This window comes from Watersipora subatra, chromosome 4, assembly GCF_963576615.1.
Source record: "Watersipora subatra chromosome 4, tzWatSuba1.1, whole genome shotgun sequence".
Taxonomy (NCBI): domain Eukaryota; kingdom Metazoa; phylum Bryozoa; class Gymnolaemata; order Cheilostomatida; family Watersiporidae; genus Watersipora; species Watersipora subatra.
In genome coordinates, this window is record NC_088711.1 from 66,685,680 (window position 1) to 66,829,858 (window position 144,179).

Genomic DNA, 144,179 nt, shown 5'->3' on the forward strand with positions numbered 1-144,179 from the left:
AAGAAATCCACAAAGTTATAGAAAGTATGATGAAACTATGAATCACAAGATAGTACACAATGTAATAAGCACCCAGTTAATTAACAACAAACAACCATATGCAGCATTTAACTATTATGCACAGCTTTGCAAATACAATGTATCAGCAAAAATCTATAAATAAAGGCCGGAATTCCCCCTGAAAACGAAAATTTCCCCTCTTCAGGGAAATTTCCCACCATTTGAAAACCACTGGTTTAGAGCAAACATTTTCTAGGCACATTCTCATGTCTAGTTGAACTATAACTCTGCTTGTAGTTAGTAATTTATGGATATTTTCTATTGCAGATACTGAGGTTGAAGTACAACCTGGTGATTCATCAATCAACAATGACAGTGATGAAGGTAATTAATTATCTTACAATTATATTTTCATGGAATTCACCTCAACTTAGTAAATACACGGGACAATGCTCATTGTTACTTTCTCTATATGGCCTCTCATAGTTATTGTAGGAGTTGCTAAAGTGATAACAAAACCAGGATCTGATGGTGGTGCTGATAATCTCTACCCAACTGGTTAGTTAAAGATTTATTAGCTAATAGTACTAACTGCTGTTGATTAGCTCAGATGTCCAGTGCCTCTTAGCTGAGTAAATGAAATAATTACTTTTTCTAGTCTTAATATTATAATTTATTTAGTACCTGCTTACGAACATTTTAGGTTTGCTTTATTAACCAAATGTACGAGCTGATTCCAAGTAGATACATTTCTAATTAAATTGCTGATTACTGTAGAACCTCTAATTGAACACCACCTCTATTTGAGCGTCACTTCTATTCCACCACCACTATGAGAGAAATGTTGAACAGTAGAGTACTACCATGTATTTGAATGTCGCCTATATTTGAACGCCACCTCCATTTGACCGTCACTTTGATAATCGTTGATCTTTATGAACCAATATTATCAAGTGATCAGTAGAAAAGTGGCCACGAAATTGCATTCGTAATAAATCGTTTGCATCAATAGTAATCAGTTCTCTTGTTGTCCAATTCAAAAGCTTTTCACTTTTTTTTAACTTTAAAAACAGCATCATAAAAATAATTAATAACTGTTTCAGGCGAATAGTATTTCTTTGTCCTTTCAAACGCGGTCTTGATACTTCGAAGTACACATATATAAAATACGGTTTACATATATGATGGTAGATGAATGACTGGTTTTAGGTCAATGGTTACGTTTAGCGAGCGAAACTGTTACGCTTTGCACTTGCGCTAAATGCAACGCGTAAAAGTTTCGCTGTGTCAAAAAATTGTTTGGCCGAAAATATCGACTAGTTTAGCAGTGCAAAAAAGGGGTTGAGGTCAGAGGACATGGTGGAAGGTATTGGACAATCAGAAAATGTTCGTCCCACCAAAGGCAACAATCAGAATGCAGCTACGCGAGCAACGATGAAAATATTTTAGTTTTAAAAACGCTAATTTTGGTTCGTGCATGTAGTACAGGTACGCTTTGTTGATGGCACTTGTTCATAAATAATTGTATCATTTGTTAGATTATTATATAACATATAAATTTTCATATTGGTAGCATATTATTTGTTAACATCATTGCGGTAATCTGATTTTACAATTAATCAGCGCTCGTAACTCCTCTTCCATTGGCTGCCAACTGTAGCGAACATACCAATGAGTGCAATGAGCTTTTATAAACATTGGTAAATACAGATATAAAATAAGAACATGACTTTGAATTTAGAATGAAATAAGAAAAATTGAACTACTAAAAATCCTTTCATCGTAAATGCTTTACATTTATGGTTGGTCCTTGACCTTATATCATGTGTTTGAATCGTTACATACGATATATTATTCATATTTGCAAGGAAAACTCCTAAAGAATCTTTTCATGTTATTAATAGGATTTAAATGACATTTTAATGATATAAAAGTTATTGAGTGTATACCATACTACAAAGTTTGTGGGCCAAACACTATCAACTTGTATTATAGGTAAAAATTGTGGACAGAAATACTTTCCAAGAGATCAAAATGATATATCTGGAAGATTTTTATGCACTACCGATGTAAAGACAAAAATAAAAGGTCTCCCTGCAAGAAAGCCTCTTCAGCGTGAGATATTCAGCGCTAGCGTTGCTCGCCGCAGTCATGTAGCAACGCACATGAGAAAACACACTGGAAGAAAACCATTCCAGTGCAATATATGCAGTAGTGGCTTTAATCATCGTCCTAGTTTAACCAGACACATGAAGACTCATACTGGAGAGAAGCCATTTCAGTGTAAGATATGCAGTAGTCGGTTTGCTCAATGCGGTACTCTCACAGATCATATGAGGACTCACACTGGAGAAAAGCCATTTCAGTGTAAGATATGCAGTATTCAGTTTGCTCAATGTAGTACTCTAACGGATCATATGAGAACGCACACTGGAGAGAAGCCATTTCAATGTGAGATATGCAGTAGTCGGTTTGCTCAACGTAGTACTCTAACAGATCATATGACAGTGCACACTGGAGAAAAAACATTTCCGTGCAAGATATGCAGTAGTAATTTTGCTCATCGCTGTAATCTAACAAGTCATATGAGGATTCATACTGGAGAGAAGCCATTCCAGTGTAAGATATGCAGTAGTAGGTTTGCTCGTTGTAGTACTCTAACGGATCATATGAGGACTCACACTGGAGAAAAACCATTCCGATGCAAGATATGCAGTAGTAAATTTGCTAATCGCCGTTATCTAACAAGTCATATGAGGATTCATACTGGAGAGAAGCCATTTCAGTGTAAGATTTGCAGTAGTCGGTATGCTGAACGCTCTAATTTAACAAGACACATGAATACTCACACCGGAGAGAAGCCATTTCAGTGCAAGATTTGCAGTAGTCGATTTTCTCAACGATGTAATTTAACAAGACACATGAAGACTCACACCTGAGAAAAACCATTCCAGTATAAGATTTGCAGTAGACGGTTTGCCCAACGCTATAACTTAACAAGTCATATGAAGACTCATACTTGATAAAAGCCTTTTCATTATAGGACATTCAACTGTACATGTTCGAATGAACTTGGATACACTCATATACTCTTATTTGGTTGCGTAACAATTGTATAGGGAGTGTCTTTTTTGATGTGTATTTGCATCTGTGGTATATTGAGTTATTATTTACTTATTTAGTTGTGGTAAAATATATGGAGCTTTGTGGTCAAAAATAATTTGCATGCATGTGTTCTATTGAATGACAAGCCTTGGTTCAGTTTTTCAGTTTGGTTGAACCGATATGAACATGTCTAACAACTGCAACTTTTTTGAGATGGGTACATTGGCAGATCCTCCTGACCAAACCTACTGACGTCGGAAACATCGAATCAATTACTTTAGCAGTTAAATATTTGCTGCAAAGCTTTAATCTTTATAGAGCATGAAAATTCTTACATACCTGCTGAGCAATAGTTCACATAACAGCTAAGGCTTCTTGTTGCATTTATTATTAGATTTTGTAGTTGACTTTCAGCCTCATTGTGTATCTTGCTGGCCAGCTTCAAGGTTAAAAAACACAAGTCTACGGTAACAAATGAAGATACATGTAACTATGAAGATTCTATTTTCATTACTCGTTTAATTATGGAAAATATTGTCTATAAACCGACAAAATGTGTAGGCTACACTCGAGCTTAAGACTGGTTGTCCGTTACAGGTATACAGAGTGTATAAGCTGTACCCATTGTTTTTCCATTTGTTTAACACACCGTAAAACCTTTATTTGAACGCCACTTACATATGAACGCCTCTTCGACATTCTTTGATCTTTGCGAACCCATAATAGCAATTGTTCAGTCAAAAAGTGTCCACAAAATGGTGGTAATAATTACTCAGTTACATCGATGTAAATTAATTCTTTCATTGTTTACGTTCATATCGAAGTTCGTTTTCCAACTCTGACGGTGTTCATTTTTTGTCAAAATTTTGAAATCAACACTGTAGACATCATTAATAACTGTATCAGACTAATAGTAATTTCCTGACGCGAACTTGATACTTAGGCGTACATGTATGTGGAAAAACAGTTTAGATTTACGATGGTATATGAACCACTACTTTTAGGCTAAAAGTTTCGCTTAGCAATGCAGCAAAGGTTCATCATTTGTGCTAAAGATTGTTTGGACACTAACATCGACTAGTCCCGCACTGCAGAAGAACATTGGAGGTCGAAAAACCATTTGGAAGTTGTTGAAGCCACAGAAACCAGATAGAAGCTACGATAGTCAGAAGCCCAAACCCCTTGTTTCTACCATCGAAAGCAACATACAGAATGCAACTGGCCGAGCAAACGATGCAAATACTTTTGTTTCAAAATTGTTAATTTTTGTTTCTGCTTGTATTGTAGTAATATTATAGGTATGGTTTGTTTATGTAACTTGTTTTTGAAAATAAATCTGCAGCATTTGATAGATTACCATTATACAACATAAAATATGCAGAAGAATAGCGTATTATTTGATAGAATGTTTGCGGTTATCTTAGCATGGCTTACATTGATTGACACTCACCACTCTTCTTCTACTGTATATACAAAGCTAGTGTTAGCGGCAAACTGTAACAAACATGTCAACGATTGCATTAAAGATGTAGTTGCGTCAAAAATGAAATTAGGACCCATAAAAGGCTAAAACATCAGCTACAATTTGATGCCATTTTTGTCTTTGTAGACCAACCCTGTCCAGAGATATATGCGTTTGAATGAGGCCCTCTTTTAAAAAGCTCACGTTCCAGCGGGTGCCTATTTCGTGACGTCACAAGCAAGGTATCTGAAACGAAACCACGAGCAATAAATATGAGGTCGATTCGTTAGCCAATCATGAGTGCGAAATTTTTATATAGGCCGTAATAAATGTTATCACTCGTAAAACGCGTTGTCTGTGATCTCGAAGATTCTCATCATTGGAGAATTCATTCTCATCGTCACTGATTCAACGCGTTTCAACAATTACTAAGTTATACATAGTTTTAAAATGGCGTCGAGTTCGAGCGACCGCTACTCAGAGTTATCTGAGCAACTTTTAGTAAAAGATTAGAGTAGACAGCCTATGGCCAAAGCTGACAGGCGTCAGCAGCGTTTTGCTGCAGAAGAAGACAGAATGGAGGTAAATTAACTTAGAGTCTTCTATACTTTAGTAAATGTAATATTTTTTATAGTCATAAATACATATACTAATTAATAAAATGATAATTCTTTGCTATCTCCAATCATCGTTTCATAGCTTATCTGCCGTTTTACCTAGCTATAATATTTTTTTCGAATTTTCTTTGGTAAATTAGAGTCATGATTACAAATTATTTTCACTCATAGGAAGTGGGTAAAATCGATTGATCATTGCAAATCTTTAATTTCCAGAACCAAAGCTTCGAATCGTTGGCTTGCCGTACTTGTGCCTTTATTAAATGTTTATTCGTTTGTAAAATTACACTCGCAATCTATTTAACTCTCAATTTGGAAGCTGTCAACAGATACGCTTTAGAATGACATATCTATGAATGACATATTTATTGCATCTACTTTGTTTACATTTACTTGTTTTACTGGGTACAGAATGTTTATGTCGTCCCACCAGCCGAAGAAGCTTTGTCAGTGTGGAAACTGCCATAAAGGAGAAAGCGAGACTTGAATGCGTGCTGGATGATGTTTTGTTTGAGTTTGTTGCAGTAGATGAATTTGTCTTATTGTATCAGCTAATACTATGTGAGTGGCCACGACTTGATGAATATTTTTAATAAAAGCTTTATGCCGAGATGAAAATATTTTTGCTTGTAAAAATTATATAATAAAATAATATTGTTGAAGATAATGCAAAACATGATTTGCAGAATATTGTAGTGAATCGGATATGGTATATGGGTGTCCGCAGAACTGGAGAACGTGAGTTCAAATTCAGTTTGCAGCAGACTTCTCTTCCTTAAAACTCTATCCCTGTCTATATTCTTTTCAAAGAGGTGGCTTGCTTATTTCAATTATTTAATATTCGGTAAGAATACTAGTAAGAAACTAGTACGTAGACAATAGGTAATAGGCGACATAATGTGGGCGGGGCTTATGGGAGGCTGTATATCGTTTATATGGGTAGCTGCAGAATTGTGCTGATACAAAGACCGCGTTCTACATAAAGTGACTTGACAGAATTACCGTAGACCGGTAGAATTGGTAGTCGGTACCCAAATGTTTACACAACATTTGGAGAAAGTGAGTAGAAAAAATTTTCAATTTTCGTTATTTGAGGCCTTTTAAACATTCATAATAATGCAACTGTAGCAGGATTTAAAAATTTATTCTAGCCAACATGAGCAAATACAAAATAAGATATATGCCAATAGAGCCGCGTAAGACTAGACTTTTATCGCAAATAGCCGATGTGAATACGAGAGATAGAGACAGGTTGCCAAACGCGTGACATCATTTTTGGGCAAGTCTGGGCACGTTTTTGTGGCCTGAGCGTTTTTACGGCAATCAGATTTTTTTGGTTTTAATCTTCAAATATCTTGGCAATGCGATCGCGTAACACAACAAACACCATATCAACTGATAGAGAAAAAAAAATGTTTTCTTTTAAGATCAACTTAAATTTTGACGCAACTACATCTTTAAGCAACATCGTTAAAAATAGCTATAGAGTGAAAACGCACCTTCAAATTTAAATTGAAATGAAAAATTGAAAGCATCAACATATTGGTAAGCACGACACAGGGCCTTAGGCTTTAATATCATGAGATGTTTGTTGCAAGTAATATATATCAACTGGTAGAGATATACATGTATCTCGGCTTGTCAATGCATATTTATCAAGATCTTTGATGAGTTAGCAGATTTATTACATAATAAAGGATTAACGTACCTCTGTCTAAAGGAGAGTGCAAAATATAGGGGACATTCGCTTTGCCTGTAATAGGGTTAAATTGACCTCAGAAAACTGACAAGTTTTTTAAAAAAAAGTACAACTATTTAAAACAATGCAATGTCAGCCTCTATTTGAATGCCAACTCCATTTGACCACCACCTCCATTTGTCTGCCACTATAGGAAGGGTTAAAAATGAAGCGCCATTGCATTCAAAAAGAGATTTTACAATTTGTTTCTAGACCTGAAGCTAAAAACTATAGGCAGCAGGTTATGACTCATACCCGTAAATGAGCTAAAGCTTTATATAAAAGTATAAAATACTAAGCCCTTCATCGTAAATGACTCTCTTGGTGTCATCGCTATACAACTACTCTAATGGTCGCAACAGATTGCAAATGTAGTCAGGCAATTGTAACTTACATACACGTACTTGCATGTACATTTCAAACATAAATATCTACATACACATAGATACATGAACATGCATGTACATTCATGTCTATATTGGTACATACACACTCCAATATAAACATACATACACCTACATACTCGTATATACTGTTGCGTGGGCAGGCCTATCTCGCGCCCTTGCATATGAATCAGGAACCTGGGATAAAGAAAACAGATAGGCTTTAGAAGGCAAAGCCTCTCACACTGGCTTGCAAGATTGGTTGGTTTTCCAAGCTTGTTAAGAAGCCGAAGAACAGCTAAATAGATATGGAGAAGGGTATATTGGAGAGCATTCTTTTTTCTGCTTCTAGCTAGTGAAAACATAGTGAGGGTTTATAAAACACATTTACGTACATACACATACATTCACATACATACTTATACATATACGTACATGCACACACATTTACATACAACCAGATACATACACGTACATATGCTTACATACACATACATACACATACATACTAGTGCTGGGACAATATCGAAAATTCGTTTCGGTACGATATGATGGCGTAGTCATCCGATGTATCGAAATATCGGTCATGTTATTCGGAGTTGTCTTGTCTGTCAAAAACCTTGCCATTGGAGAACAACTCCCTAATGAATCGATGTACTAGTATAATTCTTTGAAGAATCGGGTATCAATACGAGAAGACTATCCTTCGTGTTTTCGTGACGTCATTCTATCGTTGTCATGTAAACATGAACAATACTTACAGTCAGATGGTACAGACCATATTATAGTCGTCAAATTATTAATAACAATCAATACTTTTGTATCAATTGTATCAATTTGTACACACATAAAGATACTTGAACGTACACAAAAATACACAAACCGACGTATACTTGCACATACATGTACAAACGATACAGCTACATACACATACATACACGTAAATACACAGACATAAATGTTTAAATGCGTGCAAAATGTACATACGCAAACATACATCCACAACAAACATACATGTACATACACTTACATTTAGGTACATACACGTATGTTCAAGTCCATGAAAGTTCATACACGTATATGCACGCACATTCATGCACATGCATGAACATGCTCGTACAAGCACATACATGCATGTTCATAATTGTACATACCCATACATAGACGTAAATTCTCATACATACTCATACAAACACTTGAATTTTTGTACATACACGTACATACATACACATACATGCATGCACATATTCAAATACTCATACATACCTGTACATACACATACATAATCATTCATACACATACATACTTGTACATACAAGTACAGGCATGTACATTTGAGCACATGCAATAAAATACATGTACATACATGTACATGCGCGTACATTAATGTGCATGCATGTATACCTGCACCTACATGGACATGCATGCATTTGCATGCACACACAGGAATATACAAACCCCTTTGGGGTACGGGCTTTGGGGTTTCACCACTGGTACATCACAGACAACTCCTCTTACAAGCGATAAAATTTAACATGACCTATATAAACATTTTGTCTTGTTGATTGGCTAAAGAACAGATCTTATATTTTTCGCTCGTGGGCTCTTTTCACATGTATCACTCGTTATGTCACAAACGAAGCACCCGCTGGAATCTGAGCTTTTAAAAATATGGCCTCATTCAAATGCATTTATCTCTGGACAGGTTTAGTCTACAAAGACAAAAATGACATCAAACTGTAACTGATGTTATAGCCTTTTATTGGTCTTAATTTTATTAAATCAAACCTGTTAGCGCAACCACATCTTTAAGTGTCACCTTTAATAAAATGCCATTATTAGGAAAGGGTTGAAAAATGTATCGCTATGGCATTCAAATAGAAGTTTTATGGTATATATATGAAAAAGATTAACTATCACTTATGGTTGTGTTTTTGTATTTTCCGTACACATGCTTTTTTTTAATCATGCCATCTATGACCGTCTGTACTACCTACATACTGTGCTATGTACATCTGTTCTCTGTACCCATTTCTTGTTTATTCATGTTCCTGGTAGCCATGTTTACTTTTGTCATTTCCTCTAATTCTAATTCCTCTTTAGACCATGTCTCTATAAACTTAACAGCTATTGTTATTATTACAACCATATATGTTGTTTTTGTAGATACAAGTCTGGTATTCCCTTTTGCGCTATAACTAGGTCCACTATTATAGTGGACCTAGTTATCGACCTACATGTGTATGTAGGTCCACTATTATAGTGGGCTACAATAGGCGTGGGGTTATGATACTCTATGGCTATAATAGCCATAGAGTATCATCACTACATACTAGAAATTACACTGCCATACAGCCCACGACCAAAGGGATATTGGAAAAAAGAAAGGGTACTGATGGTTGAGAAATGCAATATTAGCATTCAAATGGCACTGCAGTGCAATAGGATAACTGCAATGGTAGCAGTAATGTACGAGATGTGGGTGATATCATTTACTAGAAATTCAACTGTCATACAGCCCTCGACCAAAGAGATATTGGAAAAAAGAAAGGGTACTGATGGTTGAGAAATGCAATATTAGCAGTCAAATAGCACTGCGGGGCAACAGGATAACTGCAATGGTAGCTGTAATGTACTGGGTGTGGGTGTTATTATATACAACAATCAGCAATAGTGAAAGGAAAAGATGTTTATACTTTCCCCGTGCAATAGGAGAAATGCAATATTGGCCAATATTAGAAGTAAAATGCACTGATATTATTAGAATAACCAATATTGTTAATATAGTAATACAGCAATAATAGAAAGCCTATGAGCGTTCACGCGTCTGGAAGATTTCTGCAAACTGCAGCAAAATAAAAGCTGTTATAAAAGTGTTATAAAGCTGTAGGCCTAATCTACTGTAAGGTATGAAATTTAACAACAACAATAAGGAAATATGGTTATTATAACTCTGAAATGCAAAATTAGAAGTAAACCAATGGCAAGCTACTGCGTGCTATACACAGTTTGAAAGTTGGTTGCGTTGAATGTAGAATGGTTTTGATAAGCAATCTTTAACAGAGAGCGAGTATGAGCATTCACACGTCTGAAAGTTTCATGCAAACTGCAGCAAAATAAAAAATGCTCTCGTCATAAAAGGGCGTTGTAGTTCGGCCCTCGCTTGTACATAAGCTGTAAAGAATTTTGACTAATGCTCTAAATAATAAAACCTTCGGTGATTGGACAAGAAACTCAGGCTGATAAACTGTGTACCACAATTTCGTACCTGTAATTTGGTCTACGTCTCTAACGGTCTGCGTTTATTACAGAAACCTTCGAATAAATTTGATTACAAGTAAAATATGCCATAGACTGGTGAAATGAGCACGGTTTTCTCGTGAAATGTGCACTGCTAAATAGTTCTACTATCTGTCGCACAGCTTTATTAGGGTATCGCAGGCTGGTCTTAACTTTTATTAAACTAAGCTTTTCAAGAGTTTTGTAACGATTTTCGTTAAAATAATCTGTCTATTTGTGTATAATCCGATCAGATGGGTAAGTTTTAAGATAATGCCGACGGTATACAAAGACTTGGTAACATATTGAAATAGGCTTAAATGTGTTTTGTATCGTTATTATACTTTAACGACTCTACAAAACGATGGTTAAATTTGTTGATGAGATTTCAAAACAAGTGTTCATCTCATTGTTGATGAATAATTTTCGTAAGTTGTGTGCACATGCATTTATCATAAAAAACTCTCAAACTTCGCATTCGCTCGTTTGGTCGTGGGACAACAATTAGCAATAATGAAAGGAAAAGATTATATGTTTATATCTCTCCCCTGAGTAGTATGTAATATGGGGGTTCTGGACCAGAATTTTCACCCTGGCATTTTTAGTCTAAAGATGGAAAAATCCTAGAATTTAAAGTTTTTAAAATCCTTGGGATTTTAAAAAAATGGATGTGAGAAATTTATACGGAGAGAAAGTATGGCTGCCAAAGAGCACGCGACTGCATAACCTAAGTGCTGGTCACGCTTGCCATTTGTACCTTTATTATACAAAATTCTTTAAAGCATGAAAACTCAAAATCAGATACACAAACTCATGCTGATTTTAAAAAATGGATATTAGAAATAAAATGGAGAGAGTTAGAAACAGGCACGGCTGTCACCTAGGTGACACGCGACTGCAGGACCTAAGTGCTGGTCACGCTTGCCATTTGTACCTTTATTATACAAAATTCTTTAAACCTCTGATTGTCTATTTATTATACGCTTGACTGAACATTAGGTCATTCGATGTAGGCTTAAAGCATGAAGTTTAGTTTTTATATGCATTGATTGTCTGCACATTGGACATATGATTGAGTTTTTAGCCCATTCCTCTATGCATTCTTTATGAAATATATGCTTGCAAAGTGTAGCCACCGCTTCTGAAATATCAGCTAAGCGTATAGAGCATGGATCTTTTGCTTCTGCAGAGGTAAGTACTATAGGTTCTATTGCACGCTCATCTAACCAGAAACTCTCATATACAATATAGTTGTTTAATCTCAGTGATCTTCCTCTTCCTCTTTCTCGTTCTTCTTGAAACAGTGCTTGCGATATAGCACTTCCTAGAGTTTCATTGCTTATATTTTGATAGTCTAGTATGTTTAGTCTCTGTGCTTGCTGGTCACAGTACACTCGCAAGCTTGGATGAGATAATATCACAGATCTTAGTGCACATTTTCGATAATACCGCCAATTATCCCGCCATGCTCTTATGTAAATATTTCTAATATCATCAATGCTCATTTGTTGGTAGTCTTGTAAATTAAATTCTTTCATATCACTCTCAAACTGTGCTCGCAATCTTCTTGCTTTTCTAGCTTTTTTCTTAGCTTTTTTTGTAGCATTTCTTAGCTCTTTTTTATCCATTTGCTGATAGCCTTCTATTTCAAACTTTCTCGCTTGACCTTCACAGTGAGCTCGCTGTATTGCTTTTCCTAGCTCATTGTTGCTCATACCCTGATAGCCTTCTATAGCCAATTCTCTTGCTTTCTGCTCTATTTGTTGTCTATTTCTCCTTTCCATTTATTATACGTCGACATACAATAAAACCGTCAACCAATTTTAAAAACTGTCAACCAATTTTAAAAACTGTCAACCAATTTTAAAAACCGTCAACCAATTTTAAAAACCGTCAACCAATTTTAAAAACCGTCGACATAAAATAAATGGACAAGCTAAAGAAACTATATTATTCGCCGTCTGGCTATCAGCGTGGTAAGACAGCTGCTAGGAAGCTGCATGAAAAAATCCCCGAGTTGAAACGAAGTCAGATTCAAAACTGGCTTGACCGTCAACCCATCTACCAGATTTACAAGGCAAAGCCAAAGCGTATAAAATTTCCCCACTACAGCCAAGACAAACCAAACCATACTCACCAAATTGATCTGCTGAGCCTTCCCACTGACAAGGGGTACAAGTACGCGCTGACAGTGGTGGACATCGCCTCTAGGTACAAAGAGGCGGAGCCACTCAAAAAGAAAACGGCGGCTGATACGGTTGAGGCTATTAAATGTATATATAATAGGTCACCACTGGAATATCCAAAAGAAATAATGTCTGACAAGGGGCGTGAGTTTATGGGAACTTTCACAGAGCTGATGAACGAGAAAGGCATAAAAATGTCTAGAAGCCTTAATAAGAAAAAGGTAGCGTTTGTAGAGCGTTTTAATAGAACGTTGTCAGAAAGATGGTTCGCTCACCAGTACGCTGAGGAAATTAAAACTGACAAGACCAACCGAGAGTGGGTAAAGAGGTTGCCGGGTGTAGTGGCTGCGATAAATGATGAAGACACTAGTATGATAAATATGAAACCGATAGATGCTATAAAACTTGACAGTGTAACACAACCCGAGTATGACGAGGTCACTGAAGACTTGCCGATAGACTCATTAGTGCGGTATTTGTACAAACCCGGAGAAGAGCACAATGACACGCGGTACAGAGCCACTGATGCCATTTGGTCAGTAGATGTATACACCATAGATGAGATTCGTTCAGCTGAGAATCAACCATCCGTGTACACGCTCCAAGGCATTGATGACCGAACGTTTACTGCAGAGCAGCTGCAAGTTGTACCACCCGATACGGAGGGATTAGATATACAATAAATGACGAAAAAAATATATCCCAAACTGCCGACAGCGCCTCCGGATGGAGGTTTTGAGCGGTACAACAGAGTGCGCGAAATTTGCAATGAGCTGCAGGTTCTGAGAGACAATCGGAATGGTTATTACAAGAAATACAGCAAGGCGGTAAGTGGTCTACAGAATGCTCAAATAACTCTATTGTCACTGGCCGCTGTGGAATCGACAGCTGGTATCGCTACATCCCTTACTATAGTAGGGCTGCCCATTGGTGTGGTACTAACGGGTCTAGGTGTTGCATCAGGTCTGATGGCTGCGGTACTGACACCCATAGCGAAGCACTGCGCCAAGAAAAAGGTCAAGCATGCCAAGAAGCACGCCATTCTGTGCACTGGCATATCTGTGCTAAACAAAAAGATCTCACGCGTGCTGGATGATAACTTTATTAATGACGCGGAGTTTGAGGACATTGTGAATGAATACAATGCCGTACGTCGGGAGCTCGAGTCTTTTGACGTTGACAAAATAAGAGCGGAGGCTAAAGAAGAGCTAACTCAGCAGCTGCTTCAGCGTATGCCTGGCACAAAAGAAGCTGCACAGTAAACCTCGCAAAATTTTATACTCTAGAGTATAAAATTTTTATTTAAATATGTTTGCGGGCAGTCCGGCGTCCTGTAGTTTCTTCAGAACAAAGCTAGCCGTTGCAATTTCTGCGGACAACATGCCAAGACTCTTGACCTTCATTTCGATGGGTCTGTCCTTGAAACCCAGTTCCTTAACCGCTTTTCTAGTGACTACTAACCCTGTAGCTAACAAAGCGCCTTGGTACAGCGCGTTACCAATATCCTTGAGAGTGTTGTTCATCTGCGCCATTTATTATACTAGATTATTCTCGCTTTTACAGCGGGCGTTGGTGTAGGCTTTGGTGTGGGAGTTGGTGTAGGCTTTGGTGTGGGAGTTGGTGTAGACGTTAGTGCTAGTGGCTTTGTGTACCATTGCCAACCTATCAACAGTAGAGCTATACCGAGACCGACGGTTATCCACGCGTGTTCAGTTTCTTTGGGATGTTCAGTTTCTTCGGGATGTTCAGTTTGCTGGGTTATCGCGGAGAGCTCATCGTTAATGTCACTCAGAGGTTCTAGAGGAGTCTGCATCGGCGTCATCCTCTTGGGGTTCTTCTTGACCGTTGTCATTTATTTTTAGAGAATTTCCTACCCACTTGTAGTCGATGTGGTTGGCAGTAGTGAGCAGTACTGAGAAAGGGGCCAAATACATTCCGTAGTCGTAGTAGAATGGCGGGAAATATTCTTTGAGGAATGCCTCGACAAAGACGTCTTAGTTTAGTTCAGCTTCCAGTTCCTCCTCATCTACAGACACGACTCTAGACACAGATTTTGTCCAGAGTTTGGCGAACACCTTGGATACGTTACCGGCAACGTTGTCAATGATGCTCTGCTCGTGTTTGAAATATAACTTTTTAACTTCATTCTCTGACATTTTGGCAAGGTCTTCTTCCGTCTTGACGCGTGCCTTTACCAGCCTTTTTCGATAGTTGGCATCATGTACTGATGTCTTTTCAGCCTGCTCCGGTAGTGAAATTGTTGGTTCCATTTTATTATACAACCATTTCCATGTCAGGTAGCACTTGATGATTACAAAGCTTAAGATTATAAAGCTCTTAGAGAAAAGAAGAGTGAACCCGTCGCGTAGAATATTTGTTCAATCATTTGCTAAAGATCAAATACTGTCCAAGGTCAGTGTTGACAAACAGCATAAAAGTATTTACTAGTCCAGCCTTTATTTCAGCGTGGCGCTCTGACGGGACAATGTCATTCTCGCTGGTAAGAGTCTCAAAAGACTTTTTACAATTGTTTTTGGTTACCAAGACCCAATGAATATTTTCTCTAAAATCTTTGGGAGCCGAAACGTAGCGCTGCGTTATGAACCAAGTGGTTAGGTTGGCATGGCGCCCGCTAAAAGCGATCTTGCTGAGTGATGTGCGGTGTTTGTTGAGGTCTTTTTCCGCACTGCAGTCGTCAATGATGATGAGCGACTTTTTACCCAACAGTTGGCCGCCTTTGGAGTGTCGCTTGATCAGGCTTTCTAGGTTGTCAACCAAGTTACCGTTGCACAAAACTGTGCACCTATTCAGCCAAGGACGATTGTAAGTCTTGTTGTCATGGAATGTGGGACAGATGATAAAAATGTGATCAAAAGCATGAAGGTAATACCTTTCAATTACATTTAGCGCGTGATAAGTCTTACCCGAGTTTGTTCGTCCGCAAATGATTGCATTGTGCGGATGCTTTGGAAGTAAATTGTCCATTTATTGTTCGATATTACTCAGTTGGTTATTTACAAAAGATACACGTTTGTCAGTCACTAGAAATACAAACGCTTTGCCATCGTCTTGCGTTACATCTTTTGATAGCTTAAGCTTGACATAGTCTTTGATCTGTCGACCCGTCCCACTCGATCTTTCATCATTCAAAGTTCTCATATCTATAATTAAACAAAACTTGTCCGTGTAAAATTTTTCTTGGTTGATGAACGCTTCTCCATCACCAAAGTACTTGACCGCGTTCTCATACGAGTAGGGAGCTAAGTAATTTGATGTAAATTGCTAGTTTGTTGCGCCGTCTATATCTAGTCCGACATCTTTTAGCATCGGATTCCAAAATGTAGTGTCAACAGAGTTATCCTTCTTGAAAAACACCAAGATCGCTCGAAGACTTTCATAGCTCGCGTTTATGTTTATTTCAAACTCGGACTCTTCTTTTTGTATATCCTTGATCGTGTGAGATTTGTAATCGTTGATAATGTGACTATGATTAGAATATTTTTGTTTAATTCCTTCAGCCAAACTGGGTTCTAAAATGTAGTCATATTCTAAGCAGAGGTTGGTCAGCGTATACTTACCCGCGGCGAATTTGATATGAAACTCTACATTGTTTTGGATCGCCTGCGGAGTAAAGGCGGCGTAAGTCAAAAATGATCCTAGGTGAAAAGAATAGCTCTCACCGTGAATCTTTGCGAGAATGTCTTCAGCCGCGCCGTTTATTGAATGTCGTTTCTTTTTAGTCGCTGTAGACTGAATACCTCTATGCGTAAGATTGTAAGTATACTTTTGCTTCAAATGCCAAAACTCTCTATATATCGCTAGATGAGCGTAGTTGGATATGTCGGATATAGTTTGACCATTTATGGTCATCTTAAACTTTTCTACGATCTCCGATGTAAGGTGATCGGGAATGTCCGCTTCAGTTCCATCGCTGGCTAGTTTGAAATTGTAGGTTAGATTAAGCGATTTGGGGTAAAGAACTGCATTGGGCGTTAGCTGGGGCATTTTAATTACTAGCTCATCGCTAGGACTCGCTGTAGATGGATTGTGCACGACTCGCGCGCGCATCTTGTGCTCTTTTAGACCCTGCCTGTCTCTCGCGGACAGGTTATGGTTTAATTCTCCTGTATACATTTATTATAATAAATAAATATGGATTTGGAAGGTAAAGACTTTAACCCCGATGTCGATGAAGTCCCGGGAGAACCATCATTTATTGAGCCCACATTTACTGCCGAGCAGCGCATTCATGAACAAAATGATGCGATATCCAAGGCGAATAATTGGCTCGCTCAAGCTGACTTGCCCAGCATTGATGAAATAATTTTAAAAAAGGGGAAAGGTAGGGTTGTAGATAAACAATTGTTTTCGGCTATTGTTGAAGTCGTAAAACCCCGAGATGTTGATAGAATAAATGCGGCTATAAATATTTATGACGAATACTCGCGGCGCGGAGGTACTTATGATGACTTTGTTAGTAAAAGGTTTCTTACGCGAGAAGAAATTGATAGCTATCTCACCTCTTCTATAGATAGTGTGCCTAATCCTCCCGTTAACACGCCTGGTGTAGACACGCACACGCAAAATACAATCGGTGTAAAACTATCCAAGCTGGATATATACTCTGGTATAGATCATTCCAAGTTTGTTCTGATGGATGACGGTGGCCTCGCGGTAAAAATGAGCAAAGGCTCGCAAATGTTGACTTATGTGCGTAACCCTGAGCTTTTTGTCAAGAATCCAAAGATCCCAACCATGGAATATCAAGGACTTTTTGGCTTGAACAAAGATGAATACACGAAAAGAGTAGAAAAAGCCAATGCTAAAACCATCGCTCCGGTGGATGAAGAAGTGGATGCGGATCAAGGCAATTTGACTGACTTCAAGTCATGGCTATCTAAACAGGGAGATACGGTGAAAGACCGAGAAAAAAATTTCATAGATCGGCTCAAAAGTAACAGAAAAACATCAGAGTTTAATTATCGCGAAGAACTTGAAATGAGTGATATAGAGGTAAGGTTACCGGAACGAGAGTTAGTAGCTATTGATCAGAGATTTCAAACTATAGAAGGACAAATATCAGTGGCTGTGTCAAAAGCTGCGAACCTGACAGAGCAGATACAACAACTCGATGCTAAAGAGGACAAATCTCCTAATGAACTCGCAAAGTTGCAACAACTAAAAGAAGAGTTGGATGCGCAAAACGGTTTAATCAGTGATCTAAAAGGAGACCTTTCGGATAATACAGCAAAGATGCGAAAGCAGCGCAACCTAATTTTAGGCATTGGTGGTGGGTTAGCCGCTGGAGGAATTTTAACGGCCATATTCGAAGCGGTAGCGAATGCATTGGGATCTGATGCGGTAAAAGATCTTATTCCTAAATCTACCGATCCGAAGGATATTATCGAAAGCGGCATTGGCAAAATTATCAAGAAAAATCTGGAAGACTTGGCCGCGTACTTTTATGACAGATATCTAAACACTTCCGGCGCAGTACAAGCATTTTGGCACATGATGGAAAATGGTGTAGATTATCTCGAAAGCAACTTGTGGATAATCATCGCCGCGGCATTAACTTTGTTAGCGTAAGAAATAAATAAGCACAGATAAATCTTTTATGGCGTCATAAAAGATTGTTACGAGGAATTGTTTAGGTTTGCGAAGATTGCAAAGATTGTTACGAGGAATTTTTACAAAGATTGTTGAGGTTTGCAAAGATTGCAAAGATTGTTACCTTATTGGATTAGCGCGGAAGCTCCTACACCCGCAGCCGTGGCAGCGCCTACAAAAACTCGCTCATATTTTTTTTGTTCAGAGCTAGGGGTGTAATCTAAAGAAGGCGCTTTTAAATCAGGGTGAAGTAGTGTAGGCTTTTCACCGTAGAGCTTTTCATAAGTATCAAAGGCCGAATTTACCGAGTATATTTCATCGGTAGCCTCCTGCTTTCGAGCATTTTGCTCGTTTAGCCAATCTTGGTTTTTGGCTCGTTTGATGTTGTAATCCGCTTGTTCAGCGTTTAGCTTTTCTAACGCCGCATTATGTCTCTTGGCTTCTTCCTGAGCTCCATTTTTATCAATCTTTGAAAAAAGATAATTTCCACCGGCGAACGCTAAAGAGTTTACGACGGCTCCCACTACCATAATCGCGATACTAGCCATTTATTATATCTCATAAAATACTATAAGCTCTTTTATATTAGGACTGTGTTATGTTTCTGCACAGAAGCAATTAAATAGAGTATTAAATTAGAGAAATGGTTTATTGCACACTCCAGAGACAACTGATTTGATAACAGAAAACCCAAGTATTGCTATGTTTGGTCATAGAAAAGCTTTGTAAAAAAGCTACAAGCATTATTAGTAGCTATAATGAGACAGTAATATATAATATTAGCTTGTATAAAGCTTTAGCTAAAAAGCATAATGTTTGTTGGCAAAGTACCAGTAATACTTGGCACTTGCATGACACCTCCTCACTAAGCTAAAGGTTCTTTCTGGTTCTCTTAGACCTTCGGGGTTTGTCTCTGCTATACTCATCTCCATCAGGCAGACGAGGGTTGCGTGGTCTTTTTCTAGACGGAGGTTGCTCTGTTGCGTCTAGGTCCATGATACAAGGCATAGCATGGTGCTCCAAGATTGTAGCTGTGTATCTTGCTAACTGTCTTTTCTGCCGATCGGTTGACTTCTCTGGATTGATGAAACTGTGCTATGTGTGCGGGTGATGGCAATAGGGTGTCAATCTTGCATCTCATTTGTCTTCCATTCAGCAGCTGACTGGGAGAGTATCCTGTAGGAAGTGGTGTCCTTCTATAGTGCATCAGGAACTGTTGTAGTGCATCTGCCTTCTTTCCTTTAGTGATTCCCTTTGAAGTGAGTTTGTGTCCCGGATACTCTACTGTAGGTTGAGCAAAACAGCACTTGTCTTTTCTACATCTGAACCCTCTTTCTTCTAATCTTTGAAGAAGTCGACGTAAGTTTTGTAGATGGCTCTCTGCATTGGCTCCACTCACTAGTATATCATCTAGGTATACTGCTACTCCTGGGAGGTCTTGTGTCAGTTGCTCCATGATTTCTTGAAAATACCCTGGTGCTGAGCTTATGCCAAAGGGCAACCTCTTCTGTAGTAGTACTCCTCGGTGTGTTGATAGTGCTAGTCGTCGTTGACTTTCTGGTGCCAACAATATTTGATTGTAGGCATCTGCTAAATCAATCTTTGTGTAGCAATAGCCTCCACCTAGTTTTCTGATTAGATCTTCTGGTAGTGGGATAGGTTTCCTATGTGTTTCTAGCTGATTATTGATAGTCTTGGAGTAGTCTCCACATACTCTGATCTTCTCTGCAGCTTGACCTGTTGTAGATTTGCGTACAGGTACAACTGGTGTTCCATACTGGTTGAGTTGAGTTGGTTCCCATATGCCTTTAGCTACACCTGCTTCGTATGCTTGGTTGAGCTCTTCTGTCCAGGCAATAGGAACTGGTCTGGGTCGGCAGAAGACTGGCTTTGTTGAAGGTTTGAAGTTTATCTCTAGTTCAAAGTTCTTGAGACATCCTAGCTCGTCCTTGAATATTTTTGGAAATTCTTTGCACATCTCCTTACACTTGATTTGTAACCTCCCATCTGGCTGGTTCTCTGTGATTGTTGATACAAGGTTCTGTTGTAGCTTGTCATCAATAGAGATGCCTAGTTGCTGTATAGCAGTTCTTCCTAGTAGGTTGAGATCTTGTACAGCACTAATCACAAATGGTAGTCTGACTTCTTTCTGTGCATCCAATTAGGCAGTTAGCTCACATCTGCCAAGCGTCTCTATGAGATGTCCTGAGGCTGATTTGTAGTTAACTGTAGTAGGTTTCAGGTTTGGCTTTCCTAGCTTCTCCCATATTGATTTACAGATGAAGTTGTCACACGCTCCAGTGTCCAGTTCAAGTGTGAAGTTGTCTCCCTCCAGTTTGATGTTTTCAGCAAGTTTTACCATCTTGGTTGATGTGCATTCTATCATCTTTACTGGTTTTTCTGCTGCAGATGATTTCTTTTTCTTGCATGCTCTTTCTATGTGACCTTGTTTTGAACAAAAGTTGCAGGTGGCTGCTTTGAATCTGCAGTCATCCGCTGTTTGGTTAGTTCGGTCACATCTGTAGCATAGCTTTCCTTCCTTCTGCTTGTCAGTTGTAGAGTTGTTTTTCTGGATTGGTTTGTATCTTGATTTCTGTTGAGCAACCTTGTTGACTTTAGACGAGTTTCCATAAACTGTCTCTTTGGCAACTTTAGCTGCTTCTTCTGTTTCCTGTGCTACCTGTATAGCTTTGTTGAAGTTGAGTTCATTGTCCTTGACCTTGAAGAGAGATTTGAGAACTGCTTCATTGTTTACAGAGCAGATAAATCTTGTTCTGAGAGCCTCATCTAATGGATCTGTAATGTCTATGAAGGCACATGTAGTTGCATCTTGACGAATTCTGGCAGCTAACTCTTGAATAGTTTCTCCAGGTTTCCTCTGCATGTCACTCCAATACTTGTAACGCTCTCTAACAATGAGGCGCTTAGGGTCATACTGGTCTTTGAGAAATTCCAGTATTTCATCCATGTTGAGGTCGTTGATCTGCTTGGGCGTTGAAAGCTGAGCTGCCATATTACTAAGCTGCTTGTAGAGTGTAGGCTGTTGGTTGGTGAGAAAAGTGCCAGCAATCTTGTCTTGATGAATAGAATTTGCTGCAATGAATGTGTTGAATCTGTCTATGTAATCTGTTAGTAGCTCTGCTGTTGGGTCAAAACCTGGGAAGGCTGGAACAGCGGTTGCAGCTGTATCTTGTTTCCGTTGTAGGTTTTGTAGTAGTAGCTCCATCAGTTTCTTATTCTCCTCCATTCTTTCATCTTGCTGACGTCTGTATTCCTCTTGTTGCTGCTTGAACTCCTCATGCTGCTGTTGTCTATGCTCTTCTTGCTGACGTCTGTATTCCTCTTGTTGCTGCTTGAACTCCTCATGCTGCTGTTGTCTATGCTCTTCTTGCTGCTTTCTCTGCTCCTCTTGCTGCTGTCTCTGGTCCTCCTGCTGCTTCTGCATTAGCTTGATCAGGTCTGCTACTTCTGCCATTGTAGTGGTGCAATTTTGAACAGTTACTCTTGTAATAAACTAGAACTCTTTGTATCGATTTTATCAATGATAAAATCTGAACAAAACTCTTTGTAACTGTTCAAGAGAGAAATCCTTGTCGCCAATTAGCTTCTGTTATGTTTCTGCACAAAAGCAATTAAATAGAGTATTAAATTAGAGAAATGGTTTATTGCACACTCCAGAGACAACTGATTTGATAACAGAAAACCCAAGTATTTATATGTTTGGTCATAGAAAAGCTTTGTAAAAAAGCTACAAGCATTATTAATAGCTATAATGAGACAGTAATATATAATATTAGCTTGTATAAAGCTTTAGCTAAAAAGCATAATGTTTGTTGGCAAAGTACCAGTAATACTTGGCACTTGCATGACAGACTGGATATGAGACAGGTCACAATTCCCTCTACCCGAAGATTGATCGCGTGAAGTTTATTAGTTAACAACCCGGAATACATTCCTACAACCTCGGATTCGTCATTTAAAAATTGTATATCCAATTCCACTCCGGGTGTGTACGGTCGGTAGAGAATAATATCCTTAATAGTTCCACCTCGAGGAATAACTGGCATAAACAAGGATTTACCATCATAAAGCCTCGCCCGTTCTAGCTTGACTTGATGCACATTTACAGATTTTGATCTACTGCCATACATTTATTCTACAATAACTCGAGCTCCGCAATAAATTTTCCGGGATAAGCGTTACCTCGTTCATCCGAGATTGACACGTTTATGCTGTTGAGCTCGCCAATGAGCACGGATTTGTAATTATTAGTAGGATGGTGTTGTATTATTTCTCCCACATCAGTTCTGCCTATGGGAATAATTGAAAGGAGATTTGATCGTTTACCGTTCCATAAATTTTTAGACGTGTCTATTCCATCGATGTATAAATACAAACACAATGGGGTCAGATATAAATATTCATTCTCTATCAGTTTGGCTAGTCCACCCGTAATCGTCGCGTCAGTACTAACCTTTAAAGTGTTTTGATGAACTTTAAATGAGCCTGGTAATTTGGAAAGGAGCTGCTCGTACGTGTAATACTCCGGCTGAATAGTAGTCATTCTACCGTTGTACGTGTAACTGGTCACCTCGGTCAAATTGTAAAAAGATAAATATAACGTAATTGTCTTAAGGCTAATACCGGTTGCCTTCACGGATCGATCGAGCTCAATGCGACCGGTTTTGTTTATTGTCAAAGAGGTCATTTATTAATAAATGACTGGACAACTATCTAGCGGTTATCCCATAGATTTTTACAACTTAACTGTCGTCGTAGCGATAGACGAACATAACAAAATATCGTATAGCTTTGTCAAAAGGTTTGTCGATATCTCACCAGCACCGGTAGTGATAAAAAGCTTTGATGATGTCAATCGATGGTATGATGACCCCATGTTATATTATTTTCAGCAATATAAGTTTGCCTTATACTGCGCGACTGCTTTGTGCGGTGTGAGTAAAGATCAGCTGACACGAGGTCTACATCTTACAAAAGCTATTTTAAACTTTCACGTTATGTACCAAACTAATAAGATGTTGGCGCAAATGGAGATTAGAAATCCCGGCGATCGAGATTTTGATCCGTACAACAATCCTTACAACAAAACCGAGTACTGCAAATTGCTCAATGAGTTTAGAGTAACCACTAAAGATATTCCTGAGATTGATCAAACAGCCAGAGGTCTCGGATTTATCATACAAGACGGTGGTAGTAAAGTAGGTTCTCTACAAAAACAGTTGGCTGATCTAGGCAGGCATCACAAACCGTATCCAAAATATCCATCAAGCAGTAAAGATAAGACGGATATGGATGTACAACGGAGTGGTGCCAATGGTTGGGGTACTTATTACCAGTTTCCGGAGTGGAATTCGAGTGCGGGTACTAAAATGGTTTCGGTAACTCAAGACCCATTTGACTACAAAAGGGTAGTGCCCGATCATAGTAAGTCATTCACATCTCCCGGAATAGTTAGACTTAATGATAGTATTAGAGCTTACGTCTACTGTTTACTGGGAGCTCAGGTGCAAGCTAGAAAAGCGGGTTCCTCCCTCGAGTCTCAACAAGAATTTTTAGTTCTGGTCAATGACTTGATCATGAAAAAGCAATCTCTCCAAGATTCTATATCAAACTTTGAGGACGCCCTCACTAAAACTCGCGGGCAAACAAATTATGTTATAGCCAAAGGTCTGTGCATGATACCGTCAGACTTGAACTTGAACGCTTTAGGACAAAGCGTAAAAGGATTTAACGATAAAATTAAAATAGCCCAAGCGTTTGATAGCGTAGGAATAAAACCTCCACCACCGAAACCAAAACCCACACCGCTAAAGCCTTCACCAAAACCCAAACCCGCTCAACAGCCAAAACCTGCGCAACCTGCACCACAACCTGTGCCACTACAACAGCCACCGAAACCCAAACCTGCACCACTAAAGCAGCCTCCAGCACCGACACTAAAATCAACTCCTTCTGTAAAGCCATCTATATTTCCTACAGAATTATTTTCACCAAAACCTGCCCCTTCTGTAAAGCCATCAACAGAATTGTCACCGTCCGAGGGCAACGTTCACGAAGGAAATAAATTGTTAATTGGCAGCACTATAGTCATCGCGGGTATAGCTTATTCCATGATGTAATTTTATACGACCGTATAAAATTATAACAATGCGGCTTGTAGAGCCGCCTTTTTCATCGTTTTGTACCCGGGTATATCTTTTGCCTTGGCCAGCTTTTTGAGTTCGGGTAAGTTAACGCACAGTTCTGGTGGCATTCTATTCTCATACCTAGGTATGGGTCTACCTCGAACTGTATATCTTTCCGTTGACTCTTTATATTCGTCATACACAGGGGGTCGGACGAGATCAAACAACTCCATCGCATTGATCCATCTCTGACTCAAACTTTCTTTTGGTTTCCTATTCAAGAAGCGCGGCATTGTTAATGTCATTTATTCTATAATGTCCGTGTGCCAAGCTATTTATTGAATCTAGGTAATAGCGTTTGTCGTCAAAGGCCGACAGAGTCTTTTTTCTAAAAGTCCAGTTCTGGATCTCATGCAGTCGTGATCGGAGAGTTGTCATTTCCACTTCCGCAGCAGGATTTCCGGTATTCAGACACCGCTTGTACGTATCAAAGCTTAGATTTTTAGTTACACATTTTTTCACACCTTTGCACTTACTCACACCTTTGTTTAGTTTCTTAATTTCATTTATCAGACACTCACAGTTGTTAGAGTCTTTGCAGGAACATTTTATTCCTTTACTAGGTTTACTCTTTTTATTGGGTATGAGGTTTGCCTCAACAGAATTATCGAGATCCCAAGGTTGATACTTTATGCGGTATGACTTAGCCCTAAGAGCCACAAGCTCTGCAATTGGTTGTCCACCACCTTCATCCTTGGGCAGGCCTATCACTTTCTTGTTTTTCTCGCTGTAGCACGGGTGAACTTTAGGGTAGTTGCTCGTATCATACTTTTCGGGCGGCATTTCCTTATAAAAATCTTCTGTCTCGATTAATAACACTAAGCTGTCCGTGTCAGTGTACATCATTTTAGCATCGGGGTATCGCCGTCGTATGTCATCGTAAAAGAATTTGTACATGAGCAGTTTGGACAGATCTAAAATGGCCTGACCGACGTAAATAGGTTTGTTTAGAGCCACTGTAGATTTGCTCATGAGAATGGCCGCCAAGTTGTCATTAAACTCTTTCTTACACTTGAATCGCGGCTTATTTATGAGCTTTTGTTTGCGATTCATTTTAGTAGTCAACTCTACATCTATCCGTTTGCGAACATTCTCCATCGATTTCCCGAATACCGCATTGTTCATGAGCTTGAAAAAATCTTTCTCAAAATCAGTCTTAGCTTGCTTTCGAAGATCGGTGTTTAGTCGAATGTACGGCTCCATCCATTCACTTTCTTTAAACTTGAGAACTCGGTGTACTTTAGTCAAATACAGACCTTTTTTCAAATAATACTTTAAGATACTGTGATGTACGACGTACTTGCGCTTATCTCGAAGGTTTGGCACCAGCTTAGGAACTTTTGCATAGCACGGCTCTTCAAGCTTGTCAAGCTCTCCCACATCGCGCATATACTCTGACCACTGATCAGGTTTCATTGATTCGGGTGCCAGGGGATAATCATTGTGTTCGTCGTGGAGCTTGTTTGGATATTCTAGATCTACCTCCGCCATGTAGCCCTCATCATCATTAATGTCTGGCAGCCCTTTCAATTTCACCCATTCGAAACCACCAGTCGGTAGCTTTTGCGACATGGCCAATCCGTACAGGTTATTCTCATCCAAGTACATCAGGTAGGTAGCTGGTATCATTTTATCATACCCCTCCACATAAGGATTGTTGGCCTTGGCGTATCGCAAGCCTCCGCATGTAGACACACCACCTCTTATACCACTCTCTACAAAATTGTACATGTCTACATCACTGATGAGCTCCAGTTCTTGTTTTGTTATTTTAAGAAATGCATCCCATGACAATGAGGGTGCTGAGATGTAGTGACACGGATCGAGACCATATACATCCATGGATATCGATCTATGGCTCTCAAAAACATCAGTCAAAAGCAAGACATCCGTCTTAAGATAGAGATCGTGATAATCACCCAAAGTCTCACTCCCCAGCTCCTTCCACACTTTTTGAGCATGCCGATAGTCCTCATCACTTATACCGGCATAATTGTCAAGCGATGAAAGTACTTTTTATCCGGGAGTCGTCGTTCTTTAAACTGCTCGTGAGAATCCATGTACTCGTACGGATATACACCCTTCCTGGAAAGTAGCCCGGCATGCTCTGGATACTCTCGTTTCAGGTGCGGTAGATCATCTAGGCCTTCCACCAATGTAGCCAATGAGCTATTGAGGTGCTGGAAGCTGTCCATAAACTTAAAGCGACCTGTTCTCATTGACATGTACTTTTCATCCGTGTTCGCTATAACTTCGATGCCCTTGTACCCCTCGTAAGCCTTGACAATTAAATGAGAGTCATACCCCTTGAGGTTGTGAAATATCACGTTAATCTTTTTTGTCTGTCTGTGCTTGAGATTGCAGCTATTGTGCGCGGGGCCTCTGTACGACCCAGAGACATGATCATGATCTCTAACTAGATAATCTTCTTCCGTAGCCTCGCGCCCACACATGTAGCACTCTGTCGCAGTTTTAAGTTCTCGCTCTTGCTCCGGAGTGATTATTATTTTCGCGATTGGAATGCTATCTACCAACTCTTCTATTCTATCCAGCTCTGCAAAGTATCTCTCCATCCAATCCTCACCCCTGTAAGTCTCAAACCTCAATGACTTTCCTAAGCTGTTCACCAGGTTTACGCCGTAGCCACACGCTGTATGGACTTTGGTATTTTTGTCTATAATAGACTCAAAGTCCGCGTAGACGGTGTAAGGCGCCTTTTCCATATTTTTAATGTTCTTAAACTTCATGACCGAGCCAGGTTCAGGCATCTTGATGACACAAGTACCATCGTGAGCGGCTAGGCACCCTTTGATGTGGTCCTTAAATGTTCTCTCACACGTTGAGTGGTGGAGGCATCGTAGGCAGGTATACTTAGACTCTTTGTGCTCTGTCTGGGCATACATTAGCACTGACATACTCTTGATCCACATGTAGTGATTTTTATAAAGAATTAAATTCACCTCTGGGAGACCTTTTGCACTATCTGTATACAACCGGCCATCCGTGTGAACAATCTCCATTCCACCATCTTTCCACTCAAACACATTAATCACAAGTTTGTTCTTGTTAGCAAACTTTTGAATCTGGTCTATGGTGACCGGGTACTTTAACATTTTGGTATTCAAGCTGTTTTGATATGGCGTGTAATTTGATAACCTGTCTACGTGATCCGATGATGGGTATAGGCATGAGATTACCGCCCACAAGAAGCACTTGTTATCATCCAAAGCCTCTGGATCTATTTCTTTTATTTTTTAACTAACGCTGATTTCTCGGTTTTGGTAGTAAAAGGAATGTCCATAGATTTTGCAATCCGTTTTATCTCTGCCATTGATTTGGCACCTCCATTGTTGACGTTTATGATGGCATTTTTGTTCGCTAAAGCTTTAGGGGTTGGTTTGTACGTTACACTTCTTAGAGGTTTCCACCGATAAATTTCCAAATAAAATCTAGATACTCGCTCCAAAATCCACCCCGAACCGTTGTTCGTAAATTCATCAATTTTTCTGATTATATTCGCTAGCTGTCTGTTTAATTCTTCATCCAGATTGGTTGATGCTAGGATTGGTACGGCGCCTTCTCTAGAGGTACCCCAGAATCGAGTGATTATAGTACCACGCTCCAGATGGGAAAATGCAACTTCAGCACTTACACGAAGTTTTTTAGTTCGGTTAAACGCATCATTAATCCTACCTATAATGACGGGTTTGGCGTGATTCCATACAAAGTCTATGTTGGCTGATTGATAACTGGATACATCTATAGTAGATTTGTTGGTGACCTCATCTATAAAAGTGGTTCTTATCTCCACCCGTGGCGCTCTGTCAACACCTTTCAATGCGCCCACCAAGTCCGCTTTTTTCACACGCGGCCCAACTGTTATATCTCTGGCTCGAGCTAAAGATTTTAGATCTTTCATACTCAAGTCATCCACTGTAAGACGTTTCTTGCTATCGACAATATCCTTTAACTCGGCTTTTCTCAGCTTCGCTGTATTCCCAAACCCCATACGCTTCGCCTCCTCCCTCATCTGACTGGAGGTAGAGTCTCCGTACAGGTTTCTCACATTGCGGAGGGCATCATCCAGGTGTGGCTTTTTGTAAGTACAAACTACCACTATTGGTATACCCTTGCTAGTTTTACCAATCACCTTGGATTGATCGCCAGCGTGATACGCGAGCTCAGCCTTGCTCATCTGGCTATATCCTTTTACACCGCTTCGCTTGGCATCTTGTCGAAGCCAACTCTTATTCCCTTTTCCGTATAGATTTTTCACATTCTCCATTTATTATAAACTTCATGCTTTAAGCCTATATCAAATGACCTAATGTTCAGTCAAGCGTATAATAAATAGACAACCAGAGGTTTAAAGAATTTTGTATAATAAAGGTACAAATGGCAAGCGTGACCAGCACTTAGGTCCTGCAGTCGCGTGCTCTTTGGCAGCCGTACTTTCTCTCCGTATAAATTTCTCACATCCATTTTTTTAAAATCCCAAGGTCTTTGAAAACTTTAAATTCTAGGATTTTTCCATCTTTAAACTAAAAATGCCAGGGCGAAAATTCTGGTCCAGAACCCCCATATTACATACTACTCCCCTGCAATAGGAGAAATGCAATATTGGCCAATATTATAAGTAAAAGGCACTGACATTATTAGAATAACCAATATTATTAATATAGTAGTAATATAAAATCAATGAACAATATTGTTTACATATTAAAACGTCATAGCTAACAATATCAAGAAGTTGTGATATTTATATAGATTTTTAGAACATCTGTACTACATAGTCATTGTTCTGTAGTCATCCAAACTTATAATTAAATACAGTAATACTTCAACTTACGAGTGCTCCAGCGTACGAGAAACTTGAGATACGAGCCAGCTTTTAACCACGTTTTAGCACTAACATACAAGCCATGTTTGAGATACGAGCACAGGAGTCAATTGCCAAGTATGCCGGAGGTGTTTTATGAGAACAGTATCACTCTGTATTTTTCAACTGCTCAGGTTATACTTTTGTACCGTGTTTTTGTGCGAGATTTTCAGTGCAAAATTATGTGAATTAACAGTACTCTGCGTTGACTCATACGCCATATATCTACCAACTTAGGTGTTTTATGGATTCAATCACATACATACATATCGGTCTTGATAGATTTACAATAATTGATGAGGACAGAAATGCGTACCTATAAAATTTCCTTATGACTATCCACAGGAAGTATTAAGGGCGCAGAGAAGGATGGTACAAACAAATAACATTGTTGTAATATTATGCATTATTTATCCTGTCTGCTTAAACACTTATAACAATAAAACCACCACAATATGTATAAAGGACACTGAGCTTATAAGAAGCCTGGTTGTGGTACAAAACTCAAGGACTGTAAATATGAATATGTCAGGAAGTTGGGCAACTCCTTATATGCATAAGAGAGTATTTACGAAGAGACATTACTCTTGTGCTTTCAGAACTCATTTTCTTAGAGACGGGCTACATCCTGGTCCTTTGGTAACGGAAGACTGGAAAAAGAAATTTGACGTGTCAATAGAATTAACAGTAGAAAAGTGACAAGAAAATAAAATGAAAAAGTTAAAAAATAGCAAAATATATATATTTCTTACGATGTGAATGGCTTTTATATAGATAGATAGCTATAGTAACTAACGACTAACATTAGCACTAATACAGTTTGATTCAGTTCAAAGAGGAAGTTGCAGTGAGGGTGTTAGATTGCCATCATAAAGCTGAAGTCAAGCTAACTTTGCGCTATCTATTCTAATATAGCTAAATATTCTAATACAAGTAATGCTTTTGTTTAGCTATTTATTACATAGCCATAGCTCAAGCTTATATAAACTAGGTTTGTAAGGCAACAGTGCAATACATACTATGAGAGTGAATAAACCACATCTTGTGCTATTATTCATACAGGTAACATTTATTACTGTTATACTTTCCTTGTTGTCTCTACATGTTAATTCAATACATACTATGAGAGTGAATAAACCACATCTTGGGATATTATTCATACAGGAACATAACAAAGCGTTTGTCGCATCCTAGTTGACTGATCAACTATCAACCCAGTTGACAAAATCTATAGATAGATTATTACATTTATGAGACAGTTTGGATATTTGATATTTTTATCTGGCTATTTGCTACAGTGAAGGTGTGCTGGCACCTTGAAGACACCACACAGAAGGGGTTTGAGGGAAGGGTGTAAGGCATTGTCATTGACTAATACAATCAGATGTCAGGAGCTGGATATACACAATTAGACATTCGCCATCTTTATGGCTTCTTGTACACTTGATCTGATTGGCTCGTCAATCTACTAAGGTATTCAAACATTTACTGTAATTTTACAACTTGGGCTTAAAATGAACAAATAAAATCATTCAAATAGTTTGCAGTCTAGTAAATGCATATCTTGTCAAAATGAGCGATAGAAAGGTGTCCTCAGAAACGTATAAGTATTATCGTAGTAGTAAGTCAGATGGCCTTATCTCCTCGTAGTGGGAAAGGTTATACAAGTTCCCCCATCTGGCCTCCCTGGCCGGCTTATGATTTAATCACTTTCAAGGGCTCCTTTTATACAAGCCGTTTGCGAATAACAACTTTTAATTGGCTTCTTGGCAACATTTTTTCAAACGTTGTGCAATTGCTGACTACATATATCGCAACCGATCGGCTGCAACAGAGCGTCTGAGCTCATCTTTCTGAGAAACCCAATATGTTTGGAAATTTTGACCAATTTTCTGAGCATGGAGTTTATAAAAGTGTCTCTATCTCTTTTGTTTTTACCTTTAAAATTCTAGAAAAAATCTGGAATATGTATTATGCTCAATTTTTTCTGACTTTCTGAATATCACAATTTAAAAAAAAATTATTTTAGCTTTGCAAAAATATTGGAGCTTATTTTTCAAAGGCTCTGCTTACTGCTAGAAGCCAGCTCCTTGGGAAATTCTATGATTAAATGGAATCCCATAAAGGCATGATTGCCTTCCATGAGTTTGATAGTTTCTGAGGACTGCTTTGACATTGTCAGTGTACAATAAAATAAAAACCAACACAAAACAAAAAATTTACATTTAACACAAAGTGAAAAGCATAAAATGCAAAATTTAAAAGTAAACTCATGCTATGCAATTGTTGTTTATGTGACATACTCAATCTTTTTGTTGTAGCTCGGGGATGTACGTATGGATGCTCCCTTCTCCTCTGCACAAGCTCTTTATAGAACTGAATAGCTGTTTCCTTCTCACGTCTCTCCTTCCGATATTCATGCAATATTCTGATGACTTATGTTGAATCTGAATAAATATATAAATGTATATATTATGGGGGAGATACAGTGATTTGCGGTTTTACTGTCTAATTTGCATCTGACATCTTTTAGGTGGTCTGTGGGTCGGGTCTAAGATGAATTTGCCAATTAACTCCTTTTGCGTGTATTGTTGTCATCATCAGTTATAGAAGTTTCTGGCTTCCTTGGCAACATAGGTCATTTTGTTTTCTCCAAGAACTGATATCTGTCAGATCTATCCATAAAAATACTGTGTTGAAAGCCGCAAAAGCTATGTAGCTAGCGATATACTTATTATCTTAACATTTACTATAATCAAACCTTGTAAGAAGTAGAATGTTTTCGTTACATACTATTTGATTTACTGGTAAGTGGTAAACTATTTAGGTTAACTGGTAAGTGGTAAACTATTTAGGTTAACTAGTAAGCGGTAAACTATTTAGGTTAACTGGTAAGTGATAAACTATTTAGGTTAACTGGTAAGTGGTAAACTAATTAGGTTAACTGGTAAGTGATGAACTATTTAGGTTAACTGGTAAGTGGTAAACTATTTAGGTTAACTGGTAAGTGGTAAACTATTTAGGTTAACTGGTAAGTGGTAAACTATTTAGGTTAACTGGTAAGTGGTAAACTATTTAGGTTAACTGGTAAGTGGTAAACTATTTAGGTTACCTGGTAAGTGGTAAACTATTTAGGTTAACTGGTAAGTGGTAAACTATTTAGGTTAACCGGTAAGTGGTAAACTATTTAGGTTAACTGATAAGTGGTAAACTATTTAGGTTAACCGGCAAGTGATAAACTATTTAGGTTAACTGGTAAGTGGTAAACTATTTAGGTTAACTGGTAAGTGGTAAACTATTTAGGTTAACTGGTAAGTGGTAAACTATTTAGGTTAACTGGTAAGTGGTAAACTATTTAGGTTAACTGGTAAATGGTAAACTATTTAGGTTAACTGGTAGGTGGTAAACTATTTAGGTTAACTGGTAAATGGTAAACTATTTAGGTTAACTGGTAAGTGGTAAACTATTTAGGTTAACTGGTAAGTGGTAAACTATTTAGGTTAACTGGTAAGTGGTAAACTATTTAGGTTAACTGGTAAGTGGTAAACTATTTAGGTTAACTGCCAACTTTCCAAGACAAATATCGTTTGAAATTTTTTTAAATGTGGATTTTTAACTCTTTTCCATTGCAGGGTCATTTAGATGCTTTTTCCAAGTACACAGAGATGCAAGTACTTCTGTCATAATCACTAATGATTATGTGTTTTAACATATCTTATAAAATACAACCAAACTCTTGATGTGAGCCATATGTAAATTTTTTAACATTGTTTATGGTACATAAGTGCGACAAGACACTAAAATACTACCAGCTTAGCTTCTTTTTCTACTCTCAGAAATGATACAAAATTGAGGTTCGCAGTGCCGCAGTCCGCAGTGTAGTTCATTCAAATTTTTATGAGGCGACGCAGTATACATTGAAGAAAAGTGGTAGGAAATGTGAAAAAGTTGTTAACACAAACCAGTAATACCACAATTACTGTACAGATTAGGCAATTAACATGCGGTTAATTGTTTGTATAAAGTGAAATCCTCATAACTATTCCTATTTACTAGGTCAGACTTTTACAAGAAAAGCTGGCTGTAAGGCCTTTCATTTTAGCTTTTCATTGTTATCCAATTCATTTATTGCAGAGATGAAGCTGCCTGTTCTTGATGAGGTTATAGTTATACTTTTAAAAAATTACTTTTATAATTTTACAAAAAAACTTGCACTTGTACTGTACCTAATCAAAATGCCTCAGATTTTATAGTTTGATAGCGTGATACATAAACCTGGTGTGTTCTACTAGAAATACTTGGCCAGCATGAAATAAGCTAATCCCTCATGTCTAACTGCATACATGTAGTTATAGTTGGCTTGATACAAATCTAAAATATAAAGGGAGTTGTCTGCTTTGTTTAACTTTGAGTCGTCCTCTCTGCGAGATTAGGCAAAAATAAGCTCCGCCTTGCGGTCGTAACGATCCAAACAATCGCACATTCGATGTGTGAATTTACGCACGCGTGCATTTCAACGCAGAATAGTTTAGTACACATTTTCTTGGTAAGTTAAAGTAAGTGAACTATTTCGCGAAAAATGGAACACTAACTTTTTGTTTCTTTTTTGAATAAGTCAGATAGCTTAATTATGTTTTACTAGCATTAAGTAGGTGGAATTGTTTTTGCATTACCAGACCTGCCAACCCAAGAGTGGGGCAATGCGTGAGATTTGGTTTTGGGGCAGTTGATGTATCAATGATAGTATATATACAGTTGTGGAAATTGGGGCAAAAATGTCACGCATTTCTCACGCATTTTCATTTTTTCTTTAGGGTGATTGCGTGAGTCTCACGCCCAATGCGTGAGAGTTGGCAGGTATGTGCATTACTCATAAATATTGACATCTTATTTACAGTTTTTGCTGTTAGTGACACTTTGTATAGGCCTATATATGACACGATAATACAAAAGATTTTGCCGGAACCTCAAAAATTTTCTTGTTTGTTTTTGTGAAATGAATTTGTTTGCTGGCAGTATAACTCGTTTTATTATTTTGATTTGTGTCGAAATGAAGCTTATATTTACATCTTTTGATCGGCCTTAAATAATAATGAAACTGTTGCCTATTTTATGTGCAGATTACGCGTGGTAGCATTCATCCATTACATATTTGTGTATGTATCAGACATCTGAAAATGTGGTCTATTGTTGTGTTGTATTGCAGCGGTAGTAGTCTCTGCGCGGGCAAAATCTCGTAGCATTTAATATTGTTTGTTTCTGAATGCCACAATAAATCTTATCTTAATTAGCAGTGGCTCATCATTGACTTTGTTTTTACACAAAAGTTTTAAAACGGTAGGTACAGTGAAAATAGGCACAAATTCGTTGGTTGCAAGTTAATATCGATGACATAATTTGGGCTATTTTTATCGAAGTTCGACAAAATCTCCAGACATAAAAATTGTGAGGATGTACTAATGTCATGAACGTAGTAGCAAGTTTTATAGAGAGCTCAGGTGATAGTTAATTAGATAGTTATAATGATGGATATATGCATTTGCGATTGAGCACCACTAGTGTGCCTATGACTTCATGGGCATGACAAACATGAGTGCACTACCTCAAATGAAAACAATTTTTTCTATCAATGTGTGTAAACAAATTTTGTTGACTGCTATTACGTTTCCTTTAGATGAGTTTACAAGTAGCAGCGCTAGAGTTCCTTCAAGAGTATAGCAACATGTGTAAACTGATCCCAATCAAAACAATATTTTTAAAAAACTCAAAAGTTAAATGTTTTTTTATTATAAATAATAATCAAATATGCATAATTGATTATTAGTTAATATTTTGGGACTGACTATAAATATCAATAATTTGTTTAATGTTAAAAAAGTTCACACTAAATAAAAAGTGAAGGATTATATAAGTAAACAACTAAAACCACCTATTTTTCTGTTGTTTCGAGTTTGTGGTCGGTCTGAGAGTATTTATGGACTTCACTTGCTGATGACCAGTGGTAAAGATGTGGTTGCGTCAAATTTGAGTTGATCTTAAAAGAAAGCATTTTTTTTCTCTATCAGTTGATATGTTATGTTGTTTGTTGTGTTAGGCAATCTCATCGCCAATATATTTGAAGATTAAAATCGAAAAATTCTGATCGCCGTAAAAACGCTCAGGCCAAAAGAACATGCCCAGACTTGCCCAAAATGATGTCACGCGGTATTTATCTGTCAATATATCTCGTATTCACATCGGCTATTTGCGATAAAAGTCTATGCCTATGCGGCTCTATTGGCATATATCTTACTTTGTATTTGTTCACGTTGGCTAAAATAAAATTTTAAATCCAGCTACAGATGCATTATTATAAATGTTTTTAAGGCCTCAAATAACAAAAATTGAAAATTTGTCTTACTCACTTTCTCCAAATGCTGTGTAAACATTTAAGTACCGACTACAAATTCTAACGGTTTACGGTAATTTTGTCAAGCAAACTATGTAGTATAAGTTCTTTGTATCTGCACAGTTCCGCCGCTACCCACACTAACGATATACAGCCTCCCAAAAGCCCCGCTCACATGTCTGTCGCCTATCTTTGGAGCGGGGCTGTATATCATTGCCCACACCGAAAACGAGTTTCTTACTACCGCAAGTAAAAGCAGTTGAGTAAAAGAGTATAAGCAGCTGCGTCTTTGAAAAGAATAGACATTTACGTAGGGATAGAGAAGTCTGGATGAGAAGTCTGCTGCAAACTGGATTTGAACTCACATTCTCCAGTTCTGCGGACATCCATATACCGTATCCAATTCACTACAATATTCTGCAAATCATGTTTTGCATTATCTTCAACAATATAATTTTAGTATATAGTATGTAATAAAAAGTAATTTTACTCAAACTTTGTATATTTGCAATTTTTCTGGTGCAAGTCTAACTTTGTTTCAACAAATAACAATTTTTTCCAATTCGGAAGTTTTATGAAACCCCTTTTTTGATACACAACTCTATATGAATGGATATGAGTGGTGTATATGAATGTAATATCATTTGAAAGAGGAGACTTGACTGGTTTTTTGTGAAATTTGAATGAGTGAATTATCTTAAGTCTGTCTCTTGTAGTAGTAACTTGAATTATGGCAACTTTCTGAAAAATGGGCAGTATTTGGGGCTAATCGCCAGTCAGTTGCGATTGTGTTAATCGATTAACGCGATGAATACAAATATACGATTAACTGAGTTGAGCCAATTAATCTTCAAATAAAATGCAACCGAGGTGATGATCATGATGCGATTCCTTCGTAATTGTTTAATATATTGTTAAGGAATTTGCCGGCCCCTACTCAGGCACGATCTAGATTGCAATAATATTGCAAGAATTGTAAGAGAAGTGAGTATGGTTATTTATTCATTTTATTCCGAAGGAGTTCCTCTTAGTCGTGGAGCTGCGACTACTCTGCTCTCTTAGCGAGAGCACTCCCCTATATATACATATATTTTTCCCAAACCGTATAATGGAACCGAGTAAGAAACTGTATAAGAATAAATGATTAAAGGTTGACTTGCAACAAAATTCACATTACCGTTATTTAATATGAAAAGAATCACCATGTCTTACTCTGTTGTGTTGTAGGTGTGAAATATGTGGAAAGGTGATTACAAACTCTTTAAAGTTTAAAAACGAACATAAAATAGCAGCCACTTGAGACCGCCGTAGTTTGGATTCCCTTTCCAAAACAGCTCAAATGTGATGTACATGTAGTAGTGAGAGATGGTTTCTGTTTACACTTTCTTGCAGCCTGATTCGTTGAAATATTTTCCTAAATGTACTTCACGCATTCAATAAAACTATGTCTATTGTTCTTACGCGTCTTTTTTATCGTCATCGTAATGCTGTCACTTTTAACACTGATATCGTCTAACTTACCATAAAAATTCGTTTAGTTTTTTAGCCTGAGCTTGAAGGCGTACATATCATTGTCTGAGAATCATGACGAGTCTGTTGGTCACTTTTGATAATCGAGAAGTGTTGCAGAAATTATTTAGAAGTATTGGGTCACATCATTAGATTACGACTTGCTGATTAGACCAGGCCGAAACAAAACTGTAAAGTAGCGAGCATCTATATTTGATACGGGGTCTTCGGTAAAACCTGAAGTGTTTGTCATAAACTAGTACAACGATAAGTTTTATATTGAGCTTTGTATTGGCCTTTCAATTCACATGAGAAAATACATGACAAGACGATAACCAAATTTCGTGGTTACGTCATTGAAATAAAGAGATTCCAATCTAATACGGCTTTTCCATTTTGAGCTTTTAATAGCTTGTAATCACGTTTCCACTTATTTGGCACTTACAACACAACAGAGTAAGACATGGTGATTCTTTTGATACCAAATAATTGTAATGTGAATTTTGTTGCAAGTCAACCTTTAATAGACTCGTTAACACTTTGGCTTAATTACGGCCAAAATAACAAAGTATTAGCAATAAGACACAATTCATAATAAAGACAACCACAATATGCAAAAATATATAACAGATGTTAAATGCAAGTAAAACCCATAATAAAAACAGACACATTATGCAATATATGTATATATATATATATAAAAGTAGTTATATGTGACTATGTAAATTATAACAAATAAATTCGTGGTCTGGCGTTCGCTACAATATAACATTAACATACCCTAGGACACTTATATTTCGCTAGTATTTAGTTTCGTGAGTAGCATACAGAGTAAAATTTCGCTGGAACCTAATTTCGCAGCTCTGATGAGTGCGAAAATATAGTGATGTGAAAATAAATGCAGTGAAACAAACATTAGATTTCTCAGGTCCAGTTCATTGGTACGAAATATTTTTTTCAATTTGAGACTACCGTACTGTTTGGACTATAAACCGCACCTCTATATAAGCTGCATGTGCTTTATTTTCCAAAAACGATAATAAAACAATTCATAAGCCGCACCTTACTATAGGCCGCAGAACTAAGGACTGTGCTTTTTAACGTGGCAGCAACTTTGCCATTTAAAACGGAACAGTGCAGAACCGCACAGTTTCGTATTATCCGGCGCTTTTTAACTTAGTGCCTAACGGTACAGTACCGTGAGGCATTGTTTCGTATTTTCTTTCACAGCTAGAAGTGCACTAATTGGAGATTCTCGTTAATGCGCCATAGCGGTGAAAGAAAAAGCCACAGAATAAGCCACAGTGATTAGCCGCACCCTTGTAGGCCTACCTATAAGCCGCATGGCTCAAATCATCAGAAAAAAGTAGCGGCTAATCGTTCGAAAAGTACGGTAGTTTGTATTTGTGAACCGCAGGTAGAAATGTGTAGGCGAGATCAATAATGCAATTTGATCGCTTGCTGCAGTTTGGCTCCTGGATTATCAATGACGTCGAGATCCCTGTCGCAGTGACTGATGTTGTACCAATATTAGAATTCAAGTATTTATAGCACGCAGTGCCGCGGTGGCCATGCATGGCCCCGGGTTGTTATTGCTTTTGGTTGGTAATAAAATTCATCACCACAATAATTATTATTCAATTTTGTGACTTTCCCTAGCAGACTGCCATCCTCACCAGTTACAAATTTTATGACTAAACTAATATCATCATCTTCTTCATTTGTCTAGGCTTTTCCAAAAAAAGTTTATTATCTCAATTGGTTTTGCCAAGCTGCTCAGTCGGTGTATTAGCTATAATGATTTTAGCAAAACTTGCCCAATGAGCCAACCACACACGAAAATTGCCTGCATTTCTAATATGACGATTTTATTGTGAATATCAATGAAGAAAGCCATTCATTTTCACATATTTGCTCGTTCGTTATGATAGTTTAGTTTCGCTCATGAAATTTTTGCGAGAGGCTGTTGCCGCGAAAACGCGAAAGTTAGATGCCGCGAATACATAAGTGTCCTAGGGTAGCAGGTTACTACCGTTTAATTTGCTAACAAATAAAAATTACCGGCAACACTTTTTTACCAATTAGACACAACCACAATTATTTTGCAATCCACTGTGAAAACATGAAGTGACTCACTAACATGAAACTTGCTTATATAATACAAAGACACAAACGCCATGTCAAGGTTGTTAGTTGTTTGAACATGTTTCTAGGTAATAGCAACAAAAGTGATTTCAATATTATTCAATTTTTTACAGCCTAGGTTTTGTTTATATTTAAAGGATTTTAGGTAAATCATAACTGTATCTTCACTTTAAAAAAAGAATGGATCGTTTTTCAGCTTTAGATTGATAGTAATATAAGATTGACATTTTATTGGAACATGAAAGCAGAAAAATGTCCTCCGTACTAGGTAGCGCATTTTCATATGTTATTGGAAGCATAACAAGAAAGTGAAGTCCAATATATACCAGAAAGAGTTTGCCTACCACCACAGTACATCATCATTGAACCATAACTGTCACTTACAACTTTTATCGTATTTTCTAGGTAAATCAGACATGATGATTCTGATTTTGTACTCAAAATAAAGATTGGTCCACTAATCTTCAAAGTCATGAAGGTTTTTAAAGCATTTAAATATACGTCTAATAGGATCTTTTTACTAGCCTTAACTCAGCTTGCTATGAAGGGACCTTTTATATCGCTCATAAAAGCCAGTTTTGGCTGCAAGCTGTCGCAAACTTATCAATGGGTGCAATGACCTTTTATGCAACATTGTTACCTGTAGTTCTAAAATGAAAAATATCCCTTCAAATTTGGAATGAAATGAAAAATTTTAAGCTCTAACAATTGCAAAGCATCGCACAGGCTATAATGTCATCCAGTTTCTCCCAAAGAGTGCAAAATGTAGACAAAATTTGCCCTGCCCGTAAAAGGGTTAAATGTACCTTCCCAAATGCTGATGAACTATTTGAAGAATACAAAGCCAACCTCTATTTGAATACCACCTCTATTTGACAGCTTTTAGTGGGAGGGGGTTAAAAATAGAGCGCCATGGCGTTAAAATATAGGTTTTACGGTATCTTTTTGTAATAATAAGTTTCTATTTCAATGTTTGTCATCTGCCCAACTACTACATGAGTTGTTTTTTAATTTTCAAGCAGACTTCATTCATAAAAAGCTAGTTCTCCGGAATTGCTTGCATGGAAACACGGATGTTATCTAATTTATTCTTACGCTCTTTTTTCATTTAGATAAACTGATCTCTTCTTATAATGCCTGCCATGAACACTTTGTTAGTAAAACCGAAGAAAGAAGCAGATGATTTAAATGACAGTCTCTATCCAACCGGTTAGTCAGAGAGTTTCACTAAACTATGTATATTATAAAGATTATTGTCCTTGAGAATTTTTGCAATATATATTCATCTTTTTCATACCCATTTCTTTTTTAGTCATTTCGTCTATAGCCATGTTATCTGTACTAATTTTCTATTCATCAATGTTCTCTGTAGCCATACTTGTTCGTTTTCTCTATTTCTATTCCCTTTATATCCATGTTTTCTATAAGCCTGACTGCTATTGTTATTGTTGTGTCTAGTATAGCTATATTTTTGGTAGACATAACATAACACTTTTAATTGGACGCCAACCTCTATTGGAATGCAACCTTTATTTGAACTGCACCTCATTTTGACCGCCAATATAAAAGAACAGTTGAAAAATCAAGCACCACCCTTACATTCACTGCCACCCCTATTTGACCACCATTTCGACATTATTTGATCTATATGAATCCATAATACCAAGTGATAAGTAGAAAATTGTCCTCAAAATCGTACTAATAATGACTCGGTTACATCGATAGCAATTATTGCTTTTGTTGCTTCTGTTCATATCGAAGTCCAGTTTTTAACTCCAAATGTATTCATTGTTTTTTTTGTTAAAACTTTAAAGGCAACATCATAGAAATAATTAATATCTGTATCAGGCTAAAGGCGTGGTCACACGAGGATCGGTTCGGAGGCTGGTTCGGTTCGTGGCACATGTCACACGGCATCCGAAGTCACTCCGCTTTCTAGATACCATATGTATAGAGACAGGACACGGTTTCATTAGTAGTTTTTATGTATTTGAGTTAAATATTTCTATTGTAAATAAAAAACTTTGAAGAACAATTATAAATTATATTTACACAGCAGATTTATCAGAAGATCGTTCAGCTGCTCAAAATAAATCACTCGATACAAAGATTTTGCCAACCCTGCCCATCAACATAATTATTTTTTTATTTATTAACATATGAATGTTTTTCTATGCTAAGTATATAACAAACAAAAACAGTCTTTTTAATAGTACTGTGGTTTTACATAAAATATCAGTCAACGATACTTCATCAGGATGAATATGACACATTACTTATATTCTACACGAAAGAAAATCACAACCATTCTCTTACATTTATACATTTCTTTACATTCACCTAAGTGCAACATTTTACATTTATGCAACACAATCACAAGTCCGGGTGAATCTTGTCATAAATTGCTTCATGTTGTTTATTTAACGAAATAAAAGTATCGTCCCATTTCTTTTTTAACATTACTCACACGCATGTAAGGAAAAATGTGACACGTGCTCGCTAGAATTCTAGAATTTTAACCAGCCAATAAGAGCAAGGGGTCGACCACGAAATTTTGAGCAGTACCGAAATGGTTCGTTTCGACTAGAAATGTCTTTCGCCGAACTTTTTATAGCTGAGAGCGAAGTCGTTTTGCGTCATTTAGTTCGGCTCGGTGCTCGTGTGACCATGCTTTAATAGTGGCTGCTTGTTTAATGTGGTTCTGATACTTCAATGTATGTGAAAAACGGTTTACATTTATGATGGTATATGGACGACTAGTTTTAGGCTAAAACTTGCGCTTTGTGATGCAGCTAAGAGTTTATCGCTTGTGTGAAATGCAACGCGTAAATGTTTTGCTCTGTTAAAAAAATTGTTTGGACGCTAGTCAATTGTTCATTGGTATATATTTGTAGCGTTTGAAAAATTATTATTTTTCAACTTGAAAATTCAAGCCAGTGTATTGTAACTACACACTATTCTAATGTTATGGTTTAACCAGCCAGCTTGAAGTACTGTTCAGGCTGGTCCTTTTGTGTAGCTCCACTAAATCAATGTTGTAGGTAGTGAATTATAAATGCATTACATTGTAGATATCGAGGTTAAAGTGGAACCTGATGATGCATCAGTAGACACAGACAGTGATGAAGGTAATTCTATTGAATAATTTTTTTCATGAAATTCATGACATCTTATTATATTTGTGAAAAACTTCTCCTTATCATTCTCTTTAGATGAACTTTCATAAATATTGCAGTAGTTGCAGAAATAAAAACAGAACCAAGATATGATGGTGGTCCTGATAACCTCTACCCAACTGGTTAGTTTAAGATTAATTAAATTGTAGTGATAACTAGTGATAAGCTTTGACAGGTGCTTGTGAATTGAATGGTTAAACTAGTTTATTGTACTGAAGGTGATATACAGTTGTACTTTGTTTGTTGGACTAACACAGAGTAGTTGTGTCCGTACACTGATAATTGAGTATTGTACATTAAACAAATATATGTGTCTCATACATGCCACTAGTGCACAACAGGGGTACAGTATGCATATACAGTATACATGAGTGAGTAGAAAATGATTGTATCCACAATAGGTTACAGTATATTCATAGACCTATTAACTATACTTGTAGTTAATATAGTATAACATAGTATAGGTAATAAGTGTATGAGTATGATATTGACCTTTTGAAGGGTGTAGCGTGATTTGTTACCTATATTTTGCTCTCTCCAACAGCAAGACTGATATTGCTGTCGCAGGCTTAGCATTTTTTTTAATCGTTTAGGTGTGATTTTTGCATTTCCACATAAAAGCTTACATGGCTTTTGTGAATCTGCAATGGCTCGGAATTGATGAAATTTAAAGGTTGACTTGCAACAAAGTTTACATTACAGTTATTTGATATCAACTGATATCAAACCTCAAAGACGAACATTTAATTGCAGCCATCATAAAAACGCAAGTTTGGATTCTTTTTATTTGGCTGACGTACTCCAGCAGTTCAGTTATTGTTTTGACACATGCTGTTATCACTTCTAATTAAACGCCAATAAAAGTTTCGATATAGAACGTTGCACTAGATTATGACAAATACTTTGGGTTTTACTAGAAAGCCTGTATCAACTATAAATGCTCACTACATGACAGTATTGTTTCAACCTGGTGTAATCATCTAGTCGTAATCTGATCATGTGACCTGATCATGTGAGTTTTTTTCTTCTCACGAAAAACCCGAGATATTTGTGATAGACTTGTGAGTCTATCACAAGTCTAGACTAGTGAGACTTTGAGAGACTGGTAGTCTCTCAAATGGTATGCTGCAAAATCCAGATACCATATCAGAGCTAGAAGACTTTGAAGAATTCTTTTCACCGTGTTAGCATGCGGGGTGTTAAAAGCCCCACTTACAGATTTTGGAATGGGTACTCGGAGCTAGTACGCCTACTGCTCACTTTTCTCTGAGCTACATGAGAGAGCGATTGACAGGAGCACTCCGTGCAGTACGATTAATTTTTAAATATTTTTTTGCCTACGACAGGGTGAACTATGCCAGGTTATTATGATGGACCAGTTGAATGAATTTTGGAAATGAATTCTAATCTACGGCAGTTTCGTGATCGATTTGAGTGATCGACTGTTCATTTTTGAGGTTTTAAAGATGTGGTTGCGTCAAAAATTTCGATTTAATGAAATTAAGACCCATAAAAGGCTAAAAAATCAGCTACAATTTGATGCTAGTTTTGTCTTTGTACAACAACCCTGTTCAGAGATATGCGTTTGAATGAAGCCCTCTTTTAAAAAGCTCACATTCCAGCGGGTGCTTCTTTCGTGACGTCACAAGCAATACATCTGAAAAGAACCCACGAGCGATAAATATGAGGTCGCTTCCTTAGCCGATCATCAGCGCGAAATTTTTATATAGGCCGTAATAAATGTTATCACTCGTAAAACGCGTTGTCTGTGATCTCAAATTCAGGGATTTTACTCTATTGTTTAATCGCATGGACATCGATATTTACTAAATTAATTAAGATCGTTACTTCAATGAATTACTCGTTTGACACGTTTTATTGGCAAACAACTTAATTGTAAAAACTGCTGTGAAGTTACAGCGAATGTGACTCCGAGTTTTCTTGGCATCAGGTAGTTAAAGTTCTACGGAGGAAGATCGGAGAATGGAGGTAAATTTATCTTTTACTTTGAGTCTCCTATAGAGTTTCCTGTTGAGTTTACATTCAGGTTATATTTCCCTGTTAGAGGCTAAAATGTAATTTCCTGCGTGTGCGAGATACGTGTGTACAGTGAGTTCTTGATGGCTTTTTTTTGATCTTCAGCATTTGTCAATACAATGACTTAGATTGATGAATATACTTAAGGGACTATTTTAGTACTCATTAATACATGTACTAATTAATAAAATTATAACTTTTTGCTATCACCACTCATCGTTTTATATTTTTTATCGGTTCACCTAGGTACATTTGCTTCAAATTTCTGTGGCAGTTTTATCTAGTAAACTAGATTCATGGTTTGATTTTATATGTTCACTTTTCACTTGTAGAAAGTAAAGAAAATTGATTGATCCATGCAAATCTATAACTTCCAGAACCAAAGCTTCGAATCGTTGGCTTGGCGTACTTGTGCCTTTGTTAAACATTAATTTGTTTTTAAAATTACACTTGCAATCTATCAAACTCCTAATTTGGAAGCTTTCAGTAGATACGCTTTAGCATGACATATCTATGAATGACATATATTTATTGCATTTGTTTTACTGATTACAGGATGTTTATGTCGTCCCACCCGCTGAAGCAGCTTTGTCAGTGTGGAAACTACCATAAAGGGGGAAAGAGAGACATGAATGTGTGCTACATAAACCATGATGTTTTGTTTGAGTTTGTTGTAGTAGATGAATTTTTCTTATTGTATCAGCTAAAACTATGTGAGTGGCCACGACTTGATGAATATTTTTAATAAAAGCTTTATGCCGAGATGAAAATCTTTTTGCTTGTAAAAATTATATAATAAAATAATATTGTTGAAGATAATGCAAATCATGATTTACAGAATATTGTAGTGAATTGGATACGGGATGCGGGTGTCCGCAGAACTGGAGAATAGGAGTTCAAATCCAGTTTGCAGCAGACTTCTCATCCTTAAAACTTTATCCCTATGTATATTCTTTTTAAAGACGCTGCTTGCTCATTTTACTTACGGTAGTAAGAAACTAGTTTTCGGTGTGGCCAATGATATACAGCCCCGCCCCGATAGGCGACGGACATAATGTGGGCGGGGCTTTTAGGAGGCTTTATATTGTCATTGTGGGTAGCGGCGGAACTGTGCTGATACAAAGACCTCATTCTACATAGTTTGCTTGACAGAATTACCGTAGACCGGTAAAATTGGTAGTCGATACTCAAATATTTACACAGCATTTGGAAAAAGTGAGTAAGACAAATTTTCAATTTTCGTTATTTGATGCCTTTGAAACATTCATAATAATGTATCTGTTGCGGGGTTTAAAATTTTGTTCTAACCAACATGAGCAAATACAAAATAAAATATATGCCAATAGAGCCGCGTAGGACTAGACTTTTATCGCAAATAGCCGATGTGAATACGAAATATATTGACAGATAGATCACACGTGACATCATTTTGGGCAAGTCTGGCCATGTTTGTTTGGCCTGAGCGTTTTTACCGCGATCAGATTTTTTCGATAATAATCTTCAAATATCTTGGAAATGAGATCGCCTAACGCAACAAACAACATATCAACGGATAGTGAAAAAATGCTTTCTTTTAAGATCAACTCAAGGTTGATGCAACCACATCTTTGGGAGCTTGTTATCACATTTCCATAGACTTTGTTTCCTCAACACAGCAGAGTAAGACACGGTAAATCTGTTGATAATAATTAGTTGTAATGTGAGTTTTGTTGCAAGTCAACCTTTAATGACCGATGAATGAGCATAGTATGTTAACAAAATTTCTACAAACCTGATGTATTCGCAGTAGAATTATATTTTTGTTGTCTATGAAGCTGTTTTAGACAGTTAGGATGAATATTTAATTACAGTCAAACATGGATAACTCGTCCACCTATAGCTCGAACACATGGTTAATTCGAAAATTTCCTTTGGTCCATTCCCACGTAATGATAAGTTGCTATAGATAACTCGAACTCAACACTATTAATTTGAACTGTTTTTTTGCCCAACAGCTACCGAAACGGTTGTTTTCGCTTTAGAAAATCACTTTATTCAAAGCCATCGAGGTAAACTTCATCTTTTCGTAATTCATAAGCGTTGTTATTACCACCATCAGCAAAATATTTTGTCAACGACTTTTCTAAAAGTTTGGTGAAATTTGATTTATACTGCGATACGATGAATAGCACGGGCTAGCCGGGTCACGCGCGCAAGAATTTTCGCCACGCACATACAAAACAAAAATCGCATGTTGTTTTGTATGTGCGTGGCGAAAATCCTTGAGTGCGTGACTCGGCTAGCCCGTGATGAATAGTTTTCCGACGTTGATTCCGTGTTGAATCAACGTCGGAATGTTGAATGTTTAAAATGTCTTAAAAAATTGTTGTAATTAAACGTATACGTTGTCTGAGCTACAAAAAACTATTCATCGTTTGACCTAAACACAGAATACGTGTGTACATTCAATAAGTATCTACTAAAAAAGCGTGAGTGATATAGAATGTACCGTAAAACCTCGTAAAACTTCTAATTGAACTGCCTCGGAGTGTTGCTCGTAACGAATCCCAGGTACCTATTAAGTTAATCTGCATAAACTTCAAGAAACAACGGCAAAATTGATTGTGGGTAAAACCCCAAAAGAAAAAAATGTCTTTTCTTCTGAGCATTTCAACAACGATCAAGCTTTGCCAATGTCAATCTGAAAAACGTCCTGGCAATAACATCACCTCAAACAACAAACCAATCTCAAGTGATAGAAAAATCTCTATACTTTTTCATGAAAACGTTTTAAACTTTACATTAGAAGCATTTAATTTGAAACAAGCCATTTGTGCTTTTGATTTATATTATAGTTTGTATTTGTACATGTATCTACTAATAAATAAGTAAATATATGGACTTGTGACAGTGCTCTGATAACTTGAATGCTCTGATAATTCGAACACTTTTGCTCGGTCCCTTGATATTCGAGTTATCCATGTTTGACTGTAGTAGTAGTAAAATAAATAAATTTAGGCAAAATAGCATGCATTAATTGCGATGCAGCAAATGCTTTTTAAATATTTATCATCACTTTCAAAGTTTCATGGCAACTTCCTTAACCCGAATTCCGACACACTATAAACCTCTATTCATCTATGAAATATTAACAAGAAATGCTGTCCTTTGTTTTTTCGTCATGTAATTTTATCGTTGTCAGCCATTTTTATAAACAGTTTTATTGTTAAAAACAGGAAGCTTTTGCAATATATCTTTGAAAACGATCCTTCTGTTTGCAATTTTTTTATTACAGTATCAAAACAACACCAAAAAGTACTATTAAATAAAAGAAAAGCGATCGTTTTTTACAAATATGACGGCCTTTTCGTTAACGAGCGCATGCGCAAACAGCTTGATGATGTAAAAAAAAATCGATGGATATCGCTTTATAGTAGCTTTTCTCACCAATAAAAAGCTTGATGTTTTACAAAGGTCAACGATTCGAAACCGTTTGTTTCTATAAACAAGACTTACGTTTTTGTTTGGTGTTTTATATCTAACGTTCTTACATTGCATTTTAGGTTAAACGCAAAACTTTTTTTGCGGGGCACTTGTTGTATTTCATTTTAGGAAGTTTATGCTATTGATAATCATATTTTGAATGATAGAAATTTATTGGTAAGTCGATCTTACATTTTTCGGAGCTCAACTTTCATTTGGTTTTATATTCCAATGTGTTATAAAACTGTAGTTGTTTATTCTTTTCTCCGTTTTACCTGTTTTTGCCTTCCTGTTTTGGCCGACTGGCTTTTACCTTCACTATCAAACGTAAGCCACTTTTTTCCTGCCGTTTTCAAACTTTTTACACTGATCTGATGAGAAAATCCGAGCGGTTATGTTCTTGAAAGTGGCCTAGCTGTTAAGCTATGCCAATTAGCTGCCACATCAGGAGCCATCTCATAGTTCAAAATTGTCTCTTATCTCAAAGTAAATTTTTGCTTGGGGGAGGAAGAGAAAAGGAGGAAAAACTCCCAAAAATAAATTAGTTTTCTACAGTAATATTAAGAGTTTAGTGGCCACAGATAGTTTTGTGTCAACGGGTGGCAACGGATGGGGTCTCTGGTAGCTTAATATTTTTAGCATGTTTCTAATCTAGTCATTATTAATCTGGTCTCCTACTACCACTATTATTATAGTTGATAAGCTAGGAGTAATTGGCCATTAAAAGGTGAGCGGTAATAGAAAAATAAAGGCTTTGTTACGCCGTGTGCAATCAGTCGAATCAGCTAGTGAGAGTCATAGATTTACATTTACATCATATTGTAGTACGGGGTCTTAAATGACGCCGATGGCAATTAAGTTTGTAGTCTGTTTCCGGTCTCGCCCAGCGGCTTGTCAGCGTCGGTAGCAGCAGTCGAAAACTTTAATTTACTCCTTATACTAATTTCCGAAGGTAGCTATTATGGATTGCATAATTCATTATAATCAATCATCACATTTTAGTGAGCTAATAAGTCTTAGCGATAGCACAAAACCAAAATCAAGCGTTTTTGCGAGCTGTGGAGCACCATCTACAAAGCGCCTGAACGATCCATACCGAAAATGTTTAAGTCATTCTAATAGCTCGCGCAGCTCAACTCGAGAAAATACCACGCTGGATGTTGGATGAGGTTTGCCAGCAAACCAAAGTATCAGAGAGCTTTTCAAGTTGCAAATAATCTCAAGCCTCCTGAGGAAATTAAGGTGAGAAAATAGCAAACTAATTTTACTTTGGCCATATAATAAATAATCAAATGCTTATCAATCAACGGGTGGATGTGTTCCTCTATTGAAGCATTATACGTTCTCTTCACTTAATCATTTATTTTTCAAAGGAATGCAGCTTATTTTTAGACTATCATTTGTTGGTGTCACCCGTATCAATGAGTGGTAACTGCAGATATTAGATTTCAATAAGTGTTTGTCAAAAGTTGATTGTCCTATCTCCACATCTTACACCTAAGTAGCCACAACAAGGTACTGTTTTGTTTTTATTAAATATCATTGCCATATAGTTTATATTTTTGCAACTGCAGATTTTTGTTGGATCTTGGATACCTTCCCTCGTAAGCTCAACGCCTACCAAGTTTCTTCGATCTTCCAGTCTGAACCCTCGATGCACGGCTGTTCCCAAAATGTGTGTTGTATGCAAATCAGGAACGAAGCTAGTGGAAGATACTGTCACACACAAACGTGGTAATGACATTCTATGTATGATTGATTGGAAAGATGATGCTGGTAAGTTGAAACAGTTATCAAAGTCAGTGTCATAGATCACTTTGTACATGAGCATGACTTAATAATGTGCTTGGCCTCAAAGTTCTTTTATGCATGATAGTATGATTTGTTGTCTTATGTTTTGCTTGGTTATTGCAAATATGAAAGTTCAAGAGCATTTCTTTTGGGATGTGATCTCTACAGATAGGTTGCTAGAAGCAGCCATGTTAAGAAATGATACAGACGTGCTAATGCTACTGCAAGAGAGTTGTATAGCTAAAGAGGTCCGCTACCATTATTCCTGCAGAAGGAAATATTGTCTAATAGTGTATGCGGAAACAGATTGTCAAAAGAAAAGCACCATCGCCAATCGCAGTATATTCGGTTGATAGCTTGTGGTCAGCATGCAGCGACATATAGACATGAGGAAAATCCTTGGTCGCTTACTGTCGTCTACACCACCAGCCCTTTCATCACATGATGGAGCTGGGCTTGGCAAATGTGTGAAAGCTCATCTTCTTCGTGGAATTGAAAGCCACTGCAATTAAAACTCGCTTGTCAAAGCTGTGCCTGAAGACTGTTCTCTGATTGTAGACTGTATGGCATTCATTTATGCCTAACCCAAAAGCATTCTTCCTAACACTGTTGTAGAGCTAGCCCAAAAAGTATTGTATCAGCTCGGCTGCTTGGCCAAAGCCTACAAAACAAGAAGAGTAGATTTGATTTGTGATTGATATGTGAAGAACTCTATCAAAATTTTTAAACGATCTCACCGTGTGACTAGCAAACAGCCTGAGGTTATAACACTTTATGGGGCTTAGCAGAAAATACCGAAGCAATGGCCGAAATTTTTAGCGAGTAGCCGCAACGAGTCAGCTTTGTAAGACTTTTTACTATCACACTTTAAGCATTGCAAGCTCCAAGATAGTTTTTTGCTATATATCGGGATTGCTGATAGTTGTGAGCGACTTTCATTTAGTAAAAACAGCTTTCCTGTTAGACCCTCCCTTCAGCCATACCTAGTCTTTGATCATGAAGAGGCAGATGCTTCGTAATATGCTTTTTAAAATCGATTGAAAGTTCTCGATGTATTATATTATAAGATATTATAATGTATGTATTATAAACAGACTGTGTACCTTGGTAAACATGCTATATAATATAATCATCATACAGTGTACATTACTAAGATACATATACAAAGTCCTATGATATTCATTAATCATCCAAAAACTTGATTGTCATTGAACATACTGCACCATTGTTGTTTTAACACGCTACCAGTACAGTAAATCCAAAATGAAGCAAGAAACTTTGCATATAAATGCCAGGTAAATAAAAAATAAATAACATGTACCAACGGAAAGTGCTAAAAGAGGCAGAATAAATACTACTAATAATAAAAATAACTATAACTATAACACATACAAAAATACTAATAGCATAATAAAAACCCATATATAAAAATGATCAGTTGAAAAGTGTTCTCGCAATGTTACTAATGATGACTCAGTTACATCAATAAAAATTATTTTTGTGGTTGTTGCTATAGTGGTTGCAATTGCTTTAGCAAAGGTGTACCTGAGAGCATGAGAATATCAATCGATACAATCATCAGAACTACACTCCGCGTCAAAGTCGCTAAGGTCCAAATTTCAAACACTGTTTTCAGATTTATTCATACTGCGGTTTGCAATGTTATCTCAAGACTTTCAAGTGTTTTGATGAACAATGAGAGTACTCTTCAGGAACATTGTACAGCAAAGTAGCAACTATTGTTATGGCGTATTCGATGACGTTTTCTAACTCCGAAGCTTTACCGTTTTGTATTTAAAAGTTTGAAAGAGGCACCAGAGAAATAATTAATAACTGTATTTAGCTAATATTTTTACACAAAGTAGTTGCAGCTTTAACATGTCAGACACTTCAAAGTATATGAAAAAAGGTCCAACAAAAATGGTGAGGCCCACGGCATCGATGTCGCTCCACCCAAAGAAGATCGCAAAACATAAGCGACATTTGCTTTGCTCATCAAAGGGTTATATTTATCTTTTCAAAATGCTGACGAGTTAATCGAAAAATACAGCATCACTTCCTATTTAAGCGCCACCTGCAATAAAATGCCATTATTAGGGAAGGGTTGAAAAATACATCGCTATGGCATTCAAATAGAGGTTTTATGGTATATATATATGATAAAGATTAACTATCACTTATGGTTGTGTTTTTGTTTCTTCCGTACACATGCTTTTTATTAGTCATGCCATCAACTAGATATTATTTTGTTATAATGCTTTTACCAGTCGGTTTAGAGCGTTTTAGAACATTTTCTAGGCTGATCCTCATATCTAGTTGAACTATAAATCTGCTTGTAGTGAGTAATTTATGGATATTTTCTATTGTAGATGCCGAGGTTGAAGTAGAACCTGGTGATTCATCAATCAACAATGGCAGTGATGAAGGCAATTGATTATGTTACAATTATATTTTCATGGAAATCACCTCAACTTGGTAAATATATGAGACAATTCTCATTATGTTCTCTAGTTGGCCTCTCATATTTATTGTAGGAGTTGATGAAGTGATAACAAAACCAGGATCTGATGGTGGTGCTGATAGTCTCTACCCAACCGGTCAGTTAAAGATTTATTAGATAATAGTACTAACTGCTGTTGATTAGCTCAGATGTCCAGTGCCTTTTAGCTGAGTAAATATAATAATTACCTTTCTCTATTGTCTGCCAAACTGGTTTATTAGTAAAACTAAAATACTAAATCTGACTATAATTTGTTGTGTCATTCTCTTTTAAGCCACAGACTTTTTTATAGATGTTCTTTTTAGTACTAGTTGTCAAAGGAATTCAGCTTTTTTATTGCCAGTCCTGTTTGTCATGGTTGCTATATTAACATGTGTACTGCTGGTCTTCACACTCATATATTGGTACAACATCTCAACACTTTGTCAATGCAACATTTGCAGTGATCGTGGTCATTTTTAAATGTATTTGCTAATAATTACGGTGGAAAATAACATATTTTGTTCTGTATTTGTTTGAAAGAGTTTAGCATTTTGTGAAGGGTTTTGGGAAATCTTTGACAAAAAATATAGGGGCAGGCCTCTAATGATGTTTATAAGCTGAGTTTGTCTGTTGGACACGTTTGGTTCATCGTCTTCATAAACACATGACCAGAGCATTGACGACCAGATCATGGCTCAAGCTGAAAATTAACTATTGGTATTCATAGAAATGTAAAACGTGTCAGTTTGTCACATGGTAGCACTTTCTTTCAAGTTAGCTTTTTACCGCAGTCAAACTAAATTTATATAAAGCGCTTTATGAGCTTGATTTTTTCATACGTTTAAACTCACTTTAGAAACTTTTTCTAGTCTTTATATTATAATTCACTCAGTACATGCCTACAAACCTATTAGGTTTGCTTTATTAACAATCTGTTTCAGCTGATTCCAAGCAGGTACATTTCTGATTAAACTGCTGATTATCGTAAAACCTCTAATTGAACACTACCTCTATTTGAACGACACCTCTATTTGACCGCCACTATGAGAGAAATGTTGAGCATTAGAGCACTACCCTTTATTTGAACGCCACCTCCATTTGACCGTCACTATGCCATTTGTTCGTCTCTATGAACCAATATTATTAAATGATCAGTAGAAAAGTGGCCTTGAAGTTGTATTAATAATGAATCGTTTGCATCAATAGTAATCAATTCTCTTGTTGTCCCATTCAAAAGCTTTTAATTTTTTTTCCTAAAATTTTGAAAGCAGCATCATAGAAATAATTAATAACTGTTTCAGGCGAATAGTATTTCGCTAACTGCAACGCGTAAAGTTTCGCTGTACCAAAAATTGTTTGGACGAAAATATTGACCAGTTCAGCAGTGCAAAAGAAGAGTTGAAGTCAGAGGAGATTGTGAAAGGTATTGGACAACCAGAAAATGTTTGTCCCATTAAGAGCAACAATCAGAACGCGACTATGCGAGCAACAATGGAAATATTTTAGTTTTGAAAACACTAACTTTGGTTTGTGCATGTAACATAAGTATGGTTCGTTAATGGCACTTGTTCATGAATAATTATTTGAGTATTATTATTAATGAATTGAATGAGTATCACTATCTGTATCAGATTATTATTATATAACATACCCTACTGGATGAATTTATTCGCTGTGATAAATTTCGCGAAAATTGCCATTTCATGCATATTCAGGGATTAATTTATTCGTGGCTGACAACTGTCACTCTCTATGAAGAGTTAACTTTATTGCGCCTAGCAATAAAGTTAACTCTACGCATGCGCACATTGCGTGTTTCGATTTCTATTTAGCTTACAACTACGGGTCGATCATGCTAAGCTATAATTTTTCTGCTGCGTTCAGAGGTTTTCACGAATATTCATAGATTTGGAGGCCTTTGATGAACCAACAATTTGTCGTAAGTAATGACTTTTCTTTCAAAACCATTTACTAAATTTGTTGAATTTTACTTTAGTTTTTTGATAAAACACAATATTTATTTTTTCCATCCCTACTGCTTCGTTATTTGTTTTAGTGTGAGAGAGGTTTTTCATCATACACGGAGGCATAATGACTGCAAGGGTGGTAGATGTCATTCTTAGAAGATCACCAATCATTCAGGGAGGTCTTGAAATTGAGATAGAAGTGACCGCAGCCGCTAACGAGGAGAATATATCTGTTTTAAAAAGGGAACAAAAACGCCTTTACAAGCTCAAATCTTTGGCCAACCGGTAAAACTTTGCAATAGCAAGCCACGAGGAGAGTTCTGATGGTAACTTCTTTACCAGCCATGAAGTAGCGAGAGAATCGCTTTCAACATCTACCCAAGACAGTAACAGCGATATAGAGCTGCTACTACCAAAATAACTAGTCCGAGAGCATCATTACACGCTAGTATTCACTTATCAAGAGTACCAGTTTAACTTTATTGCAGGACAACCGCCATATGGACTAAACTGTTTATATTTACTCCATTCATCGTTTGCGAAATTTTATTTGTATTTGAATTATTTTATTTGTACACTTAATTTAGTAATAAATTATTATACATGTATGTCTATACATGAAATGAAATATATAATATAATCATGTTTGCCGCAGAAATATCAAGGAGTTGTTGTTGATGAAAGGGTCTAGGCTGACTAGTTGCTTCTCTGCCAATATTCCTGCCTTGATGAATATTACTACTTTGTCTCTAGTTTTCGTAATCATAATACGTTATATTCCATTCTCAATCTGCAGTAAACGCAAAAAGGAAAAAATATTAATAAATGTTAAGGAAGTACAAAAACAATAGCTGAAGTATTTAATGAAAGCGATCAGTTTTTAAACAAAAAAATTACCTAATGCAGGTAATTATAGCAAAAAGTATGTGCACTGCAAATCAATACATACCATAATGTCCAGATCAGAATCATTATCGTTCTCAACTACGGTATTAGTTAGAGATTGATGGAGTTGATTTCAATGTCAAAAAAATGTAGGAGAGATTTTTGCGATGACAAAGCCATGCCGAATAATTTGTGAACACCTTGAATAATTTTGTAAAGAAGTTCGATGCAGTGGCAATAAAACTCGAAGCCCCGCCGATGATTTTGAAGAAGTTTTGGAACTCGGCTACATTTCGTACTTCGGCCTAGCAGCTATTGTTGCGATGACGCCATTCTGCATATCTTGCGACAACCTTGAATAATTTTGTAAAGAAATGTGATGCATTAGCAATGGGGTTAACTCAAAGTCCCAGCAATGATTTTAAAAAGGTTTTGGAACTCAACTACGTTTAGTACGTATGCCTAGCTGCTAGTTTTTAATTTTGAGGCAGTAGTTATTCTCCCTTGTAATTAAAAATAAAACTACTTTTTTGCGGAATTAAAAAAGTCGCGGAATTGACTCATCGCGAATTTTTATAATCATCGATTATTTTCATCTTGTAGGGTATAACTTTGAATATTGGTAGCATATTATTTGATAACATCATTGCAGTAATCTGATTTTACAAATAATCGACGCTCGTAACTCCTCTTCCATTGGCTGCAAACTGTAGCAAACATACCAATAAGTGCAATGAGCTTTTTTGAAACATTGGTAAATACAGATATAAAACAAAAATATGACTTCATATTTAGAATGAAATAAAACTTGAATTTCTAAAAATCCTTTCATCATATATGCTTTACATCTGATGGTTGGTCCATGACCTTATACCGTGTGTTTGAATTGTTACACGTGATATATTATTCATATTTGCAATCAAAACTGTTAAAGAATCTTTTTATATTACTTATAGGATTTAAATGACATTTTTATGATATAAAATTTTTTGAGTGTATACCATACTACTGAGCTTGTGAGCCAAAAACTGTAAACTTGTATTATAGGTAAAAATTGTGGACAGAATTCCTTTTCAAGAGGTCAAAATGATATATCTGGAAGATTGTTATGCACTACCGCTGTAAAGACAAAGATAAAATGTCTCCCTGCAAGGAAGCCTCTTCAGTGTGAGATATTCAGTGCTTGCTTTGCTCGCCGCAGTCATCTAACAACAGACATGAGAACAGACACTGGAGGAAAACCATTCCAGTGCAATATATACAGTAGTGGCTTTACTCATCGTCATAGTTTAATGAGACACATGAAGACTCATACTGGACAGAAGCCATTTCAGTGCAAGATTTTGAGTAATCTGTTTTCTCAACGGTGTAATTTAACAAGACACATGAAAACTCATACTGGAGAAAAGCTATTTCAGTGTAAAATTTGCAGTAGTCAGTTTACTCAATGTGGTACTCTAACGAATCATATGAGGACTCACACCGGAGAGAAGCCATTTCAATGTAATATTTGCAGTAGTCGGTTTGCTCAAAGTGGTACTCTAACGAATCATATGAGGACTCACACTGGAGAGAAGCCATTTCAGTGTAAGATTTGCAGTAGCCGGTTTGCTCATCACCATATTTTAATAAGACACATGAGGACTCATACTGGAGAAAAGTCATTTCAGTGTAAGATTTGCAGTAGTTGGTTTACTCGATGTAGTACTCTAACGAATCATATGAGGACTCACACCGGAGAGAAGCCATTCCAGTGTAAGATTTGCGATAGTCAGTTTTCTCAACAGTGTAATTTAACAAGACACGTGAAAACTCATACTGGAGAAAAGCCATTTCAGTGTAAAATTTGCAGTAGTCGGTTTACTCAATGTGGTACTCTAATGAATCATATGAGGACTCACACCGGAGAGAAGCCATTTCAATGTAATATTTGCAGTAGTCGGTTTGCTCAAAGTGGTACTCTAAGGAAACATATGAAGACCCACACTGGAAAAAAAACATTCTTTTGCAATATATGCAGTAATAAATTTGCTGATCGCGGTAATCTAACAAGTCATATGAGGATTCACGCTTGAGAGAAGCTATTTCAGTGTAAGATTTGCAGTAGTCGGTTTGCTCAATGTGGTACTGTAGCGGAACATATGAAGACTCACACTGGAGAATAACCATTCGGGTGCAAGATTTGCAATAGTAAATTTGCAGAACGCCATAGTTTAATGAGACGCATAAAAACTCATACCCGAAAGAAGCCATTCCAGTGCAAGATTTGCATTAGCCGGTTTTCTCAAAGCTTAATTTAACAAGACACGTGAAGACTCATACTGGAGAGAAGCCATTCCAGTGTAAGATTTGAAGTAGGCGGTTTGCCCAACACTATAATTTAACAAGTCATATGAAGACTCATATTTGATAGAAGCCATTTCATTATAGGACACACAACTGTACATGTTCAAATGTACTTGGATACACTCATGTACTCTTATTTGGTTGTGTAAAACTTGTATAGGGATTGTCTTTTTTATGTGTATTTGCATCTGTAGTATATTGAGTTATTATTTACTTATTTAGTTGAGGTAAAATATATGGAGCTTTGTGGTCAAAAATAAATTGCATGCGTGTATTCTATTGAATAAAAAGCCTTGGTTCGGTTTTTCAGTTTGGTTGAACCGATATGAACATGACTAACAACTGCAACTTTTTGGAGATTAGTACATTGGCTGATCCTCCTGACCAAACCTACTGACGTTGGAAACATCGAATCAATTACTTTAGCAGTTAAATATTTGCTGCAAAGCTTTAATCTTTATTGTGCTTGAAATTCATTACATATCTGCTGAGCAATGATTCACATTACAGCTAAGGTTTCTGTTGTGTCTAATATTAGATTTTATAGTTGAATTCCAGCCTCATTGTGTATTTTATTGGTCAGTTTACAAGTTAAAAAACGCAATTTAATGGTATTAACATCTGAAGATAACTATAAAGATTCTGTTGTAAATAACTTTTACTTATGGAAGATTTTGTCTATTAGCTGACAACATGTATAGGCTACGCCCGAGCTTTACAGACTGTTTTTCCGTTACAAGTAGATAGATTGTATAAGCTGTACCCACTGTTTTTTCATTCGTTTAACACACCATAAAACCTCTTATTTGAATGCCACTTGCATTTAAACGCCTTTTCGACATCCTTTGATCTTTGCGAACGCATAATAGCAATTTATCAGTTGAAAAGTGTCAACCAAAGGGTGGTAATACTGACTCAGTTTTATCGATAAAAATTAATTCTTTCATTGTTTATGTTCATATCGAAGTTTGTTTTCCAACTCTGAAGGTGTTCATTTTTTCGTCAAAGTTTTGAAACCTACACCTTAGACATCATTAATAACTGTATCGGGCTAATAGTAGTTCATTTTTGGCGCAAACTTGGTACTTTGGCGTACATGTATGTGAAAAACAGTTTACATTTATGATGGTATATGAATCACTATTTTTAGGCTAAAATTTGTGCTTAGCAATGCAGCAAAAGTTTATCATTTGAGCAAAATGCGATGCGTAAAACCTACACCTTAGACATCAATAATAACTGTATCGGGCTAATAGTAGTTCATTTTTTGGTGTAAACTTGGTACTTTGGCGTACATGTATGTGAAAAACAGTTTACATTTATGATGGTATATGAATCACTACTTTTAGGCTAAAAGTTGTGCTTAGCAATGCAGCAAAAGTTCATCATTTGTGCAAAATGCGATGCGTAAAAGATTTGGCTCTGTTCGAAAGGGTGTTCCGACACTAATATCGACTAGTCCCGCAGTGCAGAAGAAGATTAGAGGTCGAAAAACAATGTGGAAGGTATTGAAGCCACAGAAACCAGATAGAAGCCACGATAGCCAGAAGAAATATTTGCTGCAGAGCTTTAATCTTTGTAGTGCATGAAATTCCTTACATATCTGCTGAGCAATAATTCACATTACAGCTAATAGTCCAGTGCATGTGATGCTGAATTGTAAAATATCAGAAAACGGCCAGCAGAAGTTTTTTTGATCAATTTAAAATGGTTAATGTAACAGAAATTAACTAAAATAAAGTTTTTGGAATCTGAAAACTTGCCATTTCTAATAAAAAATGTTACAAAATACAGTTGCACTGTTTCACAACACGCGGTCATGATTTTATAATTACTATGCCATGTTAAACAATGTGCTTCACTATGAGTAATCCGGTTTGTTATTAAAGAAAGTAGTGCATAAGCCGCATGCATGTTTGCAAGTTGAAATGGAGAAAAAGGCTGCTGCCTCATGTGCTTTTCACTGTCTGAAATCAGAAAATGACAACTGTAATGTAATTGTTTTATCATAAAAGCGGCACGGCACGGCACTGCTGAGTCATAGGCTCAGGAATGTATTAACTATTATTTTGAGCCACAAAGGAGTTTATCCAGACTCTCTTTGCAACGATCTTCCAAGGGACTAAAAGTATCATAATCTTCTACCACTACCAACACCTCTCAAGATATCACTATCAGCTGCCGTGAGAAATGCTACAGCCATTTCACTCACAAGAAAACATTACATCAGCTCAAAGGAGAACTGAAGTGAGTTGAGTAATACTATCTCAAACAACAATCTCCTTTGCTTATAGCCTTTGGAAGACGCCATGAGAGTAAAATAAAGTTGTGTCACTCTGGGAAAACATTCAGAAAGCAGAAACAAAAGCACAAACAAGCTACAAACAAAATTCCCAATATTATTTGAATACATTTTTATTTCGGATTTTTCGTTCATTCACTTTTTCATTTCATTCACTGCTATTGTTCGTTTCATAAACGATTGTTTCAAAAATGATCGTTTTTGAAACGATCGTTTTTGTTTCTCAAAACGACTTTTTTGTTGCTAGCAGAAACCAATCTATTGTAGTTTACTATTGGTAAAAAAAATTAAATAAAAAAAAACAATACGCTAACCAGAAATCAGTTTATAAAAAACGTTCGCGTGGTGGCATAATAGTCGCTCTGCCAACCAGCGTCAGTATCGCAAAGAGTTAAGGCTTATGTATTGTGGGGGATTTGCCACCAAGTAAATAACGTTTTTTTTATATTATTATAGGGAGTTGTGCCCTATTTTTATCTTTTTCCGAGTAGCTACGCCCTCGTGGGCTGGCCTTATGTTCCACTAATTTGCATATCTTATAGTATATAAAGGAAGGCATCAGCCTTATTATTTCGTTCTTAAATACATGTTGTTCCGTGAACCACCTCTCTCTTCAGTTTTTTCTGATAAGGAGAATTACTTGATTTATCGCAAGTATCTCGGCATTTTGCCTCTAAGCGCTGCTCGGTATATTAGGACAAGTCGACCTGTCGACCTTTACTGGCGGTCGACCATGTCGACTTTGCTGTAGACTGTCGACCAGGGGTCGACCCCTGTCTAGAGACGAGCAATTGTGTTGCCTATAGCGTAAGACGTCTCGTACGCCGCTGTGTGTTGGTGACGCAATCTAACATAAGGTTGCCCAAGTTGGTGACTTGTTACCTGTAGCATAAGACATTCCATATGCCGCTGCGTGTTGGTAACTCGGCCCAACGCAGTGCTACCCGAGGTTAGTGATTTGTTGTTACCTGTGGTGTAAGACGTTTTGTACGCCGCTACGTGTTGGTGGCTCAATCCAACACACTGGTGGCAACAGTGGGATAAGACTGCTGTAAAAAGGACTTCAAAGACAACCTTGGTAACCATGCCAAGCAGCCGACGGACTGCTACCAGACATCTGGCTGAGGCAAAGCTACAACAGGTCGACCAGATTGGTCAGATGACAGAGGCTATTTCCTGAGCCTTACAAATACCTAGGAGGGAGGTTAGCTTCAAGCCACCGAAATTCGATGGGAATGAAGATGTGGAACTATTCATCTCCCAGTTCGAAGAGGTTGCAGAAGCTAATGAGTGGAATGAGAAGCCCACTCTCCTCCACCTGCGTGAGACATTGAAAGAGGGGGCCAGAGGTTTCAGTCGAGGAGATTCACCCGCCTCCATCTTCTCGGCTTTACGCACAAAGTACGGACTTTCCCCGAGAGAGGCCAAGAGTAGGCTCCACCTCAAGAGGGAGCCAAAGACTAGCCTCCAAGAGCACGCAACGGAGATGGAGCGTCTAGTGAAGATAGCATACGCTGACCTTCCGGACTCTTACCAAGCTAATATGGCCATGGATGCGTTTTCCCTGACTCTAGGAAACTCGTACCTCCAACACCATCTTTTGGCAGTAAGAGCCCAGAGCATAGAGGAAGCAGTGCAGGCAGGAAATGAGTTCCTGCAAATTCAGCCCACTCTTCCTCGGCCTGGTGCTCGACCCCTAGTAATGACAGTGGAGAATGAGGAGACTACCCCTGCTACAGTCGCCCCCATCCACTCGGATCCCCCATCAGCCACTCTGAATGACGTCCTACTGGCCATAACAGGGCTAACGGATGGACTAAAAGAAGGAAACCGATTGGGGCGGCGAGGAGCTGAGCGAAAGGAACCTAACTGTTGGGGCTGCGGCCAGACAGGGCACGTACAGCGCCGGTGCCCTCAAGGTACCCAAAGACAACCACCTCAATCCATGAGGTCGGGAAACAGTTCCCATCCACAGCAGTAGGGGGAAGTGCTGACTGTGGATCTACTAAACCAATGCAAGACCAGTGGCGACAGCCACGACGGACTAGGCAACACACGCTCTCCCCCTGGTCGCCACCGGTCCCTTTGCATAACCGGTATCAGCCCTTACCTGAGTGTGCAGGTCTCCCACCCTCAGAAACCAAGGAAGAAACATACGTCTGACCAAAGCCGTCTCGGCCTTCCAAAAAAGGCCCCCAGAGAATGAGCGAAGCCAGACAAACTCATGGAGATGAATTATGGAAGCCACATAATAGCAACTATTTCTTGCCAAGTCGCATCGGAGGGCAGCCTGTCCAGTTTCTCATGGACACCGGATGCACGTCTAATCTGTTGGGACGGCATGATTTTGAGCGCTTACCCAAGGATGTCAGGAGCTGATTAGAGGTTCGAGAAGACTATGGGCGGATGGCAGATGGTACACGGCTGCAATTTCACGGACTCATCACTCTCTCAGTCAGAGTCAGGAGTGTCCAAGTCACCATATTTCTAGTGGTGTGTGCCCTGAAGGAGGATGCTATCCTGGGCATGCCAATCTTAGTCGACCACCACTGTGAGATGAATTTTCAGCAACCCACATTGGTGTTAAATGGGCAAAAATTGACTTGCACTGACAGAGAGGGTCGACCCTTGACCAGTGGAGTTCAGATAATGCGAGCCACAACGCTTCCCCCCTGAGGGCTGATCGAAGGAGTAAGAAGCAGTTATATGGTGGCCACCAGCCTACATCAACCCGGTAAAAAGGGAAGAGTGGCCATCCGCTGTATGAATCCTACCGACCATCCAGTCAGCGTGACGGCAGGGACGATTGTGGGACAATACACTGGAGTGGGACAATACACTGGAGTAGGACCGGACAAAATAGGGGTTCCCTGGACAGCAAAGGAGGATGTCAAGACTCCTAAGGAACATCCCCCTTCACCTTCAAGCGTGCCCCCCCCCCACATGCAAGAATTGCTTCAACAAGCGGCGCAGCATTGCTCGTCCCCTACCGAGCACAGACGGATGGAAAACCTCTTGGTTCGTTATGCGGATGTGTTCAGCCAAGGAAGCAAAGACGTGGGGCGTACCACCCTGGTACAACATGAAATCCCCCTTCTCCCAGAGGCACAGCCCTTCCGTCAACCCCCATATCGAGCAGGACATGAGAAAGAAGCCGAGATCGAGCGACAGGTTTCGGCTCTTGAGAAACAAGGCATGATTGAGCCCGCTCACGGGGCCTGGAGCTCTCCGGTGGTCTTGGTGAGGAAGAAGGACGGGGCGTGGCGACTATGTGTGGACTATAGAAAGCTCAATAGTGTCACTCGCCAGGACACTTACCCCCTTCCCCGGATCGACGAGAGTTTAGATGCCTTTTTTGGCGGCAAGTTTTTCAGTACCCTGGATATGATGAGCGGGTATTGGCAGGTACCTCTCTCTGCTGGAATGTGCTCCCCTTTGGGCTGACCTCCGCTCCGGCCACCTTCTAGCGTCTATTGGAACGCGTCCTCCAAGGGCTACACTGGAAAACTTTGCTGCTATACTGAGACGACATCATCGTCATGTCGGCAGACTTCTCTAGTCATGTATCTAGGCTGGCAGAGGTGTTGGAACGATTGAGGCAAGCAGGATTAAAATTGAAGCCTTCTAAATGCAGTCTGTTCCAGACCCAAGTCAAGTACCTGGGCCACGTAGTCAGCGACACTGGAGTGGCTACCGGCCCTGAGAAGATTCAGGCCATCAGTAAATGGGCAGCACCACAGGATGTGACTCAATTAAGATCGTACTTGGGTACCACTGGGTACTACCACCGATACGTACCTGACTACGCCTCAATCGCCAAACCTCTCACCCTGTTGACGAGCGAGGGGGCTCCCTGGAAGTGGGAAAAAGATGAACAGGAAGCTTTCCTTAAGCTCAAGTGGTCACTGACGCACGCTCCAGTGCTGGCATATCCTGATCCCTATTTACCCTATGTGCTCGATACTGATGCTAGTAACGTAGGGACCGGAGCTGTGTTATCTCAGGTCCAGCAAGGCCAGGAGCGACCTATAGCCTACTATAGCAAGACCCTCTCCCCCTGCCGAACGCAACTACTGCGTGACTAGAAGAGAGCTGCTGGCAGTCGTGCTAGCTGTCCGACATTTCCGGCCATACCTATATGGCAAAGAGTTTACCATTTGGACAGATCATGCCTCCTTGGTTTGGCTGCACCGGAGAAAGGAACCCTCTTGCCAGGTGGCCCGGTGGCTGGAGAGCTTAGCCGAGCACAAGTATTGAATCATCCATCGAAAAGGCGTTAAGCACGGTAACGCCGATGGATTGAGTCGGCAAAAGTGCATCGACTGCCGGCAGTGCGCTATTGATTGAAAAGCGGGATCGGGGGCCAACTAGGTCACAAGAATGTGACTCTCTAGTACCCCCAGGGACTAATTGGGAAACTACTGTACCAGTGGACCAAGTTTCAGTACGGTCACCAAGAGGTACAAGAGGACCCAGTCCTAGCACCCACCAGTTGGACGAAGGTGACTGGCCTTGACTACCCAGCAGCAGACATACATTAGGGCCCAGCTTCTCGACTCCCACACCAGCCAGCCTAGTTCCAGTACGGCTGCCATGCAATGTGGGGTCACCCAGAGTGCTGGACAACCCCCTCAGAAAGTTTCAAGACCCTCGGTTATGGGCCATCAAGGTGGCAGGTGAGCCAGGACTCTTTGTGGAGACTGACCAAGTTACAGTACCATCAGACTCTAGGGCAGTGAGTTTAGATTCCTCACCGCCAGATGCCCCAAAGGTCCCAGAATTGTTGTCAGTAGTACAAACCTCACTAGATGAAGTGCGAGCGTTGCAGCAGACACCCGCTACCGACCTATGGATAATTTACCAGGCCGTCAGGAACCAGAAAAGAGTCGAAGAGGCAGTATTGCAAGTAGGCAGCTCCGAGTTGCAGCGGTTGGCCCGGATGTTCCATCAGCTTCAGATTGACGAATCAGGTGTATTGACCCTTCATCTCATTCAGAATGGGCGAGAAAGGGTGGTGGTGGTGTGCCCCCAGACTCTGCGACAGGAGATCCTGTGGAAGGCCCACGAACAAACTCACTGCGGTGTGGAAAGGACCCTGAAGCGTGTCCATTTGGATTGGTACTGGCCGGGCATGACTGGAGATATCAGGAGGGCAGTTCTCTCCTGTGAAGTTTGCCAGCGGGCTAAGACGGGAAAGGCCCGGACCTCCGGAAATCGACAACGGTAGTACGCTGGGAGGCCATGGCAACGTCTAGCAGTAGATTTAGTGAGAGCCCTACCTCAGACACCTCGAGGAAATAGCTGGGTGTTGGTACTCACTGACCATTTCACTCGGTGGTCGGATGCCTTAGCTATTCCTGACGCTACAGCTCCAACGGTGGCCCAGGTCTTGGATGAAAGAGTATTCAGTTACTTCGGTCTGCCCGAAATTATCCATACCTACCAGGGGAGCCAATTCGAGTCCTCTTTGTTTCAAGAGCTATGTGACTTGTGGGGAGTCGATAAATCTAGGACCACTCCGTACCACCCCGAAAGTAATGGTGTGGTTGAAAGAAACAATCGAGTATTGGGCGACTCCCTACGAGCACTTTTACTGGGCAGAGGGCAAGAGGACTGGGATCAACTATTGCCACAGATCATGCGGACGCTGCGAGGGCTACCGCACTCCGCCACTAAGGAAACACCCAATTATTTGATGTTGGGTCGAGAGCTTCGTCTTCCTGACCAAATGCTGCATGGGAATAGGTTGGAGTCATTTACTAGCACACACGAGTGTGTCCAGACTGTTCACGACCGGTTGATACAAGCTCACACTCTCCTCCGAGATAGACAGAAGGAAATTGTATCAACCGATGTGAGGGAGCCCCCGCTGTTCAATGAGGGTGACCTCGTATGGTTGATAAGCAAGCGGAGAAGAAAAGGCGAAAGTCCAAAATTAGCGGCCAAGTACATGGGGCCCTATCGTGTACTAAGGAGTCACGAAAATCATACGTACGAAATAGAAATATATGGACAGCGATCCACTCAGGCCGAAGAAAGATTGAGGCTCTGTCGCCCTAGTCCTGTGCAACAGGGTCGAGCCCCAACTGAGGTCGAACCTGCCAGACGTCCGAACATGAGAGGTTATCCCCAGAAATGAGTATCACAGAAAGACGGTAATCCAGATGCTGTTATTTCTGAATCACTTCTGCCTAGTCGATTAATAGATTTACCAATACCGCCATCGCCAAGAAGATTGGAACCACTTCGGCTCCACAACGAAGATTTTTTGGTCTCTCCGAGTGAACACAACTCTGACTCGAGGGCTGGCCTCGATACTGGCTGCGAATTGGTGACCGAAGAAACAAAAGCTACGGGGAATGAAGGAGTCCAGGCTAGTACCACTGGGACCGGAAATACCACGAGGCCTCAGCGAATCAGGAAACTCCCTGCCTATCTCGAAGATTTTACTGTTGGGGGATCCAATCAGGAGTCTCCTTTTTACGGCAAGGATATTGGGCCAATAAAATGCCAAGATGCCAAGCAGTAGTCTCTTTCTGTAGTCGCATCGCAACTCCGCCACATCACACAACTAATATGGAAGTCACGCATGAAACTGTAAAGGAGTCGACCCATATCCCGGGAGTTCTACCGATCATGTTGACGTCTAAAGCTCTTCTCGAATTACACCCCTCTCCTTCGAAGATGTTGTAGATGGAAAAAAAGCAGCCCCGGAGTCACTGCCCAAATTCAAGTGGTTGTCCAAAGAGACACAAAATCAGCTAGACAGATGCAAAGACGCCGGGCACACGTGTCCTCTATGTCAACAACAGTTCTCTACCCCTCGCAAGAGAAAGGTGCACACCGCCCAGCATTTTACACGCTTTTTCTGTGAGTGTGGTAGGAATTCAACTTCTCGAGATGCAATAGTCAAGCATCAAAATAGGATGCAAACCTTTGGTGAAGTAAAGTTTCACAGAAAAAGGGGTCTATGAGGTCGACCGACCCAGTTACGCCGAGTGGGTTCGCTATGTACGGCTGAAGGACCTCCCAAAGTTCGAACGACCTCTCCCCTATTACGAAGCACCTAGTTCTGTACGACAGAAGAGAAAAGCTACCTCTAGTTTGCCTCGAGAGACCAGACTTGGACCCAGAAAAGAAACTCCAAGTGAGCAGTCCAGAACTATACCAGGACGCCCTATTCCAGCTCCCAGGAACAGTTTGACCAGTGTAGGGTCAATTCAGGCTTGCCTAGGAGACGTTCGACCCCGCTCCCCCGCAGACGCACTTCGAGCAGAAGCCACTGACCTCCAGAGCGCCGCCCGTCGGTTAGAGGAGTTGGCCAACCACCTTTCATGCAAGACCCACGGACAATAAACATTACTGTATCTACTCCCCTTGTATTGGTTTATATACTCATATACATATTCTTGATGTTCATTGTTATTATTTCATAGCCGTATCCGTCTATAGGGGCGGCGAGTGTGGTGGATTTGCCACCAAGTAAATAACGTTTTTTTATATTATTATAGGGAGTTGTGCCTTATTTTTATCTTTTTCCGAGTAGCTACGCCCTCGTGGGCTGGCCTTATGTTCCACTAATTTGCATATCTTATAGTATATAAAGGAAGGCATCAGCCTTATTATTTCGTTCTGAAATACATGTTGTTCCATGAACCACCTCTCTCTTCAGTTTTTCTGATAAGGAGAATTACTTGATTTATCGCAAGTATCTCGGCATTTTGCCTCTAAGCGCTGCTCGGTATATCAGGACAAGTCGACCTGTCGACCTCTACTGGCTGTCGACCTTGCTGTAGACTGTCGACCAGGGGTCGACCCCTGTCTAGCGACGAGCAATTGTGTTGCCTATAGCGTAAGACGTCTCGTCCGCCGCTGTGTGTTGGTGACGCAATCTAACGTAAGGTTGCCCAAGTTGGTGACTTGTTACCTGTAGCATGACATCCCATATGCCGCTGCGTGTTGGTAACTTGGCCCAACGCAGTGCTACCCGAGGTTAGTGATTTGTTGTTACCTGTAGTGTAAGAAGTTTTGTATGCCGCTATGTGTTGGTGGCTCAATCCAACACAGTATATATGAGATGCAACTGTTTTACGCAGAATACACAAAGGTCTAGTGTGTATGTGTAAAATGGTCTGACTCAGTGTTATCAAGTTACATGGTTGAGAACCCGCCACCCCAGCTTACACTTTCGTTCCATCATAATATAAACATATTCTTTGCAAAAATGAAAGTAAGCTTGCACATTTTGCGTAAAATCACCACAGCCAGAGACAGACCAAGCATTCAATATTGATGAATCTCAATTGGAAAATGAGGGTATAGGGGAGACACCTAGGCCTGCTAAGAGAAAGCGAGGGGTAAACCAGCGACCAGTCTTACCTCCAATATGTAGTCTGCGTCAGAAGGAACACAAGTACTAGATACTAAGAAGTACTAAATAATCCTTTCATCATAAATGCTTTACGTCTGATGGTTGGTCCTTGATCTTATACTGTGTGTTTGAATCATTACATACGGCATATTAGTCATATTTGCAATGAAAACTCTTAAAGACTCTTTTCATATTACTTATAGGGTTTAAATGAAATTTTTATGATATAAAAGTTCTTGAGTGTATACCGTACTACTAAGCTTGTGGGCCAGAAACTGTCAACTTGTATTATAGGTAAAATTTGTGGACAGAAGTCCTTTCTGAGAGATCAAAATGATATATCTGGGAGATTGTTATGCACTACCACTGTAAAGACAAAACTAAAAGGTCTCACTGCAAGGAAACCTCTTCAGTGTGAGATATTCAGTGCTAGCTTTGCTTGCCGCAGTCATATAGCAACAGACGTGAAGACATACACTGGAGAGAAGCCATTCCAGTGTAAGATTTGCAGTAGTCGGTTTGCTGAACGCTCTAATTTAACAAGTCATATGAAGACTCATACTTGATAGAAACCATTTTATTATAAGATCTACAACTGTAAATGTTCAAATGTACTTGGATACACTCATATACTCTTAGTTGGTTGTGTAAAAATTGTATAAGGAGTGTCTTTTTTATGTGAATTGGCATTTGTTGTATATCGAGTTATTATTTACTTATCTAATTTCCCCGCGACCAAACAAGAGTGAAATGATTGATTGGGAGAATTATGATAAATGCACATGTGCACCCAACTCCCGGAAAACTATCAGTTAACAGCCGTCACCAAACTCTTGCAACGAAATCCTATCAACAAATTTAACTATTTTTCAGTAAAGTCATTTAAGTATAATAATGATACAAAACGCATATAAACCTATTTAAATATGTTACCAAGCCTTTGAAAGGTTGACGCAAATTCCTAAAACTAACCCATCTGATCGGATTATACATAAATAGACAAATTTATTAGGACGAAAATCATCACAAAACGCTTGAAAAGCTTCGTTTAGTAAAAGTTAAGACCGGAAATTGAAACGCCGAGCAACAGAGAATAGAACGATAAAGTATTGCCACAAATCGCCACAAAACGCTTGAACAGCTTGGATTATTAATAGTTTCGATCGACCTACGAAATGCCAATGAAGCCGTGCGACAGATAGTAGAACTATTTACTGTGTACTGTTTGTCTACTGTTTGAGGCGTAGACCGATTTACAGGTACGAAAATGTGGTACACCATTTATCAGCCTACGTTTTTGTCCAATTACCGAAGGTTTTTCAAATTATCTAGAACATCAGCCAGATTTCTTTACATCTTATCTACAAAGTAGAGCGTTACTACAACGCCCTTTTATGACAAGAATATTTCTTTATTTCACTCCAGTTTGCATAAAACTTCCAGACGCGTAAATGTCAACGCTTGCTCTCTGTTACATATCGCTGGCAAAACCGTTCTACATTCATCACAACACAACCAACTTTCAAACTGCATATTACACATCAGTTTGCCGTTTAACTTTTAATATTGCATTTCAGAGATATAATATAATAAACATATTTCTTGATTGTTGGCATTGTTTTTGTTAGTTAAATTACGTACAGTAGGTTAGGTCTACAGCTTGAATTAATATTTATTTTATTATTGTAAAACATAAGTTTGAGATAGTTAAATATTTATTTTAATAATATTTATTTCTGTTACATATCGTTGTCAAAACTGTTCTGCATTCAACACCACCAACTTTCAAACTGTATATTACAATATATTTTACTTGTAATATTGCATTTCAGAGCGATAATAAACATATTTCATTATTGCTGTTGTTAGTTAAATTACGTACAGTAGTTTAGGTCTACAGCTTGAATTAATATTTATTCTAACCAACAACCAACTTTTAAATTGTGTATTACACGGCAGCTTGCCATTTTACTTTTAATATTGCATTTCAATATAATAAGAGATTTAATAAACATATTTCATTATTGCTGTTGTTAGTTAAATTACGTACAGTAGGTTAGGTCTACGGCTTGAATTAATGCTTATTTTATTATTGAAAAACATAAGTTTGAGGTAGTTAAATATTTATTTTATTAATATTTATTTATGTTACATATTGCTGTCAAAACCGTTCTACATTCAACACAACTGTTATATATTCATATTGTAACACGTTCAGGAATAAAGAACCACAGGCTAAATAGACTACTAGAAGTTATAGCTACTGGAAGCTACGGCTTAGACGGCTATTAGGCTACGGCTTAGACGTCTAGGAGACACGTGACCCCCATCGCTATATAGTGACTGGAGACCAAGCTGACGGCCTCTTGAGATCAGGAGTTCACGGTGAGTGCTTTATTGCTCCCCCAGCAATATAACATGGCGTCGTAGGCAGGATTGTTCGGGGAGAATTGTGATCGGTGATACGTTATTATATTGTGGTGTAGTGGTGAATAACTGGTTATATCGGCCATCGATAGTGGTGATACAGTGGTTAGTGATTTTCCGTGGTGTATTTTCTGTGATAAGTGGGAGACACTATACAAGGTGAGTGGTGATTACATTGTTATAGAGGTTTCGAAGGGTGTTCGGAGGTAAGTTTAAGCTATTTTTGAATATGGCTAGAAATTTGAATTTTAATGACTTTCCGAAACTAGTAATTAATAGCGACGATGTTGGTGGATCATGGAAAAAATTGGTTAAATGGGTTTGATCTAAGCGTTGAAATGATCACACTGAGATTAGGGGAAGAAAAAGTTACAATAGATGGCGAGGAAGAAACTGTTGATGTATTTAGAGGTAGAATGAAATTAGTATCTTTGTTGAATGCCGTGGGTAAGGCAGGTAGAGCAGCTTTGACATCTTTAGGTTTTGATCAAAAAAGTGCAACTTCTACATACGAGGGAGCCATGGAACTTTTGAAAACTGTTTACGAATCTGAAGAAACTGTTTATGTTAAAACAATGAAGTTTGTAACTGCTAGTCAGGCTATAGGAGAAAATGAAAATGACTATTTATTACGAATTGAAGATTTAAGTAGAAAAATGACTTTTGGAACTGAACATGATGCTTTGAGACAAGAATTTGCTTTAGCTATTGCAGTTAATGGGTTGCGAGAATCTTCTCTTCGATCCCAGCTGATGCAACAAAATGACTTGAATTGGACTAAGTTTTCAGGTATCTTGAGAGCTAAAAAATAGCTAGAGATTCAGAAAGAACTATGGAAACCGTCAAAGCAGGCAATTTTAATGTGAAATTGGAAGTAGACGCAGTAGAAAACAAATCAGAGGACAAAGATAGTCAGTTTAAATTTGACTCTGATTCAGATAATGAGAAAGAAATGAATAGAGTATCTTCTAGAGACAAATATAAATCTAGAGGGTATGGTAAGGATAGGAAGTCAAGTAAATACGATAAAGACTATAGTAAAGTTAGAAGCTCTAGAGACTATAGTAGTTCATCTAGGGATTCTGTTAGAGAGAGACCACTTGAATGGCGTAGGAGAAGTAGAGACAGGTATTCCCCGAGGAGATATGATGATAGATCTAGCAAAAATTCTAGACGGTATCCATCTCCAGGGGCAGATAAATGCTATGGTTGTGGGGTGAGGGGACATGAAATCAGATTTTGTCCAGAGGTAAGATGCTTTTTTTGTGCTACCAAAGGGCACACAATTAAGGACTGCAAGGTACGTAGGAGTCAAAGGAGTGATAGGTACGAAAGTAGTGAAAGTAGAAGAAGTCCTACTCCCAGAGTAAGGTTTTCTGAGTCTAGTAATAGCAGCTGACTAGACGAGAAATTTGTCAGAAATTTATCTGTAAATGGTAAGGATATGGAATTTACTTTTGACACAGGAGCTGATGTGTCCACTATGACTGAGAAAGCTAGTAGAAAGCTTGGTTTGAATTTAAAAGAACCCGAGCAAATTTTGAATCGAGCTGATGGAAATAGATTGAATGTTTTAGGAGTAGCTGATGTAGCTATTAAAAGTACTTACAGAGCTATTGATACTTCTGTTTACATACTTGAAGGTTCTAGAATAAATCTTTTAGGTATGCCCGAGATTAAGAAGTTGAATTTGTTAGCAGTTATTAATGCTTTGTGTGCTAATGAATTTGACCCTTTGAAGGAATTTCCTAAGACATTCGAGGGACTAGGAACAATGCCTGGTATTTTTAGTATTGACATAAATAGGAATGCTGAACCCGTTAGATTGTACGCGCCTAGGCCTATTGCAGCAGGCTTGCGTGAAAAAGCTAAAAAAGAAATTGATAAAATGTTGGAAAGTAAGGTTATAGAACCTATAGAAAAAGCAACTGATTGGTGTTCTGGTCTTACCATCGCTCCAAAACAAGGTGGTAAGATTAGAATGTGTGTAGATTTGACCAATTTGAATAAATGTGTTAGAAGGGAAGTATATCCTTTACCTAGGATATCAGACATGTTGAGTAAACTGGCAAAAGGAGTTATGTTTTCCAAACTTGATGCTAACTCTGGATTTTGGCAAGTTAGACTTGATAAGAAATGCAAAGAATTGACAACTTTTGTAACCCCATGGGGTAGATTTTGCTTTAAGAGAATGCCTTTTGGGATATCTTCAGCCCCTGAATTTTTTCAGAGGAAAATGGAAACAATATTGAAAGGCTTAGACGGAATTGTGTGTTTGATGGACGACATTTTAGTTTACGGTAAAACTGTAACCGAACATTGGCAACGTTTACATAAAGTTTTAAATAGAATTGAGAAGTCTGGGATGACTTTGAGGAAAGAAAAATGTGAATTTGGATGTACCGAGGTGAAGTTTTTAGGACATTTGGTTAGCAGTGCTGGTATTAAACCAGACCCAGGTAAGATAAAAGCTATAGTTGAAATGAAGCCTCCGAGGAGCAAAAAGGAGGCCAGGAGATTTACCGGAATGGTTAATTATTTGATGAAGTTTAATAAAAGGTTAGCTGGTTTATGTACTGCGATTTATGGAGTAACGGGTAGTAAATCGGAATGGTATTGGGGTCCTGACCAACAAGAAGCTTTTGAAACTGTCAAGAAAGAAATTTATAATAGTCCAGTATTATGTACTTTTGAGATAAATGCTAAACATAGAGTTTCTGCTGATGCTAGTAAAAATGCACTAGGTGCAGTTTTGCTGCAGTATAACGAGGAAGGTGTGTGGCAACCTGTAGAATACGCTTCTAGAAAAATGACTGAAATTGAAGGTAGATATGCCATGGTCGAAAAGGAAGCTTTAGCTATGACATGGGCATGTGAGAAGTTTGATTACTATTTAGTTGGTAGAAAATTTGAAATAGAGACGGACCATAAGCCTTTAATTGCGATTTTAGGTGAAAAGGATTTGTCTAAACTACCTGTAAGAGTACAACGTTTTAAGTTAAGACTAATGAGATATGATTATGATATTTTCCACACTCCTTGGAAAGATATGTTCATTGCTGATTTGCTTAGCCGTCCGAACAGTGGTGCTGTTTGTGATGAGGTAAGTAAAGCTGTTTGTAATAAGGTAGAAGCTGATGTTAACTCGATAGTTTCCTCTTCTGCATATGAGGACGTTAAAGAAGAGAAACTAAGAAAAGAGGTTAGTAAAGATTCAGATGCTCTCAGGTGTATAGAGTATTTATATTCTGGTTGGCCATCTGAAATGGATGGTTCTAGTAAAGAACTGATAGGTTTATATGGATCTAGAGAGAGATTAAGTATTTATAATAATATATTGTTATATGACTCTAGGCTGTATATTCTCAAGTCATTAAGACTGCAGTATTTGGAAATTTGTCATGAAGGTCATCAAGGCATAACGAAATGTCGCAAACGAGCTCAGCGTCATTTTTGGTGGCCTGGTTATAGTAAGGAGATTGCAGATTATATAAGTAGATGTAATGTTTGCATTATGCATGGTCAAGTTAAACACCAGCCCATGTATGAAGCAGAAATGCCTTCTAAACCATGGAAGGTGATAGGTTCAGATATACTTGTGTTTGATAACGAATATTATCTGATAGCTATAGACTATTATTCGAAGTGGATAGAATGTCTGCATATAGAATCTCAAACTGCAAGAGAGATAATTCGAGTGCTCAAGTATCTGTTTTCTCGATTTGGTATACCCAACGTTATCAGGTCTGATAATGGAACTTGTTATGCTAGTAAAGAATTTAGAAACTTTGGAGAGAAAATGGGCTTTATTCTAACTACTAGTAGCCCCCGGTATCCTTGTTCTAATGGTTTAGCAGAAAGCGCCGTAAAAATTGTAAAAGGATTATGGGAGGAAAGCCGAGATAAAGATGTGGCTTTGTCTGCGTATAGGACTACACCTTTGGCTTCAGGATATACGCCAAGTGATCTGATTTTTGGTCGAGCTATTAGATCAAACTTGGGCTTCCCTTATGAAAGTGATGTAGACTATGAACTATTTGAAGAAAATGAAATTAGACGTAAAAAGAAAATTAAGAAACGGTGGGATAAAAAGTATAGAGTTTCAAAGTTAGACGAGTTAAAACCTGGCCAAATGGTTTATGTAAAAGCTCCTACAGATGTAGGTTTAAGAGGTATAGTTTTGAGAAAGGATAAATCCCCTGAAAGTTACTGGGTCAATGTAGGCATGAGTGAAATACGCAGAAATAGAAAACATTTGTTTTTGTTGAATTCTGATGACGAGAACACATCGTCTGACTCTTCTGAGGAAAATTGTCTTTCCTTGGATAGCTACTCCTCAAAAGAGGGCAACTCTGAAATAGTAAAAAAATGCCAACGGTTTATCTGAAAGTCAGGAGAACATGATCCTTGATTTAGAGATCCTTGAACAAGGGGCGGAAACTCCTGGTGTGGCTGAGCACGTGGAGGAAACTCCTGACATCAGTGAACACGAGGAGGAAACCTCTGTTGTTGAGAATAGACTCGTTCCAGGAAATAGTAATGATTTGCCTAGAAGAAATTCTTGAAGTAAATTTGTGCCTCTTAGTAGAGAACCTGTTGTCACTAGCTCAGGTCGAGTTAGTAAACCACCTAAGAAATATGGTATGGAATATTATAAATGACCTTGTTTATAGTTTCAGATTGATATCAGACCAATCTTACTTCTCTATCACTTATGAAGAGTGCTGGCGATTCGCCGGGAGGTGGTGGTGCCGAGAGCGGCGGTGCAGGTAGAAACAGGGGTGGAGGTGTGAAGGTGACGAGGGATTCAGAAGGTAACACGGTGTTTAGTAAGCAGAAGGGGAGTGAGTCGGGTAAGAACCAGAGCGAAGGTAAGAAAGAAGTGTACGGTAAGCCAGGTAACATTAAGTGTGTTGTCTGCAAAAGCTTTAGAGACCATTATGCTGCTCAGTGTCCTGGATTTATTTGTTATAATTGTAAAGGTCAAGGACATTTTGCGGTAGATTGCAAGAAGACGTGTAGATTTTGTGGGAAGTTAGACCATTGACTTGAAGGATGTACTCTTGGTGGGTCTTCCTATAGAGATATTGCAGCGGGTATTAAGCGTAGGGTAGAGGAGAGTAACAATAGGGGACCGGATTCTAAGTTGAAGAAGCCTAGTTCAAGTTTACCCTTTGTTGCTAAGATGGATAGTTTTGTAGAAGAGATGGAGTCGGAGTCTGTTTCGACCGAGGCTGCCATCGAGCAGAGGAAAGCTATGCTCTTGCATAGGAGGAGACAAGTAGAGGAGCAGTACAAGCGCGCATTGTCTGCTATAGAGAAGGACGAGAGAGAGTTGGAGGAGGAGATTGAGAGTGAGAAGGAGTATAGAGAGGCTCTGTTGCACTTGGCTGCTGTAAAGCAAAAGAGGGCTCAGAGGAGGGGTGCAAGGAGCGCGAGTTCCGTAACGACTACTAGTAAGGAGAGTAAGGTTGAGGAATCCAAAGAGGAGATCCAACCTGAAACCTCCGTTGTGAGAGTAGTCCCTAGCAGAGATGCTAGTTGTGAGGAGAGTAAGGTTGAGGAACCCAAAGAGGAGGTCCAACCTGAAAGTTCCGAAAAGAGTGGCAATGACGACCAGCTTGCTGGTTCTGAGCCAAAAGTTCATAGTGGCAACGACGACCAGCTTGCTGGTTCTGAGCCAAAAGTTCAGAGTGGTAATGACGACCAGCTTGCTGGTTCTGAGCCAAAAGTTCAGAGTGGCAATGACGACCAGCTTGCTGGTTCTGAGCCAAAAGTTTCAGATAACCTGGAGGCAATGGAGGAGGAACATGAGAAGGCCGATTGGTATGGGGATACTGCCAGTATGGAGGAAGGCGATTTGCTAAATGGAAATGAGGTAGATTGAGATGGATTGGGGTGCGATTAAAACTGTTAAATTTGCGATAACTGATGACTGAAGAAAGACGAGTAAGTAAACAGAATATTGGGTGAGTAGAGAGATATTTAACTCATCTTCGAAACGGTAACTATGATTTGAAGCTTTTGTGATTATCTAACCTGCTTGGCTTGATAACCCTGCTTCATTGAATTTAACGCTCCTCTTGAGAGATTATGTGTTCTGCTAACAGTGGTTGCACTTGGGCAAGTTTGAGTATATTGGAATTAGAGTTCGTATTTGGATTTTAGATTAAGCGGTGTAGTCTTGAAAAAAAAGGGCATGTTATATATTCATATTGTAACACGTTCAGGAATAAAGAACCACAGGCTAAATAGACTACTAGAAGTTATAGCTACTGGAAGCTACGGCTTAGACGGCTATTAGGCTACGGCTTAGACGTCTAGGAGACACGTGACCCCCATCGCTATATAGTGACTGGAGACCAAGCTGACGGCCTCTTGTGATCAGGAGTTCACGGTGAGTGCTTTATTGCTCCCCCAGCAATATAACAACAACCAACTTTCAAACTGTATATTACAATATATTTTTTGACTTTCAACATTGCATTTCAGATATATCATAAACATATTTGATTATTGCTGTTGTTAGTTTAATTACTTACAGCAATTTAGGTCTACAGCTTGAATTAATATTTATTTTAACCAACAAACAACTTTCAAATTGTATATTACACGGCAGCTTGCCATTTACTTTTAATATTGCATTTCAATACAATAAGAGATAAAATAAACATATATCATTATTGCTGTTGTTATTTAAATTACGTACAGTAGTTTAGGTCTACAGCTTGAATTAATATTTATTTTATTATTGTAAAACATAAGTTTGAGATAGTTAATTATTTATTTTATTAATATTTATTTCTGTTATTTCTGTTGCGCCTTTTTAGAGTCGTGCTCCCTCAAATTTATTTTATATCATCTCAAACAAGTCTCATTTACATTATACTCTGTCAATTCCTGCTGATAACTACTTTTTCGACAACCAACAGTACCCTTTCTTTTTTCCATTATTACTTTGGTCGGGGGCTGTATGACAGTGGAATTTCTAGTAATAAAATATATGTAGTTTTGTGATAAAAAATTGCGTGTGTGTTCTATGGAATGACAAACCTTGGTTCAGTTTTTCAGTTTGGTTGAACCAATATGAACATGACTAACAACTGCAACTTTTTAGAGATGGGTACCATACCTGATCCTTCTGACCAAACCTATACTGACCAAACCTACTGACGTCAGAAACATGGAATAAATTACTTTAGCATTTAAATATTTGAAGCAAAGCTTTAATTTTCATAGAGCATAAATTTTCTTACATAATTCCATATCTGCTGTGCAAAAATTCACATAACAGTTAAGGCTTCTTGTTGCATTTGTTATTACATTTTGTAGTTGAATTTCAGCCTCATTGAAAGTTAAAATAAAATTTTTTATGGTATTAACAACTGAAGATAACTATAAAGATTCTATTTTCAATACTTGTTTAATTATGTCAAATATTGTCTATAATCTGACAACATGTATAGGCTACACCCAAGCTGTTTTTCTAATACAAGTATACAGTGTATAGTCTGAACCCACTGTTTTCTCCATTCGTTCAATACACCGTAAAACCTCTATTTGAACGCCACTTACATATGAACGCCTCTTCGACATCCTTTGATCTTAGCGAACCCATAATAGCAATTGATCAGTCAAAAAGTATCCACAAAAGGGTGGCAATACTGGCTCTGTTACCTCAATGAAATTAATTCTTTCACTGTTTATGTTGACATCGAAGTTCGTTTTCCAACTTTGAACGTGTTCATTTTTTTAGTCAAAATTTTGAAATCAATGCCGTAGACATCATTAACAACTGTATCAGGCTAATAGTAATTTTCTGATGTGAACTTGATACTTTGACGTACATTCATGTGAAAAACAGTTTACATTTACAATGGTATATGAACCACTACTTTTAGGCTAAAAGTTGTGGTTAGCAATGCAGCTAAAAGTTTACCATTTGTGCGAAATGCAATGCGTAAAAGCTTCGCTTTTGTTCGAAAGATTGTTTGGACACTAATATCGACTAATCCTGCAGTGCAAAAGAAGATTTGATGTCAAAAAACAATGTGGAAAGTGTTGAAGCCACAGAAACCAGATAGAAGCCACGATAGCCAGAAGTTGTTCGTACCATCGAAAGCAACAGACAGAATGCAACTGACCGAGCAAACGATGCAAATACTTTTGTTTCAAAACTGTTAACTTTTACTTTTGCATGTATTATAGTAGTATTATAGGTATGGTTTGTTTATGTAGCTTGTTGTTGAATATAAACCTGCGCATTTGATATATTACCACTATACAACATAAAAGTTTCAGATGAATAGCGTATTATTTGATAGAATGCTTGCGATTATCTTAACGCGGCTTACAACTGATCAACGCCCATAACACCTCTTCTACTGTATATAAAAAGCTATAGGTTAGCTGCAAACTGTAACAAACATGTCAATGATTGCATTAAGCGACATCGATAAACATAGCTATAGAATGAAAATGCCTTTTAAAACTTAAATTTAAAACGCTCACAAATTGCTAAACACGACACATGGCCCTAGGCTATAATATCATCACATGTTTGTTGCAAGCAATATATATCAATTGATAGAAATATATCTTGGCTTCGCAATGCAGATTTATCAGATCTTTGACGAGTTAGCAGATTTATTGCATCAAAAAGGATTAGCGTAGCTTCGCTCAAAGGAGAGTGCAAAATATAGAGACATTCACTTCACCCGCGAAAGGGTTAAAATGATTTCAGAAAACTGACAAGTCTTTAAAAAAAAACAACTATTTAAAAATGCAATGCCAGCCTCCATTTGAACGCCACCTCTATTTGTCCGCCACCTCTATTTGTCCGCCACTATAGGGAGGGTTAAAATTGAGCGCCATTGCATTCAAGAAGAGGTTTTACAATTTGTTGTTAGACCTGAAGCTATAAACTTTGGGCAGCAGGTTATGACTCATACCCGTAAATAAGCTAAAGCTTTATATAAAAGTATAAAGTACTAAGCCCTTCATCGTAGGAGAGGACATACTTACTGTCATCGCTATACAATTACTCTAATAGTCGCAATGGAAAGCAACTGTAGTCAGGCAACTGTAACTTACATACACGAACTTGCATGTACATTTCAAATAAAAATATGTACATACACATAGATACATGAAAATGCATGTACATTCATGTCTATATTGGTACATACACACTCCTACATAAACATACATACACTTACGTACTCGTATATACTAGTAGTATGTAGAGAGCAGATCTACACACGTTTGCACTTAAAGTGAGATTTTAGGTACATTTTAGCCCGAGAACCTCGGAGAATGGTGTTGTCTGATGGAAAGTTTGGGGGGGGGTAGGTGTGTGAGTGTTGGGAGCTAAGGTTATAAAGTTTGAGAGGAATTGTGGGAAGGATGCGGTGCTGGTCGAGAGGAATTGTGGGAAGGATGACGTGAAGAGGGCGATGGTTTCGGGTTTCGATGCGATGGGTTTGGGGTTCGGGTGTCGACGAGTTGAGCGATCGATCGTTGAATGGTTGTGGTTGGGTTGGCGACCGGTGGGGTGAACGGTGTTATGTCGTTTCGGTTGAATGAACGCTGATGTTGGACGAGTTCGGGCGTGTCTATTCGTGGAATCGGTTAAGTCTCCCTTCGTTATAAAACTCTTTAAAGATGAGTAATAAGAAAGGGGAAAGTCGAATGATTTATTCATTATGAAAAATTTCTTTTGAGAAGACATGAAGAGTCTTTATAGAAAACTAGATGATATAATTCAAATTTCTCCAATACTATTTATTAGTTTTGGTTTTTTTTCGGTTAACGGTGAATTTTTACGAAATATAATTCAGTTAGAACATAACCCCTCGGATTGTACTTATGGTATAGCTAGTTATGAAATTATTCAAAGGTTGGGAATTACTGAACGACTTGTTCAATGGGCTAATCCATCTTCACGGTTAGCGAGATATTGTGTAGGCAACTCAGCTCATTCAAGGTTTTGTGGAAGGAGAGCATCGCCTATTAAGTTTGTTTGTCATCATCCACAATTCGAAGAAAATAATGGTAGATTTACAGCACCAATTAATACTTCCACTACTCGATCCACCATCAGAACTACACACACATCCAGAATTCCTACCACCACCACAACTACACTCGCTAGTACAATTCCTACTACCACCACAACTACACTCGCAACCATCATTCTAGCAAGTGGAATCACAACTCTTCCATCATCTGAAAATCTTAAGGAAAATATAACTAATATCCCATTTGTACCAATAGCCTCAAGATTATATAATCCGAATAATGAAGAAAGAGAATATGGAAATGAAAGTTTTTCTGTAGAAAGATCCACCATCAGAACTACACACATTTCCACAATTCCTACCAACATTGCAACTACGGACGTTACCACTATTCCAGTGAGCAGAATGACAACTCAGACATCATCTGAAAATCTTAAGGAAAATATAACTGATATCTTATTCATACCAAGAGCCTTAAGATTATATAATCCAAGTAATAAAGAAAGAGAGTATGGAAATGAAAGTTTTTCTGTAGACAAATTACAGGATGTCGAAATTTTTTATCATAATCACATGCTGCTGCTAAAGTTGTAATCTAATTTTCATGCTTTCCTAAATTTTTATTCCACAATGAAAATGATATGTGAATATTGTATTGATTTTATTTTAATAATAGTATCTTAAAATATACAATAAAATATAAATTCTCCATCTTTGGAGGTGAAGATTTTATTTCTAAAGGTTCTATTGATTTGCATATATATTCATTCAAAAAAAAATTCTTTCTTATAAATACTAATTGCCAGTTTTCTGTGGAGTTGAAGAGCTTGTCACTTCAGAATATTGTAATTCTTTCTTATCGAGATAGAAGTATGTGTTGCTTGACTCGCTTTTCTCATCAACTTCTTTTTGTTTTGCATCATCACTGTTTAAATATATAAAACATTGAGGATTGAGAAAAGATGAAATAAATGGATAACTATATATCTTTGGTTTTAAAATTCTCAAAATCTACTTACCAAAATATACATTAAGCTAAGCCATCGTATACGTTTTGTCCACATGTACAGGAAGGTAATCCATCTATAGGATAATCCAATGGTAAATCCAATTGCAACTCCGTTTCATTATTTTGAGAGTTTGTTTCTTTCGAGTTGTTTTTTTCATCAGTTTCCTTACCATCTTCTTGATACCTGTTTAATTTTTTGAAAAACCATTGAAAATTGAGAAAAGATGATGTTGATATGATAGAATTCGGTATAAATCAGTTACCCATAACTGAAATTGTACGGTGTTTAAATTCTTTTCATATCACAATATTCAACAGCTCGCTGAGCATGCGAGAGAAAGATAGCCGTTGGCTGTTATTATTATTACATAATATTATTAAGCAGAGCTTAATAATATTACGGTGTGAACCTTATAGCTATTACATTGTGGACGCTTGATTTAATAGAAATACGACTAATTAATTATGAAAATATGTTATAACAGTAATTTACCGTTGTATCAGTGATCGCCCACTGCAGACTGGTCACTCCTTCCTGGATGTACTCAGCCTGCCGTGACCAGGCACGGATTTCGATGGTAAAGATATAGGACGAACACCGTCTCGTGGAAGTGGCCTTCACCGGTCGAGAGTCCATCCCAAAAAGGGAAAAAGAAAGATAGTTCGAATCTCCCGGTTAGATGTTGCATCTGAAGACCCACGAGTGCAAGGACTGTGACGGGGGGAGGTTATCAGTGCTGCCCCTATTAAGAGAAATAACTCACGCTTTACCAATGTGACGTAGGCCAGCTACGCAATATTATTGGTCGTACTAATCGCGCCTAATACGCTATAACGAAATGTCAACGTGGACTACAAGATGGCGGATCCAAACCATAATGCAATTTCCTACGCAGTTCCGACTTAGATAATGCAAAGGTCGAATTTCCCAGCAATGAGGAGATAACTCCTTTTCGGTAAGCAGAAACTGACAAAACGAGATATAACATTGTATATAAAATGAATAATTATATATTCATATAAAACTTTAGAATTTAAAATTTCAAAATGTACTTACCAATGTACACATTGTGCTAATCCATCATATACATGTCCACATGTACAGGAAAGTATTCCGTGTGTACAATATTCCCATGGCGTAGTCCAAATTTGAAGACAACTATCCGTACATTTCCATTCTGACATTTTACCCTTCTCAGAATTCTGTTAGCTTATGAAGAGTGTTATGATAATAATGATTCGTTCTCGATTGCTTTATATAGTTGAACGTCTGTAAAACGCTTGAGTGAGTTTAATGAAAATTTATAAATAGATTACAAAACATTCCTCTATGCTTACAATTTCGCGACAATGAATTTCGCGAAATTACACATATATATTATATAGTCAACTTTCGCGAAATTGAATTTCGCGAAAGTGAATTTCGCGAAATTGGATTTAGCGAAATTTTACATCATATATGTTATATAGTCAACTTTCGCGAAATTGAATTTCGTGAAAATGAATTTCGCGAAATTGGATTTCGCGAAATTTCACATCATATATATTATATAGTCAACTTTCGCGAAATTGAATTTCGCGAAATTGGATTTCGCGAAATTTCACATTATATATTATATAGTCAACTTTCACGAAATTCAATTGCGCGAAAATCTGTTTACTATTTTCACCTCATTAATTCCTTTGGACACACCCATCATTCTTCAATTCATTATATAAGCGTTGCATGATCTGATGGAATATTCTGCCTCCTTAACCATCTCTTGATGCCTACTTATATACAGACTTGAGAATTTTGGTCGATCGAGCGTTGATACCATAAGGTTTGTATGCTTCAGCTAGAATTCTGTTAGCCGGCTACTCGCGATTAAGTTCGTTGAGTGTCGCTGTGTTTGGGCTGTTGTGTGGACAAGCGCCTTGGCATTTGACCTGATTGTTTTCCTAGGTTTACCTATGGAATTCTCCTGTTTGGTTTGGCTTAACCATTCCATAACAGTCTCTCGACCAGTAAATAGATGAAGATGATGAACTAGTAAAGGGGCATACATGGATTAATATGTGGATTATTTTGAGGATAGCTCCAACTCAGCGTGAGTATATCAATATATAAAACTTATATCAAAAAAGTAAATAATATTCGGTTGTATTTGTTACCAAGTTTATTTCGATATAAAGTATATATGTATATTCAATTGTAAAATATAGAAAAAAATTTATGTCAGTTCTTCTAGTAATTTAACAATTTGGGAAGTTCCTTGAATATGTACATTGTCAACACCTTTATTTTCTTCGTTATTGAGACTTTTACTAATTTTTCCATTTCAATCATATCTATCTAGTATAGTTTTTCGAACTACATGATCTCGTGTATCTGTTTCAGAAATTTTTAGCATAACTGTTAGAAAATCTTCTATTGAACATCCTCTGCTCCAAAATATTGCAAAGAGAAGACAGTAATCTCCACATGTTGTTGAAAGAAATCCTTGGAGTAGAACATCATTCCATTTAATTAACTTTATTCCAGAAAGTTTTAAGATTTGAGCGACATCTGGATATGTTGAAGGATCCCGTCCTGTTGAATCGAAATAATTAATTTCGGATTTTGTTTGAATAACTCCTATCCAGTGTTCTCCTGGTTGATAAGAATAGTGTGTGTTAAAAATATATATTCCTTCATTCGATAAAAATTGTTCTTTAAATTCATTTCTTGCACAGACAGCAAAAAAATGATTATTAGTCATGTGATCTTGGGAAAGAACATCGAAAATATTTGCTGTATTCATCCTTAGAATATGCTTCCACCACTGAGTCGAACGCTAAATTCAGAAGCTATTTCCATCATTCCATCTTTTTGTATTAATGTATTAAGATAGACATTTTCTGGTGTTGCAGCCCGAAAACCGATATCGATTGTTAGTGAAACATGTCTCATTAAATGAAAACCTTCGGATGAGAGATCTCCTGTCAAATCGAAAGCGTATATTGCAAGTCCAGTTTCATATTCAGTCAGTCCAATTCCACTTCCTTCAGAAGAAAGATCTTTTCCCATTGCATTTAGAAGTTGTACATATGGTCGAGTATACATTCTAATTTCAAAATTTGGAGTATATCGTTTTCCAAAAGGTAGTCCATCAATTTGTAGTTCTACATGACTCACATCGTAATGACCAAATTTGAAAGGATTACGATTGTATGATCCATTTTCTCCATCGTGTGATGAAAGTGAAACAAGTATTAAATTTAGTGTTATCAGCAATTTTAATTTGAGTATGGGTTAATCCAGTATTCACATTATAAGATCTGGTGTACACCCGAGAAAGAGGATACTTTGCATTAACACCATTAAGTAGTTTTTCGTTATGTAAAAGCTGAATTGTTTGGTTGATTTTTAATTTTTGAAGATGAAGTACACATTTCGTCAACTTTACTTTTCCCCCTCCTCCAGGAGCAGCTCATGCTGCCATCAAACAATAACTTGGTTTACTTCGGTCTAGTTCTAATTTACAATTCAATCCTGGAATGAGATATCTTTCCTGTTGAAAAATGCTAAGATGGAGTCGTCCAAAAAACTCAAATGTGTTTGATCCTCTAATAAGATTCTTTCTTGCTGTAGTCGCAGTATTATCGAAATCCGCACCATCTTTTGCAAGATTATCATCTTGAAACCATCCTTCTGCTTTTAATTGGTATTGTTTTGCTTCTCTGCTATTATTGAGAAGGGTTTCTATGAACGATCTCATAGGATAATCACTTGAATGTTCAACAACGGATCCATTAATTTTGAATGTTGCTGTTTTGATTAGCGAATGAAAAAACGCATCCCCTGGTACAACATTTACGTTAGCAACAGCATTGTCTAAATTGGAACCATCGTCCTTGACTACTTTTCCTTCGATTTGCAAATATTAATTACTTAAATCGATATAGTGATCTACATCTCCAGGTATTTCAATTTCAATTGGTCCATATTCACTGAGTCGTGACGGACCTAATTCACTATAATGTCCGTGCTCCGCCGAACTATGTTTGCCCGGAACATCAAATATACCCAAACTTTCGTTTATCGTAAAAGGAGAACCCGATATTTTTAAACCTGTTGAACCAATCTCTCCAGAACTCATCTTTCACTATTGATGTATGTCAATGAAATGAACTAAAAAATATTGAGACAATAATATATAAAACATTTCAAATTTTAAAAAATATTTGGAGTGGCTTTTCTCCGTCGCTTTGCAGGTTTGCTACGGTTATTTAATTTTCTTTTCCCAGGTTTTCTAACTCTTGGAATTACTACTTCATCTGTTTCTTCTTCTTCTTTTGGTCTCTCTACCATGTTATTAATTAAGATAATTGGATGCAGCATCTAACCCTTTTTTCCCTAATGAGATAGCCGTTTTTTTTGCTAGAGGCGCAACAGCTTTTGCTAATTTTTTAAATATTCCTGATAGTCGTCCATTTCCCATCACTCTTTTTCCTTTATATGGTGTCAATCCGCCATTTCCTGTTTGATTAGACGTGTAATATTGAATGTAAAAGTTTTTTGAGTCTTCTGGAGTATATGAAATTAATATGGAATTCATTGTTTCTTTCTGAAATGAACCGTTAGTATAACCTTCCCTCCATCAAATGGTACTTTTTCTCCATCACTTGTTATAAGGGTCTCTATCACATCAGTAGAAATTTTATCTACTTCAACGTAATGCGCTTGACTGAATTCTGTATAAACTCGAGAGAACTTCTTTCCACTTACTGGGACAACTCGTAACAATCGTACATTTGCATCTCCAACGAGTCTGTTACTTACAATTGATGAATATACGTATAATGATGTAAATCCATAGTTGATATCCGGAGATGTGATGTTTCCGTGTTTTCCCACATTATAAGTTATCTTCGGATCTAATCCTAAGATATTTGCGAAATCTTGTGAAAACGAAACCTGAACACTCGAATCTCTTACATACAACATAGATTTGTTGGATATTTTGTCGTATTCGAATTCTATAGTTGGATGGAAATTGAAAGATTTTAGAACATCACGAGCTCGTTGAATTACTTCATCTATATCTTCGTATCTTCCATTTCCAATTTTTATGTCGAAACGACGAAATCTCCCATTAAGTTCCGCTTTTGTGATGCTTATTATCCCTTCTACTACATTTGGCCAATTATTTGAAAACGATATATCTTTTAGAGCAACTTCCCATTGTCCTTCTGTAAAATCTACATATCTGGCTAGTCTAACTGTAAAGTTTGAATTAGTATTTTTAGGAAAGTCACTAAAACTAGCATCAGAAGGAAGAGTTACGAACTCCGACATTTTCAATTCTTTCAATGAAGTTCAATTCCTTATCATCCTCTTTTATTTAACAAAATCTCTTTCATTGACTCAGCTATTGAATGAATCAGGATATCCCATCCATTTAACGAGTATTTCCTTTGTTCTTCCTCGTTTCCGAGATTTGAGAATTTTCTCGATTCGAAAAAATGCGGGTTTTTTTACTTTCTGTAGTTCATCTTCATAAAAAGTTCCATCAACCGGTTCGTTTGCCAAATCACGTAATTTATAGACAATCGGTCTTTCAAAATCAAGTACTTCTACAATTTGAAAAACTTCAACCGTCCAATTTACTGTGAAACCTCTTTCGAAAGCTGTTCTAGCTTTACTAATACGAACGTAATCATCAATATTGAATTTGGGAGTACTGTCAGAACTATATTCTCCATTTTCATAAATCCTATTCCAGATTCTTTCTTGATTTTCATAATTTACATCATTCGGTTTTATTCCTAATGTTGTGTGAATAGTATTGTTATATGCTTTTACCATTTGTGGTAAAACATCAATATATCTACGTTCATCCGAATATGTCATGAATCTATACATCTTCATCCGTAATGTTTTGTTGAATCGTTCTATGATGGAAGCTTTAATTGTCTCATTCTCAGATGTAAACCATTTTACTTTATTTTCTTTCAAAACTTTTTTGACATCTCGATTATTAAACTCTTTTCCTTTGTCTGTTTGAAACACTCTATAATTAGTTCCATCCAATACTTTTTTTAAGGCTTTTGCTACCAATATACCTGATTTGTTAACAAGAGGCTCTACCCATGCTTTTCTTGAAAAAACATCAATCATTGTAAGTAAAAATGTAATTCCATCATTTTCAGCTCGATGAGATCTAACATCCATTAAATCAGCCTGTAATTGTTCACCAACTCCTGCAACAATTGTAGGTCTTCTTCTAAATTTCGTTTTTATTTGTTTGTGTAACGTATAAGAATCTTAACCACTTAACCAATCTCTAACTTCTTGTTCGCTTTCTTTTCTCCGAAGTGCTTCAATCAGTTTTTGTGCTCCACCTAATGAAGATGGTAGATCCGGGGTATAATAGAATTCATTTAGTAAGTCGTCCATTTTCCTCTTGTTCCTACATAAGGTTTTCGAAAAGACGATCTATTCGAATTGGATTTTGATTTATTTGATAAATTCGAGTTCGACTCCTTGATAATTTTTTCAAATAGGTTATATTGTTTCTCAAATGAACTTGGAGAAAAGGGAGAAGATACAATTGAACTATCTTTAACACGAATCTTTCTTTCAAGAAGATTTCGTAAGTTCTCAGGTTTAATCTCTCCTGTAGATCCTGTTATTTTCCCGGTTAAAGAATCATAATTTCCAGACTTTTCCAATTTTTCCAGAAGTTTTTTCGCTTTAGTTTGATCTTGTTTTGAACCGAAGTCTTCAACTATTGAAGAAATGGAATAAGATCTAGAAGAATTTGACGATGGTTCTTCTTCGTTTAACTTCGGTTGTAATAATGTGTCTTCTTTTTTTGGCGAATCTTTTAAAACTGTAGAGTCTTGAGACGAATTATCTTCGGGTAATTCAGGTGTATCTTTCTTTAGAGTTTCTTTTGAATTTTGTGGAGCTGAAGGTGTTTGTGACATCATTGAAATCGGTTTTCGAATAGTCGGAGACTGTTGAATTGGATAACTCCGAATTGAATTCATTTCATCTAAAAATTTTTGAAGTTCAGCTGCATACAAATTAACTTTGTTATAGTCTGAAATAGTGTTATCGTTATTAATTTGACGCATCCTATCTCTGGTCTCCTTAACCTTACTTACTCTTGGATTTTCTAATGGATTAAAACGAAGTGACGAACTATAGCCATCATTGATAATTTTTGAATCCTGTTGACTTTTAAATTGGTTCCTTTTGTACTCGTCTTCAGAAACCAAAAAATTTTTTTTTGTGTACTTAGGAAAGCTCATCTTCCTGCTGAATGATTAATACAAGTTAAGGGATGGCTTTATAATCCGTTTCAATAATCCTCTTCCGTTTTGCAAAATCTTTCGTTTATATTTAAGCGGTTTGTTTTCATCGATAATATTCATCAACTCCTTTTTATGTTGACTCAGAGAATGGTATTGATTTTTCGTTAAAGGTACATTCCCATATATAATATTTTTAACAATTTCAAGTAATGTTCTAATTACTTCTTCTTTCATATGAGGTAAAGCAGAACTTGCAAGTTCATCTGTAAGACTGTTCAGTATTTGCAGAATTACTCTGTTTTTTTTCATTCTCTTAGAAAGTGGAGAATTATCCATGATAACTTAATTATCTTCTTTTTCGTGGTTTAAACAATCCTCCGAGCAATGGTTCAACTAATCCTGGAAGTATAGCATCCGCGATCGGACCTAGTAAAGCTGATAAAAACCCTCCTTTTTGCAAAAGTTGTTTCTTTTCCAAATTCGATGTTCTAGGACTAATCAGTCGAGCGATGTTCGTACTTTGTCGACTCAAAGCTTTATACTGAGCATCAGTTAGTCGTTCTTTTCTTTTAATGAGTAATTTCACACAATCAATAATTGCTAAAATTAAATCCGTTTTAGCATTTTTAATAATTGATTGTTGAGAAGAAATAGAATCTCCAACTAGAGATAATAAAGTTAGTAAATTTTGTTGAATTCTTTTTGTTTCAGCCATATCTATGTGATAATTTTAGTGATGTTATAGTAATCACTCAGAGGAAGATACAGAAGTAGTATGGTGATTATTTAAAGAGAACTTGGAATATATACTTGTTTTATTTAATTATGGAATACCAATCAAAATCGTTTGCTTAATTAGGCTTATAAATAATCATAGGCGTGGAGTCAACAGGAGGGAAATTTCCCATAATTCTCATTGTATCATCGGTTTCTTGTCGGAGGTCCAGTCTCATGAAGGAATATGGTGAAGATGTTGTATCTCGGTAGGATTCCTGAAAATATTTAACTTGTCCAGGAAAAACTTGTTTTCCTAAAAATGTGATTGATGTAGAATCCCTGGGGTTTTTTCCTATAAAAAATAGTGACTATTCAACGAAATTGTTCTAAGTTTACCAAAGAATAAGTTTTGTGTAATAGTAAAAATACTAATATTTAGATGGTGACTTTCTCGAGTATACAAATTGTTAGCCATCTTGATATTTGATGATAATTCCTCCATTAGATCATCAATGATCATCCATCTATTTTCTCCATCTTTGGGAAAAGTACTCGGATCTTTCAATCCTTCATGAAATTCCACTCCTTTCATATCCTCAAAAGCTTCCTGCCATATTCCATAGCAATATATAATTTCGATTGGAGAAGGGGTAGATATTAATTGAGATTGTTCAATCAACCGTTTAACGAGTTGAGTTTTTCCTGATCCTGTGGTCCTGTTATCATAGATGTGAAAGGAGAATGTAACCTCACATCAATTGATTGTAGTCCGTCTTTCTCCATGTTTTGATAATTACTAACATTGAAGTTTTCATTTCAACTAATTATAATGATGAGGAGATGTTTCAAAAATCACACTTTCATTATTCATAAGATTTTGAAAAAATACTTCTACATAGTTCACAGTAGCATTCATCTTTTCTCCTGTAATCCGAATAAAAAAATATTCAATCAAAGATGAAGCTACAGTTATTGCAAGTAATATTAAAACCCCTCCAAAAAATTGAAGCAAACTTTGTTGAAGCGGTTTTGATGTAGATTTAGTGATGTTATCAAAATGTTTATGTAATAATACAGCCTCTTCAACTAATCCATCTGTATTATCGTTTTCTTCTTCACAAGATTTGTAAACTTTAGAATTATCCTTATGAATAGTTTCCATAATTTTATATATTTTTATATTCCTTCTAGTTGAACGAAATTTTTCATAATGAATAAATCATTCGACTTTCCCCTTTCTTATTACTCATCTTTAAAGAGTTTTATAACGAAGGGAGACTTAACCGATTCCACGAATAGACACGCCCGAACTCATCCAACATCAGCGTTCATTCAACCGAAACGACATAACACCGTTCACCCCACCGGCCGCCAACCCAACCCCAACCATTTGACGATCGATCGCTCAACTCGTCGACACCCGAACCCCAAACCCATCGCATCGAAACCCGAAACCATCGCCCTCTTCACGTCATCCTTCCCACAATTCCTCTCGACCAGCACCGCATCCTTCCCACAATTCCTCTCAAACTTCATAACCTTAGCTCCCAACACTCACACACTTACCCCCCAAAACTTTCTATCAGACAACACCATTCTCCGAGGTTCTCGGGCTAAAATGTACCTAAAATCTCACTTTAAGTGCAAACGTGTGTAGATCTGCTCTCTACATACTACTTATACTGTTGCATGGGCAACAGTATATACAATGCATATGATGCAGGAACCTTGGATAAAAAACAGAGAAGCTTTAGAAGGCAAAGCCTCTCACACTGGTTTCCAGAAATGGTTGGTTTTTTAAGCATTTTAAGAACCTAAAGAAAATCTAAATAGATACAAAGAAGGGTGTCTTGGGGAGAAATCTTCTTACTGCTTCTAGCTAGTGAGCACGTAGTGAGTGTTTATAAAACGCATTTACGTACATACATGTACATACAAATACATTCACATACATACACATACATACTTACACGTACATACACAGACATACACATACATGCACGCAAATCCCTGTACATAAATATGCATATGCATACATACATACATATAAATACACATACATACACGTACAAACTTGTACAAGCACATACATGCACGTACACACCCATACATACCCATACATACACGTATATACTCGTCCATACACGTACATACTCGTACATACACATACATATACAAACACACTCACACATACATGTACATACTTGTACTTACACATACATACATGTACACACTTGAACATGCACGAACAAGCATGCAAGTGCACAGACATACATGCATGCATATACATGCAAACACAAGCACACATGTATGCACACATGTAAAAACATTTTCATACATGTACATGTTTTTACATACATATATATATATATATCTTTTCAAACACTATGATACTTGTACATACACAAAAATACACAAACTGACATATATTTACACATACATACATGTACATACCGATACAAGCATACACATATATGTTCAAAATGTACATACACAAACATACATCCACAACAAACATGCATGTACATACACTTACATTCCGGTACAAACATGTATATGCAAGTACATACACGGACATGCAAGCACATTCATGCACACACCTGCATGCTTGTACAAGCGCATTCATGCATGTACATAATTGTACATACCTGTACAAACATGTACATACTCATACCAACACTTGCATTTTTGTACATACACGTACATACATACACATACATGCATGCACATACTCTAAAATACTCATACACACGTACATACTCATATGTGTACATACAAGTACATACTTGTACATACATGTGCGTGCACGTACATTTGGGCGCATGCAATAATATACATGTACATGCGCGTACATTTCTGTACATGCACGTACCTGCACCTACATGGACATACATGCATTCGCATGCACGCACATGCATACACAAACCCCTTTGAAGTTCGGGGTTTGGAGTTTCATTACAGGTACATCATAGACAACTCGTTTTACTAGCGATAACATTTGATATGACCTATCTAAAAATTTTTGTCTTGTTGATTGGCTAAAGAAGAGATCTTATATTTGTTGCTCATGGGCTCTTTTCACATGTATCACTCGTTACGTCACAAATGAAGCACCCGCGGGAATCTGAGATTTTTAAAATAAGGCCTCGTTCAATCGCATATATCTCTGGACAGGTTTAGTCTACAAAGACAAAAATGACATCAAACTGTAGCTGATGTTTTAGCCTTTTGTTGGTCTTAATTTTATTAAATCAAACCTGTTGACGCAACCACATCTTTAAGTGCCACCTTTAACAAAATGCCAGTATTAGGGAAGGGTTGAAAAATACATCGCTATGGCATTCAAATAGAGGTTTTATGGTATATATATGATAAAGATTAACTATCACTTATGGTTGTTTTGTATCTTCCATACACATTTTTTTTTTTAGTCATGCCATCTATGACCATCTGTACTATGTACATACTATACTATGTACATACTGTTCTCTGCACCCATTTCTTGTTTATTCATGTTCTTGGTAGTCATGTTTACTTTTGTCACTTCTTCTAATTCTAATTCCTCTTTAGTCCATGTCTATATAAACTTAACAGCTATTATTATTGTTACAACCATATATGTTGTTTTTTGTAGAAACAAGTATTGTATTCCCAATTCTGCTAAAACTAGTTCCACTATAGCCATAGAGTATCATAACTACATATTATTTTATCATCATGCTTTTACCTGTCGGTTTAGAGCAAACATTTTCTAAGCTGATCCTCATATCTAGTTGAACTATAACTCTGCTTGTAGTTAGTAATTTTTAGATATTTTCTATTGTAGATGCTGAGGTTGAAGTACAACCTGGTGATTCATCAATCAACAATGACAGTGATGAAGGTAATCCTACGAACAAACACGAGAGCAAAGCGATTGTTTGGGAGAATTCATGTCAACTTAGTAAATATACCAGACAATTATCATTGTTATGTTCTCTAGATGGCCTATCATGTTTATTGTAGGAGTTGCTGAAATGATAACAAAACCAGGATCTGATGGTTGTGCTGATAATCTCTACCCAACTGGTCAGTTAAAGAATTATTAGATAATAGTACCAACTGCTGTTGATTAGCTCAGATGTCCAGTGCCTCTTAGCTGAGTAAATATAATAATTACCTTCCTTTATTGTCTCACAAACTGGTTTATTAGTAAAACTAAAATACTAAACCTGACTATAGTTTATTGTGTCATTTTATGAAGCGTTTTGGAAAATCTTGGAAAAAAATATAGCGACAGGCTTCTAACGATTTTTATAAGCTGAGTTTGTCTGTCGGACACGTTTGGCTCCTGGTCTTCAAAAACGCATGACCAGAGCATAGATGACCAGATCATGGGTCAAGCGCACAGTTACCTATTGGTATTCATAGAAATGTAAAAATTTTCTCTATCAGTTTGTCACATGATAGCACTTGTCCTTCAAGTTAGCTTTTTACTGCAGTCAAACTAAATTTGGATGAAACGCTTTATGAGATTTTTTTTCATATGTTTAAACTCACTTTAGAAGCTTTTTCTATTCATTATATTAGAATTCATTTAGTACAGGCTTACAAACCTGTTCGGTTTGCTTTATTAACAATATGTACCAGCTGATTCCAAGTAGGTACATTTCTGATTAAACAGCTGATTACCGTAGAACCTTTAATTGAACACCACCTCTATTTGAACATCACCTCTGTTTGACCTTTATGATGGTAGATGAATGACTGGTTTTAGGCCAATGGTTACGTTTAGCGAGCAAAACTTTTACGCTTTGCATTTGCGCTAAATGCAATGCGTAAAAGTTTCACTCTGCCAAATCTTGTTTGGCCGAAAATATCGACTAGTTCAGCAGTGCAAAAGAAGGGTTAAAGTCAGAGGATATTTTGGAAGGTACTGGGCCATCAGAAAATGTTTGTCCCATCAAGAGCAACAATCAGAACGCAGCTATGCGAGCAAACGATGGAACTGTTTTAGTATAAAAACACTAATTTTGGTTTGTGCGTGTGATATAAGTACGGTTAGTTGATGGCATTTGTTCATGAATAATTATTTCTATCATTTGTTGGATTATTATATAACATATAAGTTTGAATATTGGTAGCATATTATTTGATAACATCATTGCGGTAATCTGATTTTAAAATTAATCGACGCTCGTAGCTCCTCTTCCATTGGCTGCAAACTGTAGCAAACATATCAGTGAGTGTGATGAGTTTTTATGAACATTGGTAAATACAGATATAAAATAAAAATATGACTTCATATTTAGAATGAAATAAAAAAAATTGAAAGACTAAAAACCCTTTCATTATGAATGCTTTACATCTGATGGTTGGTCCTTGACCTTATATTGTGTGTTTGAATTGTTACATATAATATATTATTCATGTTTGCAACAAAAACTCTTAAACAATCTTTTCATATCTATTCAACGCACATTCAGTGTCAAATATGCTCGCCGCAGTCATCTAGCAACGCACATGAGAACACACACTGGAGGCAAACCATTCCAGTGCAATATTTGCAGTAGTGGATTTACTCATCGTTATAGTCTATATATTTGTATATATAGATTATCTGAAATATAATATATATAATAATAAATCTGAAATATAACTGACTATCGTTATAGTCAGTTATATTTGCAGTTGTAGATTTAATCATTGTAGTAATCTAACAAGACACATGAGGATTCGTACTGGAGAGAAGCCATTCCAGTGTAAGATATGCAGTAGTCGGTTTGCTGAACACTCCAATTTAACAAGTCATATGACGACTCATGCATGATAGAAGCCATTTCATTATAGGACATACAACTGTACACGTTCAAATATACTTGGACTCACTTGTATACTCTTATTTGGTTATGTATACATTGTATAGGGATTGTCTTTTTTGATGTGTAATTGCATCTGTTGTATATTGAGTTATTATTTACTTATCTAGTTGTGGTATAATATATGGAGTTTTGTGATCAAAAATTGCATGTATGTGTTCTATTGAATGATAAGCTTCGGTTTAGTTTTTCAGTTTGGTTGAACCGATATGAACATGACTAACAACTGCAACATTTTTGGAGATGGGTACATTGGCTGATCCTTCTGATCAAACCTACTGACGTCGGAAACATCGAACCAATTACTTTTGTAATTAAATATTTATATCAAAACTTTAATTTTTAACAGTCTAACAGTCGAACAATTCCATAACAGCTAATGTTTCTTGTTCTGTTGAGTTGTTCCGTTCAGCCTCATTGAGTATCTTGCTGGCCAGCTTAAAGGTTAGAAAACACAATTTATGGTATTAACAGCTGAAGATAACTATAAAGATTCTGTTTTCAATACTTGTTTAATTATGGAAAATATTGTCTTTAAGCTGACAACATGTATAGGCTCCACCCGAGCTTTAAAGGCTGTTTTTCTGTCACAGGTATACAGAGTGTATAGGCCGTACCCACTGATTTTTCATTTGTTTAATACACCGTAAACCCTCTATTTGAACGCCACTTACATATGAATGCCTCTTCGACATTCTTTAATCTTTGTGAACCCATAATAGCAATTGTTGAGTCAAAAAGTGTCCACAAAAAGGTGGTAGTAATGACTCAGTTACCTCAATGAAATTAATTCTTTCATTGCTTATGTTCATATTGAAGTTCGTTTTCCAACTTTGAAGGTGTTAATTTTTTTGTCAAGATTTAGAAATCAACACCGTAGACATCAAAAAGAACTGTATCAGGTTGATTGTAGCTGATTTTTTGGTGCGAACTTGATACTTCGACGCACATGTATGCGAAAAAGCAGTTTAGATTTACAATTGTATATGAACCACTATTTTTAGGCTAAAAGTTGTGCTTAGCAATGCAGCAAAAGTTCATCATTTGTGCAAAATGCAATGCGTAAAAGATTTCATGATTTGTGCAAAAGATTGTTTGGACACTAATATCGACTAGGCCCACAGTGCAGAAGAAGATTTGAGGTCGAAAAACAATGTGGAAGGTGTTGAGTGCACAGACACCAGATAGAAGCCACGATAGCCAGAAGATGTTCGTACCATCGAAAGCAACAAACAGAATGCAACTGGCCGAGCAAACGATGCACATATTTTTGTTTCAAAAATTGTCAATTTTTGTTTCTGCTTGTATTACAGTAGTATTGTAGGTATGGTTTGTTTATGTAGCTTGTTCTTGAATATAAATCTGCAGCATTTGATAGATTACCATTATACAACATGAAATTAGCAAATGACTAGCGTATTATTTGATAGAATACTTGCGGTTATCTTAACCCGGCTTACAATCGATCGACGCTCATAACTCCTCTTCTACTGTATATAAAAAGCTAGTGTTAGCTGCAAAGTTTAACAAACATGTCAATGAGTACATCGAGCAGCATTGTTAAACATAGCTTTAAAATGAAAATGCACTTTAAAATTTAAATTGAAAGCACCAACAACTTGCTAAGCACAGCACAGGGCCTTAAGCTATAATATCATCAAATGCTTGTTGCAAGCATTTTATATCAACTGGTAGAGATATATCTCGGTTTGCCAATGCATATTTATCAAGATCTTTGATGAGTTAGCATATTTATTGCATCAGAAAGGATTAACGTAGCTCTGCTCAAAGGATAGTGCAAAATATAAGCGACGTACACTTAACCCATAAAAGGGTTTAATTGTCTTCAGAAAACTGACAAGTTTAAAAAAATACAACTTTTTAAAAAAATGCAAAACTAGCCTCTATTTGAAGGCCAGCTCCATTTGTCCGCCACTATAGGAAGGGTTAAAAATGGAACGCCATTGCACTCAAAAAGAGGTTTTACAATTTGTTGTTAGGCCTGAAGCTATAAACTTTAGGCAGGAGGTTATGACTCATACCCAAAGATGAGCTAAAGCTTTATATTAAAGTATAAAATAATAAGACCTTCATAGTAGGAGAAGACATACTTGCTGCCGTGGCAAGACAACTGCTCTAATATTCGCAACATAAGGCATCTGTAGTCAGTGATTGGCAGATTTATGGGATAATTATAATATTATTTTAACGGTAGTAAGAGTCGTCATTTATAAATAGCAATAAATGGTAATAATTTGTGATAATAGGTGATACACTCGACATTGAACAGCAACAAACAATGCTAATATTGATTTCATACATCATAGTGATTAAAACAACATTCTGCAACAACTTGTCTGTGTCAGTCGAGAAATTTCTATACAGATAAAAACTACATTAATAATGATAATGTTGATAAGTCTACGGATATTAGTTAAAGTTACTTTGACTTTTGTTCGAGTGTTTTTAATTTGCAAACTTTTGGTCCCTTGCGTACATAATAGGTTTGTCATGCATTTTTGCTGCGGTCTCCACAGCGACTGCCTTCTCTTCTATTTTTTTTCATAGACTGATTATATGTTACGTAAAATAGTAAATTCTACACTTTATCAACTGAAGATGTGCAGATGATGGATCTGTCCCATAAGAAAAATAAAAATTGAATTAATAAAAGTAATCCTGCGACCAAACACGAGCGAAGTGATTGTTTGGGAGATTTATGATAAATGCATATGTGCACACAACTCACAAAAATTATTCATCGACGGCCATCGCTAACCCTTGTACCTAAATTTCATCAACAAATTTAACTATCTTTCAATGGAGTCGTTTAAGTATAATAACGATACAAAACACATATTAACCTATTTAAAGAATAGAGAAAGCATAATATTATTATGCTTTATTACTTATCTTGAGGTGTTGACTGATGTTCTAAAAAAGAATCAAGGAGATTGACCCCCTAGAAGCTGAGATATAGACGGCCAAACACAGGTCTATCGAATAAAGAATCAGAGGAAAACCCTTCAAAAATCCCGAAAACTATGACGTATAAAATCGACTTAATGGTCATGTGCCGGAGTTGCGCACCCTTACCGCCGTTACTTATAATGATTGTTTTGGCTACGAGATGTGAAACGCTTCTCGCGATAGTAAATAATTTACATACTAGCTCTGGTTTCTCAGGAAAATCATCCAAACATTGTGTGGTAAAGGCATTTGCCCACAACCCCTCGCCATGATTTTTTAAAGCAGAAGAGCAGATTTTGACTATTGTGCTTCAAATTTTAACTCGATCTCTACGGATATGCTCCCAAGATCATCTGTTCAACGAACGGCGCGTGTATAGTCTATATGCGATATCCGCGATTGCAGTTTGTTTAGAATACGAAATAGGAATGGGACTTTTTGTTGCTTCATCATTTTTCTACTGTGTATCTACTGCAGCATTCAGTTGATTTTCATGATTATCGTCACTATTAACAGACTGGAAGTTCACTACAGCCATAATCTTAAAAAGACTAACTTGACCGTGCTGCTCTTGCTATAAGAAAAGAAAACGATAACTTTTGCTTTGATTTTGCTATTGATCCATTATCTTATCTATGATTATTTTTTATGATTTATATAATATTCATAATGCATATTATACAAAATAATAATATAACTGCGTATAGAATAAATGATGTAGCTAATATAATTTGTAGAAAATTCCAAATGATAACCGATATTGATGATTGATTTAATTGATTCTATTTATTAGCTGTAGTTAAAAAATCTGAACAACGCTAAAGATGAGTCTGAATAGGGAAACTAAGTAGGAGAACAACAAAACTGAGCTGAACTAGCAAGATAGCGAAATAATAGATGCGTGTAATTATTTTATGCTAAAACTAATCTACACGTCAGAGGGACTGGTTCGGAATTCTAGGAGCGATGATTGTTAGGCCCAATTTGATTGATCTATACTTCCAGGGATTAAACCAATTAAAACGCCGTGATTGTTATAGGAGAGCGCATTAGTTGGCTTAATTGACCAATGACACACAAGTCGATTTCATACGTCATATATTGATGATTACCAAAACACTTTTGTTTTTTGGTAGACCTGTGTTTGGCTGGCTATATCTCAGCTTCTGGTTGGTCAATCTCCTTGATTCTTTTTTTAGAACATCAGTCAACACCTCAAGATGAATAATAAAGCATAATAATATTATGCTTTCTCTATTCTTTAAATATTTTACCAAGTCTTTATTATTTGTAGACAATTTCCTAAACCTTGCTCATCTGATCGGATTATAAATGAATAGGCAGATTCTTTCGGCCCAAAATCGTTATTAAAACTTGACAAGCCTTTTTTTATCAAAATTAAGACTGGTAAACAAAACGCCGAGCAACAGTGAGTAGAACCATTAAGTCGTGCGCATTTCACCCAAAAAAAAGTGCACATTTCACCGGTCTATAGCATTGTCGAATTGCCGAATATTTCTGTAATTAACGTAAAAGTACTGAAAAGTAATCCTTTCTTTTTTTCCGATTTCAAAGTAACTGACAGTTTGGACACTTATGAATACTTTGGTATTCCAACTGATGTCCAAAGCAGTGAAAGTAAAGGAAATGACGATGATATTTTTTTAACGATTCCTATGAGATTATTACAGTATATAATTATAAGAATAATTATTCGATTTTATAAGATTTAATTAAAATAATAAGCATTCAAATTTACAAGATCGAAATATATAGTGACCGATGTTGGGCAATATGTTACTGTTTTTATTTTTTCTAAATAATTTTGTTAAATAGATTTTCTAAAAATCTATATAAATATCACAACTTCTTGATATTGTTAGCTATGACGTTTCAAAATGTAAACAAAATTGTACATTGGTTTTCTCTTATTACTGTATTGTGAGTTAGTAGTCACGTGGTGCCCGACGATAGCTCGGAAGGGTTCGTGGGCATGCGCCACCGGACGAGCAAAAACGGCCATGTTGTAATTGAGAGTCCGAGCTCCGTTCGCATAGCTTGTGACTCTGTGCTTGTCGTATTTTAGAAAGGATTATTAAGAGTCTTTCTGAGTCTTGGTGACTTGTGAGTAACCCTACTGGTGTAGTCTGGCACTACGGTGTTTTCTGGTAAAACGTGCAGGTGGAGTAAGGGTGACATAAAGGGAGGTTTTGGAGTGTCACGGCTTTCAGTATGGTACTGCGTTATTTTTACTTAGTAACCTACATGTATTACTACATGTATATTCATAATAATATATATTCTAATAATATCAGTACATTTTACTTCTAATATTGCATTTCTCCTATTGCTGGGGAGAGATATAAACATATAATCTTTTCCTTTCATTATTGCTGTTTGCTGTACATAATAACACCCAGTACATTACAGCTACCATTGCAGCTACCATTACAGTTATCCTACTGCACTGCAGTCCCATTTGACTGCTAATATTGCATTTCTCAACCATCAGTACCTTTTCTTTTTTCCAATTTCACTTTGGGCGTGGGCTGTATGACAGGGATATTTCTAGTATATTTAATTTTATAAATACTTAAAACATTGTATTTATAAGTAAATAGGGTGGTACAAAGCAAAAGCTTTGTCACGTTAGAACAGTAAATAATAAAACATTTTATGATATACTATATCCAAAATACTACATTAAGAATTATTTAAACTATAAATTGATGTTTAAAATATAGTAAAATGTAACTTATAAAAAAGTAATCATGTTTTTGTATGGTTTTTAGTTGTTTTGGTCTTGTCATGTAACAAAACTTTAAAATAAGATAAAGTACTTAAATTAGATAAATATAATTATGATATAATATTTTTAAATAAATAGTGTGGTGCGAAGTTAAAGCTTTGTCATGTGAAGTTTTTGTAGAGCTTTGTGTAGAGCATGTAAAACTTTGTCATTTCATCTAGCTTTCTCTAGTGACAAAACTAAAGCTTTGTTACTAGAGACAGTTTGGTAATATTTTATAAATATATGAAGAAATATTTAAACTATAAATTAATGTTTAAATATAATAAAATGAAACTTATAAAAATTCAATCGTGTTTTGTATGGTTCTATATAATGTTGTATAAGGTATCACATCTGACTGATTTTATCTTGTAACAAATAAATTTTTTGAGCTGACGAACTGGCTCTTCCAGTCAAGCAAAAAGTATATTCTCTATATCAATCAACTATCAAATCAATCCTGCGAATTAGTGTATGATCTGTTATATACATTATTTATAATTCTGACACAAGTTGTTTTCTGAATGTTTGTATACTTTTCTCTCAGTAAATGTTTTGCCTCGCTTGGGCACTAATGTTTCTTCCTTTGTAGTACGAGTCTAAGTTAGCCACTGTTCTAATACCAATATATAGCCTCTCTCGGCGTCAATTTCAAAGGCTGTATGCAAACTCGATTGTCATTGTATCAATAATAGGTTGGCCTATCTCACCCTTCAATATATTATCAGGCTTATTATTTATCAATAATAAGCCTCAATTGTGTAAGGCATTGTCATTGACTAATACAATCAGATATCAGAAGTCGGATATACATGATTGGACATTTGCCAACTTAAATGCGTCTGGTACAGTTGATCTGATTGGCGCCTCATTCTACTAAAGGTATGTAAAAATTTACTGTAACGTTACATGGTCTCAGAAGTAAAGCTACATGCCAGTAACTGAACGACATAGACAATATTGTGATATTACTGTAGGCTTGAGACTTGCGTGGGGGTATACATATAGAGTGGGTGAAGATTCGGAAGATTCCCATTCTATACTACTAATACTATTAACAATACAACAAAGGCGTAAGTAATTAAGTTTTTGTCAGGCTATAAATTTGTTAATAAAAATAGAAAAAAACAAATTCAGTGTGACTGGTCTGTTTGTGAGGGTTTGGATGAATCCTGTATTAACAAAGGTATATACTACTCCAGGAGCATAACCAGATTAGCGATGGCAAATAAAAATGCAATAAAGTGGAGAGTTTTGTGCAATGTTTCACTTTTACAGACGAAAACTTGGCGGTCAGTTGACAAACATGTAAAAGACGGTTCAATATACTAAGAATAGGCAAGAAATAAGGGGAAATGGAGAATGAGGAACATATCGCAAATCTTTTGATTTGAATTTTTTTAATCTTTGAATTTTTTGAAATGCCGTTTGGGTTAGTGACAATAAGTTGAGGGAGCAACTGATTGATATTGAAAACTTAAATTTGACCACATGCATTAGAACAACCAAACAATAGGTTTCTCATCATGCCCAAGCACCGAAATTAGTTGGGGAACTACCTGATGACAGCTTGAATTACGTAAGGAAGTCAGGTTCAGCAAAATATTGGAGAAAGGATCAAGGACCACAAAGAACAAAAGAAAAATGTTACATTTGTAACAAGGAGCATCATCCAAAGAAGAGATGTCCTGCTAAAGCATGCAAAGAAAAAAAGTTGAGCAAACAAAACAAAACTGATGAAGTTATACCAGAATCGGAAAACTTGGAGAGTCTTTACTTGGTTTCTGAATTGGAATGACTAGGAGAGGTAACTGTAAAAAAGCATCACTGAGATTTAAAAAGCCTGAATGGTAGACCTAAAATTACACACTCAGAATTGATAAAGTATAAATTTGATTCGGGCGCTGCTCTAGCAGCTGTCCCTTCAAGTATGAGTGGACTGGTCCAAAATATTACGCAACTTAAAATAATTTCAAGGGAGATGAGTAATCATAAGTTAATTGTGACAAGTCAAGCCGAGAGGACATTGAGCTCCTCAAATTCTCAAGTGCAAGAAACTATATATATTGTTAAAAACCTAGTGACAACCTTGTGAGGTAAACCGGCAATTGCAAAGTTAGGTCTAATTAATTTTACGGACAGCGATGAGACTGATGTGAATACAGAGTGGATCCAGAGGTATCCCGAATTATTTACGTGTCTAAGTTCGTTGGATGCAGAGGTAAAAATCACAATAGATGATAAAGTTACTCTGTTGTACAATCGGTTCCTAGAAAGGAAGCGGCAGCTAGGAAGCAACTGTTGCTGGAGGGAATTGTATGGGCATTCCATCTGGACAGAAGATAGATGTAAAGAGCCTCAGGAAGGACATTTAAGGAGGATCAAAGACACAAACAGGCTGCAGGTTATGACAGTAGGCATGCAGCTAAAACCAGACGCCACATCAGTATTCAACAACAGGTGGTCATTCAAGAGAAAGGCAAATCTCCAATGCAGGTGAATGTTATTGGAACTCGAAGAAAAGAAATAGTGGCTGTTGGATCTTCAAGGAACTTGCTGTGCAGAAACAGAGCAAATGTATTCAGATAACCTATGTAGAAAGACGTAGAAGATAGCTCAGGTGTACCATACTCACAATCCCTAAGCAGTCTCACAATAGATATGAGGACTTACAGAGCAAGTAATGAGAGTGTAACCTAAGACGGAGCTAAATATGTGCCCAAGACTCCTCCACTTCAAAGTCTAGTCGTAGCGAAACCCGTGGAGCACAACAGGCTTAGTAATAATAGCAGACCATCGAGAACTCCAGAAAGAAAGACCCGATGTGGGAGACGAAAAACCCAACAGGTTGAACTTATAACTTTGTTTTTTAGTTTCAAGTACATAGTAGGTTTGTTTCTGTTGTATTTCAGATATGAAGACTATAGTATTGAGCAATTTAATTGTAAGGGAGTTAAACGACCCCTCATGAAAGATTGTATCTATCTCGGGAGCAAACTGGGTGCATTTGTTACGGCGTATGTCTAGCAACTTAGGTGTTTTAGGGATTCAAACACATACATACAATGTACATATCGATCCTGTTAGATTTACAATAATTGATGAGGACAGAAAATGTGTGCCTATATAGAATCTCTTTATGACAATCCACAGGGAATATTAACGCCAGCGAGAAAGAAGTTACAAGCAAATAACATTGTTGTAATGTTACGCATTATTTATCCCGTCTGTTTAAACACTTATAACAATAATACCACCACGAAATGTGAAAAGGACACTGAGCTTATAAGAAGCCTGGTTGTGGTACAAAACTCAATGATTGTAAATCTGAATATGTCAGGAGGTTGGGCAACTCCTTATATGCATAAGAGCGTATTTACGAGGAGACATTATTCTTATGCTTTCAGAAGTCATTTTCTCAGAGATGGGCTACATCCTGGTCTTTTGATAACTGAAGACTGGAAAAAGTAACTCAAGGTGTCAATATAATTAACAGTACAAAAGTGACAAGTAAAGTAAATAAAAATACTAAAATAAAGGCAAAAAATGTATATATATTTCTTATGATGTTAATGGCTTGTATATAGATATATAACTACAGTAACTAACGGATAAAATTAGCACTAATGCAGTTTTACTCAGTTCAAAGAGGAGGTTGCAGTAAGGGTGTGTTAGCATCCTAGTTGACGGATCAACTATCAACCCAGTTGACAAAATTTGTATATAGATTATTGCATTTATGAGGCAGTTTAGATATTGGATTTTTTATCTGGTGTGCAATTAGCAGTATTGTGTCACTTATGAATATGTGATGTTGCGGGGGGGGGGGGGGGGGGGGGGGGCGGGGAGAGTGGGGATGGATTTTTGTTACAGTGAGGTGTGCTTGCACCATAAAGACACCACATAGAAGGAACTTGAGGGAAAGGTGTAAGACATTGTCATTGACTAATACAATCAGATGCAAGGAGCCGGATATACACTTATTGGATATTCACAATCTTAAATCTTTATTGTACACTTGATCTGATTGGCTCTTCAATCTACTAACGGTATATAAACATTTACTGTAACCTTACAACTTGGGCTTAAAATGAATGAAGAAAATCATTCAAATAGTTTGCAGTCTAGTAAATGCATATCTTGTCAAAATGAGCGATAGAAAGGTGTCCTCAGAAACGTATAAGTATTATCGCAGTACTCAGCCAAATGGTCTTATCTCCTCGTAGTAGGAAGGGTTATACAAGTTTTCCCATCTGACCGGCTTATGATTTAATCACTTTCAGGGGCTCCTTTTATACAAGCCGTTTGAGAATAACAACTTTTAATTGGCTTCTTGTCAGCATTTTTTAAAAGTTGTGCAATTGCTGACTACACATATCGCAACCGATAAATTGCGGCAGAGCGTCTGAGCTCATCTTTTTGAAAAGCCCATGATTTTTGAAAAACTTAACCCACTTTCTGACCTTCGAATTTGCAAAAGGGTCTTTATCTTTTTTTTGTAACTTCAAAACTCTAGGAAAATCTCTGGAATATGTATTATGCTCAATTCTTTCTGATTTTCTGAATGTTATATTTTTAAAAACTTTATTTTAGCTGTGGTAAATTATTAAAGCTTATTTTTCAAAGGCTTTGCTTACTGCCAGAAGCCAGCTCCTTGGAAAATCCATGATTAAATGGAATCCCATAAAGGCATAGTTGATAGGATTGCTTTCCACGAGTTTGATAGTTTCCGAGGACTGCTTTGACATTGCCCGTGTACAGTAAAATAAAAACCAACACAATACATAAAATTTACAACTAGCATAAAGCGAAAAGCATGAAGTGCAAATGTTAAAAGTAAACTCAAACTATGCAATTGTTGTTTATGTGACATACTCAATCTTTTTGTTGTAGCTCGAGGATGTACGTATGGATGCTCCCTTCTCCGCACAGAGATTTTTTTATAAAACTGGATAGCTGTTTCCTTCTCACATCTCTCCTTCCGATGTTTACGCAATACTCTGATGTCTTATGTTGAATCTGAATAAATACATAAATGTACATAATTATATATTACTGTGAGATAAAGTATATATATATATATTAATATATACTATGGTGGAATACAGTGATTTGTTGTTTTCTTGTATAGTTAGCATCTGACGTCATTTAGGTGGTCTATATGTTGGGTCTAAGATGAATAGGTCATTTAACTCCTTTCTGCGTGTACTGTGGTTATCATAAGTCATAGTAGTTTTTGGTTTCCTTGGCAACATAGGTCATCCTGTTTTCTCTCAGAACTGATATCTGTCAGATCTATCCATAAAAAATACTATGTTGTAAGCCACTAAAGCTATGTAGATAGCAATATACTGATTATCTTAACATTTACTATAATCACACCTTGTAAGAAATACAATGTTTTCGTTACATACTATTTGATTAACTAGTAAGTGGTAAACTATTTTTGTTAACGCCAAACTTGTCAGACAAATATCATTTAAAAATCTTTTAAATATGAATGTTGAACTTTTTTCCGTCAAAGGCCCATTTAAAGTTTTTTTTCCAAGTACACAGAAATGCAAGTATTACTGTCCTTCGCACTAATAATTGTCTATTTCAACCTTTCTTATAAAATACAACAAAACTCTTCATGTGAGCCGCATGTAAAATTTTGATCATGTTTATAGTACATAAGTGAGACAAGACACTAAAATACTACCAGCTTAGCTTCTTTTTCTACTCTCAGAAATGATACAAAATTGAGGTCCGCAGTGCCACAGTCTGCAGTGTGGTTTATTTGATTTTTCATGAGGTGACCCAGTATACTTTAAAGAAAAGCGGTAAAAAATGAGAAAAAGTTGTTAACACAAACCATTAATCCCACAGTTACTGTACAGTTTAGGCAATTAACATGCAGTTTATCATTTGTATAGCGTAAAATCCCTATAACATAGACATTCTTGAAATGGATCATTTATGCTGCAGGACAGTTCAAAATATTTGCTAATAACATACAAGTCAGTTGAAAACTCAGAGTGACTAAATGAAAGTTTTATATTAGTCAAGTTGTGATGCCAGAAACTAAGTTGAAGATGATAATACTGAGTAATCTTCCTTTTAGCAGTACAAAGGAATTGCCAAGAATCAAAGACCATTTTGTTTCATAACTCTAGATTACCACTCTTTTAACATCATTTAACATTACAATAAGATTCATTTACAGACAGAGTGAATATTAACAAAATGATAAAGAAATGATACTTTTGATGGGAGTTGTCCTTTTTTAAATATATCTTTGCAGGTGCAAGATGCTGAACAATGGTATCACTTTAATAAGTAGTACATGTTCACATTTACAAGGTCAGACTTTGACAAAAAAAGTTGGCAGTGAGGCCTTTCATTTTTGCTTTTTGATTGTTATCCACTTCACTTATTGCAAAGATGAAGCTGCCTTTTTTCTTTGGTGTGGTTAAACTTTTTTAAAATTACTTTCATAACTTTACAAAAAAACTTGTACTGTACCTAATCAAAATGCCTCAGATTTTATAGTTTGATAGCGTGATGCATAGACCTGACATGTTCTACTAGAAAGACTTGGCAAGCATGAAATAAGCTAATCCCTCATGTCTAACTAGTTATAATTGGCTTGATAAAAATATCATATAAAGGGAGTTGTCTGCTTTGTTTAACTTTGAGTTATCCTCTCTGCTAGATAAAGAAAAAATAAGCTCCGCCTTGCAGTCGTAACGATCCAAACAATCGCACATGCGATGTGTGATTGTTGGCACGCGTGCGTTTCAACGCAGAATAGTCTAGTACAAATCTTTTTGGTAAGTTAAAGTAAAAGAACTATTTCGCAAAATATTGGAACACTTACTTTTCATTTCTTTTTTGACTGTGTCAGATAGCTTAAATACGTTTTACTAGCATAAAGTAGGTGGAATTGTTTGTGCATTACTCATAAATATTGACATCTTATTTACAATTTTTGCCGTTAGTGACGCTTTGTATAGTTAACACGATAATACAAAAGTCTTTGCCGGAACCTCAGAAAATTTGTTGTTTGATTTTGTGAAAAGAGTTGGTTTGCTGGCAGTATAACTCGTTTTATTATTTTGATTTGTGTCGAAATGAAGTTTATATTTACGTCTTTTGATCGGCCATAAATAATAATGAAACTGTTGCCTAATTTATGTGCAGATTACGCGTGTTAGCGTTCATCCATTACATAACTGTGCATGTATCAGAAATCTGAAAATGTGGTCTATTGTTGGGTTGTATTGCAACAGTAATAGTCTCTGCACGCACTGTTTTTGTATTTTACAACAAGACAGTAACAAAATTGCGTAGCATTCAATATTGTTTGTTTTTGAGTGCCTCAATTGTTATTCTTGTATATTTGAAAGCTAAACAACAACTGACTTACTACATAAGTGAGACAAGAGAGTAAAGGATTATTACATAACAATTACATAACATATGAGTGAGTCAATATGAACAAAGAGTATGACAAAGGCTATATACAAATACAAGATAATGACGGTGGTCAAAGTAAAAAACTAGCACATATTCAACACTCCCACATAGCACACTTATTAATCTGTTAGCCCCGTGTTCTGCCGATGTACTACAAAACGGTTTTTGCATAGGGGTTTAGTTAAGATATCGACAGTCATCTCAGCAGATGGACAGTATTTAATAAGAATGTGTCCATTTGCAGCAACAATAACTCTTATCTTAATTGGCAGCGGCTCATCATTGACTTTGTTTTGACAAAAAGTTTTGAAACGGTAGGTACAGTGACAATACTCACCAATTTGTCGGTTATAAGTTAATATTGATTACATAATTTGGGCTAGTTCTATCGAAGTTCGACAAAATCTTCAGACATAAACATTGTGAGGATGTACTAATGACATGAACATAGTAGCAAGTTTTATAGATAGCTCAGCTTATAGTTAATTAGATACTTATAACGATACAGATATGTATTTGTGATCGAGCACCACTAGTGTGCATGTGCCTTCATGAGCATGACAAACATGAGTGAAATACCTCAGATGAAAACAATTTTTTCTATCAATGTTTGTAAAAGAATTTCATTGACTGCTATTACGCATTCCTTTAAATGAGTTTACAAATAGCAGCGCTAGAGTTCCTTCACGAGTATAGCAACATGCGTAAACTAATCCAAATCGAAACAATTTTTTATAATATTTTAAAGAAACTCAAAAGTTAAATGTTTTTTTTATTATAAATATTAATCAAATATGCATAATTGATTATTAGGTCATATTTTGGGACTGACTATAAAAGTAGCAAGTTTGTTTAATTTTAAACAGTTCACACTAAATAAAAAGTAGAGGATTATATAAGTAAACTCCTAAAACAGCCTATTGTCCTGTTGTTTCGAGTTTGTGGTCAGTCTGAGAGTATTCATGGACTTCACTTGCTGATTACCAGTGTTAATATGCTCTAGACTCAAGATCACAGAATTCAAGCATTATTCATGGATGAATAAAACTTGAGCTATATTTCCATCTATATACAATGGATATAAATTTAATGCTTGTCAGTTGTTTATCCGTTCTCCAAATGTTCAATTATAGCGCTCAAGTTTTAAGAATGAAAAAAACCTTTTTGAACGGGATTTGAACTTGGAAACTCTAGTTCTACTGACAGGCATTCTATCCACTACGCACAGCTTACTTACCATACTATAGAATAGTTGTGCACATAATTGTTACCAATCACTAACAACATGTAGTTAAAATACTCACGCTTTAGCTAACACACTTGAACTACTACAAGAAAAATATGTTTTCAAACTTCCCAAAAATGCTATAGATATAGATATATGTCTATAACTAGACCTAATTAAACTTATAAAACAAAGAAGTAGTAAAACACTTTAAAACCTCCATTTAAAATTAAAATAATAAACGCTGTATATGTTGAGTGAAAATATTTTATTGTAAATAAACCTTTTGTTGTCGCTGTACAATGACGGAAGTGCAGCTAGTTTCATTATACACTTGAATATTCAACAACTTGAGATCCCGTACTTAAATAGCCAACAGTTTGATGACAACAGCATTATCAATGTCTGTCTTGCGATAACAAAACAAAAATGGAATATTATTAAACCCAAACTGGAAATATTCAAACTGGTTCTATTCTGATTACCTTTTTGCCTGCCTAACTTGAAAGTACTCTCTCGGGTGTTGCTAACAAGACTGGATTCATACAAACAAATGACACACATGGTAAACAATGTTCTGGTGTAAACTGGTTATATAAACTAATGTACAGTAGAGGTTAGCATCTAAGGTGATCATGGTGATTTCTTGTACTAAGTTCAGAGTGTCCCTGTTCACAGCATTTAACATATTCGCCATATTTGCACTGATCTCAAGTCAGGCCGATCCTTTTGCAGTTCTTGTACTACACCTGTTTACTGCTAGGTCCAAAAGTTAATCTTTCTTATTGTATTTATATTTCAAAACCTACAATTCTGAATCAATTCAATTGGTTGTTGAGCCGTTTTATAGCTTACATCTCTTGACAACTGCTATAATGCTGTACACATCACTTATCACATAATTTAATAAGTTAATCACTATTACACCATTATCATGTAGTTATAGCACAAAAAAGAGAAGGTCAGTATAAGCCAGAAAGACTGGTAACTGTAATACTAAAAGTATAAAACACTGAAGCTGCCAAGGTATATCAAAACATAGAAAATCTATTGTGTCACTTTATTTGATGGTGTATTTAAAAGGTTGACTTTAACCAATCGCCGTCATTGATCCTCAAATCAACATACTGTAAAATCTCTAATTGAAGGCCACGGCGCAGTATTTTTCAACCCTTCCTCTATAGTGGCCGCCATTTGGAGGCAGCGTTCAATTAGAGGCTGGCGGTATATTTTTTAAATGGCTCATCAGACCTTTCGAAAGATGCATTTTGCCACATTACGGGCGAAGCGAATATCCCGAATGTTTCGCTCACCTTTTCTGGTGGAACGATATTAAACCTTTTGGATGCAATAAGTCTGCTAACTTACATCTAACTTGTCAAGATCTCTTAATACATATGCATCGAGAAACCAAGAAATATCACTACCAGTTGATATCTATTGCTTGCAGTTGACCTGCGATGATATTATAGCTTGTGTCCTTCTTTGCATTTTCAACTTTTGTTTCATTCTAAATTTGAAGACATTTATTTATTTTATATCTATATTTAACATTGCTGATCAAAAGTTTATTGCGCCCATAAATATGCTTGCTATAGTTTGCAGCCAAAACTAGCTTTTTATGTGCAATAAAATTGGAGTGATGAGCGTCGATTCATTGTAAACCATGTTAAGATAGCTACAAGGATGCTATTAAATAACATGCTACAAATTTTCATATTTGTAGGTTATATAATGATAGTCTATCAAATGTTACAAATATATGTTCATGAACAAGTGATATAGACGAACCACACTTATATTTAGAGCTGTAAAATGATCGCGTTAATTAACTCATTCGCACCCGTTGCGAGTTAACTCGCTTATTTATAACGTTGTTAGGCACCCGACACGACTTACTTCGCCTCTAAAATTTTGATTAGTTAGACAGGAAAAATTCTGGCCAATCAGACAAACATACAAATATGCTTCAATGATGTCTCGGGCAAAAGTTATAGCCAAAATGTTACACCCTTATCAACATCTACCTAAACCGGAAATCATCATAACAACTTGAAATTTTATCGCTCGCGATCAATTTTTTTCCATTTTAGGAGTAAATATGCAGATTCAGAAGTGGTAAGACATTGAAAAACTGCATATATCAGATCAAAAAGTTATGTTTAATGTTTCAAAGTTTTTATTAACTTTAGATTTTGCCAATTTGAATCGTTATCCTCGAATAAAAATGCACTTTTTAGGCTGTCAGCTTTAGTCAGACGAAAGTTATCATTCAATTTTGATAGGATCATCTTGATTCTTAAAGCAGTATATGAAGTCTGAAAAGTCAAAAACAGAGTTATTGAACATAATTTTATTATTTGAAACATATTGGTGACGGTTTATTTGAGTTATATTGCATTATTTGAGTCAATTAGATTTGCTATGCTTTGGTTTGAAGGATGATACTCACGAGAAGAAGTTCAAAATTCTAGCTTCATGATTTTCATGTTCATGACTAATTTTATATGTATGAATTACGTTCATAACTGTATATAGTATGTAATAAAAAGTAATTTTACTCAAACTTTGAATATTTGCATTTTTTCTGGTGCAAGTCTAACTTTGTTTCAACAAATAACAATTTTTTCCAAATCGGAAATTTTATGAAGCCTCTTTTTTGATACACGACTCTATATGAATGGATATGAGTTGTTTATATGAATGTAATATCATTTGAAAGAGGAGACCTGACTGGTTTTTGTGAATTTTGAATGAGTAAATTATCTCAAGTCTGTCTCTTGTAGTAGTAACTTGAATTATGGCAACTTTCTGAAAAATGAGCATTATTTGGGGCTAATTGCCATTCAGTTGCGATTGTGTTAAACGATTAACGCGATGACTACAAATATACAATTAACTGAGTGGAGCCAATTGATCCTCAAATAAAATGCAACCGAGGTGATGATCATGATGCGATTCCTTTGTAATTGTTTAATATATTGTTAAGGAATTTGCCGGCCTTTACTCAGTCACGATCTAGATTGCAATAATATTGCAAGAATTGTAGGAGAAGTGAGTATGGTTATTTGTTCATTTTATTCCGAAGGAGTTCCTCTTAGTCGTGAAGCTGCGACTACTCTGCTCTCTTAGCGAGGGCACTCCCTTATATATACATATATTTTTCCCAAACCGTATAATGGAACTGAGTAAGAAACTGTATAAGAATAAATGATTAAAGGTTGACTTGCAACAAAATTCACATTACCGTTATTTAATATGAAAATATTCACCATGTCATACACTCAGTACTGTATTGTCCTATTAGGAGACTCCGGAACCATCCGGAGCACTTTTCTTCTGTCAAAATTTCGGAAATTGCGAAATCGGCAGTGTACATTATAGTGGAAGTCACACGTGACACTAAAATTCACAGGCCCGTATTCTCTGAGGCGGCTGGGCAGCTGAGCAGCCCCAACCTTTTAGTGATCTTTAGCGGCTAATTACTAAGAATTTAAGTCTAAGCTCATTCACTTGGAATTTCCAACTACTAATTATTAGCGCTCTAGCGCAACGTTGCGCTCTAGCAACGTTGCGCTCTAGCAACTAGCGATGAAGCGGAGAGGCTCACTTATCTAGTATTGGTTTTGCCTGCCACTAATGCAGTTGGCGAGAGATACATTTCTGTATTGAAGCAAATCCAAACATGGATGAGGAACACCATGGGGCAGGCTGTCTAAATAATCTTCTAATATTACATATATATATATATATAAAGATGTTGAAATAGATACAGAATCAGTTGTAAAAGATTTCTGCCATGGACACATTGACAGAAGAAGAGCTTTTTAAAAGACAAGTGTCAAGCTATAACAATCAATCTTCTATGTACACATGTACATGTATGTTTGTGTTTGCAGGCCAAGTTTGTTGGTCATTGTATTCCTAGGTGGCCATAATTTAAACATAGCAAGTTTTTAGCAGGCCAAGTAATCTATTTGTTGTCTTTCCTTGGTGCATGTAATATATTATTTATACTTATTTATGTAACTAAAGCAGGTGCTCTTAAATTTGAATTTTAAAAGACAAGTGTCAAGCTATAACAATTAATCTTCTATGTACACATGTACATGTATGTATATTTATGAATATAAATGTAAATATACATATACATGGTTACAATTCAAAACTATGTAACTCTGTAGCAAGCTCTCTTTGCAAGACATGAAATGACTCACCTTGGCAGGACCTGGATATCCATCTTAAATAGTACAAGATACACTTTGAAACGCTTTAATTTTGCTTTTAATTCTCAAAATTTTCTCGGGGAAGGGCCCCCGAACCCCCCTTCTCTGGGAAGGCTCTTCAGCTCCCCTCCCAGACCCTCCCCGCACGACCAGTCGGGCCTTCGGCAACTACTAATTGAAAGTCTCCTGACCACTTTTTCTTTGGACAATACAGCCCTGCATACACTGTTGTGTTGTAGGTGCAAAATATGTGAAAAGGTGATTACAAGCTCTTAAAAGTTCAAAAATGAACATAAAATAGCAGCCACACGAGACCGTCGTAGTTTGGATTCCCTTTCCAAAACGGCTCAATTGTGGTGTACATGGAGTTGTGAGAGATGGTTTCTGGTTACACTTTCTTGCAGCCTTATTCGTCGAAATATTTTCCTAAATGTACTTCACACATTCACTAAAACTATGTCTATTGTTCTTACGCATCTATTTTATCGTCATCGTAATGCCGTCACTTTTAGCACTGATATCTTATAACTTACCATAAAAATTCGTATAATTTTTTAACCTTAGCTTGAAGGCGTACATATCATTGTCTGATAATCATGACGAGTCTGTTGGTCACTTTTAATAATCGAAAAGTGCTGCAGAAATTATTTGCGAAGTATTGGGTCACATCATCAGATTACGACTTGCCGATTAGACCAGGCCGAAACAAAACTGTAAAGTAGCGAGCATCTATATTTTATACGGGGTCTTCGGTAAAACCCAAAAAGTTTTTCATAAACTAGTACGGCGATAAGTTTTATATTAAGCTTTGTATTGGCCTTTCAATTCACATGAGAAAATACGTGACAAGACGATAACCAAATTTCGTGGTTACGTCATCGAAATAAAGATATTCCAACATATGGCGGCTTTTCGTTTTTGAGCTTTTAATAGCTTGTAATCGCGTTTCCACTTATTTGGCACTTACAACACAACAGAGTAAGACATGGTGATTCTTTTGATACTAAATAATTGTAATGTGATTTTTGTTGCAAGTCAATCTTTAATAGACTCGCTGACACTTTGGTTTAATTACGGCCAAAATAACAAAGTATTAGCGATAAGACACAAGTCATATTAAAGACAATCACAACGTGCAAAAATATATAACATGTTAAATGCAAGTAAAACCCATAATAAAAACGGACACATTATGCAATATATATATAAAAGTAGTTATATGTGACTATGTAAAATGTAACAAATAAATTCGTGGTCTGGCGTTCACCACAATATAACATTAACATAGCAGGTTACCATCGTTTAGTTTACTAACCAATAAATATTACCGGCAACACTGTTTTACCAATTAGATACGACCACAATTATTTTGCAATCCACTATGAAAACATGAAGTGACTCACCAACATAAAACTTGCTTATAGATAAAGATAAATGGAGAGTTGTGTCTTAATACAAAGACACAAACACCGTGTCAAGATTGTTAGACTTTTGTTTATATTTAAAGGTTTTTAGGTGAATCATACATTTATCTTCAGTTTTAAAAAAAATCGATCATATTCTAGCTTTAGATTGATGGTAATATAAGATTGAAATTTTATTGGAACATGAAAGCAGAAAAATGTCCTCCGTACTAGGTAGCACATTTTCATATGTTATTGAAAGCATAACAAGAAAGTTAAGTGCAATATATGCCAAAAAGAGTTTGCCTACCACCACAACACATCATCATTAAACCATAACTGCCACTTACAACTTTTATGGTATTTTCTAGGTACATCAGACACACTGATTCTGATTTTGTACTCAAAATAAAGATTGGTCCACTAATCTTCAAAGTCATGAAGGTTTTTTAAAGCATTTCAATATCCGTCTAATAGGATCTTTTTACTAGCCTTAACTCAGCTTGCTATGAAGGGATCTTTTATATCGCTCATAAAAGCCAGTTTTGGCAGCAAGCTGTCGCAAACATATCAATAAGTGCAATGACCTTTTATGCAACATTGTTAACTATAGTTCTAAAATGAAAAATATACCTTCAAATTTGGAATGAAATAAAAATTTTAAGCTATAAAATTTGCAAAGCATCGCACAGGCTATAATGTCATCCAGTTTCTCCAAAAGAGTGCAAAATGTAGACAACATTTGCCCTGCCCGTAAAAGGGTTAAATGTACCTTCCCAAATGCTGATGAGCTATTTGAAGAATACAAAGCCAGCCTCTATTTAAATACCACCTCCATTTGACAGCTTTTAGTGGGAGAGGGCTAAAAATAAGGCGCCACTGCATTAAAATATAGATTTTATGGTATCTTTTTGTAATAATAAGTTTCTATTTCAATGTTTGTCATTATCTGCCCAACTACAACAATAATTGCTTTTTAAATTTACAAGTAAACTTTATTCATAAAAAGCTAGTCCTCCGCAATCGCTTACATGGAAACACGGATGTTACCTAATCTATTCTTACACTTTTTTCTTGTTTAGATAAACTGATATCTTCATATAATGCCTGCCATGAACACTTTGTTAGTAAATCCGAAGAAAGAAGCAGATGATTTGAGTGACAGTCTCTATCCAACGGGTTAGTTAGAGAGTTTCACTAAACTATGTTTATTATAAAGATTGTCCTTGAAAAAATTTGCAATATATGTATTCATCTTTTTCATACCCATTTCTTTTTTAGGCATTTTGTCTATAGCCATGTTATCTGTACCACTTTTCTATTCATCAATGTCCTCTGTAGCCATACTTGTTCGTTTTCTCTATTTCTTTTTCCTCTATATCCATGTTTTCTATAAGTCTGACCGCTATTGTTATTGTTGTGTCTAGTATAGCTATATTTTCGGTAGACATAACATAACACTTTTAATTGAACGCCAACCTCTATTGGATTGCAACCTTTATTTGAACTGCACCTCCTTTTGACCGCCGATATAAGAGAACAGTTGAAAAATCAAGCACCATCCTTAAATTCACTGCCAACCCTATTTGACCACTATTTTGACATTATTTGATCTATATGAATCCATAATACCAAGTGATAAGTAGAAAATTGTCCTCAAAATCGTACTAATAATGACTCGGTTACATCGATAGCAATTATTCCTTTGTTGCTTCTGTTCATATCGAAGTCCAGTTTTTAACTCCAAATGTATTCATTGGTTTTTTCTATTAAAACTTTAAAGGCAACATCATAGAAATAATTAAAATCTGTATCAGGCTAAAGGCGTGGTCACACGAGCACCGAACCGACGTAGGATCGGTTCGGAGGCTGGTTCAGTTCGTGGCACATGTCACACGGCATCCGAAGTCACTTCGCTTCCTAGATACCATATGTATAGAGGCAGGACACGGTTTTATTAGTAGTTATGTATTTGAGTTAAATATTTCTATTGTAAACAAAAAACTTTGAGGAACAGGTATAAATTATAATTACACAACAGATTTATCAGAAAATCGTTCAGCTGCTCAAAATAAATTGCTCGATACTAATATTTTGCCAACCCTACCCATCAACATAATTATATTTTTTTTATTAACATATGAATGTTTTTCTATGCTGAGTACATAACAAACAAAAACAGTCTTCATCTTAGTACTGTGGTTTTACATAAATAAATCAGTCAACGATACTTCATCAGGATGAATATGACACATTACTTATATTCTACACGAAATAAAATAACAACCATTCTCTTACATTTATGCAAAACTTAAGTGCAACATCTTACATTTATGCAACACAATCACAAGTCCGGGTGAACTAGTCTCGCTAGAATTCTAGAATTTTAACCAGCATATTAGAGCAAGGGTTCGGCCACAAAATTTCGAGCAGTACCGAAATAGTTTGTTTCGGCTAGAAATGTCTTTAGCCGAAATTTTTACAGCTGAGAACGACGTCGTTTTGCGTCATTTAGTTCGGTTTGGTACTCGTGTGACCACGCCTTAATAGTGGTTGCTTGTTTAATGTGGTTCTGATACTTTGATGTATGTGAAAAACGGTTTACATTTATGATGGTATATGAACGACTAGTTTTACGCTAAAACTTGCGCTTTGCGATGCAGCTAAAAGTTTATCGCTTGTGTGAAATGCAACGCGTAAATGTTTTGCTATGGTAAAAAAGATGTTTGGGCGCTAGTCAATTGTTCATGAGTATATATTTGTAGCGTTTGAAAAATTATTATTTTTCAACTTAAAAATTCAAGCCAGTGTATTGTAACTACACACTATTCTAATGTGATGGTTTAACCAGCCAGCTTAAAGTACTGTTCAGGCTTGTCCTTTTGTGTAGCTCCACTAAATCAATGTTTGTAGGTATTGAATTACAAATACATTATATTGTAGATATCGAGGTTAAAGTGGAACCTGATGATGCATCAGTAGACACAGACAGTGATGAAGGTAATTCTATTGAAGAATTTTTTTCATGAAATTCATGACATCTTATTATATATGTGAAAACTTCTCCTTATCATTCTCTTTAGATGAACTTTCATAAATATTGCAGAAGTTGCAGAAATAAAAACAGAACCAAGATATGATGGTGGTCCTGATAACCTCTACCCAACTGGTTAGTTTAAGATTAATCAAATTGTAGTGATAACTTTGACAGGTGCTTGTGAATTGAATGGTTAAACTTGTTTATTGTACTAAAGGTGATATACAGTTGACCTTTGTTTGTTGGACTAACACAGACTAGTTGTGTCAGTACATTGATAATTGAGTACTGTATATTAAACAGATATAATTGTCTCATACATACCACTAGTGCACAATATGGGTACAATATACAGATACAGTATACATGAGTGAGTACAAAATGATTATACCAACAATAGGTTACAGTATATTCATAGACCTATTAACTATACTTGTAGTTAACATAGTATAACATAGTATAGGCAATAAGTCTATGAGTATGATATTGACCTTTTGAAGGGTGTAGCGTGATTTGTGTTACCTATATTTTGCACTCTCCGACAGCGAAAGTGAAATAGCTGTCGCAGGCTTAGCATTTCTTTTAATCGTTTAGGTGTGATTTTTGCATTTCCACATAAAGTTTACATGGCTTCTGTGAATCTGCAATGGCTCGGAATTGGTGAAAGTTAAATGTTGACTTGCAACAAAATTTACATTACAGTTATTTGATATCAACAGATTCACCATGTCTTACTCTGCTGTGTTGAAGGTGCAAAATATGTGGAAATGTGATTACAAGCTCTTAAAAGCTCAAAGACGAACATTTAATTGCAGCCATCACAAAAAAACACCGTAGTTTGGAGTCTCTTTATTTGGCTGATGTACTCCAACAGTTCGGTTATTGTTTTGACACGATATGTTATCACGTCAAATTAAAGGCCAATAAAAGGTTTGATATAAAACTTTGCACTAGATTATGACAAATAATTCGGGTCCTACCGGAAAGCCTCTATCAAATATAAATGCTCACTACTTCGCAGTATTGTTTCAACCTGGTGTAATCATCTAGTCGTAATCTGATCATGTGACCTATACTTTCTGCTAAATCGCGCGAACAGTTTCTGCAGAATTTTTCGACTATCACATGTGACCAGGCGGCTCAGCATGTTCATCAGAGGATGAAATGCACTTCTTCGAGCTAAGGTTGAAAAAAAGATATCATTGCTCATTTTACAGCTTTAAAGCTATGATGAAATAGATGCGCAAGGACAGTTTCTACGACAGCTTTGGTGATGGTTGCGATTAACTGTTCGTTTTTGAGGTTTTAAGATCTTGTAATCACATTTCCAGAGATTTTGCACCTTCAACACAGCAGAGTAAGACATGGTAAATCTGTTGATATCAAATAATTGTAATGTGAGTTTTGTTGCAAGTAAACCTTCAATGACCGATGAATGAACATGAAGTGTTTACAAAATATCTACAAACCTGATATATTCGCAGCAGAAATGAAAACGATGCTTTGGTTTGCAATTTTTTTATTACAGTATCAAAACAACACCAAAAAGTACTATTAAATAAAAGAAAAACGATCGTTTTCTACAAAAATGGTGTCTCTTTTGTTAACGAGCGCATGTGCAAACGGCTTGATGACGTCGAAAAAAAGGATGGATATCGCTTTGGATAGTTGCTTTTATTTGTATTTTGCTTCGGATAGAAGCACTTATTTGTTAGGCGATCTTATATTTTTCGGAGCTCAACTTTCGGTTGGTTTTATATCCCATTTGTGTTATATAACTCTAGTTGTTTATTTTTCTTCTCCGGCTTGCCTGTTTTTGCCTTGCCGTTTTGGCTGACTCGCTTTTACCTTCACTTTTAAACTTAAGCCACTTTTTTACCTGCCGTTTTCAAACTTTTTACACTGATCTGATGAGAAAATCTGAGCGCTGCTCTCTTGAAAGTGGCCTAGCTTTTGAGCTATGCCAATTAGCTGACGCATCAGGAGCCATCTCATAGTTCAAAACTGTCTCTTATCTCAAAGCAAAATTTTGCTTGGGGGAGGAAGAGAAAAGGAAGGAGAACTCCCAAAAATAAACTGGTGTTCCACAGTAATAATAGTAGTTTGGTGGCCACAGAGTGTTTTCATGTCAACAGGTGGCAGCGGATGGGGTCTCTGGTAGCTTAATACATTCAACATGTTTCTAATCTCGTCATTATTAATCTGGTCCCCCTACTACCACTATTTTAGTTGATAAGCTAGGAGTAATTGTCCATTGAATGGTGAGTAGTAATAGAAAAATAAAATATTTGTTACGCCGTGTGCAATCAGTCGAATCAGCTAGTCAGAGCCATAGACTTACAGTTACATCATATTGTAGTACAGGGGTCTTATATGACGCCAATGACAATTAGGTTTGTAGTCTGTTTCCGGTCTCGCCCAGCGTCTTGTCAGCGTTGGTAGCAGCAGTCGAAAACTTTAATTTACTCTTTATACTAATTTCCAAAGATAGCTATCATGGATTGCGTAATTCACTATAATCAATCACCACATTTTAGTGAGCTAATAAGTCTTATTGAAAGCAAAAACCAATAATCAAGCGTTTTTGCGAGTTGTGGAGCACCATCTACAAAGTGCCTGAGCGATCCATACCAAAAATATTCAAGTCATTCTAACAGCTCGCGCAGCTCAACTCGTGAAAATACCACGCTGGATGTTGGATGCGGTTTGCCAGCAAATAAAAGTATCAGTGAGCTTTTCAAGTTACAAATAATCTCAAGCCTCCTGAGGAAATTAAGGTGAGAAAATAGCAAATTAATTTTACTTTGTCCATATAATAAATAATCGAATGCATATCAATCAACGGGTGGATGTGTTCCTCCATTGAAGCATAATACATTCTCTTCACTTAATCATTTATTTTTCAAAGGAATGCAGCTTATTTTTAGACTATCATTTGTTGGTGTCACCCGTATCAATGAGTGGTAACTGCAGATATTAGATTTCAATATATGATTGTCAAAAGTTGATTGTCCTATCTCCACATCTTACATCTAAGTAGCCACAACAAGCTACTGTTTCTTTTTTATTAAATATCATTGCCATATCGTCTATATTTTTGCAACTACAGATTTCTGTTGAATCTGGAATACCTCCGCTCGTAAGCTCAACGCCTACCAAGTTCCTTCGATTTTCAGCCTGAACCCTCAACACACGGCTGTTCTTCCCAAAATATGTGTTGTATGCAAATCAGAAACAAAGCTAGTGGAAGATACTGTCACACACAAACGTGTTAATGACATTCTATGTATGATTGATCGGAAAGATGATGCTGGTAAGTTGAAACAGTTATCAAAGCCTGTGTCATATATCACTTTGTACATGAGCATGACTTAATAATGTGCTTGGCCTCAAAGTTCTTTTATGCATGATAGTATGACTTGTTGTTTTATTTTTTGCTTGGTTATGGCAAATATGAAAGTTTAAGAGCATTTTTTTTGCGATGTAATCTCTACAGATAGGTTGCTAAAAGCAGCCATGCTAAGAAATGATGCAGCCATGCTAACGCTACTGCAAGATAAATGTATAGCTAAAGAGGTCCACTACCATCGTTCCTGCAAAAGGGAATATTGTCTAATAGTGTATGCGCAAACAATTTCCTCCACAAGTGAAAATCAGTGAGTGTAGCTCACAATATTTGATGAAATGCATAGAGCTCAACTGATTCTTCCAAAAACAATTTGTAGTATGGCATACTATCAAATTATTACCGCGATCAATCCCATTGGACATTCAGTTAGCTATGACTCTCCTCTTCGCTTCAGAGACTTCACTGGCCAATCAGCAAAAATATCAAAAACATTTGGCATTGCTGATACGTTTTAGGCACAGTATTACCGCGCTTGTCTATGACAATATTGATTTCTCTGAGCAAACCCTGAGTGGTCTGGAACTATCCGATTCACCAATGGTATCACATTTCAGTCAATATCATGCCCATTACAGACTGTTTACCCTTGTCAACATGAAATAGTTTGCCCAGCACTGAGAAGATCAACAAAATATTAAGGAAATTTCAAGAAACCCCTGCAAATTTAGAGCCATTTCTTTTGGCTGCCAAAAAGGTCCTGCACTGACAACTGCAGAAATCATCAGCGCTCACGATGCTCCAACACAAAGCTCTACGTACTCATTTACCAAATAACTGCTATACATCATTGCCAAACATAACAGCCCACCTGGTTCCTTTCCAGGTTGGACAGGATTCAATATCCAGCTTTCATCTCCACTGCCAACATCTCAGCTATCCTATCTCCCAGTGATCAGGGCCTCGCCTACAGAGTTGTCGACAGTAAAATGCATTTTGGTCAATGCTATTCAGATTGCAGACCTTCTTGAAGCTGAAAACGTCTTTGATGTATTTGATCAAGCATTCTATGCTAAGGCACAGCAGATTCACTGGTAATACCGTACATTCAGCAAACGTCTGGTAATAAGGATAGGAGAATTTCACACTGCAATGCCTTTTTTAGGAGTGCTTGGCAAGCGATTTTCCATGTCTGGGCTTGAAGATATCTTTCTAAAGTCCAATGTCTGTGCAAGTGGCTCAGTGAGCAGTTTGTTATCTGGCCGCATGTACAACAGAAGCGTACGATGTCATAAACTGCTATACGAAGCTTTGGCACGCATGCAGCTTTTCAAGTTTCTTTCATCGCAAGAAAAAACCGAGATATTTCTGATAGACTTGTTAGTCTCTCAAATGGTATGCTCCAAAATCCAGATACCATATCAGAGCTAGAAGACTTTGAAGAAGAGTTTTCTTTATCATGTTAAGGGTGCGGTGTGTTGAAAGCCCCACTTACAGATTTTGGAATGAGTACTTGAAGATGGTACACCTACTGCTCAATTTTCTCCGAGCTACATGAGAGAGCGATTGGCAGAAGCACTCCGTACAGTGCGACTAATGTTGAAATATTTCTTTGCCTACAACATATGCTATACAACTATGCCTACAACTATGCCAGGTTATTATGATGGACCAGTTGAATGAATTTTCAAGAAGACATACGGTGTACACACCAACATAGAGCTGTGCATTGTTTATTGTGCATTCATTCATGTTGTATGCTTACCACCTACAGGTAAGCCACTGTATACTGGCCTGAGATGAATAGCATAGAAAAATCCCATCCATGGCTGGCATCTCAGCTCCAGAAGGCATCTGGCTCATGCATGGTATGCCAACACTTCAACCATGGGTTTAACTCGGTGGCCGCTGACCAAGTAATCGAACAAACTATCAATCATGAGTCGAATGCTCGCGGGGCATTAAAAGCATAGCGCTTACTAAAAGCAAGTTACAATTAACCATCAGAACTTAATTGAGCCTCAGCTAATCCCTGCTATTATTATTTTGTGCATGAAAGCTTCTATTTTATTTGCACTCATGAGTGGTTAAATGTGACTGACTCTCTGTCTTTAGGGTTGATCGAATGAGGGTTCTTGCTCATCGTGGTAAAGCAGCTGTAACACAGTGCTGTGAAGTTCTAGGTGAAGTCAGTAGTGGGTTGCAGTTTACAAAGACTTAGATGATTCACGGTATGCTTCTTTTGTATCTTATCCATCCATTGGCCATTTACCAAATGAATGCGTCTGCATACTCAAACTGCAAGTACAGTAATTAATTTACAGTAAATACATTGTATATTACATATAATTCTCATTTGTACAGTAGCCTATGGCTTGCATAACTTCAGTCATGATTTTCACTCAATTGCATTTTCAGAGTCAAAGAAGATGAAAAGGCTAGCAACAACCTTATTGATACCGTTGAGTCAATGATCAACCCCTTGACACATCATCAAGCCACTCTCGTTTCACTCAGCTCTGGCGCTACAGCCAATGCAACTCAACAACAGTCTTCTGTTAGCTGATATGATAGGCGAAACTCAAGTTCAGTCATATCTAAAAGAGCATTTGCAAGATGAGTAGGGTTGTATATTCAGTACAATCAAGAAAAACGGACTTCAAACTTTTGCAACAGCTCTTAAGAACGCAACCAACAAAGCCTGTCAAAAAAGCACCATTGCCAATCGGAATATCTTCGGTCGATTGCTTGTGGTCAGCATGCAGCGACATATAGACATGAACATAATCCTTGGCTGCTTACTGTCGTCTACACCACCAGCCCTTTCATCACGTGATGGAGCTGGGCTTGACAAATGTGTAAAAGCTCATCTTCTTCGTGGAATTGAAAGCCACTGCAAAAAAACCTGCTTGTCGCAACTGTGCCTGAAGACTGTTCTCTGATTATAGACTGTATGACATTCATTTATGCCTTACCCAGAAGCAATCATCCTAATACATTTGGAGAGCTAGCCCAAAAAGTATTGTATCAGCTCGGCTGCTTGGCCAAAGCCTACAAGCACCAATCAAATCACCTTTGATTGGTGATTGATATGTGAAGAACTCTATCGAAAATGTTGAACGATCTCACCGTGTGACTAGCAAACAGCCTGAAGTTATAACACTTTATGGGGCTCAGCAGAAAATACCAAAACAATGGACAAAATTCTTAGCGAGTAGCCGCAACGAGTCAGCTTTGTAAAACTTTTTACTATCACAATTCAAGCATTGCAAGCTTCAAAACAGTTTTTTGCTATATATCGAGATTGCTGATAGTTGTTGGCGACTTTCATTTAGTAAAACAGCTTTCCTGTTTTAGACCCTCCCCTCAGGCTGACCTAGTCTCTGATCATGAAGAGGCAGATACTCGAATGCTGTTACGTGCGGCTCACTTGGATGCAGAGAACATCGGCCCAGCGGTCATATGGTCACCTAACACTGATGTGGCCATTCTCTGCATTCCATAAAAATAAGCTAAAAATAAGTTTATACTTCTCAACTGGCACTAAAAATAGGTGTCGCATTCTCAACTGCACTAAAATCAGCGAGACACTGGGTAGTGACATTGATTCATGTCTACTGGGGCTTCATGCCTTTTCCGGTTGTGACACAACCAGCTCATTTTCAGGAAAAGACAAGACCACTCATTTCGAACTCCTATCAAATGAAACATATAGGTCGCCATCCCCTAACCTAGGCAAATATTGGAACTTGGATGATAAGTTGTTCAACGCACTGACACGCTCAACACTGCATCTTTATGGCCAGCCTAATTCCACAAATTTAGCCGATGTCAGATACAAGGCTGTTCTCATCAAGGGCATCTTATGAGAAGACCCTTCCACCAACAGAGGCTTTTCTCCGTCAGCATGTAATGAGAGTTTATTATCAAGCAGCAATATGGCAGCGAGTGATTAAAATATTCATCATGCCACCTGACCCCACAAATCATGGCTGGAGTAAAGAAAATGCTGGCACTTCTGTGCAGTGGTTTCTTGATGGGCACGGAGCTATTCTCAGGTAGTTTGTCCAATGTACTAGTTGCTCATGCAAAAAAGAGTAAATGTATAATCCGATGCTCTTGCAAAACTGCATCTTTAGTTTGCACAAGTCTATGTAGTTGTGTAGACTGCAGCAATGAAAGAGCGATCTGATTGAGAATGGTAATCATGCAGAAAGTGATGATGAGCTTCAAGATTATATCAAGTTTTATTAAATACTTTGTATTATGCTTTCTAAAATCGATTGAAAGTTTTTGATGTATCAGATTATGAGATATGATAATATATTATATTTATTATAAACAGACTGTGTACCTTGGTGAACATGCTATATCATATAGTCATCATACAATGTACATTACTAAGATACACATACAAAGTCCTATGATATTCATCAATAATTCAAAAAGTTAATTGTCATCGAACATACTGCACCATTATTGTTTTAACACGCTACCAGTACAATAAATCTAAAATGAAGCAAGAAACTTTGCATATAAATGCCAGGTAAATAAAAAAGAAATAACATTTATCGATAAAAAGTACTAAGACAAGCATAATAGATACTTTATGCTTGTCACGTGTTGCCCAGCAATATAATAATTTCATTTAGAAGATTAAACATCAAATTTGTTAGTTAGTCTGTGTCACAACCAGTGTACCCAATGAGGTATACAGTATGGCCTGTCAATCAGTAGTTGTACAAGTCCCATTGTAACAAATGTGAAGAAGGTTTTTGGCTGGCAGACCAGTGGCTAAGATGATGGCGAGAAATGTCTGTCATATTAAGACCCTGGCAGCTGACTAGAAAGTAAAAAACGACATCCATTACAGGCAATGAATTCAAAATATCAAATTACTATATATACATATAGGAGCTTACGTTTATTGTGCAATATCGATCCATCATGGCCTATCAGAAAGACGATCTAACAAAGCATGTAGCCACAAATTAAAAACTTAAAAATAGGAAGAGGTACAATACTGATTTGGATGTATGGGCAATGTGCATAGCCCTACATGAAATTAATAGATGTGCATCCTTTAGCGCTTGCCACAACAATATTTGCCTGACTCATACACTGCACACTTTTGTAAGGTAATAATTAGAGCTGCACAAAGATCGCGTTAATTAAACGATTAACGCGATCAACACAGCTACACGATTAACTGAGTTGAGCCAATTAATCTTCAAATAAAATGCAACCGAGGTGATGATCAAGATGTGATTCTTTTGTATTGTTTAATATATTGTAAAGGAATTTTTTGGCCCTTACTCAGGCATGATTTAGATTGCAATAATATTGCGTAAATGGTAAGAGAAGGGAGTATGGTTTTTGTTCGTTTTATTCCAAAGCAATTTCCATTAGGGGTGGAACTGCGACGACTCTGCTCATTTTGCGAGAGCACAACCTATATATAAATATATGTGTCCCGAGCTGTATAATGAAACCGGGTAAGAAATGGTATAGGAATAAATGATTGATAGACTCGCTAACACGTTGGCTTGATTACGGCCAAACTAACATAGTATTAGCGATAAGACACACGATAAAGACAACCACAATATGCAAAATATATATGAGAGTAATTATATTCAAGTAAAACACATAACAAAGACAGACACAAGGTGCAATATATATATATATAAGTAGTTATATGCGAATATATAGAATATAAGAAATAAATTCGTTGCCCGGCGTCTGCCACAATATAACATTACCATGGCAGGTTACTGCCATTTAGTTTACTAACAAATAAATATTATGGCTGGCAACACCTTTTTACCAATTATATACAACCACAATTATTTTGCACTCAACTATGAAAATATGAAGTGACTCACTAACATAGATCTTGTTTATACAATGCAAAAACACAAGCGCCATGTCGAGGTTATTACCTGTTTGAACATGGTTATAGGTAATAGCAACAAAAGTGATTTCAATATTTAATTTTTTACAGCTTATCTTTTGTTTATATTTAAAAAAATTTTCTCGTGAATTGTACATGCATCTTCATTTTAAAAAAAGATCAAAATCGTATTTCATCTTTAGATTGATAGTATTATAAGATTGACCCTTTGGTGGAACATGAAAGCAGAAAAATGTCTTCCGTACTAGGTAGAACATTTTCATGTTGGAAGCATAACAAGAAAGTGAAGTGAAATATATGCCAGAAAGATTTTGGCTACCACCACAGCACTTCATTAAGATATCATTCAATTAATTCTCATCTTACCGCTCAGAAATCATCACCAGCTGTCGCAGACAATAACTATTACTACTGTATGTAGGTAGAGGGCATCTCTTCATTTGCTGCCTTAAATCTTGGCTGGCTTAATTATAGACTTTCATAGACTATTTTCATACTCATAATAATTATTACCTTGTAACTTATGTACATTGTACATAACATATAATCCTGTTAATAATATTTGTCGCAAATATAATTAATTTATATATAGCTTTATTATTTGTTTTCGAATATGCAGGTTTTTGCTAGATTAATTCTAAGATTAATTGGTTCAGACCGGTTATTAATCGTGATATTTTTCTAGAATAGTGGTGCAGCTCTAGTAATAATTGATAAATGGGCACTATAACAATACAATATAACTCAATGGACTAAAGTACAATGCAAAATGTATTACTATATAATGTCACAACATAATGCAACACATCAATCCTATAACATAATTCAATGCAACACAGTTCAATACAATACAGCATAATACAGTAATTATAACACAATACACCAGAATACAATGTAATAACACAATAATACAGTATAACTTATGCATGACACAATATAATAATTTAAAACTAACCAAACCATCAGGTAAATAATAATCATACAGTTGCATGAAGGTACTACACTTTGTGTTGAAATTGATTTGACATTTCAAAGAGCAAGTCTCCAATTTGGTAAATAGGCGAGCAAAGTCTTAAAGCACATGAATTACATAATTTTTTTATCATGTATTTCAACACATCAGAGTCTTAGCTTTCGAGTGAGCCTATGTTCAATACACAAAGAATAATAGAACTATGAAAAACAGGGTGTCAAAAGTATCTCTTGCAATAAAAAACACTAGGTTGCGGTTCCCAAAATGTGATGTCATAATTATTATTTAGCCTTAGGTCGTCGATCCCTTTCGCTGCCATCGAGACTGCGCTTTTCTGTGACAATCGGTGCTGTTAAACCCAGAGTGCGCTAATAATAAACTAGGATTCTAGACAATCAACGATGCCCGGGGATCGCACTAACGGCTTACCAATACAAACGCATGTTCTGGGTTAATTATGCTTCAATAAATATACTGTAGTTGATAAAGGTAATGAAATCACATCGATTAAATTGTGACCTGCAGTGGCGTGGCCATAGGACTATATGTCAATTAATTAATTATTAATTAATTAATAATTAGTCTCGGCCGTGCCCCTCAACATCACGATAAAAAGAGAGGGCTATTGCATAATATCATCGGGAAAACATAGTATGGTGCTTGGAATCTGATTTTATTATAATATAAATAATCTGTACATGGAGAGCTAATGACACTGATTCCTTTGTCATCTTCATTGGTTCTCTTGAGTTGTCCTACCTTCGCCTGCCACTACCGTCATTATTGTAGTTGATGAATATAAGCCGTAAGCAATAAAATAAGTGGTAAGGGCACACAACACCGAATATGAAAATTGTGACGTCAGAATTTTCGACAGCAGACGACAGCAGACTACAGCTGAAAATTGTGATGTCACTATTTTCGATCATATACCATTAAAGATTTCTGCGGTAGAGCTCTGGGGAAATCCTATAAACACCAACCAATGTCTGTCTCACCATGTCAAACAATGGCTCATTGGAAGCCAAGATATTGAAGAACCTGAATAGGCTGAAACAGTACTTATGTAATTGATGTGCTTTAATAATGATCAGCAGAGGCATGTTATATAACAAATAGTCCAATATCTCTGGTTTATTCAAAAAATATACAATAGGTATTCTATTTATAAAGCTCAATAATATCAATAGCTAACAATGTTATGTAGTGCTGCCGTCTTAGCCTAAAAAATTAAACAAATTGAATTAAGCCATTGAGTGTATAAAACACTGAATGTCTAAAGACAGCAACAGTATCTATGACAGAGAGTAGTTTATTGTATAGTTTATAGCCAATATGTAAAATGTAGACTGAGAAGTTTGGCAATTCATTATAACCAACACCTATCTCTCATTGATCCAGCTGACTACCATAAACACCAACAAACAACACCCACACAATAAGCTGTTTTGTTTTGGAAAATTCATGATAAGGTGAAGGAAACGCAAAATTTTCAATGAAGCAATGCAACTGATCTTTGATCGATGATTCGTTTGATCATTTATTGAAGCATTAAGTAAATGAGTTTGCTATCATCTCACCTCAATTTTTCCAGGGTTATGAGATTCTTTGCAACTTCAGAAGCTCTTTGTTATTTTGACTCACTAGCAATCCTCATCAAGCATTCAGCATGGTATTTGCATAAGACAAACACTGCGAGTTTCTACGATGACTTTGATTGGTATGCTATGGACATATCTGAATGTGTGTAGATGCTGCTCTACATCTCATAAAAACTTTGGGTTATCGACTTTTTTCCGTTATTAAGGCATGTTGGCTTCTTAGAATGTGGAACTTGATTATAATGAATTATGTAATCCTTAATAGCTAGTTGTGGTAATCAATTTAAATAAAGATTAATTTTTTGCCGCTAATACTAACGTTGACGACAGTCTCTGACACGGCTATAGCGGAAACAGAGTAAGGACCTATGTGTTATCGGTGAAAGCAAATACGCCCCGTATAAGAAAAGGCATAGATTTATGGTTACGGAGCTAATTGGCTGATTTGGCTAATTGCACATGGTGCAAAGAAAATCTTATTTATGTATTTCTACTCTCCTTTTAATGGAAAATAATCACTGCTTGACAACAATATCTTAGGTAGGTATGGTAAATAAGTTATGGGATGCTTTATTCTATCTATTAAACCTAAGACCCGTTACACCCCATTGTCGTACCTCGTTAGCATAAAATTGTCACAAAAATGCCCTGTGGCCACCAAACTATAGCAGTAAAAATACCAAACAATATTATAGTATAACACTCCCTCAAGTGCGTGCGTTGCTGGCCGCCTCTGCCCCTAGAGCACATATCACTCAAAGTTGTTTTTTTTTTGGACAGATAGGGTTACATGTGACACAGACTATCTCTGGATAGCTGAAAGTTCGGGAAAGTGTAGTTCAAAAAGTTGAAGTTTGATTGACTGTTGATTGTACAAAGTCACAAATTTAAGCATAAGCCCAATGAAAAAATGCTGAACTTAATAAGTTTGAGGATATCATTTGCTAAATACAAATATACGAGAGCTAAGAAAGTATGTGTTATTTTCAGTATATTGAAACCTTCGACTATAAATACACTGAGTTTATAGTCCCATTTGATTTCTATAAAAATTTGTTCGAGATATTTTGTACAAATCAGATCATGCATTGTATCTACACATCTACGTCGGTTATTTTTTAGACATTGAACTTAATCTAGAACCGGAGAGTCGTTCAGTCAGCACACACTGTAATAAAGGTAAATATGATATCAGTCTAACATCTTTTTATGGCAGATTGAGTTTTTGTTTTCAACAGGACTTTGAATACTCCTTTAGTAGAACACTCATGACCCTGAGACATATTAAGAGCTTTGTTATCGTCTTGTGTCTCATAGGTTAGTCGCGATATAGGTTTACTTTTATCAACATTTGCTTAATGACAAAGGTTGTAAAGTACAGTGCACCTTCGGGATACGATGTTGATCCGTTCCAAGGTTGACATCGTTTTGTTAAAAAGTCGTATGTAGGGTCATAGAAACCATTGTAATTATACAATGCAAAATAAATGGTAAGAATCGTTCAAAATTTTATAAAAAATGTACATGTTGAAAATTAGTAACGAAATAGTATGTTTACTTTATTAACTATAGTTTCTTACAGTAGCTACATTGTATTAAGTGCACCTAGTGATTATGGTCTGCAATACTGTAAAATGCAGCATCATAATGTGTGTATGAAATGCAGTACACACGGTAAGGAGTTCTTGCCTTCAAGACGTATGTACAACATAAGCTTTGAATTCACTTCAAAATTCAAATAAGGTTAGCTTACTAAACACACATTTAAAGCTAATTAAAGCTGATTTTTAGTATGTATATTTAACTATTTCACTAAATTTCAACTTTTCATCACTAAAATCTTATCGCTTCTCAGTTTCTGCTTTTACTATTACCTTTAGCTAGTCTGGTTAAAACCGTTTTCAACCTAATTCGACCGGAAAAGCCATGCGTTGCAATTCTCGAAAGTGGCCTCTCTTACACTTGACCATTTAATGGCCATCATAAAATAAGATTTTATTTACTATACAGTAGTGTACGTACATACCTTTGGAGTAACGTGACTTGAGCTGGTATATGTAGCGAGTAGAGCAGAGAGGAAGCAAAGACGTATCAATGCTAGTTATGTTACTGTGCAATTTAAAAATAAATGTAATACGTAATGAAATTGAATTTTTTGAGTTCGTTCCCACGTAATGATAAATTGCTTTAGATAACTCAACCTCAACTTTATTAACTCGAACAGTTTTTTGCCCAACGCTACCGAAATAGTTGTTATCGCTTTAGAAAATAGCTGTATTCCAAGCCAGAGAGGTCAACCTCAATTTTTCGTAGTTCATAGGCGTCATTATTACCATCATTGGCAAGATATTTTTGTCAATGACTTTTCTAAAGGTTTGGTGAAATTTGAGTTTTACCAAACATCCGCTTAGCGATGGCCCTTCGGAAGCAAGGAAAAGTGAGGTAACCTTCGCATAAACTTCAAGATAAATCGGCAAAATTGATCTTAGTTAAAACGCTCAAAAGAAAAAGATGTCTCTTTTTCTGAACATTTAAACAGTGATCAAGTTTTGCCAATTTTAATTTAAAAGATTCCTGGCAATAACATCACCTCAAACAACAAACCAATCTCAAGTGATAGAAAAATCTCTATACTTTTTGATGAAAGATTTTTAATATTTACATTAGAAGCATTTAATTTGAAACAAGCTATTTATGCTTTTGATTTATATTATAGTTTGTATATGTACATGTATCTACTAATAAATAAATAAATATATGGACTTGTGTCAGTGCTCTGATAACTTGAATGCTCTGATAACTTGAACACTTTCGCTCGGTCCCGTGAAGTTTGAGTTATCCATGTTTGACTGTATATCTATATACAGTCAAACATGGATAACTCGCCCACGGATAGCTCGAACACATGGTTAATTCGCACGGTTTCTTTGGTCCGTTCCCACGTAATGATAAATTGCTATATATAACTCGAACTCAACACTGTTAATTCGAACTGTTTTTTTGCCAAACAGCTACCGAAACGGTTGTTATCGCTTTAGAAAATCACTTTATTCAAAGCCATAGAGCTAAACTTCATATTTTCGTAATTCATAATCGTCGTTATTACCACCATCGGCAAAATATTTTTGTCAACGACTTTTCTAAAGGTTTGGTGAAATTTGATTTATACTGCTATACGGTGAATAGCACGGGCTAGCCGGGTCATGCGTGCAAGGATTTTCGCCACGCACATACAAGACAAAAATCGCATGTTGTTTTGTATGTGCGTGGCGAAAATCCTTGAGTGCGTGGCGTAACCCAGCTAGCCCGTGATGAATAGTTTTTCGACGTTGATTCCATGTTGAATCAACGTTGGAATATTGAATGTTTAAAACGTCTTAAAAATTGTTGTAATTAAACGTATACGTTGTCTTAGCTACAAAACACTATTCATCGTTTGACCTAAACACAGAATACGTGTGTACATTCAATAAGTATCTATTAAAAAAGCGTGAGTGATATAGAATGTACGTAAAACCTCGTAAAACTTCTAATTGAACTGCCTCGGAGTGTTGCTCTTAACGAATCCCAGGTAAAGTAAGGTAATTTTTGCATAAACTTCAAGAAAAAACGGCAAAATTGATCGTGGGTAAACCCCCAAAAGAAAAAAATGTCTTTTCTTTTGAGCATTTCAACAACGATCAAGTTTTGCCAATGTCAATCTAAAAAATGTCCTGGCAATAACATCACCTCAAACAATGAACCAATCTCAAGTGATAGAAAAATCTCTATACTTTTTGATAAAAACGTTTTAAACTTTACATTAGAAGCATTTAATTCGAAACAACCCATTTGTGCTTTTGATTTATATTATAGTTTGTATATGTACATGTATCTACTAATAAATAAGTAAATACATGGACTTGTGACAGTGCTCTGATAACTTGAACGCTCTGATAATTCGAACACTTTTGCTCGGTCCCGTGAAGTTCGAGTTATCCATGTTTGACTGTATATATATCTATATCAACATCTATATATATATATACATCAACATCGGTCACTATACACTTCGATCTTGTAAATTCGAATGACTATTCTTATAACTAAATCTTACAAAATCAAATAATTATTCTTACAATTAAATATTGTAATAATCTTATAAGAATCGTTAGAAAAATATCATCATCATTTCCTTTACTTTCACTGCTTTGGACATCAGTTGGAATACCAAAGTAATCATTATAAGTATCCAAAATGTCAGTGTCTGGTAGAACCGGCAAAAAGAAACGATTATTTTTCAGTACTTCTACGTTAATTATATATTGTATCGTTAGAAATCGTTAAGATAGAAAAAGAATCGTTAGAAAAATATCATCATAATTTCCTTTACTTTCACTGCTTTGGACATCAGTTGGAATAACAAAGTATTCATTATAAGTGTCCAAATGCTACAGTCCAGTAGAATCGGCAAAAAAACCGATTATTTTTCAGTACTTCCACGTTAATTACAGAAACCTTTGGTAATTGGACCATGTAATAGACTGGTGAAATGTGCACGGTTTTTTCGTGCAATGTGCACAACTTAATAGTTCTACTCTCTGTCGCACCGCCTTATCGGCGTTTTGTTAGCCGGTCTTAAGTTCGATTAAATAGGCTTGTCAAGTTTTTATTTCGAATTTAGGCCGAATTCATCTGTCTATTTATGTATAATCCGATCAGATGGGTTAGTTTTAAGATATTGCGGTAACCTTTCAAAGACTTGGTAACATATTTAAATAGGTTTATATGTGTTTTGTATCATTATTATAATTAAACGACTCTACACAAAAAGCATTAAATTTGATGAAGAGATTTCGGTACAAGGGTTTGGTCATGGCCGTTAACGGATAATTTTTCGGGAGTTGTGCGCACATACACATTTATTATAAATCTCCCAAACTTTGGTCGTGGGAAATTATGACTCCAAATTTAGAATGAAATAAAAAAATTGAAGTACTAAAAATCCTTTTATCATAAATGCTTTACATCTGATGGTCGGTCCTTGACCTTATACCGTGTGTTTGAATTGTTACATACAATATATTATTCATATTTGCAATGAAAACTCTTAAAGAATCTTTTCATATTACTTATAGGGTTTAAATGACATTTTTATGATATAAAAATTCTTGAGTGTGTACCATACTACTAAGCTTGTGGCCCAAAACTATCAACTTGTATTATAGGTACAAATTGTGGGCAGAATTCCTTTCCAAGAGATCAAAATGATATATCTGGAAGATTGTTATGCACTACCACTGTAAAGACAAAAATAAAAGGTCTCACTGCAAGAAAACTTCTTCAGTCTGAGATATTCAGTGCTAGCTTTGCTCGCCACAGTCATCTAGCAACAGACATGAGAACACACACTGGAGGAAAACCATTCCAGTGCAATATATGCAGTAGTGGCTTTACTCATCGTTATAGTCTAACAAGACACATGAGGACTCATACTGGAGAAAAGCCATTTCAGTGTAAGATTTGCAGTAGTCGGTTTGCTCAATGTGGTACTCTAACGGACCATATGAGGACGCACACTGGAGAAAAACCATTCCGGTGCAAGATATGCAGTAGTAAATTTGCTGATCCCCGTAATCTAAAAAGTCATATGAGGACTCACACTGGAGAGAAGCCATTTCAGTGTAAGATTTGCAGTAGTCGGTTTGCTGAACGCTCTAATTTAACAAGACACATGAGGACTCATACTGGAGAGAAGCCATTTCAGTGCAAGATTTGCAGTAGTCGGTTTTTTCGACGGTCTCATTTAACAAAACACATGAGGACTCATACTGGAGAGAAGCCATTTCAGTGTAAGATTTGCAGTAAATGGTTTGCTCATCGCCGTAGTCTAACAAGACACATGAATACTCATACTTGATAGAAGCCATTTCGTTATAGAGCATACAACTGTACATGTTCAAATGTACTTGGATACACTCATATACTTTTATTTGATTGTGTAAAAATTGTATAGGGAAGGTCTTTTTTGTTATGTAATTGCATCTGTTGTATATTGAGTTATTATTTACTTAGCTAATTGTGGTAAAATATATGTAGCTTTGTGGTCAAAAATTTTGTGTATGTGTTCTATTGAATGACAAGCCTTGGTTCAGTTTGGTTGAACCGATATGAACATGACTAACAACTGCAACATTTTTGGAGATGGGTACATTGGCTGATCCTCCTGACCAAACCTATTGACAGCGAAAATATCGAATCAATTACTTTAGCAGTTAAATATTTGCTGCCAAGCTTTAATCTTTATAGTGCATGGAATTTCTTACATACCTGCTGAGTAATAATTCACATAACAGCTAAGGCTTCTTGTTGTGTTTATTATTAGATTTTGTAGTTGAATTTCAGCCTCATTGTGTATCTTGCTGGCCAGGTTAAAAGGTTAGAAAACACAATTCTATGGTATTAAAAACTGAAGATAACTATAAAGATTCTGTTGTAAATACTTTTTAATTATGGAAAATATTGTCTATCAGCTGACAACATGTATAGGCTACACCCGAGCTTTAAATACTGTTTTTCCATTACAAGTATACAGAGTGTATAAGCTGTACCTACTGTTTTTCCATTTGTTTAACACACTGTAAAACCTTTATTTGAACGCCACTTACATATGAACGCCTCTTCGACATCCTTTGATCTTTGTGAACCCATAATAGCAATTGATCAGACGAAAAGTGTCCACAAAATGGTGGTAATAATGACTTAGTTACATCGATAAAAATTTATTCTTTCATTGTTTATGTTCATATCGAAGTTCGTTTTCCAACTCTGAAGGTGTTCATTTTTTCGTCAAATCTTTGAATTCAACACCGTAGACATCATTATTAACCGTGTCAGGCTAATAGTAGTTCATTTTTTGACGCGAACTTGATACTTCGGCATTTATGTATGTGACAAAACAGTTAACATTTACAATGGTATATGAACCGCTACTTTTAGGCTAAAAGTTGTGCTTAGCAATGCAGCAAAAGTTCATCATTTGTGCAAAAGATTGTTTGGACACTAATATCGACTAGTCCCGCAGTGCAGAAGAAGATTTGATGTCGAAACACGATGTGGAAGGTGTTGAGTGCACAGACACCAGATAGAAGCCACGATAGTCAGAAGATGTCTGTACCATTGAAAGCAACAAGCATAATGCAACTGGCAGAACAAACGATGCAAATACCCTTGTTTCAAAATTGTTAATTTTCATTTCTGATTGTATTATAGTAGTATTATAAGTATGGTTTGTTTATGTAACTTGTTCTTGAATGTAAATCTGCAGCATTTGATAGATTACCATTATACAACATAAAATTCGCAAGTGAATAGCGTATTATTAGTTTGTTTGTTTGTTTATTTTCATCTATAATATAACTACAAAAAATAATATGAAGAGTGCTTCTTACAGTATACAAAAACAAGAAAAATAGAAAAAAAGTCACTCCAGGGAAGGTGATGATGAAGTTCCTGTGCGCTATAGCAGGGCTAATCAAGGCGCGGAACCTGAAAGTAGAGTCAGCAGAAGTCTGTCTAGTTAGTTTAGTCGTCTGGTTGTCTGAGGTAGCGCTTCAGTTCATTTTCGAAAGAATTAGCATTTACAACTTTACACAGTGTAACCGGTAGCAGATTCCATAGCAATGACTCCTGATAATCCAAACAACATTGACCAGTTTTTGATTTAAACAATGGTATTTTTATTTTAATGTGTGTTTGACGAGTGGTTAAATGTGTTACTGTCCTGTTTTGGTTTGTTTCATAAAATGTGTTGTGTTTTTTCATCAGTACTTAGTATTGGTATAACTTTTTAACAGTTAAAATTTTATTTAGGTTCAAGAGCGGATTAGCAAAAAACTCATAGGTTTTCTTGTTAATTATTTTGAGTAAACAGTTTTGAAAAACTTTAATTTTGTTTAAGAAGCGGTGTGGAGCATTTCCCCATGCCTCAACACAATACGAGAGTTTGGAATTGATGAAGGAATTGTACAGAATTAGCAAAACATCCTTAGAGAGGTACTGGGACAATCGAAAAAACAACCCAGCATAAGGTCTAAAGTCTTTTAACAGTTTGGATATATGATTGCTCCAATTCAGCTGAGGGTCAATAAGTACTCCTAAAAGTTTTATATTGTCAAATTTATTTATTGGATGACCATTAATTAGTAGCGATTGTTCATTAAAGTGGTATGAGTTCTGTGGGTTTTTTAATAAAATGTAGCAAGTTTTGTTGAAATTAATTGTTAGTTTATTTTGGTTGCACCAACTTTGAAGGATCTTTAGGTCTTTATTTATCAAATTTATTTGCTTGTGAAGGTCTTAGGATTCAAAAAAAGATTAGTATCGTCTGCATATTAGATTGATGAAAGTACATCTAATTGACATTCTAAGTCATTAATGTATGTTAAAAGCAAAGCTGAACCCGATACAGATCCATGAGGAACACCACATTTTATAGTTTGTGGTGTTGACAGGGTAGTATTTATTTTCATTCTTTGACTTCGATCTTTTAAATAGTTTTCTATCCATTTAACAGATGTTGTTTTGAAACCAATGGACTTTAATTTTGATAACAATATACCATGATCAATGGTATCAAATGCTTTGCTGAAATCTATAAATATACCAAGAACACAATTTCCCTTGTTAAAAGCTTGGAATGTTTTGTTTGTAAAGGAATTAATTGCATCTCTTGTTTCAATACCTTTTCTAAAACCAAATTGATTAGAGTCTATATATAGAATGCTATTGCATTCAAGATAGTCCATGATGCGGAAATTTATAAGTTTTTTTTGTAATTCTGCTAAATATCGGATGAATTGAGAAAGGCCTACAATTTTCACATTTATTTATGTTTCCTTTTTTATACAGAGAGTTAATTCTTGCAATTTTCATATCATCTGGAATAATTTGGGTAGTTATGCTTTTGTTTATGATGCGGGAGAGTATACAGCTTAAAGAAGTAGCATTGCATTTAATAACTTTGCTTGTAATACCATCTAAGCCAGCAGCTTTCTTTTCGCTTAAAGACTTTATTGTGTCCATAATCTCTTGGCTGGTAACTGGATGTAATTCAAAGCTTGGATTGTAATCGGATAGTCTGTTACTCAAAATTTCAGTTGGAAGTTTTTTTGCTAGCGAGGGTCCAACATTAGTAAAATATGTATTTAATTCATTAGCTATTTCTATATCTGAACATATTAAATTGGAAGTGTTGGAAATAGCTTCAAGTTGGGTTGGCACTCTGCAAATTTTTGTTGTTGATTTTTCAATATTTGTGTGTTAATTACTTTCCAAGTTTCTGAAACATTGGAGCAATTGTTAAAACTGTCCTTGAAATAAGAAAATTTTGCATGCTTCAATTCAGTTGACAATTGATTCTTGAATTTTTTGTATTTCAAATTTTAATTTTGTATTAAGAGGATATTTAGATAACTGGCAGTAAATATTGTAATTTTTTTTAATTTTATTCAGCAGAGAATTGGTCAGCCAAGGTTTGGTATATTTGAATCTCTTGTTGCCGAAGGACCCAGACCTCTCAAGAATGCATTTTGCTACCAGATTTTGAAGCGTTTTAATAAAAAGAGCGTAATTTGTGTTGAGACATTCAAAAATGAAGATATTATCCCAATTTGTATTTGTTATATTTTGTGCTAATCTATCGTAATGAATATATTGTTTTTTTGTGGTTGAAAAGTTACTGATTTAATCGTTAAAATTAGAGTTTTTTGTACTTATGTAAAAGTAGGTAGATAATGACATAAATCACATTTAATAGTTCCTGAAAATATGTTGTTTTCCATTGTGTCTGTTAAAATATGATCTAAACAGGACTGCTTTTGTTTTGATAGTCTTGTTGGAATTGTAATAGTGTTTTCAAAATTATGTAAGTAAATTATGTTTTTATAGTTTTCACTTGCATTGTTATCTAGATAATCAATATTGAAATCGCCTAAAATGAGGTACTTAGAATCTGAGGTTGTGGCAGGAAATTTAGGTCATTTAGAAATAAATCGAGGTCGATTGATAGAATCTTTGCGGTTTTGATTGATAGAATTTGAATAGAATATTTGATAGAATGCTTGCGGTTATCTTAACACGGCTTACAATTGATCGACTCTCATAACTCCTCTTCTAGAGCAGTTTGAATTGTAACAACAACTAAAAGAGGAAGATGTCACAGTGTGTGCTCACACTGAATGCTAATGACTCTACCAGCTCTACAGTAGCAGAGTCAGCTTATCCTATTATTATAAGATCACTTATGCTAGCTGTGTTTGGGCTAGCTATGTTTGCCAGTTGCTTACACACATCCTATGCATACAGTTCATTACAGTTCATACAATTTAACATTATTAACTTACAATTCTTGGCTTTATGATACTGTTCCAGATTATAATGTAATTTACTGCGCGCTCAAGATACATATGTACAGTGAGTTCTTGACGGCTTCTTTATAATCCATAGCATCTAGAAATACAATGGCTTAGGTTGATGAATATCCTAAAGGTAATATCTTTAGTACTCATTAATACATGTACTAATTAATAAAATTAAAACTTTTTGCTATCACTATTCATCGTTTTATAATTTATTCTCGGTCCACTTAACCATATTTGCTTCAAATTTTCTGTGGCAGTTTTATCTAGTAATTTAGATATATGATTTGACTTTAGATGTTCACTTCTCACTTGTAGAAAGTGAAGAAAATCGATTGATCAATGTAAATCTTTAACTTCCAGAACCAAAGCTTCGAGTCGTTGGCTTGGCGTACTTATGCTTTTGTTAAACATTTATTCATTGTTAAAATTACACTTGCAATCTATCTAACTCCCAATTTGAAAGATTTCAGTAGATACGCGTTAGAATGACATATCTATGAATGACATATATTTATTGCATTTGTTTTACTGATTACATGATGTTTACATGGTCCCACCAGCCGAAGCAGCTTTGTCAGTATGGAAACTGCCATAAATGGGAAAAATAGACTTGAATGTGTGCTGCATAAACCATGATGTTTTGTTTGAGTTTACTGCAGTAGATGAATTTGTCTTATTGTATCACCTACAACTATGTGAGTAGCCACGACTTGATGAATATTTTAAATAAAAGCTTTATGCTGACATGAAATTTTTTTTAGCTCGACCATTTGTTTAGTACTTGAATCAACAAATCAAATGTGACCAGTGAATTTTTTCTACACATTGATACCAATGATGACTCGATAACGTTGATAGTCGACTATACATACAATGTACATGACTTTTAGGGATGTAGTTGGCTTCGCCACCTATTCTTTTCAAAGACGAAGCTTGCTTATTTTACTTACGGTAGTAAGAAACTAGTCTTTGGTGTGGGCAATGATATACAGCCCCGCCTCCAGGATAGGCGACGGGCATAATGTGGGCGGGGTTTTTGGGAGGCTGTATACCGCTAGTGTGGGTAGCGACGGAACTGTGCCGATACAAAGACCTTATTCTACATAGTTTGCTTGACAGAATTACCGTAGACCGGTAGATTTGGTAGTCGATACTAAGATGTTTACACAGCATTTAGAAGAAGCTAATATGACAAATTTTTAACTTTCCTTGTTTGAGGCCTTTGAGACATTGGTAGTAATGTAACTGTAGCTGGATTTAAAATTTTATTCTAGCCAACACGAGCAAATACAAGATTAAATATATACCAATAGAGCCGCGTAGGACTAAACTTTTATCGCAATAGCCGATGTGAACACGAGAGATAGAGACAGGTTGTATCACGCGTTACATCATTTTGGACAAGTCTGGGCATATTTTTTTGGCCTGAGCATTTTTACCGCGACCGAATTTTTTCGATTTTAATCTTCAAATATCTTTGTAATGAGATCACTTAATGCAACAAACAACATATCAACTAATAGACAAAGAAAAATATTTTCTTTAAAAATCAACTCAAATTTGACGCAACCACATCTTTCAGCGACATCGTTAAACATAGCTATAAAATGAAAATGCACCTTAAAATTTAAATTGAAAGCATCAACAAATTGCTAAGCACGGCACAGGGCCTTAGGCTATAATATCATCACATGTTTGTTGCAAGCAATATATATCAACTGGTAGAGATATATCTCGGCTCGCCAATGCATATTTATCAAGATATTTGACGAGTTAGCAGATTTATTGCATCAAAAAGGATTAACGTAGCTCCACCCAAAGGAGATTGCTAAATATAGGCGACATTCGCTTTGCCTGTAAAAGGGTTAAATTGACTTTCTCAGAAAACTGACAAGTTTTTAAAAAACACAACTATTTAAAAAATGCAACGCCAGCCTCTATTTGAACGTCACCTCCATTTGACCACCACCTCCATTTGCCTGCCACTATAGGAAAGGTTAAAAATGGAGCGCCATTGCATTCAAAAAGAAGTTTTACGATTTGTTGTTAGGCCTGAGGCTAAAAACTTGACATACTAGACATACTTGCTGCCGTGGTTAAACAACCATTTTAATAGTCGCAACAGAAGGCATCTGTAGTCAGTGATTGGCAGATTTACAGGATAATTATATTATTATTTTAACGGTAGTATGAGTCGTCATTCATAAATAGCAATAAATGGTAATAATTTGTGATAATAGGTGATACACTCGACATTGAACAGCAACAAACAATGCTAATATTGAGTTCATACATCATAGTGATTAAAACAACATTCTGCAACAACTTGTCTGCGTCAGTCTAGAAATTTTTATATACAGCAGATGAAAACAACATAAATTATGATAATGCCGATCAGTCTACCAATATCAGTAAAAGTCACATTGGCTTCTGTTCGAGTGTTTTTAATTTGCAAACTTTTGGTGCACTGCGTTCATAATAGTTTAGTCAAGAGTTTGCTGCTGCGGTCTCCACAGCAACTCTCTTCCCTTCTATTTGTTGTTCTAATTCACTTATCCTTAAAGTCTATCAGGTAAGAGGATAGAGAGTAGCACTAGACAAACTTTGATTGCTTCCTACTCAGCCTTATGAAAAACTGAATCTTTTTGAGGAAGAGATGGTGATAAGTCAGTCAGCCAGACCAAAGATTAAGAACCAACATTAAGAAGACTTGAACTGTAGTGAACTGGAGGTCAGATTGATGCTGAGATTACTCACTTCTCATGCTATTGATATTGTGCATTTAATTTTATGTGTATCTGACATTCCACATTTGGTTTGCCTTTAAAACCAATAATTGTAACATTTGTTATTTTAAGAGGACTTTTGTTTTTCTCAGTAGGTTATGGCAACAATTTTAATAATTGTTTGAATGATCAAAGTGAACTTTACAACAACAACCTTTCATCTTATCCAGCTCACACTCTGAGGGAGTACTTTGGTATTCACAAACTTGCCTGTAAAATGGCAATGGCGGTCATGGCCATATAATTTGAACAAGTTTTGATTATTTATGTTGTTAAACTTAATATTGTGGAGCATATAGAATGCTATATAATAAGCATTGCTGTTTTTCAGCATTATATTTAATTACATATTAGATGCTTTTAAAATAAGTAGAACGACAAGTTTTTTTTCAGGGTTAGCGGTCCAAAT

At 36.6% G+C, this 144,179-nt stretch overlaps 1 protein-coding gene and 2 long non-coding RNA genes across 3 annotated transcripts in view; all 3 read left to right on the plus strand.

The window, feature by feature from the left end:
• Window positions 1-2,939, plus strand: part of LOC137394539 (gastrula zinc finger protein XlCGF57.1-like) — a 5,173-nt gene extending 2,234 nt beyond the window's left edge. The window contains exons 2-4 of the mRNA XM_068081264.1: window positions 328-384; window positions 496-558; window positions 1,996-2,939. Of these exons, the coding sequence (XP_067937365.1) occupies window positions 328-384; window positions 496-558; window positions 1,996-2,939 (1,064 nt within the window). The remainder of the gene's footprint in view (window positions 1-327; window positions 385-495; window positions 559-1,995) is intronic.
• A 27,520-nt stretch (window positions 2,940-30,459) lies between these two features.
• LOC137393496 (uncharacterized) lies at window positions 30,460-31,916 on the plus strand. Its single transcript, XR_010978298.1, has 3 exons — window positions 30,460-30,527; window positions 30,764-30,938; window positions 31,787-31,916. It is a non-coding gene; the product is annotated as an uncharacterized lncRNA (long non-coding RNA).
• An 8,728-nt stretch (window positions 31,917-40,644) lies between these two features.
• Window positions 40,645-95,643, plus strand: LOC137393498 (uncharacterized). The gene is made up of 4 exons (XR_010978300.1): window positions 40,645-40,716; window positions 42,579-42,635; window positions 42,743-42,805; window positions 95,474-95,643. It is a non-coding gene; the product is annotated as an uncharacterized lncRNA (long non-coding RNA).
• The last annotated feature ends 48,536 nt before the right edge of the window (window positions 95,644-144,179 follow it).